Here is a 144,179-nt window from a genome sequence, read left to right as displayed (position 1 = left end):
TTTTGCGGCGTCCGCAGAAACTCCGATTTTTATTGATTTTTATTTAGCATTCTGGTTCATTGTTATATGTTTTGAAAAAATCATAAACTATTGAAGCTAGCATTTGTTTGTTATGCTGCTTGTGTGTTGCTTTGATGAGTAATTGAACTTTAGAATCATTCCTAATAATAATCTTATGGGATCCGGTGTCAGGAATGGTCTCGCCAATAGCCCAAAGGCAATCCTTTACTAGATCACTGCACTGATTGTCAATGGTGGCATCAATCCACAAGGTTTCTAACTTGGTCAAGCGATACAAATCTTTAAAAACAACATGAACACCACCATTTCCTATATCATTGCCCCTGATGCCAAGGCAAGCGAGATTTGACATAAAAGTAAACCTGTTAGCAAGTTCAATGATACCTTGGTCTGGAATATGTGCACTTAGCAAATCCAAACTACTCAACTTGGTGCAATACTGTAGTTGGTGGGCAAGAGGCACAATAGCCATCCCTATATTATTACGTGACAAATCCAGACTCTCCAGATTGGATGCCTTAGGAAGGAATTCACTCAACAATGTGATGTGATCTTCCTTCAGGCTGGCACTCTCAAGGTCAAGTGTTTGCAGGTGAGGTGTCATAATGTGACCAATGTGTCCTATTGCCTCAGCAACATGATTGTCACTCAATATCAGGTGTTCAAGTTTGCTTTGTATTGCATCTAATATAGACATCACATCACCTGGATGCATTTCATTTGAGAGCAGGATAAGTGTTTTGAGCATATTTGTCTTGGACAGTAAATGTGCCATGTGAGTGATGTTAAAAGTTACAATGCTGAATTTGATGTGGATATAGTGTGGACAGTATGGGTATAAGGATAAAGCATGCACAATGGCATGTACACTTAGATGCCTATTATTAACGTCTGAAGGTGATATGGCTATTTTGGTACATTTTGGTAGGGTAGACAGTTTTTCTCCAAGACACTTGCTCTGCTCTACTGGTAAAGCCTGACTATCAGTATTATCAAAATGAATATTCACTTCCTGTACATCCGGCATGCATTTTAATGTATCTGTAATTATATCCAGTGAGGCAACAGGATATTCTCTAAAGCGAACTGATTTGATTATGGCCAGTAATGACAACCCATGTGCAGACTTGACAAAATTGTGAAATATGGACATTGTCTTCGGAGGCTTACCATACACTTCCAATATACCCTGTGAAAAGAGGGATATCACTGCCTGATCAGGGAATAACATTACTTTTGGTGATTGTTGCTGGTCTTCAGCAGAAAGCATTGTATAATCTGCACTTACATGCTCATATTGTAGATTTGTTTGTAGCCTGCTTGATGAGTTGTCATCACTTGGGGTAATTTGACTTTCATACAACAAATTGAGAATTGGGGACAACTCAATTTCCTTCTCTCTATAATAACCAACTTGAGCACAATGAGTATCAGCCATGCTAACAGAGCATTGAAACACATGTATAGCATGGTGAATAACATTCATTTTTCCTGCCTTGTTAACTAGACCACAACAAAACTTGAGTAATTCAAGTTTACTTAACAATACATCCCATGTGCGTATTTGCTTCAATATACTTTGAAACTGATCAGGGTTGGTATCAAACAAGCTTGCCCAGTATTTTGCTGCACAATACTCTTGGAAAGATTTGTGAAGGAATGTTACATGACTAATCATATGAAGTTTTGATCTTAATCGCTCACGTGTAAGCAAACCTGTTTGACATCCCAATTCAAATTGTGACTGACTAAAATCTTTTCAGAGAAAACAAGTCTTTCATATTTAATATTTCCTTCTGGACAGAGTCCTGCAAACGCTGTTTGACCAAGTTCAGAAATGGCTTTGTTGAACTCTGTATCATTATCTTGTTTGTCTTGTTTGATACAATAATTCCTCCACAAATAGAGAGCAAATTCTTGATACAACTCTGATTGTGTATCTGGTAACTTTTGCTCATCTTCCCAAAGAAGACACATCAACATCAGTATCACTGGTATGGTTGATAAGGAAGTGAGAATTTCAGATTCTGTCAACCTGTTGCTCAGCCCTTCCACCATCTCAGTGTTGCCTTTAAAGAACTTTTTTCATGTACAATGTTACATTATCAGGAGAAAATCCAGTGAGGTTCACAGAGACATAGTGCGATTGATATTTACCTAATTGCTTGTGAGGACGAGTTGACAATATAACACGACAATCACGTAGCACATGAAAATGTACAATTTTGTCGATGTCATTTTCTTTGTCTGTGTTAAATGTATCATGACCATACTCATCAAATCCATCGAGGAGGATAATAACATTACTAGGGTGTTTTTCAATAAAGGTTTGTAATTTCTCTTTTGATATAGTTGTAGCTTCGGCCAGGATCTGGTTAAAAATCGCATCAACAAGACTAGGCCTACTGTCTCTATGAACCTCACGTAGAGCTATGGTGAAAACAAGATCAAATCTGAAAAGTGGAGAGTCAGACTTTTGTTGCGCCCAACTATATGCCAGCTTGGCTAACAAAGTTGACTTTCCACTCCCCGCAACACCTTTTACTAATACCCTTGATGCAGGCAAGCCCTGGGTTGTGGTAAGAGTAACAAGATCTTCATTGTGTTGAAGTAGTGTTGTATCTCTACCCTTCTTCTCTTCTAATTCAAGGCTAACATAGATTTCATCCATATCCCGGGATTCGTCGCACCAAGGTAGGAGTTGGACCTTGCCCATCTGATGCTTGTAGAATTTGATAAGTTCGTTTTTGCAGTCTTCCAAATCAAACTGACATGATCCTCCTGTCAAACATATTTAAATGAAAAAAGAAAAGATAGTTTGTATATGACAATGTATGATATAATCGATTCTTTGTATATTGCTCTGATAATAAAATACTAAACCGCCGCGGGCCCGATGCGAACGTTGTCTCATTTGCTCTCGAATCACGAAAATGCCATTGGCTACATAAAGAAATCAGGCCGATTTTCACTACATGAGCTTCTGCTGAATCTTCTTCTTCTTAGCGTGTCCACGGCACAAGATTAAATGTGTTTCAGCCAGTGCTGCACACATTTTTCAGCATTCTCATTGTAAACTGCTAAGTCAGCAGTTGTGCATGTTTGCTCCAGTTGAGGGCAACACAGTAAGTGATCCATTGTTTGTGGTTCTGTTCCACAATCGCAGGTTACATCTGTATTCTTTCGAATGAAATGAAAATATCCAATCAAAACCTCACTAAGATTTTGAAATTATATATATTCTTCTTACAAATTCCGTTCTCAAAATGTGTTTTGAAGCTTCCCTTTCTCCGGACAGGTCGTGTAAAGTTGCGAAATCACATTTCTTTACAGGGACAAGGAGCAAAAATTAGGGTAAATCCTGCAGAATCCGAAACTCAAACTCCTCTCGTGGTCTGTATATGTAGTGTAATTTGTATGTTATTCTTATAGTACAAATTTTTCCCAAAAAGCATTGCGAAAATTTGTAGCTGCTTAAGAAGTATTTGTAAAAACAGTTCTGATTGGTCAAATAATTTTTCCGGACCATTGAATAATGTGAAATAAAATCCAATGGGTATGCGTGTTATAAAGGTCAGTCAAGAACCCATTAACATGACGTCACCGACGATATCCCGGAAGTGTTGCTTGGGCGATCAGCTGATCGAAAAGAGGTACTTCGTATTATTGCGTTTTATTTTGACATTTCCTTGCATTCAGAAAGCGAGTTTTAGTTGTGCATATAATTTATATTACACTGGAAGTCATTTGCAGGCTCAACATATTGGAGAATCAACGAAAACTCATTTTATTTAGTCCGTGTATATGCTCCCAACTGACTGAATCTTTGTTACTCTTCTTTTTCGCAATATATACTACTCGAGCGCTATGCACTCGCGATATAGGGGTGGTTCATGGATCCGGTTCATAGAATGATGACAAGTTTATGCCTATAATACTGTTTTCGGCAGGGAAATTGTTGATATTTTGTAATAAAAGTTTGACACAAACATTAAAGCAAATCAACACATATTTTGTGATATTGATTGAGTTCATTTTTATCTCCTAAGACTCCTATTGAGTTTAGTTTACCCATGCACAACAATGGAGTGGCCGAAATTAAAAGTCCTGTGTGTGATCATGCATTATTAATTAGGCCATCATCTCAAGAGAAGTGACAGTGAAATGTGTACATGTACATAGAACTTTGCACTGTATACCACTATGATGAGGCTTATTAGTTGATGAGACAAAACTGCCTGAACGTTTCCATATCATAGGCAGCTATATAAATTCATATTTTTAAAAAGCTCATAATATTTGACATATTTAGCATTGAAATATATATTTATATACATGTATGTGTTATTAAAGGATTACAGCTATAGGCGTGGTTGCTCTATATGAAGATGATAATGAGAACTCAATTGTCAAAATTGCCTCCTTTGGCATGAAGTGTATCATATATTAAACTTTCTAAGACACTGGGTCAATTAAAACAAATCTAAAATCTTTATCATCTTCTTAAAGGAGTATTTCGTGATCCTAGCATCCTCTTTTTATGACATTTTTCAGTAGATATCCACGTAAAAAGCTTATTCCCAAAATTTCAGAACGAAATTCAAATTTCACGATATCTTTGCTAAACGAATTAATCTGCAATAAATTTTTTGTACATAAACATTATGTACCCAGAGGTTTCCAGTGATATAAAAATCTCAACTTTTTTTGAGAAAAGTGGGGGGATGATGCTGTGGATCACAAAATGCCCTTTTAAATTAGGTATTATACCACGTAAAACAGGTTCTAATGTATTCGACACGTTTACTTTTATGTATTGTAAATCAATTATTTGGAAATCAATTTAATGCTGTGTGTCAGATGCGAGGTTGTGTGTTATATTTACTAGCAATCTATTAAATTTATAGGAGGTGCAACAATTTTCAGGCATTTCTTTGCTTTCAGTTGCACCTCCCCCATCTGTTTTTGCTGTGTTTATTTGTTATTTTGTTGAGTTATTATGATGGAAAAATTCTAGTGAGATCCAATGGCCCCAAGGGGTTGTCACTTCCCAAGAAAACTTGGGGCTCCCCCCGGAAAAATGTTCCTGGTGCTGTGATTTGCTCTAAAGTACATTGATGATTTCATAAATAGCTGCTATATATTTCTTGTTCTTGATCTGTAAAGTGCAACAGTGTAATAGAGTGATGAAGACACTATATACAAAATAAAAAATTCAATTTAGCCTGCATATATGAGTTTTCTTGTATGAAATAGTATGTCTTACTCCCACATGTACAGGTAGAGATTATTGTGAAAGGAACCGCCCTTTTTCATTTTCTTTACCTTTCATCCTCCATTTATCTTCCAGCCTCTCCCTTGCATCCTTATTTCCACACTCCTCCAAAGCACAAAGAACTCTTTCTTGTGTAGCTTGCTGACCATTCCTCTGACGCCATGTTTCAAGGACTCTCCTTGCTTTCAAGTCTACATCTGATGTACCTGCCTTAATCTCTGCTTTGTCTATTACTCTACTTGGAAGATCTAGAGCATAGAACAAGTTGCGTAAATCGTCAGGCCCCAGCAGGTTGATGATATCAGAGATACATCTATCTGATATCTGAATTTCTGCAATGAAAAATAAAGAACGTCTTTACCTACAAGTAGGATGTCAATAATTGCATTACATTTCACTAATTAGTTATGAAGCATGCCACAGGTGAAATATTGGTCATTGCTTAGAAGACAACAATTACAAGGCTTCATTTAGAGTCTGATTGTATCAAACTTGTGACATGACAAAATGTTATTTCTCTACTTGTGACTTTTGATATTATGCATTATCTTGCTATATTCAAAGTATCCATAATTATACATGATACATTGTCATGTGACACGCAGTGACAATATATGTGCAAATGATTTAAAAAATGACAAAATTGCACAAATTAACGTAACAAAGATTGCCTAAGATTATTTTAGGTTTTGTGTAATTATACCCGCATACAGAGCATGCAGGGTATCTTCCCATCCTGTGGTTTCTTCTCCTCCTCATCCTCCATCTTCTCCTATCAAACACATCCTTTGGTCAAGGCTAGCGCTAAAACTACAAGGGCCTCAGGGCTCATATGTGGTACACTTATGGGCCCTCCCCCGTAGATGTGCCTTTTGCCCATCTCGACCCCAGAGGTCACGGGCCCCAGGGGTCCAAATGTAAAAACACAAACCATGCTGTTTCTCATCAGATGAAGCAGCCTCAGGGCCCTGAGTTGGTACACTGATAGCCTTATGGGGTACTCTATAAATACAAGTATACATGAGCCCCATTTGTTATATATTATGGGCCCCCCGGGCTCCAAATGTTAAAATAAGGGGCAACAAATTGACAAGGCTAGCTCTAAAGCTACAAAGACACTAGGGCTCATTTGTGGCACATGTATAAGCCCTAAATTGCAGATGTGCCTTTTGCCCATTTTGGCCCTAGATGTTCAAGGCTAGGGGCCCCAGAGGCTCAAATGTTAAAACAAAGGGCCGACCGTTTCTCAGCAAATAAAGCAGCTACAGCAGGGGTCCGCAAATACCGTGGCTTCCCGAGTGGCACGCGGCGCCGTTTAGATTTTTAAAACAAATAAAAAAATAAAAAATAATTAATAAATTCCCATGTTCTCCTTGTAAAGACAAAAACTCGATAGATTCACAGGGGGAGCACCGCGATGGCTGCTTCGCATCCATTGCGTGGCGCTTTGCAGTTTTCTTTTATTTCATGCGGCGCTTCAACAAATCTAATTGAGGAAGCCTGCTCTCTAAATTCCTAAGATTTAAAAATAAGTCTAAGAGACTTGTTAGAATGACAAAACCTTTCAGAGACTTAAAATTCAAATCTTTATTAGAGTAAAATTTAAATCCATTAGATTTGAATTTTAAGTCTTTTCAAGGTTTTGTCCTTCTAATAAGTCCCTGGAATTTAGAGAGTGAGCTACAGGGTTCAGACTTGGTACACTAAATGGTCTATATTTTTAAAGGTAAGCATAGGCTCATGTGAATCTTTATTATGCAACTTCACAAAAGTTTGTATAACTTGTCCACATTTTATTTTGTATTGTGTACATTGTTACCCACATTAGTATCTTGGAAACCTTGTAGTGAGTAGTTGAAAAATTATCAGTTCTTTTGCAAAATGTTCTGTGAACATTCAAAACACTGTATTTTCAATATCATGAATATCATTATCATATCAAACATAACACCTGCTATCTTATAGCCCCGCTTATACGCCATAGAAGTGATGTCATAATCGGATTTACTACCATAGCAGTAGATGAATAAAATTTTTGAATAGATCGCCCTGCACTACAAGCAGATTACACTAATCACCTGAGTATGTCAGCAAACATAGATTGAATACAATACCGCTCTTTTCAAAGATACTAATCTTACAGGTGCGAGTGATCATCCTTTCTTTGATATCTATGATTTAATGCATTGGTACTGCGTGAATGTTGTAGTGCTGGGCGATATAGTCAAAATTGTATTCATCTATTGCTATGGTAGTTAATCCGATTAACTACATCACTTCTACGGCGTTGTGTCAGTAGATACCACAATCATAACACAATATCACAATAATCACAATATGTAGCTAATGTTATCTTCAGTAGATAGCTATAACAGGTCGCATTAAACACCTCAAATAAAGAAAGTCCGTAGTTATGTAACTCACTCGTCCTACACCAATGATCTTGTTATGACAAGTTGATTGATAAGGGCGTATGCAAAATCTTGTTAGCTCCAATTTGATACCAAACACCATTAATATGAAAGTTGGTGCATTTTCAAAAGTTGCAAATCAAAACGATGCACACGGTTGAAATTGCTAAGTTTGGTCAAACGTGCTTGCCCGCGAAGGGCCCCTGTCAGACCTCTGGGCCCCTGCTGACTATCCCAAGAGCTATCCCACCATCAACTGTTTTAATGCCATCTATGTACATTACTATATGTTTTTATTTGGATAGCTTAAGGGATCTAAAATGAGCGTTTATTGCGTTTCGACAGTATTTTTTGTGGGACATGAGAGCACCTCAGACCTATCCAATTGCATTCTGAATACTGAAGCATGTCTTTCTGATATCAAATAATTTTCATTTTTGAAAATCACAATATAATACAAATTTTATGACAAATTATACAAATTTGATATTTGTCAAATTTTTGATATATTACAGTACTCGAAGTAAATTATATAAATCTAATGACATATTCTTAAAGTGTATGTAGCAGGGAGGAAAAGCCGACGGTCAATTGAAAATTTTGACCTTTCATATTGAAGATATGGATTTTTTTCCCAAAAGACCTAATTTTTTTGGTGTTTTGGGAAAAAAATCCATATCTTCAATACGAAAGTTCAAAATTTTCAATTGATCGTCGGACTTTTCATCCCACCTACATACACTTTAAGTATAAATCATCAGATTTATAAAGTTTACTTCAAGTACTGTTAAATATCAAAATATCAATTTTAATGATTTGCCATAAAATGTGTATTAAATTGCGAATTTCAAAAATCAAAATTATTTGATATCAGAATGACATTCTTTGTATTCAGAATGCAATTCGATATGTCTGATGTGCTTTAATGTCCCACAATAAATACTGTCCAAACGTTCATACCCCAGCCCTTAACATAGTCTTTAGGGAATTTCCGAGTGAGAATTTTAAGCAGCATCCATATATTGATTTAATGCAACTCTACAGAGTTTTGGAACAATTTTGTGATATTTGTAATATTTTAAAGATACATTAATGCATCTGTTGCTGTTAGTTTGATTTTACACAATTTTCATTTTGATAAGCAATCTGGTAGGTGGAATATGCTGAGTATAAAGGAGGGTCCAGATTATTTATTGAAACTAAGAACAAACCTGTCCTGGACTTAGCCAAGATCATCACAGAGGAATTTAGTAATAGATAAATATCATGTGCACATGCATGAGTTTCAAAGCTTCAATGATTAGTGCAATAATTGGTTATCCTGAGGGTAGGTAGCATGTACATGTAGGACCCGGATGTAGGATAACAATATTTCCAACTTACCATCCCACCTCCTCTTTTTACTGTCTGGTTCTTGTGAAGACTGTGCCATGGTTTCTTCTCATGTTAAAAAGTCTCTGCAAGAGTATTGATAAACAATTGATTATGTTGATTTTAGCCCGGGATTTTAGTGCACTGAATAACTTTTGAATTTGAGTTTATTTGAAAGTGGCTTGCAAATAGATTTGTATTCAACAATAGAAAACTTAAACAATAGAAACAAAATGTATTGGCTGAGGACAAGGTATTCCCAGCAAATACAAAACGTTTTCGACATCATTCACAAAACTAGGTTAGAAAAGGTTGCCAGAAAACGTTTAAATGTTGGGTTATATATAAAGGGTATATAAAGGGTATAAAACGTTTTCATAATATTCAAAAACATTTTATGATAACTTACTGCAAATATTCTAACATAATGTTATTTAAGGGGGTACTACACCCCTCGATAAATTTGTGTCTATTTTTGCATTTTTCTCAAAAACTAAAAACACATTGGTAACAAAAGTTATGTATATTATAGGGGCAAGGAATCCAATTACTACACTGGAATTTCAGTGACCCAAGACAAGCGGTTCGTTATTTATGATAAGAAAAGAGGTACCGCTAGAACTAGAATGTACCTCATATCCTATCATATATACTGAACTGCTTGGCTTGAGTCACTGAAATGTCAGTTGGATTCCTTGCCCCAATAATATACATAACTTTTGTTACCAGTGTGTTATTATGTTTTGAGAAAAATGCAAAAATAGTCACAAATTTACCACAGGGGTGTAGTACCCCCTTAAGTGTTGACAAATTATTTGGAAATATAATTATGCAAAATATATTTTACAATAACATTTCAAAAACATTTTACAAATATTTTGTGTGTTTTCATACAAAACATTTTAACAACGTTTTCATGACCTTTATATAACCCAACATTTAATGTTATTAAAATGTTTTTACCAAAAGCCCAAAATATAACCTGTATGACGTTTTAAAAACGTTTTGTGTTTGCTGGGATTAGACTATGTTCATTCGAGACAATCAAACCAGTCAATTCACAGTTTTACAGTTAAGATGAAACTGTGTATCTTAAATTTGAAGATGTTTTGTATTGAGAGATGTATATATATGTAATACTGAGGAAGTGTCTCAAAACTTAATGCTTCACAGGACGTGTCTTGGATTGTGATTTCAGGCAAGACACATGATTCTATATCTTGTGTTCTCTATGTCTTATTGCCAGACACTGTTGCTGAGACACAATGTTTACATGGTAGGCACGTTTCTATTCAACATCCATTATGCAACAACAGCCATTACACAGGCCAAGAAAACATATATTTAATTCCAAGAGTATCTGTTCATATAACAGTCCTTGATTTGGCACTTATTTGCTATAAAATTTTTATGTTGGGAATACACTAGTGAGCATATCACTTACATGTGGTCTATATTTAGTTATATACACATATCAACTTGGTTATTTAAAACAAATATTGATGTATTTTTTAGCCGAATAGGAAACTTATGTTATATGAAGACATGACAATTATTAATTTTCACAATAACCTTGACACAAGATATGCAATTGTCAGAAAATCAACCATGACAATGGAATAACTAAATAAATAGTGAATGGTTTATGCTACATGTACGTGCAGAAGTTATACTTGGCCAAGTTTATGCGAGCTGTGGTCCTTGTAATCATGATAATACCAAGCCATGCTCTTTGAACATTGGAAGAATGAGAATATCAATATAATCTAATCAAATGACATACATAGATTCAATAATTACCAGCAATAATAATGAAATAAAATTGATCAAATATCAGTTTTAATAATGAGTAAAAAGGTATTTATTTTGTAGTTCTCTTTATGACTCACAATTACTGTGGGACCAAATGTCTAAAGGAGATTATACAACACCAGGCATCATTTAAAAGTAACAAGTAAACGTCATTTGAAATCTGAAAGTCAACACTTACCTAGATTTAGGTTTCCAAGCGATAGCAAAAATCCTCCTTTTTATGGCCACTGCAATTCAGAGTAGCAAGTATGAAATCAACAAATAGAATAGTATCATCCCATCAGTTGGGACATGCACAGTTCACAGGTCATGTATTTGAGGTGGGTACTCTAGGTACACGGAAATATATATACGCTGAAAGGACCCAGTGAACTTGAAAAAATTTCAAAGGCAAGTAATTATTTTCAACCTATTGTCACAAGAGGTCTCACTGTCAGCTCACTGAATCTCTCAGAGTAGAATCTCTTTGAATATTTCAACACACGACAATGGTTGATCATTATATAGGTAAATAATGATATCACTATTTATTTTAAAAGTGGGTTTTGTTATAATTAGGGACCGTTCACCAACACTTGTAAGGGGGGGCCTGATGCAAAAAGGGGGGCCCTGAAAATTTTTGACCCTCCAAGGGGGGGGGGGCTGAAAAAATTACCACAAATTTTCCTGGAAAAATTAAGTTTAATGCTTCATTTTCATGTAAAAAAGGGGGCCCTGAAATTTTTGAGGTCTGAAAAGGGGGGCCCCAAAAATGTTCGTGATGAAATTTTTTTTGGCATCAGGCCCCCCTTACAAGTGTTTGTGAACGGTCAATTATGGCATATTGAAGGTGTCATGTTTTTAAGGAAAGGAAATAGCATTCAATTTAAAAACATGTCTGCTATTTTGTTGATATTGCTAAAAAGTGACATTTCCCTGAAACGAAATTGCACGAAAATAATTATACAGTTTTTGACCTAATTAGTGTCTTTCCTTAATAATTAGCGTCTTGAAATGTTGCTTACATTGATTTTGTTTAAGCACCTCCTTTTGTTTTCTGTCTTGACATAAAATTGGTCAAAACTCAAAATTAAATCACAGAAAAATAATTTGGGAATCAAGTGTCATTGGATGAAACATTTTTATCTTTCTATCTTTTTAAAATTTAAAATTAAAGTATTATGTTGCACTAAAAACGTCCACTTTGAAATGTATAACACAGTAAATGATAAGCGCCCTCAACACATAATTTACTTACAAGCACCCGGCCCCGGGGCACTAATTAGTTTGAATATAGAAATCCACAAATGGATATCGTCAGCCTACACTCTTAATTTTTTTTACAGAACTTTTGCAATTTTTTGAGCGGTAAAGTGGAAACCGTAAGAAGTTTTGTCAATTTAAACGATAAATTGTGTAAAATAAAAAAAAATCTTTAAAAAGAAAATACAAATCAGCACGGTTCACAGGGAACAACAAAATTTTGTGGGTAAACTTTACACAATTTTGAAAAGGTAAAACTTTACCCCATTATTGAGTACAATTTTACACAATTAGTTGTGGTAACCATTTTACTCAAGAATTGTGTAAAATTTTGACACAGAAATGGGGTCAAATATTTTACAATCATGGGATTGGACATATTTTACCACTAAGTTGTATAATTCACTTTACACATGACATTGTGTGTAAAATGTGTGTCATGCTGAAATGCAGAACATCAACCTGCACACAATTCAGTGATACAGGGTGAAAAAATAACATTTCGACGCACATTGCGAGAGTTGCGGTTAAATGGGGCGTGAACGCACCTTGGATCGTCCCCTACCCCCAGTTCGATCTCGGGAGTTCGATATTATCTAGAAATACGATATGCATGTTTTCACTCCAATGAACATGATGAATGTGACGGCCCCGACCCTGACATCCGTCACATGATCATAATGATATGAGATTTGGTTAAGCTTAACCATGTTAACGCTATGGCTATAATTCATGGCTAGTAGGCTGGTGATATGTTGAATGTAAAGTTTCATATAGATTCTTACTTCATGGTTGTAATTGTGTATTAATATTTACTGGAGTAGGATGAGTCAGGCTTTTATAATGTGGACAATTTGAGTTATTGTCCACATTATTTGTCACAAAGGTGCTCCTGAAAGAAACAAGTGTCACAAACCCTAACCTTAAAGGAGCACTAACCTTAACTATAACCCTTGCGTCCTGGAGCACTAACCTTTGCGATGTTCTTGTGCTCCGTGTGTTCTAAAGTTTCATATACATGTAGATTCAGATGGAATTCTACTGTATATTGTATGTACCTTAAAATGCACCCATACATTATAGGCCTTACATCTAAAGATATGACCCTCCCTTGTATTGAGATGTCACCCAACAAACAAACAAAACTATCAGTAGTTTAGTTGTTTCGATTATATGACTAAATCAATCTTTTGGTTTGTTATTCTTGTGCTCCAGGAGCTCTGTGTGTTCTTGTGCTTCAGGAGCACTGTGTTTAATATAAAGTTTCATATAGAGTCAGATGGAATTCTACTGTATATTGTATGTACCTTAAAATGCACCCATACATTATAGGCCTTACATCTAAAGATATGACCCCTCGTATTGAGGTGTCACCCAACAAACAAACAAAACTACTACCAGTAGTTTAGATGTTTCGATTATATGACTTCGTCAATCTTTTTGTTTGATCCCTAAAATAAACCAATAAAACACATAATAGAGAAAACTCTAAATCATACAAAGTATGGACAAAGTATTCAAGTGAAACAAACATCTTTCTCAAAATTGTAAATGTTTTCTTGCAAACATTTAATTTTAATTTTTCTTACAACAATTTTACAAAGTCGTAAATAGCTGAAGTTTTGATTTTTACATAGCTTCAAGTAATCCACTCATTTTGAGCAAGTCAAAGATTCTTCTCTATACAAGTTAATAAAAATAATACATAGATATTGCAAATAAATAGAACACATTGTAATACTGGTGAAGAGGAGGAGCAGGACAATGATGACAACGGTGAAGTGATGATGATTCAAGATGAAAATTTGTCTTTTGTATGTTCAATATTATTATACTCCAAATTGGGCCATGAAGACATCATACATATAATATAAGGATAAAAAAATAATGCTATGTCTCAAAGCCCATGGCAGTTTCAAAAACGAATGCGAAATGAGGTTTTTTTGGAAGAATTTTTTTTAAAGATTTTTTTAAAACAAAATTTTGAATTAAGATGTCATTTCCAGGTGTTCAAAAGTACACAGCATGAAATTGTGGTTGATTGACACAATTGAAGTACAAATATCAATTTTTTTAAATACCTAAACAATGCGAGTGACCAATCAAGTAACTTTTATTCCAAATTTGTCACACAATGTCATGATTTTACGGCAAAAAGCTAAAAAAATTTGAATTTGAATTTGTTGTGTCAGCTGACATGGACGCGCTAAGAAAAACGAACATGCGCGTGGGCTTTGAGGCATAACAATTTTTTTAAATCCTAAGCACTAAATTTATAACCGAGGTTTACAACATCAAACAAGTTCCATGAACATTTCCATGTGTGATATTACAACCCAGCAAACACAAAACGTTTTCGACATCATTCGCAAAAGGTTAGTAAAGGTTGCCAGAAAACGATTATATGTCGGGTTATATAAAGGCTATAAAAAGGGTATAAAATGTTTTCATAACATTCAAAAACATTTTTTGAACACTTACAGCAAAACATTCTAACGTAACGTTATTTAAGTGTTGACGAAATATTTGGCAAAAATTATGTTTACAAGAAATATTTTACAATAACATTTGGACAACATTTTTAAAATGTTGTTGTAGTGTATATATTTTCATACAAAACGTTTTAAAAACGTTTTCATAACCTTTATGTAACCCGACATTTAATGTTATTAAAACGTTTTAACCACAACCAACCCAAATTAAAACCCGTTTAAAACGTTTTAAAAATGTTTTTGTGTTTGCTGGGAATATCAAACACATGATTGACACCAAATAATCGGGCAAAAAATACCTGTGCATTCCATACAGTTAAATTTGTTGCTGATCATAAATTCAAAATACATACAAAAAGAAAAGGAAAACAAAGGCCACACCAGCCTAAGGTATCCTCATTTGTAATACAGAAAATACATTTAGACATACAGCATGTACAGTGTATACAAAACTATTATAATATTATTACATTAAAACTGTGAATATATATATATGTATGTACAAAAATATTGCATAAAAAGGTGTCAAAATACACAATTGCACAATAAAGATTAGGCCAAATTCAAAACTTGAATATATTTTTTCGAAGAAATGGTCCAAACAAATAACAAATATATCAATCAACAATTACGAATATACAAAGACCGCCACCTTTACTACTAGAGATATATGATGACTCTGTTGATATGAATAACTGTTTTGCTTTATTGGTTGTTACTTTCTGAAACTATTTAAGGGCCTCTGTGATGATTAAAAACCCTGGGGATGGTACAATTTCCTACTGGCGTGCATCTTTTCCGAGTGCCCTATATTGCTTGTACCCCTCTTCCTCTTGATGTGCCAACAATACTCCCCCAGCCCTCCAGTACATGCCATATTTGGGGAGGGCAATTTTTAACGAATAAAAGTGTTTTTTTTTTCAAACTTAAATGCTTGGCATAATTGTAATGGTTACACATGTACCAAGTTTGTTGTGTTTGTCAGGTCAACAGAGCTATTTTGACAGTATGTCAATATTCACACATTAGTCCCCCTAGATATGTTTAAACAGCCAGTAGGGTTTCTTTCACTTTACCTTGTTATTTCGGACAGAAATCTTTGCTAATAGTTATTATTACTAATGTTATTTTAGTATGTTGAGTAAAGAATAACAAAATTATTGAATTTGATGGAAATCGTATATTATGGCTTTAATATAATGCGAGTATATTGTTTTCATACTTATTTAGATGCCATTTTAAAGCAAAATATCGAAAAGATGCCCCATAAAATAATGTGTGTTAATTATTGCCAAATTGCCTTGACAAAAAAATTGCCCACTTAAATTTTTTTTCCTTTCCGGGGGCTCATAAGTATCATTGTACAGCAATGAAAATGAAAAATTGAGCTCAGTGTACTACATCTGTTTGAGGTTGTGATGAGACTGCTTCCAAATCTATAAACTGCTTCACTATATGGGTTAGAGAAGAACTAATATGAAAGGGCAAACTTCTAGATTGTATGTCACGAAAAGTGACCAAAAGCGAGTATAAAATAATGATTAACATAGCTTAACATATACATAATACCCAATTGTCTCGAGACAGCAGGAAAGCACAACAACGCAAAGAATAGACTCCGCATTGCCCCCACGATCATGAGGACCATTTAATACACATAAGCTTATTTATAATAATTTCACAATCTCATAGAAATTAAGACTATATTGAGATAATAACAGATTAATGAGATTTCATATCAATTAAACAAATTATATACATTGAGATGATTAATTGCAGCAAGCATTTGGAATTATGTATCATCTTCATATAAATCAATAAATACACGAATTATTGGAAAAATGTGTACAAGCCAACCATACAGGCTGGACAAACAAAAGTTGACTTCTGAATCACATTTAACCAAATTTCATCTTAAGCAAATCTTAAGCATATCTTAAACAGATACATCTTTGGATCAAACAGAGGATTGGATTGGAAAACAGCATTTTTAACCGCAATTAAATAATTAGAAATCTCCAAAAGAATAAACAATGCCAACACTAGCAAGCGAACATTTTGTATTCAGCAAGATACGGCATCAATGCTTAAACCATTTACTGATATATAATCCACTGGTATTTACAACCAAGTAAATAAAGATACTCCAAATAAGCAACAAAGCATTTATAACCCTGGTATAAAAACGCAGTAGAAAGGGAGGAAAGCATGAAGGCAACCAATAGCCCACTATAAAACGCAGTAGAAGGGCTATTTCATTATAAATGACACGTTCACAAAAATGGCTTTTATCATATCTGGTTGATATAATTAGGGTGATAATGCAGTGTTATTAACTTAATTCTAAGTATGCCACAAACTACAAGCTACATGAGCATTTTTACAGAATTCTGTCTATTTTTTGTATAAAAAATTGCCAAAAGGTACATTTTAACCCAATTTTGGAGTCCCATTTCATTTTGCCCATGTATTCTGAATTAATTCTTTGAAAAATTAGGTACATTCTATGGCAATGTGCTTGTTGCAATGAAAATATGATATGTGTGGAACATCATGCAAGTTGAATGGTGAAAATTGGTGCAAAAATGTTAAAATTCGTAGATTCTTGCAAAATTGGCATTTTCGTTAAATAAAAAATGAGTGTCCTCTCCAATTCATGCCTCCATTTTTGTTAACATTAAAGAGGAAATATAAACCCTTACCCTACCTGTATAATCTGTGTTATATTACCAATTGATGGGACAGGGCACTGATTGAGGAATTCATTTATTTTACATACAGTAGACCACTTGTTCTTGATACCACAGTTCAGCGTTAAAATTTGTCCTCTCCAGAACTGAAGTTAATTACTAATTGTTGAAATAAGAAGGATTATATCATAGAATGTGAAATTTGTAGAGGAAGAGTGGTCTTCCTTCTACCAAGGTGGCACATGATTTGGTATTTGTTGCATTTTTGCAAGCCTGTATCCACGATTCTGTTTGCAATTTAACAAATGTCCTCTCCAGCACAATTATGTCATTTCCATGAATTGGTAAACAAACTAAAAAATAAAAATTTCAAAGTGCCAAACCCACAAGAAATTTTTGCATTTTATTGCAAATTATGCTTACAAACCACTTTAGTGTTCAAATTATTGTCCAGTTGTTGAGAACACATATGATATTATTCTGCATTGAACTTGGTTAGCTAAAAATTGCAATATTCCTAATTTAACCAGAATATTAACCCTGTTTGTAGTGGATTTTAAATGCTGGGGATCTTTTATGCAATAATATTGATGCAATAATATTGATGCAGCTATTTCTAAAGTTAAAGTATGCTTTATTATGTGTTAAAAATGTGTCCTATCCAGAACAAATGACACAGGAGGGGTCTTTTATTTTAGGTTTTCCATGACTAGTACAACAGATTGACGCGAGAATACTCACTTATGCATCAGTGTAGCTATTGGGCAGGACAAAATGACTATTTCATGAATTTTTCATGTGAAGATAAAGTTTATCCTTAAAATATGTAGTAATTTTGCACCATTTATCTGGATTAGTATCAATTTACTAATTGTTTTATATTGAAACTGGCATATTTAAGACACTGAAGTGTAAAGGAACATACAACAATTATTACAGACTAAATATGAATAAGTATGAACCCAATGTTGGTTACATATACTCTTTCAAAGTTGTGTATTAAATTGTTTAAAAAATGTCCCTCAGACGGCAGCTATGTTTTACACAGCAAAAATTCAATTTAATTTTTTAATGGTTCCTGAGGGTTTGACGCTCTAATATTTTGAGAATTATTGACACACCATCTGAACTTTGAAATGATAATGAATTTGCATGAAATAAATGAGTTTGAATTTTGACCCCTTTTGGGACTCAATGTTGTCATTTATAATGAAATAGCCCAGAAAGTGGAGACAATCTACTGACGAGATTCTTCAGGTTTTGAAGAAACTCCACCACCCTCAATAAAAGCGCAGCAGAAAGTGGAGACAATCTACTGACGAGATTCTTCAGGTTTTGAAGAAACTCCACCACCCTCTATAAAAACGCAGTAGAAAGTGGAGACAATCTACTTACGAGATTCTTCAGGTTTTGAAGAAACTTCATACAAAGCTTTCAATAGCCCAATAAACACATACAATACCATAAAACGCAGTAGAAAGTGGAGACAATCTACTGACGAGATTCTTCAGGTTTTGAAGAAACTCCATACAAAGCAACCAATAGCCCAATAAAACCAACCAATACCATAAAACGCAGTAGAAAGTGGAGACAATCTACTGACGAGATTCATCAGGTTTTGAAGAAACTCCATACAAAACAATCAATAGCCCAATAAAACCAACCAATACCATAAAACGCAGTAGAAAGTGGAGACAATCTACTGACGAGATTCTTCAGGTTTTGAAGAAACTCCATACAAAGCTTTCAATAGCCCAATAACGACATTCCATACCATAAAACGCAGTCGAAAGTGGAGACAATCTACTGACGAGGTTCTTCAGGGTTTGAAGAAACTCCATTCAAAGCAATCAATAGCCCAATAAAACCAACCAATACCATAAAAGCGCGGTAGAAAGTGGAGACAATCTACTGCGAGATTCTTCAGGTTTTGAAGAAACTCCACCACCCTCTATAAAAACGCAGTAGAAAGTGGAGACAATCTACTGACGAGATTCTTCAGGTTTTGAAGAAACTCCACCACCCTCTATAAAAACGCAGTAGAAAGTGGAGACAATCTACTGACGAGATTCTTCAGGTTTTGAAGAAACTCCATAAAAGGCATTCATTCCCCTTCTATAAAACGCAGTAGAAAGTGGAGACAATCTACTAATGATATTCTTCAAGATTTCAAGAAATTCCATACAAAGCCTCTATTTTTAAGCATAAAGCAGCATAATTGGACATACCATTTCATTGGAGTATCTTTAACCATATTTAGTTACTGAATCACCCTTCCAGCTTTTGGGAGGGTGGGTGGGCTTTTTGGTCCATCAAGACCGAAGGAACAATTGCAAGTGCATCACTAGGAGAACTATGGACATAACAAAGGAATTAAAAAATAAGACGGGAGACCTGAATGGCTGCACACCACTAAAGTGACAGCTGACTGGACAGAAAAACTGAGCTTGTTGCTATAACAACATAACAATAACCCCTAAATTAAAACTGAATTGACCAGGAGACCAAAACACTTTAAGTGTACTTCAGTCTGCCGCCTGGACAACCAATTCTTTAGAAATGCTTAGTCGCGCTAAAAGTCGATCGATACATGTAAAAATCAGCACAATTCAGAGATACACCTTTTTGCTATGAAATTAATTTTCTCGGTCAAATATAAAGCAATATTTTTTTTTTCTTCAGTAATGTCAGTTAAAAACTTGGTGCTTGGATATACATTTTTTAAAATCCTGGTGTTAAAATTAAGCATCAAATTGTGTCTTTTAGTGTGATATTTTTGATTTTTATAGGACTTGAATCCGACTGCGAGCTTTTTACGGAATTCATGTTTTAGCGTCTCAAACTAACATAGTTTGCTAAAGAAAGATATTTCCCACCTCTGTAAAGCACATCGTGTGGGTCTATATGTTATAGTTTTGTCAGAATTTCCGTTTTTGTTTTACCCTTTTTCCATTCATGATCCGAAAATGTCAAACTAAGTAAAAGTAGGCAATGGTGAGTACTTTTATCTCGAGAGCAACCTGCAGAAATAGTCGATATTTCCTTTGTTGTTATCCAGGTCAATTTTTCATTGAAAGCAAATTGCCCGACTAGCGATTAAATCCCCAATTGGGTGTTCTGGTTAAACATGATCAGTAGGAGCGCTATAGGTCTGGGAATTTCTTTGCTATATTGAAGTTCTGGCAACACTATAGCCATGCCGGTATTCCTATTAAACCCAGGGATATCGATCCACAATGCTAGTACTAGCCTTTAGATTTCACGTGTTGATTTAGACATTTTTTCAGCCGACAGTGAAAGATGGTGAAATCAAAGCGGAAATTCTGACAAAACTATGATATATAGCTCACGGTGATGTGCTTTAGAAAGTTGGGGAAAATCCTTCATTAGCGAACTATATTACTTTGAAAAGCTAAAAGGTTGATCCAAGAAAAAGCTCGCGGGCCGACCTGAAGCCTATAAAAATCGAATATCTTACACTAAATGTCTGAATTTCAGACCTAAGTTTAACACCAGGATTTAAAAAAAAAATCAGTATCAAGCATTATAGTTTTTCCAGCCATTTACTGAAAAAATGAAAATTATTGCTTTTCATTTGGCTGAAAAAAAAAATTTTACACTGAAAAGGTGTAACTCAAAATTTTGCTCATTTCAACACCAATTTCGATCGTTTGTATTGCCTCATTAAATGACTGAGTGAGCCTTGCAGAACAAAAGAATCGGTTGTGCAGGTAGCTGACTGTACTTGAGAATGCTCAAGTGGGAATAAGAGGATAAGCCTCTACACGTACACCTAGATGCACATGACAGCCTAATGTCCCCTGCTGCTGAGACAATCTAGTTTTTAAAAGATTTGCAACTTTAAAAAACGGAATTGAACAGTTTCAATACCCTTTCTCTCTTACCACTGACTCCTGTGTCAAGTTCTAGTATTGAATGGATGAACTTGATATTGGCTGGAAAAAAGCACTGAATATGGCTATAACTATAGAAACCTAGAAATGTATATCATTTCTCATGGTCTGGATATGGGATAATCACACAGTAACATCATGAGCAAATTGACCTTTATTGGTAAATCCCATAAGCCTTTGCGAGTACACCTGAGAACTCGTCATTTGACGTTACGCCGCTCTGCGCCGATGCGCACATCGTTTATCGAACATCATTACTGCGCATTGCAAGTCGGCTTGACGTAAAATGACAAGTTCTCAGGTGTACTCGCAAAGGCTTATGGGATTTACCGAAAAGGTCAATTATTTGTTGTTAATATCTGTAATAATGTTGGTTTACAATGAAAAATTTCATTAACAAATGTCGTATGATCAAGAGGAATGAGTTGACAATATTCCATTTTGATTTTGTTCATGATTCATTCACACGATTATAAATGCTAAAGTATAATCAAAACCCAACTAAGGCAAAACTTACATCCCTTTTTGACAACTTCTGACAAGGAAGTCATTGTTTGATCATATCACTTATGTCAAATCGACACTTAGTATCAAGATTATACAAATGAAAGGCAAAAATAGAGGTCTCAAAGCTCCTGTATGTGCATTTGTCTCAGAGAAATACGGTTTTTTCTCACAATTATTTTTTTAATTTTTACAAAAAATATCGGTAAAAAATATGTTTTGAAAGCATTACAAGAACAGTGCCCAGCAATCTTGGAATTAATGCTGGAATAGGAATAACATCAACTTGCTGATGTGATGCTATCCTTTCCTTTGCCATGATCGCATTAAGTTTGTTTTATGCCCGGGGGGGGGGGGTACTCAGTACAAATGGCCATACGGGGACGTGCCGCAAACATGGGTCGCATTTTCGGCCGCTTGGTATATCAATGACCCCTTATTTTTTCCGTTTTGTGGTATACGTATGGGTAGTAAGTTGAAATTGGTATTGAAATGGGGTCTAAATCAGATTTTGGTATATCAATGGGTCGAAAATCTTTAAACTCACTTGCATGAATTTCACGAAAATAAATTGTCTGAGCGCGTCCAAATAAGGTACATCGCAATCTAGTCTCCTCCGCAGCCAGTTTGGTTACTCCACACAAACAGTCTGCCAATGGTCACGAACTGGTCCTTTTTGATTCGCTAACGGTTTTCTGCCGACGTCATCCAGCTTGACGTCAAACAAAGCTTTCAATTGGTCGATCGGCTACACGGCTACTTTATTATTCATGAGCAAGTTTGACCCGCCATCTCGCCAGCTAGACTGAGGTCAATCAAGTTCCCGTATGCACAGCTCTACGGCTATTATGGGCTATATACGTGTAGCAAATCAGAAACGGCGTTATAAGTGGCCATTGGCAGACTGTTTGTGTGGAGGGAGCGGAACCAAACTGGCTGCTGTGGAGACTAATCGCAATCCAAATAAGGCAAATCAGAATCATAAATTCAGAGCTGGGCAAATCAATTGATAGTCCGATTAGCAAACGTTGAGTTGTCATTGCAAACAGATGGCGACACTCTTCCGGTGTAGTACTGTAAAAGTCAATATTTTCGCGAGAAGATATTTTCGCGATTTTGAAGATTTTGTCAATTGCACGAGAATTAAATTTCGCGGTTTTGATATTGATACTATAGAAACCTAATGCAAAAGTTTATTTTCGCGAGTTTTTATTTTCGCGATTTTAGGGACCAATCGTTATTTACGGCAGGGGGGGAATGGGTGTTTTGGCAAAAATATCGACAACAAATTTCGCATGCCCCCCTCGCGTCCGCTCAAAATTTTCGCGTTCCCCTTGTTTTCCCAATTTTCTCCATTTAAAATTTAGCAATCCCCCTCCTGGTTCAACTAAAATTTCAGGTTCCCCCTCAAGACCACAAAAAATTTCGTGTTCCCCTAAATTTACCCATTCCCCCCTGCCATAAATAACAATCGCTCCCTTATGTCCACTCGCAAAATTCGCGAAAATAAAAACCTCGCAAAAATTTCTACTTTTACAGTATATGCGAGCCCAGCACTACTTGTTTACTCCGGCCAATTTTGATAAATCACTGAAATACTATCGGTATCGAAGTTGCAACAGCAATTTTTTCATCGCTGTTTTTTAAGTCAGTTTTGCCTCTCGGAACTCGGGATCGCAAAATTTGAGTAAATTAACTGCCGATTTTTAAATGCATCGAATCATATAAATAGGTTTTATCAACAATCGGGTAAGTTTTTAGTGTAAAGTTGAGTTTTATTTTTGGTGCCGAATTCAGCTGACATGACACGCGACAGCACTGCCAAAATTGCCAAGATCACACGCGATCGATATGCCCGGGCGATATGCATGGGTCAAATTGATGTTGTTGTTTTGGTTCGATAATTCAGTGATAATTGCAATTGCATTGAACAGAAATGCGTGAATATTAAATTTGTTGAAAATTTCAATAAGTCATGAGTGGGACGAAAAAAGGTACCGTACAAAAAAAATATACATGTAAATAAAAAATTCATGTTTATATGTTGATGTTCAAAATTTCTTTTTTTCGTTCTTCTTTCACCATGCAGGGTATGATGGGGGGGCACTGGCTGCACCACTGTTTTCGTGGTTTTTGTATGTTGTTAAATAAAATTAAAAATAAATAAGTGCAAGAATCATCTTTCCCTACACAATATTTGTTACAAACTAGGCTAGATATTGGCCCCTACAAGACAAACGAACATAGATGAAAGAAACTGAGAAAACAAAACAATAAATATATTTTGGATTTGTATTCATAACAAAATAAGGGGTGGTGCAACAATTATGTGTGCCCCGGGGTTGTGAATTCTCAAAATGTTCTGCCAAAATTGCCCCCCCCCCTTTGGTCTGCCAAAAATCTTTGCCCCCCTATAATTCACCACCCGGGGTACACATAATTATTGCACCACCCCAAACAAACAAAATAATAATAATTAATAAATGATAGACCCTTGATAAATAGAATAAAAAGTACAAAATACAGTAAACAAGAAATAAAACAAATGATGTGAAAATTTGTTACGGTATTCTAAACTTATAGTGGTATATGGATGGGTCAGTATATGGGTTGGTATATCAATGGGTGGTATTTTTGTCTTTTCAACTGGTATAGTCATGGGTGTCGTTTCTATGTTGGTATATGCATCGGTAGTAAAAATCAGGTTTGAAGTGGTATAGCCATGGGTCCTACTTCAAAATCTTCGGAGGCACCCCCCTACCCCAAAAAAATTTGAGTTCCCCCCCCCCCCCCCGGGGTTTTATGTACCTTGTGATTTGTGTATTGTTGGTCACTTACCATTAAATCCGTGCAAATACCAGGGGATTTATTTAGTTGCATTGGTTGACATAATTCACAATAGGATTGTTTAGCCATGTAGAACTGCCAGGGGTATTGAAAGTTGTGTCACTTGTGTCTATGAGCCAAATGGTCAATAGAGATGTCTACACTATTCCAGTATATAAGGAGAATTTACTTCATAACTCGATATTTTTATTAGTAGCCCTAAATATTTAAAAACAATAAGCCTATGTGTGTGCACAATATCATTCTATGTATATCCTAATAACTAGTGTAAACAGTGGCTCCGGAACCGGGGGGCCTGGGGGCCCGGCCCCTCAATAATTTTGGTGAGGGGCCCAAGTACCCTAGGGCCCCCAATAATCTGAGGTAAAATTCATAATTTTAGGGTAAAATTCAAACATTAAGGATAAAATTCACAATTTTTAGGGAGTATTCATAATTTTAGGTATAATTCAAAATGTAAGGTAGAATTCATGTAAAAATGTATGCATTTCAAGAGCTTCCTCGCTTCGCACGGGAGCGGGACACCCCCTCCCGCCCCCCCCCCTTCAGCGTTTCGCGTTCCGGAGCAGACCAAAAAGTTTGCCCCCCCCTCAATATTAAAAATCTCCGTAAATTTGCAATGCAGTTAATTTTACATTTCATTTATTAAATTTAGCATCTTAAATATCAAGAAAATACCACCTTGTCTTTTATATTACATCGTTTCCCAAAACTGTAGTTTTCTCTTTCTCTCTTTGCTGTTTTTCTATCTTTCCTTCAATTTCTTTCTTTTAATATTGTTGTGCTGTGAATTTAATCAATGCTTGGTACTTTCAAAATACATACAGCATAGCATAAGTTCAGGAGGCCTCTTTATATCGGAATGCAAACTTTTGGAATTCCATTTGCTTAAGGCCATGCGTTTTGAGTTGGGGGATTTTTGCCGGACATTGCATATTTTTGGGAAATCGCACCATTTTTTGTTTAGAATTAATTAATTCAGTACCTGTACATGCTACTATAGGCAAAGTATACATATTCTGAAAGGAAATTTCACGAGGAATCCAAAAATGCAGTTATTTATGATGTAGGGGCAGTGCTAAGAAATATAAATGAAGTTATAAAGGGAAAAGTTTTTAAAAAATTACCAAAAATCAAGTGGTCCTATTTTTAAAATGCCTTACCCTACATCAAAATAGACTCCATTTTCAAATTCCCCACATCAAAAGCTTTCAGAAAATATATAGTTTCACTTTGCTACCTGTTACAGTGCTCAAATTGCGCAAGGATTAAAACGTGCCATTCAAAAACGGCTCTGAATTTGATGAAATTAACAAATCATGTTCTGTCCAGAAAAATTAAGTAATTAAAAGTACAAGAATGATTCAAGTTAACATTTATAACAAATTATTCACAGTATTTTGAAATTTGTTGTCCAAAATATGAAGTTTGTAGTTACGTGTAGTAAGTTGAACTTGTATACGATATCACAGTCATCAACAGGATTTAAAATAATAAGTTTTGCTGATTTGCAGAATGTCAGACCTATGTTTTGCAAGTCAATCCCAATGCAAAACAGTTTCTTTTGGAATGACTGTCTCCTGGGAAAGTCTTGTACAAAATTACTTTGTTAGAAAGATACAGGCACTGGTACAGGTAAAGAATCGCAAAAACGGAGATCAAGTCAGTGCTAATTTAAATACACATGCTCAACACTGATGTACATTGAAGTGACTTGTATTGTAAATGTAATACATGTAGTCTTTTGAAGTTGTGAAGACCAAGGGGGTTAGGGGGCTGAGCCATGAGTTGGTTAGCTAACTCAACCCCCCCAAAAGAAAATTTCAAACACCCCTAAAACCAAACTCTTCCCAAAGAAAATTTCACCCCCCCCCCCCATAGTGTGAAACTGAAAATTGGCCCGGTAAACACAAATTTTCACCTTAATTTTGGTCTTAAATGCCATTGTTTTGCACAATAATCACACCAGGTAATCACAGTAACACAGGGTCAAAATGATGACTACCAGGAATTTGTTTGTCTTTGCCCCTTCAGAAAACCATGATGCGCCACTGAACATGTAAAATACCTGGACCCCCCCCCCAAAAAAAAGGATTTTTACCAAGACCATGTATGTAAATTAAGAAGGATGTTTGTAAGTTAAATATTTAAATCTGACAGAGTATATCAAATCAGAAATACAATCCTGATAAGTTTTCGCAAACTTAACCGGAAAAGAGCATATCCTGAGCCGGCATTTCCCGAGCAGCCATATCGTTAGCCGACTCCAGCCTGGCTAATTAATTTAATAAAAATCCTAAAACTTGGAAGATTACACATTCAGAATACTTCATAGTATTCAGGCTTGTCATATTTAGGCAATTTTACTAATTTTGGGCAAAAAAGCAAATCAGAAACAACATGTAAATAAGCTGGAGCAAACATTAATGCAAAAGTGCATATCATGGGCCAGCATATCATGGGCCGACTCCACCCTGACATTTTTTTCGTTCAGCTGCTATAACTTTTGAAGTTTACATGCTATGTTAAAGGGTAAGGTACCAATGTGAAGCACTCACTAAGAGCTTTAATTTGGTATATAATTTACCTATGTAGGTATCTACAGTAATTGAACAATTCAACATTTATGCAACAAATTCTGCGCAAATGTCCAGGCTCCAGCCTATGAGACCCCCAACTCATAACACACGGCCCCAATGCTTTCTTGAGTAAATCACAACAACAAAAGCTAAAGTATACATGGATGACTTTACCCAGTTATATGCAAATTACTGAGATAAAAAGCCCCAGGGTAGATAAGCTTCTAAGTAGGGATAACCATCAAAATTTCATGTTGACCCTATTGCTACAAAAGATTGTTTTCTGAGTAGAACTAATCAACAGAAGTATTTTGGTGGTTAAATGGTCAAAATCGGTCAAAAACTTTGCGAATTATGAATTATCAAAGTTTCCCATTCTGACCGGTCATTGGAACGAAATAAAATGACAAGGTCCAAAAATAGCAGTTGGGAGCAAAATTGGCATAAGCATATATTTACCTTTATATATTTCTTTATTTTAACATATTTGCAAACATGAAACAAGCATATTGTGAAAGTATCAAAGGGTTTCTTATGAAATGGCACTTAACTAGTCACTGGCATAACTTGTTTTTTCAAACCAAGGCATTGAAATCATGCATTTAGAGGACATTTGCCAAAAATCATCCAAGATAGCCGATATGGCACAAAATCAAAATTGCACTAAGTAGGTGAACTTTTTTTTTTCACAACCAAGAATTTCAATGTTATTGGGTTTAATATGACCAATTAGTAGGTGTATGTAAACAAAATCTTAAGTTTTGAAGGTCATTGACTCATTCACAACAATAGAGATTATCCTCATCATGCTCATGTGTATTCCTGTAGTATTCCTCATTCAAACCAAAGTAGCACTCAATACATTATGAGTATCTTTGTTCAAACCAATTCAATGCTTGACCTCGGAGTTACCTGCATGACTATCGCGGGCTATTTTGAAACAGTTATGGTTGCACATTCAGGTACTTCTTTTGAAAGTCCTAAACAAGGTATAGCCAGCAGCAAGTTGTAGATGTTATAGGCCTAAATATAAGAAAACGTTTAGGGTTAAGATCAGGTGAACAATACATCGAATGAGCACGAAACTTCACATTTATGTTCAGAAAGGTGTCTTCTTAACATGATTTGAAAGGAATATAAAAATTCCAAAGGGAAGCTGGTGATTTAATTTGTAACTCGAGATCTACTAGTACTTGTTCAATTTTTTAACCTTTTTACAGAGGGTATGATAGAGGTATTACTGGCAACTCTGCCAAATTACAGCTCAGTAGGCCACGTTTTTCACCTGATCTTACTGATTTGAATATTTTGTGCCATTCTTGAGCAGTGCTAAACTCAGCCACTGGCAGGGGCGGACTGGTTGTTTTAGGCAGCCGTGGCAAATTGATTAAGACCGGCCCTTTGAAAAAAAATAGAGCGTAGCGAACGAAGCAAGCGGAGCGACAAACGCTAGGGGTCCAGGGGCCCGCTTTAGGGCCCCTGGTGTGGTCCAGGGGCAAAGCCCCTTGTGGGGGTCCAGGGGGCGAAGCCCCCGGAAAACTAGGGGTTTTAGCTATTTTAGGGGGTCAGGAAGCCCGTATTTGACAACGATTTCTCAAGCCAAATTCCATTTGTAGGCCCTACATACTTGAGATATTCTTTATTGCATTGTCAATCACTTGCAATAATCAAGATAAAACCAACAGTTTGTCAACTTTTATATTTTTACCCAAATTTTGTCACAGTATCACTGAAAGACCCCCTTATATGAGGCCTCCTCGCTGAATGACCCCCTTGTTATGGCGGCGAAGCTCTCACCAAAAGCCCATAGTTTTGAACTCAACTGGTGGCCCTCACTTCCAAAGTCGAGTGACTTAAATGTATAGGCCTAGCTATCAGCCCCTATTTCTACAGACCTATAGGCCCTATCACCAACAGTAGACAAGCAGTGGGTACACTGTGTAGGTCCTATAGGCCTACTCATCCCTTATCCCCTGACCCTTCAATGATCTCTCCTCTTTGGTCTCTTCTCTTTTCTCTTTTCCTTTCTTTCTCCTATGTCTGTCTCCTTCAAATGCCCAAATCGGCCCTAGCCTCATTCCGCAGCCACATTGAAATACCAATATTCCATCGCCAGCCAGCCCAATAGTTTGCTGTAGGCTTAGGCGAATAGGCCTATTTGTATAATTGTATTTTGTAGTTGGATGGAAGGCCACGTCACGTGGCATGGCCTCTCTTCATTTAAATTTTACTGTATCGCATCCAGAGTAGACCAGTTGCTGCTCTTGAATCAGCATGATTAGCCTATCTAAATTTATGTTTTATTGGCCTTATGCTGGATACAGTCTAGAGAATTGATTCAAAAGGCCACTTTATAGGTGATGCCGCGATGGTGAACTAGGGGCCGACCCGGCATATTGCTTAGTGTTAGGGCCTATGCCTTAAGTCCAAAGACCTAGGCCTATACCTTAGGCCTCAGTATGCATAGCCCCTCTGGCCTATGCCTCAGGCCCTAGGGCTTCAGGCCCTAGGGTCGGTCTATGTCTTAAGCTACTACTACTCATTCTCTCCCTTTTCCCTTTCTTTCTCCTCTTTTCCTTTCCTCTCTTTTTTTTTTTCTCCCTCTTCCTTTCTTTTCTTTTTTTTTCTTTTTCTCTTCTTTTCTCTACTTTTTGAGCAACCGGCCCTGAGCGGCCCAGAACCAAGCGGCCCATGTGGCGATCGCCACAACGCCACAGTGGCCAGTCCGCCCCTGGCCACTGGCAATTAAGCGCACTGTGGCGATGGACCAATTTTGACTCGCACTTACAGAAAAACAAAATAAGTTATGTTGCTGTAATTTGCAAGATAGTTACAAAATATAATTGGCAGTAACTTCCCCAAATTTTACAGAAAAATATTGAAAAATAAAAGAATGAGATCAATTTAGAAATGTATGTGCAAGCAGTGCACAGTTGAGCTCCCTGCATGTCTATGGGAGTGTTCTAATCAAGTTGATGGTTCATTGGTCATCCCTATTCTAAGTTACTTCATTACATCATTGAATAGACAAAGTGTATTTCTGGGTATATTTTATAGAATTGAAGGTTCTAGTATTTTTTTTAACCAAACATGAACAAGTACCCAGTGGCGGCACCACGGGGTGGGGTGGGGAGGGCCATGGGGAAATTCCCCAGTCAGAATTCTTGCCCCCCTTGTTTCCCCAAGAAAAAACGAAAAAAAAAGAAAATTTCCACTTTTACGGTAATTTTGCACAAATTTTGTTGATTTTGCCCCCCCTGAAATTCACTTTGCCCCCTAATCCCACCACCCCGAAAAAATTCCTGGTGCCGCCAGTACCATCAAATATAAGAACGTTACTGTGCACAGCTGGATTTGTCTGAGCTGCAGCACTTGGTATTAGAATACTTATTGCACTTGGATATTATTTTTGTTTTGTTTCATTAAGTCTTACTTATTTGAATATTTTTTCTTGAAAACAAACACATTTTTCAATGATTACTCTTTGGTAAATGTTCACACATTATAATTTTTTTTAGAATTATAAATTTTTTAGAATTATAGATTTTGAAATTAAATTGTACTTTAAAGCCATAATGTACGATCTTATAATATGAAATTTTTAAATTTTTTTTCAAACCTGATTTTTTTTGCATATTTGTAATGTTTACACATGTCACAACTTGCACCTAAATGGAATCAGCCAAATGTGTTGTCTTTGTACTACAGAGCAAAGTTCGACATATTATCATAATTTTAAAATTATGATAAATATGTCCTCCCTTTGAACTGCAGGTTAAATTGCCAAAATAACCAGTGTGGTTTCTTTCACTTTACCTTGTTATTACAACCTAAAATGGACAGCAACCCTTCTCGTCAGTTATTACTAATATTATAAATAAATAAATATTATGAATGAATAACAAAATCAAAATTTGACGGAAATCGTACATTAAGGTTATTAATTATTTTAAACTGTTGTGATTTGGTAGTTCACAGCATCTTACTTAATGGTAGTGAGCTTTGGCAAAAACTGCATTGCTCAATTCATAGCGTGGGTGTAGAGGAATTAAAATATCACAGAGATACTTTTATAGGTGCTGTGGTTCTTGAGTTACGTTGTAAAGAGCGCTGAAACAACAACACTTTTGTAAAACGTACATAACTCATTAACAACAATAAATTAAGCAAGTTTGCAAAGTATACGATTTGTAGAATGAACTTTTGCAAAACATCAAGGTGTTAATTTTCAATAATATATTGATCTAGATAATGAAAATCGATTTTTAGGTTGCTTTGACCAACAATACCTCGTCTACCCTTAAGGCTTTAAGTTTACCAAGCTGATATATTACAAAAGTAAAAGTTAAAGCTAAAACAAACTCATATAAATTATAAAGTTTTCAAACATGTTTCTCAGTGTGAAGAAAAGAAGCTGAAAATGCCTGACATAAAATCTTTTGGTGGAAAATTTGGATTATTAATTGGAGTACACATGCTTCAACTACTGCAGAGCCAAAATTATAGGTTGTTGCATTTGAGCAGTATACAGTATTTTTAATTTTTTTTTGTTACGATAGAACTTTTTGTTCACTAAATAATTTGTTCATCGAGCTTTGTATAATATAGCATCGGAAATAGTGGAAAAATGTATAAAAGTTCCATTTGTGCACAGCAAGAAACAGATCGTCTCTTTTGGCAGCTGGGAGAATTTACTAGAAATTACTACATACTCAACAGCCAGTTATATATAAACATGTATATCTTCCATTTGTTCTACTTGTAGCACAGACACCAATACTTTTTATTTGTAGGGGCTATATTACTACTAGGCCTACTACTAGGCCCCATATATTTTTTCAAAGTCATGTTACATGCAAGATATTAACTAACTTAACTTATCATTCATGTCAATGAAAAAGTGATGTGTTGGTAATGGAAGGCATCCAAATAATAAGTGAATATAATTTATGCCTCATATCATATGGTTACAAAGTACATTTATTTATCGGAGTTGCCAACATATATTTACTGAAATTATGCATAGGCCTATTAAACATCTGCTTAAATAAGATAATAATGAAGGTGAAGCTGAAGCACGCCTGTACGCAGGGGGAGGGGTATGCTTTTTTATTCAAAAAAGGTCCAAATGTTAGGAAGTAGGCCCACTTTTTCCGCAAATCCGCCCCCCCTGAAAAAAAAGGTCCACCATGATTTGTACATCAACATAACCACTATGAGTTCTATTTTGAACGGTTTTAGCATAATGTAGCCAACATGTCATGATGTTACTATTGTAGTACTCAAATTGTAATTCCAAAAGGCTTTCAGATTAACATGTTTGCTAAGAGCTTCTATTTGACCAGTGCAATGGTGCTTGGCAAATACCAATTCAATACTTCAATCCCTGTTTAATGTTTAGTGTTATTCGACTGTAATATCTATCTGTGAAATATTCAAAAACTATCTATTTTTGGAACAAAAAATGAAAATTTGCTCTTATGTTTCGAACTTTCAAAGAATGTATATGCTTCTCATTAATATTAAAATACTTTCATATCTTGGGCTCCGGGCTTATATAGGTAGGTTAATAGTACCCAAATTTCAATGCAAATATTTGGAGCAACATTTTGAAATTCCAATTGGACACAAATATAGGTTTTAAAAATACAGTTTAAATTTAAATATGGCACTTAGACGCCTCTCATGCCAATTTGATTTGAGTCTCGTTGCTATTCATATAAAAATTATGAGATGTAAACTATACCAGCCCTGCAAACCAAATTTTCACTTTCTCATCGTTCAATCTTGACTACAAAACTAAATGTCTTCAATTGATGAATAATTTTGAAGAATAGAAATTAAACTTATGCCAATTCTTAACAAATAAAATACGGCCCTATCAGTCAGTGATGTCCTTTGGGCATATGTGTCTGATGCAGTGACTCATCAGGTATTTTGATTGTGTAGCAAATTTGGTTTAGGCCTACTCAAGCAAATAATCCAATAACTCTATCCAAATAGTTTGGATAAAGTATAACAATAGGATTGAAAAGATTGACATAGGTGATTTCTACCTACCACTGAGAATTTACCCAAACATTAATTCCAGCATTACTGGGCACTGGTCTTCTAATGAGCATTTGTTGGTAGAAGTGTATAATTAACATTTTAAATTAGCAAAAATATTTTGTTATGTGTATAAGAATGTAAGTTTTGAAAGTTCTGATCATCTCAAGCTTATTTTGACTGAGTTTAAGTCAGTGGAAAAAAAAAAGGAAAAAAAATGCATTCCGTATTGGATTTTAACTTTTGACCTTCTTTAAAAATTTCAAAACTTTTTTTTTCTATTTTTTTTTGATCATCTATATTATGAATTTTTTTATAACCTGTTGACTGTGCCAAAAGCACTAAAGTATATAATTTATATGTAACTGAATACAATTAATCAAACTAAAGTTTTAGTAATTTACTTTATTTATTGTCATTTATTTTGATAACACATTAAATTTAATATGTGTTCAGTTTGCAGTGGCATTCCATGGCCACTCCTAGCTCGGGGTTGGAGAAAAGGTGCAACGGGGGGGCACTTCAATTTGAAATGGATATAGGTGTAGGGCTGGCACTTTCGCACTAAGGGGCATTCGGTGATAGCAAAATGCAAAAAATATGGGGTCATTGGGTGAGAGCATGATTTTTGGCATTCGGTGAGAAAAATGTAAAAAATATGGGGTCATTGGGTGAGAACATGACCCAGAGCCGAAACAGCGCAACAGAAACCTCGAAAATCGAATTTCTAGTCCTAAATGGCTTCAAATTTCTTTGTTTTTTCAATTTGAGTTACAAAATGAGTGATAAATGAACTTGCTGTTCAAATTGAACTTGTAAGGGTCTTTGGGTGACAGATCAAATGGAAAAATAGGGGGTCTTCGGGTGACAGAGCATGTGTTCGTAAAATATATGGGGTCTTTGGGTGACAGCGATGTTGAAAAAGGGGAGCTTAACAGCCGTACATACGCGTCACCTCCAAAGTTGGAGTGCCCCCCTGGTGCAACTTTGCCATCCCACTTCATTCAACATCCCGAAAAGGTTGACCCTTTTTTTGGTGGTGGTTTGAAAAAGTAAAGAGAAAAAAAAAAGGATTATAAGCGCTACTAAACTAAATAAACTAAATATTTTTGACAATTTTCTGCCCTTGTTTCTTTAATAACTGTTTTTGCCACCACTTCTTCTTCTGCCACACCTTCCTTTTTGCCACCCCCTCCCCCACTTTTACCTTAGGGGGCTGGCGCCTCAGTATGCTTGGTTGCTGTTTTGATGAGTAATTGAACTTGAGAATCCCTGTAGATAGAAATCTTATGGGATCCTGCATCAGGAATTGTCTCACCGATAGCACAAAGACAATCCTTTACTAGATCACTGCACTGATTATCAATGGTGGCATCAATACACAATGTTTCTAGCTTGATCAAATGATGTAAATGCTTGAACACAGCATGAATACCACTATTTACTATTTCATTGCTACCGATGTTAAGACTAGAGAGATTTGACATGAAAGCAAACCTCTTGGCAAGTTCAATGATACCTTTGTCTGTAATATGTGCATAATACAATTCCAATCTACTCAACCTGGTGCAATACCGTAGTTGCTGGGCAAGAGGTACAATAGCCATCCCTACACTATTCAATGACAGATCCAGACTCTCCAGATTGGGTGCCTTAGGAAGGAATTCACTCAACACTGTGATGTGATCTTCCTTCAGGATGGCCCTGATAAGGTCAAGTGTTTGCAGGTGAGGTGTCATAATGTGACCAATGTGTCCTATTGCCTCAGCAACATGATTGAAACCCAATGTCAGGTGTTCAATATTGCTTTGTATTGCATCTAATATAGACATCACATCACCTGGAAGCATTGCATTATTGTGCAAGTCAAGTGTCTTAAGCAGATTTGTCTTGGACAGTAATTGTGCCATGTAAGTGCTGTTAAAACGTACACAGATAAATTTGATGTGTGTATAGTGTGAGGATAGGGATAAACCATGCACAATGTCATCTATTCTGGTTTCAATCATTCCACTGGTATGCCATATAGTTATTGTTGTACATTTTGGTAATGTAGACAGTTTTTCTCCAAGACGCTTCATGCTCTGCTCTATACCTGGTAGAACCTTATCAGACCATCTATGATCAGACCTTAGCACTTTATTATGCATACCGATTTCCTGTACATCAGGCATGCATTGTAATGCATCTGTAATTACATCCAGTGATGAGGCAGTAGTAGGGTGATCAAACCTAACTGATTTGATTTTGGCCAGTGATGACAACCCATATGCAGACTTGACAAATTTGTGAAATATGGATAATGTCTGGGGATCGTAACCATACACTACCAATTTAAGCTTTGAAAAGAGGGATTTCAATGCCCGATCAAGGGATAACATCACTTTTGAAGATTGTTGCTGGTCTTCAGTAGAAAGCATTGTACATGTATTATCTGCACTGGCATGCTCATATTGTATAGGCCTATTTGTCTGTAGCCTGCTAGATGAGTCATCACTTGGGGTGATTTGACTTTCATACAACAAATTTAGAATGGGGGACAACTCAATTTCCTTTCCAAAAGAACCAACTTGAACACAATCAGTGTCATCCATGTAAGCCGAGCACTCAAATACATGTATAGCATGGTGAATAATATCAATTCTCCCTGCCTTATCAACTAAACCACAACATAACTTGAGTAATTCTATTTTACTTAACAATACATCCCATGTACATATTTGCTTCAATATACTTTGAAACTGATCAGAGTCTGTATCAAACAAACTTGCCCAGTATTTTGCTGCACAATACTCTTGGAAAGATTTGTGGAGGAATGTTACGTGACTAATCATATTCAGTTTAGATCTTAACCTCTCGCGTGTAAGCAAGCCTGTTTCACATCCCAAGTCAAAAAGTGACTGAGTTTGAGAGATCTCAGAGAAATCTTTCTCAGAGAAAACTAGCTTTTCCTCTTTAATATTTCCTTTTGGGCAGAGTCCTTCAAAAGCTATTTGACCAAGTTCAGAAATAGCTTTCTTGAACTCTGCATCAGAGTCATCTTCAGCTTGTTTTCCTTGTTTGATACAATACTTCCTCCACAAATAGAGAGCAAAGTCTTGATACAACTCTGATTGTGTATCAGGTAACTTTTGCTCATCTTCCCAGAGAAGACACATCAACATCAGTATCACTGGTATGTTTGATAAGGAAGTGAGAATTTCAGATTCTTTTAACCTGTTGCTCAGCCCGTCAACCATCTCAGTATTACCTTTGAAGAATTTTTTCATGTACAGTTTTACATTTTCAGGAGAAAATCCAGTCAGGTTCACAGAGACATGGCATGATTGATGTTGTCTGAAGTGTTTATGAGGACGTGTTGACACAATAACATGACAATCACGCAATACTTCATAATGTAAAATTCCATCAATGCCACTTAGCCTAGCTACATCATAAATATATTCATCAAATCCATCGAGAAGGATAAGGACTTTACTAGGGTGGTCTTCAATGAATTTTTGTAACTCATCAACAGAAACTTTTGTGTCTTTTGCTAAAATCTGTTGAAATATAGCATCAATCAAACCTTGCCGTCTCTGAACCTCACGAAGACTTAATATAAAAACAAGATCAAAGCTTGAAAGTGGAGAGTCACACTTTTGTTGTGCCCAGTTGTATGCCAGCTTGGCTAACAAAGTGGACTTTCCACTTCCCGCAACACCTTTTACTAATACCCTTGTTGCTGGCTTGTTGTTTAACTTAAGAGTAACAAGATCTTCATTGCTTTTCAGCATTGAACTACCACAGCCTCTCTTTTCCAACTCCAGACTGACATATATGTCATCCATCTCCCTGGTATCATCACACCATGGCAACAGCTGGACAGTTCCCATCTTCTGAGAGTAGTAAGTGATCAGTTCCTCTTTACAGGTGGTCAAATCAAATTGATGATGTGATCTTCCTGTCAAAAATGAATGTAATAATTAAAATAATAATAATTATTATTATTATTAAGTTGTTTCCAATGTCAAGTGTCTCCCAAAGGTACAGGCTATATCATAATGATTGGTCCCCATCAGTTTTAATGTTTTTTAAAACCCTGCTTCTGCCAAATGCAACTTTGGATCCTCTTGAAATGATTAGAAATTACAGTTTGGTGAACTTTTATGACATGAATCCACATAACAAATTTGGTGGATCTTTATGTTGCATTTTGATATGGCAGTCTTGTCCATAATCACTGGAAGCTTATGGGTACCAATACAATCAGTTTGATTCCACCTGTATGTGAAAATATCCTTATAAGGGGCTGTGCAATAATTAATGAGCCCTGGGGAGGGTAAAATTGGGGGGGCAAGAAATTTTGGCGAGCGAAATGGGGGAAGCAATTTTGGCAAGCTGAGAGGGGGCAAGCAATTTTTGGCACGCATTCATGGGGCGCCTTTTTAATAAAAAGCTCTAAAAAGGCTTAGGAAAACAGTACGAAAACGATTAAATATGCTAATTTTCATGCTCGCTGTGCTCGCAACATACATCTAGACCATTTAAGGTTTGCAATTTGGGATCCCAAAAATTTGGCATGTTCAGGGGGGCATAGAATTTTTGGCGAGCCAAGGGGAGGGGCAAACAATTTTTGGCGGGCCGAGAGGGGGGGGGCAAGCAATTTTTGGCGAGCCGATCAGCCCCCCCCCGGAGGGGCTCATAATTATTGCACAGTCCCTAATTTGGAGTTTCACTCTTTTACAATTACAATTACCTCTGACATGCTGAAGACTAATTTCATGGTCTTGTATATTTGACTTAAAACTGGCACCACATTTTATATTAAATTCTTTTTCATGATATTTTTACCAATGACCAAACATGTCAAATACTCTTAAGAAAGATGGTCTTTTAGAATATGCAACAACAATTTGAAACAAACTTTTTAACTTTCAGAAATTAACCTTTGAAATTGGATAAAGTTGTTTTGGATCACCCTGTATAATCAAATGAGTGAAAATAAATTCATACCATATACACATTGTTTTGAATGCGTAGACTTGTGCCAAGTCTGTAAATTTAGAAACAGTTATTTGTTTGAAAACATGCAAAGTAAATTTTTTTTCTAAATTAATTGAATATAGAAGTAACTTTTATTGCCAGTTAGCAGCTATGTTGCACTCAAGGATTATGATTGAGCTATGTTTCACCAGGCAAAACAGAATATCTTTTTAATTCAAACAAGAAATGTCTTTAAAAAGACAATGCCACGGCTGAAGATCAAGTTTCATAATTTAGCATTGATAAGTGCCTGATATGCTGGTAATTTGTTTTGTGTGTAAAATAATTAACCGAATGGGACATATGGGTAAATACCACCAAGGATATACTAAGAAATACAAATACAAATTTTACTCTTAAAATGTCTGCTATTTTTTTTATATTTAAATCAGAATCTTACTATAAATAGGGAAATGTTGTATTGAATTTTGGTTGAAAATGGTCATGGATTGGCCTCAAAATCAATGAAAATGTAGTCGGTTGCATACAACAATCAATTCAGTTGACCTCAGATAACCTTGAAAATTTTCCCCGCTGAAAGATGATGACACCCACCAAATTTCACTACCGTCCAACAATCCAACAGCAAAACTCAGATGACCTTGACATGACCTTGACTATGTTTGGTGCCTAATTGTGATCATATCCACCACGTTTCATGGAAATGCTCAATTGAACACATTATGACCTTGATATGCCTTTAAATTATAGGAGCTTAATTGTGATCACATGAAGCAAAGTTTCACAACAATCTATGACTTTTTTGCGCTTACAATTACATCTACCATGTTTCATGACAATCCAAATAATGGGAAATGCACCCTTAAACAACAAACCAAACATTAACTCCTATCCTAAAATACTCTAATTTATAACTCCAAAATTGTCTGTCCTCGCAAAATGGCTCACGTTAGATCAATTTAGGGGTCTTTTACAGCTGAAGGGTCTTTCAGTGCGCTGTTTTGGTCAAATTCAGGGGTCTGAAATAAATTATTAAATTAATAAAATAATACAATAGTTTATTTATTTACCTACATATTTAAAGTACATATCAAATGGGGTACATTTGTTCAATATTATAGGCTACGTGTATAGATTATGTCACAACTATGCCCTAACACCTTGGGATGTTTCCTGTTGAAAAAATGAAACTTATGTTTGTTAGATATCAATTATTTTATCAATAACATTTTAGAATCCACAAATATAAAATAAACAGCATTATATCAAATGCATCAGCACACCTCACATGGAATCGTCATTGTCCCGGTCCATCCCCTTTTTTATTATCCATAAAACGATTTACAAGGATAGGATATTTACTTTGACTTCCACACAGTCCATATGATGAAGAATTTAATTATACATGGCATAGGTCTATAATTACGGTACATTAGATCTGTTATCAACCCGGGTTATCAACATGATCAAACATATCATGCTGTGCTATAACTGTTCAGTGGTCCTGTATGTCTCCAAACAAGGTGATATGAGGAGAAAATAGCAAACATTACTTCAAAGAAAAGATATCATATTTTCCTCAAAATGTTAGCAACTTGAACGTGTTTGGTGTCAATCTGGACTGAAATTGAGTCATGCACCAGATTTCTTTGATTATAGCAAAATTCACCCACAAACAAAAAACATGTCCAGCACATTCCATATCTGCCTAAATTCTTCTAGTTAAATAAACAAAGTCATCGCCACTAGCATAGGGCCTACTCTTATCTTGAATTGTTTATTTCTCAAGGTCATCAGCTGCATGCATTCTAGTAGACTAGTCAGTGAATTCCATGGCTTGGAGTGCATGAATGTAGTTGAATAGAACTCAGGACGAAGCATAGTACACTGACATATGATCCAAGTTTTGGTCTAACCCAACTTCATGCATGCCAATCTGGCAACAGTGAGCAGTATGAGCCCAAATTAAAGATGTTATTAGACATAAATTCCGCCAACATTGGGTGTAATAAATAAAGTTATTAAAAGATAAGAGACCCACATAGCACCCGAATGGGCTATTTTTGAGTAAATGTATTTTTATCATTGACTTTGTAGTTATAGTTGTAATTGTAGTTGTCATCACATTTTATAATCAATTATAATTGTAGTTGGATTATAGTTGCTTTGATGAATAAATTGCAAAGTATACTATTATAAATATTCTCCAGACAAAAATTGCAAGACTATAATTACCCTAGAATATATCACTGCACTGCACATAAAGAGAATGAACATTATTGTAAATATAGTTTCAAGTTCTAACCAAGTAAAATACCTGAATGTCTGTACCAGGGGCAGATCCAGACCAGAGGGTGGGGCAACCAGAGAAGGATCGTCCATGTGCCATAACCCTGTACCCATAACCATGAACCCTATACCAAGTACCCTAATCTTTAATCTGTAGTGGGGGCAACAAGATTTTTACAGCGAAGGTGAAATGCAAGTGAGATGTAAACATCTAAAAATCTGCCAAAATAATAGTAAGCTCTTTGGTGATATTTTGTTCCAACTGTAGATTAGTCATACTAGAAAAATTGTAACATCAAGTTTTGTTGTTGTGCGTATCTCTAAAAGAGCTTCCCAACAGTATATCAAAAAAGTAGAAAAAAAGGGGAAATGGTAATTTGCTTGAACAAAAATGGCCACTTTGGGCCTAATTTCAAAATTGGCCAAATCTGGATAAAAACTGTTATAAGGGACTAGACTATTAATGCTACTAAACAAAGGTCTGAAAGTGCTTTTGGTATGCATGAGAAGTACTTAACACATTTGTCTTGGGCTGTTCTCTTCAAAGTGTTAGGCTTTTTTGGTAGAGGTCAATTAAGGTCAAACAGGGCTCAAATTTATAAAATACCCCAATCCTTTTGAAAAGCACTAGTATACCTAATTACTTGTCTGTTCACAAAGAATCCAAAAAGATATACTTTGCCCTATCTGCGAACTTCAGTTATGGCGCTATGGGCAGAAGTGTGACAGGTTGATACACTTTTGGCATGCAATTTTACTTCTACGGTTAAGATTGTCCAATTTCATATGTTTTCTGACATAACAAATTCAACTGAATAACTTTTTAAAACAAGAGCACCAATGGTGCTGTAGCTCAATTGTTTCTGGATATATAAGCATGTCATTGGAACTAATATATAATTATGTTACTGGCATCATGGTATTGTAGGTGCATAATATCACAACTTTTTGTCGGTTACCATATTCAGCATTATTATTATGGACTGCGCATTTACCTAAATAGAAACAATGAATAACAAGAATTTATACTATAAACTTACTTTGTCACCAAAAGGTGCTGGATTCACTGGACTACAAGAAATTTTCTCCAACCCCAATGTCAAAAAGAAATCTATGCCACTGTCAATGATGTATATTTTTGGTTTCTATATTAGGACATGAAGGGGGGGATCAAAATAATTTTAGACCATAAAAAGGGGGGATCAAAACAAGAAATGTCTTTAAAAAAGACAATGCCTCCAAGATACAAATGGGCAACTTTTGTTATTAGTTAAGGAGACACTTATAATGCTAGCTTTAAGGTAACGCTATTGGATATAGATTTTTGTCTGATTGAAATATGTGAGCCCATTCTCTCCTGATTACAAGACTGAAAATTTTATTTTAATCGGATATTCGGTTACCAAAATATGGCCTGTCAAAATGGCTTTTTTTATTTTTGTTATGCAATGTTGTCAGGTAGGCCTTATTTTCTAATTATATATGCAAGAGTTATACAAAGTAAAATGTTCAGATCGGCTACAAAATAAGATATAAAACCCATGGATGCCTTTGGCAAATTTCCATTTGCATAATTAATTTGGGCCCTAATCAACTTTTCTAATAAGTGGCCCTGATTAATTATGCAAATTGAAATTTGCCAAAACGCTAACCGTAATTTTGTAGTATAGTGTGTGTTCTACCCATGTAGGCCTACCATGCCTCAGTGCCATAGCTCTTTTAATTGTATCTGATTATCTGAAATCTTTACTTTGCATAATTCATGCATGTAATTAGAAAATCATCTGGCAACTGGAAACTGCAAAAATATAGAAAATAAAAAGAAAGTTGTTGCCAATTTTTTGTTTTGGTTTCACGCGCCATTTTGACAGGCCATATCTCAAGAACCGAATGTAATCTACAGGGCATAAGCTTTAACATACTATAGTATTATTTAAATAGAAAGAAAATCTAAATTTGTGCATTAGCCAATAGGGCCACGGTCACCTAAAGCCATCTTGCAGATAATTCTGATGTATGAAATAAGACCTTCAAACTTTCAGATATGAAGAGTTCCAGATGCAGGCAGCCGTTTCTGTTTTTTAAAATATAGGCCTAAGTTGTATCAAGAGTCATTTCTTGTGGATTTTTTGACTGAAAATTACAATTGTAACGTTTCAGAGTAACAGATTTTCGTATCAGATTCTTTTATGCTTGTTTATTACATTTTGTATTCAGGACTAAAATAATATTAATATTATTATATTTAGGGGGTCTTTTCATAGGCCATTACTTTTTTGTATGTGTAATTGAATAAAAAATCAAAAACATTATTGTTTTGTTTTCTTTCCTTCATTTGTGCTTTGTTTTGCATCGAAAGGGCCAATATCAACACCTTGTTTGTAAGAAGTATTGTGTGGGGAAAGATGATTCTTGCATTTTATTTTTATTTTTATCTTAACAAACAAAAAGCAAATTTCTCAGTCATAGTCTTGAAACGGTCATGGGTATGCATACAAAAACATTGCAACAGTACTCAGTAGAATGTAAAAACTGACATACATACCACCAACATGACCAACCACGCATGGGAAGCAAATACTTTAAAACGAATTATTCGAATTATATCAACGCAATAAAATTGCAATACTTTAGTACATGATTTGAACAGCAATGAAGCCGCCATAGGCGCTGCTATAAGCGCTGACTAGGCGCATCATAGTTGAACACGGCACAGCACATACATCTCGTATGCAGAGAAATCAAATAGCTAGCCGGTCTTTTCAATCCCATCATTTCAACCTATTATTATGATGTAGACGCGCATGCACGATGATTGCGGCCTAGTCGAGCCTAGCATGCATGCCAGTCGGCCTGCTGACTCACCGCGTATTAAATGACACAAAAATACCTCAAATTTTGCACAAAACAATCCATGATGTCAAATTATCACATCCAAAGTGTCGCCATGAACGTCAGCTTCAACTTCTCCAGCCAAAGTTTTTGCATTGATAATCAGGTTTCATGTAATCATGAAATTAAACCTTGTTTAATGTGTTTTCCCATTGCCACACACAGCATAACGGTTGTCCGACTTTATTTCTACGATATTGCTGATGTGCTCTATCTTTATTCCATGATGAGGCTACAACCCATAATTAAATACCGAATTAAAAATACTAGTTTGCGTCTGACGTCATGACAAAGGCGCGCCGTGATTGGTTGCTGACCTGCGCAGTATGGCATTTTTGGTCTGGTTGACGGGACGGCATACGCAAGCTAGTCTTTTTAATTCGGTCTTCAATTATACAACATATGAGTTTGAAAAAATTCTAATGCATAATTCATGAGCTTGATAGACTCGCACCATTGGCGCCATGTGCTAGGTGTTTCTAGAATCCCTATAGAATAAGATTAATTTTAATGCTAATTTATTGCACATGCTGAGGAAGCGTGATTACCTTTTTGAACATTCGGAAATGGCGATAGGCGAATTTATGTATGGCGCAAAGTGGTAGGGGATATATATTGGGCTTTCGATATTGGGCGGAAATTAGAGTACTTGTCAGAATATAAATTTGTACAATCGGCCTATATGCCGCGCAATGTGCGGCATTTTAGGTGTAAATTTCAAATCATACTACCTCCTGGCGGAGGCAGAAAAATATCCACCCTTTTTTAGGGGGGATCAAAAACATATTTAACGTCCGACGAGGTTCCAACTTTTCCAACCCCTCCCACCAAAGTATTTATGAACACTCCCTAAGCATGTGTGAATGTGTGCGTGTGAAGTTGGGTAAATTCTGGTGTAAATTTACGCCAACTAGTACCCACATTTAAGCATCTGAACATGCCTTTTTACATGTTTAATACCTTTATAGAATATAATTATGTTCATCAACTGTGACCATTTCCAATTAAGGCGGTACAGGTGTTTAACCCAGAAACCCAGAAATCATCATTATATCAAAATGTGTTTTTTTATTATGTTTTATTATGTTTATGCAACTTGGATTTTAAAAAAGCTCTGAAAACAATGTGTTTTTATTATTTTCTTTGTTTTTCTTTATTTTCAAACACATTTTTTAGACTATTTCCTAGAGCTTGGACCTACAATCAAATTGAACTGGGACATTGATCATGTTTATAGAAATATTTAGTCAAATTAATTTACACAATTTGGTACAAACATTATTACAAAAACACAAAACCCTAATGTTGCGAAAAATAATGAAAAGCGCCCTCGCGCTCAATTTTGACCCAAAATGGCCATTTTTAAGAAAACCGAATGTCCGATTTTCATGAAACTTTCAAAATTAGGTAGCTTTAGCTCATTCACATATATTTAGACACCAAAATCATAGCAATATGCCAGAAAAGGAGTACTGTGAAGGATTTTGTACTCAAATCCACTCCTCCACAAAGATAAGGTATGGTGACACAAGAGGGTGCTGCACACTTTTTTCTCGGACACCAGACCAAAAATTTTGTCATTTCATGTTGAGATAGATTATACAGAACAAAAAAAAACTGTTTAGAAATTAAAATAACCAAAAAAGCCATTTTGGCTTCGATATAGCCCACTGGTACTATGAGTAAACACAATTACCACTTCACAAGGTCACATTCAGGCCTATGGTCAAACATGCCCTGATATATTAAGGGTGCAGCCTGAATGTGAATATGGGTTTTATAAGGGTATACGAGGTATTGTTGGTCGAAGCAGATTTTCATTTATCTGAATCAATATATTATTGAAAAATAACACTTTGGTGTTTTGCAGAAGTTCATTATACAAATCATATACTTTGGAAAACTTGCTTCATTTATTGTTTATGAGTTATGTACGTTTTATAAAAGTGTTGTTGTTTCAGCCCTAGATCTATACAACATAACTCAAGAACCACAGGACCTACAAAAGTATATCTGTGATATTTGAATTATTCTACACGCTCGCTATGAATAAGCCCAATCGCCATAACTTTCAGGTTTTTGGGACACTTTCGGGGACACTTTGACCTCTGACATATCTGGAAAATTGCTGTAATCATTAATTTATTATTGTAATAATGTTATCATTATAAATAATAAAATAATTAATTTATACAATAATCAAATTTTTGGGTTTGTTTTTATTCTAGTAACACGTTTTAAGTTATATTTTGTACGCTCAAACCCCCAATTTTTCTGAATTTTCCCGATAGGTCAAAGGACAAAGTGTCCCAAAACTGCAAAATGTGTCCCACAATGCATTGCAAACTTCCAATGCCGATTGGGCTTATTGAGCAATGCAATTTTGCTAAAGCTCACTACCATTTGCAAGGTGCTGTGAACTACTTTGTTTTCTGCTGCTTCGACCAACAATACATCGTATACCCTTATTGTCCATCAGACAGACAAAGTCTGAACAGGGAAGTGCTGAGGGTAACACTAGGGAGCACTCGTTCGAATGAAGGCAGGAAAATTGGATGTGTGTGCAAAATTTTATTTTATTTGTTTTAAATAATTTCATTTACCATGAAAGTGTTGTAGTTTTTAAGTTTCAAGTTTTTATTTGGAAACTGCTTTTACATCCGACAGTGGCACTCGATCCGATTGTGCATCCAAGACATTAAATATACAAACAAAACTGTATTAAACAAAACAAAAAGGTACAAATAAATAATCTATTAGTGAGAAAGAAATAACTAGACCACCAGCCATGCCGCGACATGGCACACAAGACGGCCCGAAAATGGATTTTCAACTTTTTGACCTTAAACTTTGACCATTTGGGCCGAGGCTATTATAGACTTCCCCCACCATTAATGGTGCATCACTGTAGCATAGGGGCTTAATCCGTCTTCCATAGGCTGAGATATAGCCACTTTTCCGTAATTTTAAAAAACAATTTGGCAAATTTGACGTTTGACCCCCTTAATGACCTTTGACCCCAATATAAAAAAACCCTCATCTACACCGAGAAAATGCATTGTTACAGTTTAAATTAAAAAATCTACTATGCTTAGTGATGGCGATAAAAATTCTTGAAGTTATTTAGCTTAAAACCGGAAATGACGTCTAAATGACCTTTGACCAAAAAAATAAAAATACCGTGCATACATCGGGTAACACTAATGCATATATGAAGTTTATGTCACTCTCACGTTTTGAGATTAAAAAATAAAAATATTTGATGATTTTTGGTTTTTGACCGAAGCGACCCTTAATGACCTTTGACCCCAAAACTGTAGACACCCCAAAGACCCTGGTTGGTAGCAATGCATGTGTGCTAATGGCAACACTCTGCTATGTAATTTGTAAAAACAGTGACTTTTTGAATATTTTTAGCTTTCAGACCGGAAATGACCCCCTTAATGACCTTTGACCCCTTATCTGTGAACACCCTATAGACACCGACCAAAGTCAAGTCACATGACCTAAGCATGTCACCATCACATGTTATTTGTGGAAGAAGATACATTTTATAGTAAAAATCGCATTTTAGCCATTGTGAGCAGGTCAAAGGTCAAATTGAGTTCAATGTCATGTAACATGTGGGGACATGGTCAGTGGTGTTTGTGACCAAGTATAGTCAAAATCGGTCAAAGCATAGCAGAGCTAGGGCGTAACGTGGCAAATCACGCAAAATGTCACGGTTGACAGAAGATCCCAAGCAAGACAGGACAAGACGGCGCAGCCTGCGCCGTCTTGTAACAACCATGTAAAAATGTTGTTTATCTATTAACAAGTCCCAGAGAAAAGCTTGCTAATTATCACCCAGCATGACTGGCTATGATTATGGTGTAAAACACTAGGATCCAAAACATTCTCATCTATTAGTGCACCGCCAATAAAATGATTAGGGATTAATCTAATGTGATAATCACAACCAGGCACATGTAGCTTCCACGAGTGCAGAGACAGAGAGAGAGAGAGAGCCCATCCAGGCTCAGTGCACCTTAAGGGCACACAACTATGAATCAACTGGCGTAACTACCTCTTTCTCTCTTTTTGTAAAAAAAAAAAAAAAAAAGATCACTTTCCTCACAAGGAAGTGAGGATAACACTACTAAACAACTACTAACAACTGACTTGCAGAAACCAATCTAACAGCTTATGTGAATGAAGACACTGCTGGTTAGAACACTCAAAATAGGCAATGTGCCAACAGTCAATAACATCAACAGTTCAAGAGTCTTTTTGTCTGCAATGACAAACTGACATTCAACATGAATGTAAAATGGTTCAAAGTTCAAAGAAGTAAGCGTCAGTTCCAGAGTTTTCTTTTAGAATTCCAAATGACATACGTAAATCAGTTCAAAGTTCAATGAAGTGACCATATAGGAGGACACCGATGATGGATTAATGTCATAGTACACAGTGACCTTACCTGTCCATTTAGTTTAACACATAGTCTTTCAGGTGCTCAGGAAGTTTGTGAGGGCGCGCAGAACGCCTTTGTGTGAGCAATGGTGGCATGATCTCAGGGCCAACCATACTAGCTTGGGGGATACTTTCACTAACCTCACTGCTGTTACCGGTACATGGATTAGACTGTGCAACCAAACCGGAGGTATTGCTGGAGCTATGACCGCTATCGCGCAAGGGATCGCGAGGATCTGATTCAGAACTGGGGTGCGAGTGATTAGCATTCCTGGGCAGGGGGTCACAAGTAGCAGGTGTGGACAACTCGCCAGGTATGAAAGGAGGCTCTGGAGGAGTACATTCAGGGAGCACTTCAACAAACTCGGAATCCTCGGTGGGTGGAGACGAGTTGGGAAAGGGACGAGAATCCAGGTCAGGATAATACTGGACCTTAAAGCACTCAGATTTCTTGATACGATAAGAAGTATTCCGAAGCTGAGAACCCACAAATTTGCGGATGTTGCACCATGGGCCTTCGATAGTAGTGACTAAGTAGCGATCTCTAGCATGAGATTTCTTGCGATCTGAGTAGAGGTAGACAAGATCACCAACCTCCAACTCTGCTGCTGTGATGGGGAGGCAGAGGCTAATGGGGCCTTTGAATGAGCACTGTGTGGGTGGTTGGCTTTTCGCAAGGCATGCTGGGCCTGAATCATTTGACAATCAGTGAAAGGAACCTGCTCATTGGTAAACTGGTCTCGCTGAAACCACATCTCACGGGCTGAAAGACCTCGGGATCTGATGCAGTATTAAGGGCTGCAGTAGCAATGGCAAGTGATAATGCTGTAGCCGGACCACCTGTAGAATCTTGTCTGAGCAACTCATCTTCAAGCTCACGAATGGCTTTCTCAGCAACAGGATTCTTGTTATTATTTTTAATACGACCGATCTCAACCGATAGATGGTAACGTGTGAGAAGTTTGTCATTGGCGAGTCGAACAAACCCTGGTGCTGGGTCAGTACGAATGACTGCAGGGGGCCATCAAGTGGACGAAGTTCAATGCACAATTGAATCAGGGCATCACGCATAGCGTGCCATGTTGTTCATTCTCGACAATGCAAGAAGCTGTGTAGGGCGTTGAGGTTTCGCGCAGCACAAGGACTAGCTGGCGGCTACGCTTCAGGATATCAGCTGCAAAAGAAATGCCAACTGCATCGGGAGGGTCACTTGAGGACTGCTCGATCAATGTCTTAGGGACATTGGACAGAGAAGCACACTGGTGACAAGTTGATGTCACTTGATCAAAAGCCTTGTCCATATCAAGAGCATAAAAGTAACGCTGGGTCACCAAACTGAGCTGATGTTTGGAGGGATGGTCAAGTTGGATGTGCAGGGCAGTGAGAAGACCATTTAAGACCTGTCTGGGAACAACAATACAATCGCGAGTTGGGGACAATGGTTGATCACTGACGAACAACAAGTAGGCCATCTCTAGCGATAGATGCAACCTGCAAATAGCGCTTCACATCTTTGACAGAAGTAGCTTTCTTTGAAGGCGAGTGCCCTGAACTAGATGAGCATGTGTTCGTCGTGAGATCCGGGCATTCCTGCTGAATAGCATGCCAGGCTGCTTTGCTGGCAAAGGGAGCTTAGCTTTCCGGACAGAATGTCATGTGCGGGAAACACGAAGGACAGTTGCTTCCTCTTCACGTTTGATAAAGGAGGATATTTGACAAGTGGGCTCAGTGCAGTCAGGGGCATTACGAGTAGCAAAGTCTGAGGGGGTGTTAGCTGATCCTGCAAGATGACGAACAGATGCTTGGAAACGACTGACAGTGGAGAGGAATGTGGACACGCGAGGACTGGCTGAAAACTCACCCGGCAGAGCTTTTCATATGCCTGAACACAAGGTTTGCTGTCAGTGAGGATACATGTCTTGTGTTTGGACTGAATAACATAGGGACTGAAGTGCTTGGTGGAGGCAGAAATAGACAGCGCCTCAATTTCGCAGGGCAACCATGTTGGCTGTCGATCACGCAATTTAGCACTGAAGAACCCGGCGAGGAAGAGTTTGTCATTGCGGGAAATATACAATGTCGACCCAATGCTATGTTTCTTCACGGATCCATCAGTAATGATCCAAAGCTGATCATTGGGATGGGGAAGTGTGACTGCCCTAGCGGAAGACAGTGCTGCTTGAGCCTTGTGAAAAGCAGTATGCAGACTATCAGACCATGTAAGCTCTTCAATTGATTGGTGCCCTGCAATAGCATCATCTAATGGGGCTACCAGACTGGCACAATTCTGAATGACACGGGCCAGAACCTTGTATGCACCGATGAAGGACCGCATGCCACCAACTTTGCTTGGAGGCGAGCAGCTGGAAAGTGTGGCGATGCTATGGGGGCTGGCACAAAGGGTTCCATTTGACCAAATCAACCCAGAATTACTGTCTTTTGGGGGCAAATGACTGTTTTGGAAGCAGAAAGGCGTAACCCAGACTTAGACAAAGCTTGCAAAACTTGACGCCAATTCTCAACAAGTTCATCCACAGTATTACCACCACAGTACAAGTCATCAGCGAGTTTTGCTACGACACCTTTCTCTAAGAGGTCACCAAGGACACGACACATCAGTTCCTCAAGGGCTGTTTCAGTACCTAGCATACCCATGGCACACCGTGTATACACACGCACCCCACGAAAGGGAGTTGCAACACCACAGTATTTCATGGACTCATGGGATAAAGGGATTTGGTAGAAAGCACTACATGTAGTCAAGTCAGTGGCAATCAAATACTTCCATTTGGCAATTGAACGCAATATTGTTGAGTCCACATTGGGCATTAGAGAGGGTTGTGGCTTGCTATATCTACCGACATCAGCAAATGCAGTAACCAGACGAAAGCCTCCATTAGGCTTCTTGACAAGAAAGGACGGGTTAAGGTATTCGACACACACACCGACATCTTCAGGTCTAGCAAAGACGCCTGCTTTTTCAAGCTGATCAAACTTTGATTGCAACTCTTGGAGTTTATCCTGTGCATACAATGGGAGAGCGACCTTTGCGTTGGGGGGTTGGACCGGTCCCATATTAACCACAGATTTGAAAGGGCCGACAGCACCATTGTAACCTGGGAAACTAGGGTCAAAAACCTCATCGTACTCATCGAGAAGACTGCGGAAGTTGGATTGCTCACAAGTGCCAAGTATACCATCTGGGTCAAGGGCAACAGCAGCTGAGTAGTTAACCGGTGAACTGGGCTTTGGGACACTGACTGATGCTGCTGCAGCAGTGTGTGATGGCTTAGAAGTTAGTGATGGTGAAAAAACAGTGTGTATCTGGCCAAGATGTTCATGCTTTCTGATGACAAGTGGCACACCAGTATTGTTGGGAATGCGAACCCTAGCTGCCTGCAATACTTGTGATTACATCAGGCTTGGGCCAGGCTTGTTTGGGCGGTAGGAACCTACCGGCGGGGTATCAACACGGGCTCAATGGCAAAAGTAGCATCTGATTCAACGATGTCTGCAGGGAGATTTACCTCAACGTATGAGCCTGGCCATATGGTAGTGTTTTGAGAAGGTCCACAAAGTATAATGGGCACGACGAACAGTGTGCTGGGATTTGGGGTTCTTGTTGGCGCCATAAGTGATAATTGTACCATCTGTCAAGATGATTTGGTTCTTAGCAGGGCGAATTGCGACATCATTGCATTTCATGAAGGGAATACCTGCAAGGATTTCTTCGTCAAGGTCTCTAACAACTAGACCTTTAAAGACAAAGGAGTGTCTGTCACGAGTAAAGGTGAGGTTGTTTCCCCAACTACCTTAAGAGGGGATGACCCATCAGCTTGCGGGCAGACTGCGAACTCTGATGAATGGGGCATCCTAATCGTTGGACAGTGTTTTCGCGAATGAGATTACCAGTGGATCCACTGTCAATGGTGATGCGGACCGCATGGTGCTTGCATGTGGAATGCATCTACATAAGGAGACTGATCAACATGAATTCGCAGCGCTGTCTGAACATTGGGCTGCGCACTATAAGGTCAGGTTGGTCAACAAAGGCGCATGCTAAATCTGAGTCGCTGTCACAATCATCAAGGATGTTAAGCTGGCGAGCGCGGGCCAGGTATTTTCTGTCCTTTTCAGGGAGGTACGAGCACTCGCTTAAGAAATGCGCATGGTCATGCCGACCAGCTTGCTCACACAGAGGGCAGGATTTACCAAATGATTTCTTAGCTTTCAATTTAGGCATCGGTCTCGCTGACTACTAGTGCGCATGCTGCGAGCAGCATCGTTTGAGCTCAGCTCATCCAGGAGCGAATCCAGAGCTTGAGAAATTTCGGCTTTGATAGAAGCCAAGGTGCGGATCTTAGCTCTGTACCGTGCCGCTGCTTTACTAATCGGGGCAGATCAGGGTTTATAAGACGCAACCACGTTAACACTACAAAGTTTTCGAGTGTAGGCGTAATCTCCTCATCTTCATCGATGACTTGGTCATGGTGACTGATGCCGCCTCCTTCACGCATGAGGTTGTCCTCGGTGAATGCTACTAGACGCTGGTACAAGTCCTCTGGCCGTTCATCAGGGCCAAGGGTAATATTGTTGAACTCTAGGAAGTGGCCACCTGTTGTTTGGAAGCCAAAATGGAGACGGATGGCTTGCCATATCTTTTTCAGGCTGGTGCAGTTTTTGAGTATTGTATTTCGTGAGATAATTGGACAATAGTTGGCTATTTGTCCAAGCATAAGGCTAATGAAAGTTGACTCCCAGTTTCCCGTTACCCGACTCCAAAAAAAGAAAAAAATGCCGATCAAATATTTCATTATTTTCCATTATTTCATTATTTCACATTTTTCAAGTTTTAAGAAAAAAAGGATAGTTTTAATGTCATCTTTCACGTCCGACACGTATTTTAAGCACTTTTACGCCGACCCTGACCGGCCCGAATAGTCTTTGCAAGCGCTGGGTTAACTTCACGTGGTAAAATGGCGATATCGTAGAGGCGCATTTACTGGAGACTAGGAATTCCCTGCATCTAAGTTTCTCCTACCACTAAATGGATAGACCGAACACAAAGAGAGGCAGCCAAGTTCGCGGGAACCAGCGTATGAACAAATATGAAAGCATTTCTACCGTGCACTATGTAGCGCTATATATAGACAACATCAAAATAAATAAAATAAACAAAATTTGAAGTCAAATTTATTCTGCTTTTCTTACAAATATTTATGTATTTAATAAAATAAACTTATAAATAAAATGATTTATTTGTCAATTTCTTGCATGGTTGTTTTATTATTAACACGTGCACCCTGTGATGATTTTTACCAGCAACCTCCAGTTTGTGCAAGTAGACAAACTAATTTCCGTATAAATATTGCTTCCAAAGATGTGCTAGTGGAGAGTAAGTTTGGTTTGTAAAAAGTAGTGTGCAATAGAACACACAGACACAGTGTATTTATATGGAAAAGTGGTTCTCCAAAGACTATCATGGACTTCTGGTGCTTTCATATGTTGCACAACCTATAGGTTAATTTGAAGATTCCAAAGAAGATGTGCTTTATTGTTTTGAAGTGAAGCATGGTCATTACTAACTATACTTTATTATTTTATTTGGGCCTCAAAACATAGCATTCCGTAATTAACTTTGCACCGATAATGAAAGTTTGAAAATAATGAATAATGAATAATGAAACAGTCACCTACCCAGTCATGAAAAACTATGTAACGGGAAACTGGGGATCAACTTTCATTAGCCTAAGCTCCAATGCAGCATTTTTCTGGACTGCTGTTTTCCTTTGGGCTTAATCCTGTATGTCCTCACCGTCGTTAGTGAGACCTCGAAGAGGGAAGTTTTTGACTTTTGCCCCATACCGCTCCTTCAACCAAGTAGGGAGAAAAGCTTGGGTCTAATGACCTACTGGAGGTTATGTTTCCAGCTTTCAAATGAGTTTATTGTTTCGTTCTTTGTTAGAGGCCATTGCTTCGGCGCACGATGTGTTGTGGCCATTGCTGATTGTTTTTACACTCGTGTATGTGAACCAGAATAAAAGCTAATATGCAGCCTTAAGCTTACTGTTTTAAGCTTACTGGTCGCTCACAGTCTTGTGAAAGATCACACATTTAGGGTTCAAGATGACCACCAATTTCGTCAGGAAGGTCAGCTGAGAGACTTCAGAGATGACTGGTTTCGAATTCAAGCTGTCACCACGCCAATAAAAGGATTAGGGATTAATCTAATGTGATAATCACAACCAGGCACATGTAGCTTTCACGAGTGCAGAGACAGAGAGAGAGAGAGCCCATCCAGGCTCAGTGCACCTTAAGGGCACACAACTACGAATAAACTGGCGCACAGTTCTTTAACTCCAATACATTTGTACATTCATTGAATGCCCATATCAAAAAAATAAGGTAGCTGCCTACCCGGTGCTGATCCGCAAGGTATCCGATACCTTGTGGATGTCATTTTTAAAGACATCCGATATGGCACCCGCTAGCGGATTAGTTTTCGGATGCCTCAAAGTCAGAGTTGGGAGCTACCGGGTAGGTATCCGGTGCCTTAACAAGTTATCCAAAAAGGCACCCGCTAAAATAACTTAGTCAATAAAAGGGAGGCATCCGAAAGGGCACCCGCTAACCGTCAAGAAAAAGGAGGCATCCGAAGGTATCCACTAACTTAGTCAATAAAAGGAGGCATCCAAAAGGTATCCACTAACTTAGTCAATAAAAGGAGGCATCCAAAAGGTATCCACTAAGGTCACATGATCACCAACTGCCATTTCAAATTTGCTGTTGCATTCATGCAACAAGCTGTTCTCTTGATGGTGGTGTTTTGGTCTCTTCACACAAATCATTCATTCTTTATGGAGAATTTTATACTACAGATGACTACAATGACTATATATATGCACATGTAGATGCACAGGTAAATTAAAGATTTGCAGAGTTGCATTTCAAGCAGTAAATGTTATAAGCTTATCAACTGCATGTACATATAAATGTGTGCACAGGCTGCTGAATTTTGCAGTATGCACTTAACTTGCAAGTATCCAAAATTAGTTTTCTGTGATAACCTTGCTTCTAGCCACTGCAAATTGGATTCATATCATTGTAAATTACTGATACATGTCTAAAAGGTTGGAGATCAGAGGTATAATGGTACAATGCCGCAAAGTATAGCATGTGGTGTACCGGGGGGCACATCAAATTTTTGGTGGGTATCATGTTGGCTTTCCTCAACGCAAACTTTTAGACTAGGGTTTATTGATTTTATTTTCATAGGTGACTGCACACCCAGCGCTCTTTGTATACTCATCTCCTTCAATCCACTCATAAACTGTTGTCCAATGTCATCATCCACTTCAGATACTTGACTGAAGTACCAAGTATAGCAATTACTTGTGTTGGAGTCACTCAACCGTGTCCCTCATTTGGAGACATTTGAGTAGATTCTATCAGTCTAAATGTTTGCGTTGCTCAGAGCCAGCATGGCTCCCCCGGAATTTTGAGGTGGTGGGTCTTTGGGAGCTGACGGTGTACCGGTAAAAGGGGGTCTTTCGGAGCTGCGAACTGGGCTGTGAACAAGTAAAATGGGGTCTTTTGGAGCTGCGAAAAGTCAAAATCAAGGGTATTTCTTGGCTTTTTGGTTGAAAATCGATTGAAAAAACAAGAAATATGAGGAATAAGCAATTTTTGGGTCTGAAATTATCAAAATCAAGGGTCTTTCGGAGCTTTATTTTGGTCAAATATAGGGGCCTTTCAGAGCTGCGAAACCCAAAAGGGGGTCTTTCCGGGAGCATACCCGTATGGTCATTTGTGTTGAGTGCCCCCCGCCCGGGTGGTGTACCTCTGGGCCCGGGTTGGCACTTATAGGAATCTGAAACCTTGTTTAACAAAATTGTCCAGGCCTAATTGGATTTAAGTTTTGCATTTTACTTAGTGTTATCATGTCATTATGTACAATTTATGATTGGGACTCAAAATCATTTAGTGTTCAGGAATTCATTGTGTTTTACAGATTTTGTGTTAAAGTAAATTCCAATGTACCGTATTACAGTAAAAACTGCACCGCGATAATAAAGCTCACATGTTCGCCGGTTTGTTGTATCCATGTTATACTCAATCAATGTATTGCCTCATTTACATGAACTTCCACAAGAATGTTGCCTAAGGGGTGTGCAATAATTATGAGCCCTGGGAGAGGGTAAAATTGTGGGGGGCCAAGAAATTTTTGGCGAGCCGAAAGGGGGGACAAGCAATTTTTGCCATCCGGAGGGGGGGAAAACATTCATGGGGCACCTTTTAAAAAAACGCTCTAAAAAGGCTAAGGAAAACTGTACAGAAACGCTTAAATATGCAAATTTTCCTGCTCGCAACATGTATCTAGACCATTTAAGGTTTGTAAATTGGGATCCAAAAATTTTGCCATGCACGGGGGGCAACTGAATTTTTAGTGGACCGAGAGGGGGGGGCAAGCGATTTTTGGCGAGCCGTTCGGAAGTTTTACCCGGGAGGGCTCATAATTATTGCACAGCCCCTAAGGCGAGTTTCCCGACAGGAGTCTTATTAAGCCGTAGTCTTAAGGTGGCCTTGAGGCTACTAAGCCTAGCCCGCTCTCGAAGCCCGAGTCTTAACTCTTGCCGGATTTCTTCAACGCAAATTCAACCAAGTCTTAGTGGCCTTGCAGGCTTAACGCTTGACAACCTCGTCCCTTTCAACCAGCGACTTAATTGTATAGGCTGTTGGAGGTAGATGTACATAAGCTGTGGTCCTCACGGTTTACCGTACTAACAAGGTTGCCGTCTCATTATCGCAATGTTCCCGACGCAAAGACTAGCCTGGACCCGCGGTTTTGTGCTTGGGCTTATACCGTACACAACTTGATGCAAGAATATTGTGTCTGTTTTTGTGTCTTTTATGTATTATATTGACTTTTTATGAGTCGAACTTGTATGAATGATACGTCTATGCTTTATACTCGTGATTTTTTCTTTGCATCACAAAAAGGGTAAAACTGTAAGCCTAATGGAAAGGAATCTGTGATTCCCCTAAAAAGGAAAGCAACCAACGTGCTATCTACTGCTGATATTGCAGTAGTCTTCTCAGATCTCACATGAAGTTATCTGTTGGTACAATATTTATAATTATTTAAGTAGAAGATATAGCAATATTATGTGCATCTTATCCATAAATACAGTTTTAATACTGCATGCATTATTGTTTCGTTTCAAATATTTACTATATCTTTACCAATTTTGTCCTTCTTCTATTGTATTAAATTGATGTCCAACCTGGTATAATATAGGCACTCCCAAAATAATATTGTAATAGGCCTACTTATGAAAAGTACGAGTATCAAACTATTAAGGCTTGGATATAGGGACAGGTGGTATCATATAGGTCTTCATGATGATGATGATGATGATGATGATGATGATGATGATGATGATGATGATGATGATGATGATGATGATGATGATGATGATGATGATGAAAGATTTAAAAAAAAATTATATTCGTTGTTAAAAAAAATCATCATTCAAAATGAGTAGGTATTATGATAGCAACAGCTACCTACAACTAACTCAAGCTGGTGACATATAGGCCAATGGTACAAACGTGGGATAAATGCAATTTATTTAACCTTAAAAATTGAGTTTTTAAGGTTAAAATGACCAATGTGGTTAATTAATAACTCTCAGAAGTAGGCCTAATTTACCTTTTTCATGGGGGGGGGGGGGGGAAAGCTCCCCGTTCCCCCCTCCTGGTTTGCGACCGCTTACTCATGTTAATTTAAAGACCGTTAAAAATATGAAAGATAAACTTTGCGTTACAATTGAAATAATTTGTATATTGAAATAGACCAAGGCTTACGACCTAAGACCTGCTCTGAGGCAGGGCCAAGAAAAGCCGCTGTAAGCCTGGTCTAACAGGCTTGCATAGACTACGGCTAAAGAAGACTGATTTCGAGAAATGCAAATTTTACTGAAGCCTGGGGCTAATCCTACAAGCCTGGCCCACGGGCTAACGAAGCCTCGAGGCTATGGTAGCCGTGCTTCGGGAAATACGTTTTTAGTTAAGCCTGGTCTTACGACCTCTTAAGCCTCGAGGCTAGACAAGCCAATTGCTAAGCCACCCGTCGAGAAATTCGCCCTAATAGGCCAATAGTATTAGCTATAACCCCAAAATTTCTCATAACAAGCTGATTTTTTCAGGATAGGTCCAGAAACATGTGTAGAATCAAATTCTGAAAGTCCCCGAAAATCCCCCTTGTGCTTCCTTCAAAATCCAAGATGGCGTCCAAAATGGCCGCCGTTTTCAGTTTTTATCATAACTTTGCCCCCAGACATGTTAAAATCACAAACAAAGCATCTAAATATATGTTTTGAGGTACAAGGAATGTTTTAAAAACATTTGCAAGAGGTTTCAATAATCCTAAGTAGCCAAAATCCAAAATGGCATCCAAAATGGCCGCCATTTTCAGTTTTTATCATATCTTTTCCCCCAGACATGTTAAAATCACAAACAAAGCATCTAAATATATATTTTGAGGTACAAGGAATGTTTTAAAAACATTTGCAAAAGGTTTCAATGATCCTAAGTAGCCAAATTCCAATATGGTGGACAAAATGGCCGCCTTTTTGGGGCGCCCTCTACGGAGGCGTCCCACAATATTGGCATGTACTTGTGAGTAGCTTCTAATTTCAGTCTTACTAGATTTACTCCGCAATTGTTGTGCTATTTTGCTAAAATTATGCCCTTGCTCAGAAATAAATCCACAATATGTTTGGATTTTATTTTATTATTGTTTTCTGTTATGCACAGGATAAAATGGTGTGCGTATATTCTTTGTTTAAAAGACAAAATTAATGGATTTGTAAAAACACCAAATAAATCGAGACCTTTGACCTTTGTAACCACTTTGACCTTTGTAACCAGTTTACCGCCTCTTAGAACCCGATAGACGGTGACCAACACTTTGGATTACAATAGCCTAATCTGAATGGCATAGTCCAATAAGCTCAAATAAACAATCATAGTGCAAAATTTGACCTAACTTGCAGAGTATGAGTTTTTGTACCCAAAGTTTCAAAGTCAGGCATCTTATCAAGATCAAGATAGTGATAGTGACATAACAATTAACACGCTTATCTTACCAAGGTCTTATCTATCTGCATGGGGTAATTGGAAATTATGGTAAAGCCTATTTGTTTTAAGGATGAAACAACTGGCTCCTTTTGCATGGAAATTAGAACAAATTACTATACAAGCTGTATCAAAAAGTTTGGTACCCAGCAGTTTTGATAGTAATTGAAAAGCCTGGTTCTTCCAAATGCAATATCGGGTCCCCTTAAAATGATAAAATGATCAGACCATAAATCTTTTGTGACTGTTTATGACATTAATCAACAAATTATGCGGATCCTAGATGTGTCGAGGATGTTATGTTTATGAACAAAACGTTACGTTTGTATTTTCAACATTGTTAATCATTGCTACGTGTATGTTAACAAATGAAAGTTCTGTAATTATTTTAATTCTTCAATGCTAAGTTAGTAAGTATTCTTTTGGATATCATCAAATTGTAAATCTCTAGTCAGATTTTCAGTGTGTTAACAACTATGTATCAAAGATGTTACGTTCATGTACAAAACATTAACGTTCTTATCTTGTAAACATTGTATACCCATATAGCTACTTTTGAAGAATGAATGTTCTGTAACTGTCTTTTATCCTTCATCTCTATTAGATTTTCAGTGTATTAGCAAGTAGATGATGTATATGTATCACAGACGTTATGATGTATATGTATCACATACGTTATACATTCATAAAAACTTTTCTTTTGGTCAACATAGGGTAGATCCTCTTCTATACTATCCATCATATACCCCCTGCATAACGAAATTCAACAATATTCAATATCCAAAGCAATATCATCACTACAATATGCCCCAAAATTGAACTCCCCACCCCACATAATCGCAAATTGACACGACAGCTTCATTCCAATTCAATTTATTTCATCCAAAACGGTCCTGTGATACACCTTCCCCAATCAAACACATTTGTCTTGCATTTGATCATCTTCTACTCTTCCCTAGAAAAAATCATTATGATACCAAATCCCCGGGACCAAATCTAAACACCATGCCATGGAATTCACCATATCACGTCCAAGCTCACATAATTTGGGCGCCCCATTCCTTTTTTAAAGGAATTTTTATTAGTAAGTAAAATTAGTTTTCAACCAGACATGTGTTTAAGATGTGTTAATTGGCATTGGAGAAAGTTCAAAACTCATGATTTGTAAGCAGCCTTGTAATGCACATCATCCAAATTCACTACCATTATTACCATCATTATTTTACAATATTGATTCAGTGCTTTTATCATGTGTACAATACAATAGTTACCATTATTTTCTATTTGCCTCCAAAAGAGCTGAGCTCATACCAAGATGGCTTAAGCCTATGTTCACATCGGTATCCCGTGTTGTAATGTAATCAAATGGTACACCTTAAACTTGATCAACTTGCACTGTGTTTTCGGCATTAATGTTCTTCAATGCTGGTTCAGTCTCCTCATTGTCTCCAACTAGTACAGGTGCTGTGTTGCTGCAAGACTGACCACAGCATTTGCTGCACATCAATGTACAGAAGAGTCTCAAGTTTCTTGCAGCTGCATGTCATGTTGTTGCAGCCATCTTGTTTGCATCCACATGATATCATGTTGAGCAATGTGTCTGGTGCAACAGCGAGTTCTGTTTCTACTGGAACAAGAATTCCATCTTGTGATCTCCATCCCCAGTCAGTTGGACTTAGGTTGTTCCCCATCCATTCTTGAACCGTGAGAAAAGTGCTATATCCATCAAATACAACAATCGGGTGTGCTCCATAATGCTTTAGCATGTGTGATGTGTAATTCTGACATATGCCTGCATAGGTGGAGGGATTGCTCCAATCATAGTAACCTTGTCATTTCGGCGTAAGGCAATGTTTGTAAACTTCGTACCCGTTTTTTCTATTGCTGACTTCGTGCCAACTTCCACCGCTCTATCACAGTTAGCGGATGAATCTGCTACAGTCCCAGTTGACACGTACCAGATGATCCAGTCCATACCCAGCAAAGGGGGATGTGCCTTCAACCAACCAACAAAAACTTTACGATCCCCTATGTTCCCGTATGAACACCCGTGAACTGCTTTAAAGCATCATCTGGGGCACATCGAGAAAGTGCGTGGACTCACTTGGTTAATGTACTGTCTGTGATGCCGCGACCATGTGTCATTCCCCCTGATGTCTTCAAAGTCCACAACAAAAAACTGCTCAATGGTTTGGTCAGAGAAGTTTCCACCCCAGAAAAAATCTAGATATCGGATGGTGAAATATCCCTTGTCTGTGAACAGTTGGTACTCATCTGGGGGCATGTTTTTCCCCAAAGACTCCATCTGTTGTAAATACAACCTTGCAGATTTGGCATAGTGGAGCTGCCCTGCAGCGTAGAAGTGAGGCATCATCTCTCTTATGCAGTAGAGGTGGAGCTTCCAATTCCCTGTTCTTTCATCTCTAATGAAATGCCGAATATATTAAAGGGCCACCTGTCTGATGTATTTCACCCACAGCTTCCCAATTCTGCTTTTACCTGCTTTGATGTCTCTTCACGCTATTACAGGCTAGTGACACAGTCTCAGCCATTTATCGTCGAGGAAAGCGCAAACCCCAAACAAGAAACATGAATATGACTTGTGAGATACCTTTACAAATGCCAGCAGCATGCATGATGAGGTACAGAGAGCAGGGGAGAGCTTCACCCTGAAGATGTATGGGGCTAGCAATGGTTCATTGAATGAATACCACCACACTGTATGGTCATTTTCACGGTAAAGGGTGTAACTTTGGATTTTTAACATTTTGATCCGTAGTGTTCTAATAAAGCCACAGAATTCCATGATTTTTGGCCAATAAGTCATCTAGTTAGCAGCTACCTTGGGTAGCATAATCATCTTTGGGAGTTACTGCGTTCAGTTTTAGCAGGCTTAAATGTACCTAATATTGCCATTTTGAAAAACTATAAAAACAGTAACATTTTTGTAAAACCCTGTGTTTTCTTCAGTTAGTTCATGGATAATTTTTCTTATCCTGAAAGTACGGTCATATGTTCAGTAAACACTGCCACATTAGATTTAATTGTGAACAGCCCTGTATTTTTGAGAACCGGACTTGAGATTTGTCGTTTCGAGGCTTCATTTTCCGTTAACAATTGTTAACAAACTTTGTGGGTATAGCTTTGGTTCATAATTCTTGGTTATTTCTTCACTTCTTCTTGATTCATAACAGTTGATATCTTAACTTGAAATGGGTAACAAAAATTAGTCGATTTGCAAGCTTTTAAAATTTTTATAAAATCTTGACTTCAAGGAGCCATTTTTCCGTTAACTTTTTTGAAGCCTCCGAAACAAACTGTTCAGCAAGCTTGGGCAAATATAAATAAAAGAGCTCATCCAATCTATTTATCAAAATGTAGCAAAGTAGATCCTCAAGTCACTTGTTTTTTAAATCGTGGAGATATATATCACCGTTTGAAAATGGGACCCAATACAAACTTTCCGTTAACAATTGAAGCCTCCGAAACAAATGAAGCCTCCGAAACAACAATAAGATTAATTATCATCTATGCATATCTAAATTGGTGTTTCATACTGATATCTGCATTGTAATTGTTACTTGATATGTGCAGAATGTCATAAATTAAAAAAATTGTTGATGTTATGGTTAATGTTTGAAAAATATACTGATACCCAAAAAGCCTGTTTCGGAGGCTTCACATGCAAAAAACACCATACTTAACAAATGGGTGAAAAAGTTAACATGCTATAAATCTACAATATCTGCCGCATAGAATCATTGATTCAATACACACAAGAAAATAACAGCTTAGATGATCCCAACAGTGTTGTTTTCAAAAAAAAATACTTCTGCAGTGTTTAGCCATTGTTAACATGAAGCCTCCGAAACAAAAAACATGACTTGCTGTGATAATTTAATTTTTGTCACAACTGAAATTCAATACTTAGAAGCAAAGCATGAAAATTGGTAATTGTGATATTTTTTACCTATTTTTTCATGTCAACTTGCAGTAGTTAGCCAAATATTTTACTTTTATGATCACCTGTGTTGTTAACTGAAGCCTCCGAACACACAAATCGCTTGAATTGCCAATTCTAAAAAATAGCTCCAATTTCTGTGAAACTTGGCTGGGAGGTTCCTTTTATCAAGTAGTATTTGTACATGAAGTTAGACACTCAAATTATTTTAGGAACCCAATTAAAACTTAAAAAATATGTTTAAGGTTGGGAAATTTCCATTGTAAATGACACTTTATGTTAAAAAATTTCAAAACTGCAATTACAAACATAGCAAAACATGGTATAAAATGTAACTTATATCTGTTGACTTACTTTGGAATGGGATTTCACATGTATTCCAGCTTTCATGTCATAATTTTCTGAGCTTATGTAAAATACATTTTTTCTTGGATTTTAACCAAAATGTTATGGAAATGTCAAATTTTTTATTAGAAATCAAAAGGTTTAAGCCTTGAAACATTATTTTACTGGAATTTAAGTTGCTCCTATGCATGATTTCAGTAAACAGAAACATATTTAAGTGGTTTGAAATTTTGACCCTAAAAATCAACACCCTTTACTGTGAAAATGACCGTATACAAACGGGCAATTGGTCGCAGTAACCTTAGCTCTTCATTTGAGCTCGCGAGTTTACCCCCAACTTGTGCTGCTGCAAAACAGCACTCATTCCGCACTTTCCTCACGGTTTAAGAATGGATGGGGAACAACCTAAGTCCAACTGACTGGGAATGGAGATCACAAGATGGAATTCTTGTTCAAGTAGAAACAGAACTCGCTGTTGCACCAGACACATTGCTCAACATGGTATCATGTGGATGCAAACAAGATGCAACAACATGACATGCAGCTGCAAGAAACTTGAGACTCTTCTGTACATTGATGTGCAGCAAATGCTGTGGTCAGTCTTGCAGCAACACAGCACCTGTACTAGTTGGGGACAATGAGGAGGAGACCGAACCAACATTGCAGAACATTAATGCAGGAGACACAGTGCAAGTTGATTAAGTTTAAGGTATACCATTTGATTGCATTACATCACATGGATACCGATGTGAACATAGGCTTAAGTCATCTTGGCATGAGCTCAGCTAGTTTGGAGGCAAATAGAAAATAATGGTAACTATTGTATTGTACATATGGTAAAAGCACTGAATCAATATTGTAAAATAATGATGGTAATAATGGTAGTGAATTTGGATGATGCGCATTATAAGTCTGCTTACAAATCATGAGTTTTGAACTTTCTGCAATGCCAATTAACACATCTTAAACACTTCTTAGGCGGTCATTTTGGACGCCATCTTGTATTTTGGCTTTATATCTAGGTATTGAAATCCTTCGGGTACATTTTGAATATATCCATTGTACCCACAGAGTGTACCTCAAACCTATGTGAGATATTTTGTATATGTATTTAACAAGTCTGGTTGAAAACTAATTTTACTTACTAAAATGGCAGCCATTTTGGCCGCCATATTGGAATTTGGCTACTTAAGATCATTGAAACCTCTTGTAAATGTTTTTAAAACATTCCTTGTACCTCAAAATATATATAAGATGCTTTGTTTGTGATTTTAACATGTCTGGGTGCAAAGTTATGATAAAAACTGAAAATGGCGGCCATTTTGGACGCCATCTTGGATTTTGGCTACTTAGGATCATTGAAACCTCTTGCAAATGTTTTAAAACATTTCTTGTACCTCAAAACATATATTTAGATGCTTTGTTTGTGATTTTAACATGTCTGGGGGCAAACTTATGATAAAAACTGAAAATGGCGGCCATCTTGGATGCCATCTTGGATTTTGAAGGAAGCACAAGGGGGATTCTCGGGGACTTTCGGAATTTGATTCTATACATATTCCTGGACCTATCCTGAAAAAATCAGCTTGTTATGAGAAATTTCAACCTTTTAATGATATATGAGCTAATACTATTGGCCTATAAATATATGCCGACCAAGTGCGGTTTGTTGAAAACCATTGATGCCAATTGAAATGTGCCAAATGACATCGGGTACTTATCCGATGGTCAAAAAAAAAGCCATCGGATAGTTATCCGTAAGCGCATACACTAACGGTTCTCAAAAGTTTTCCACAAAAGGCACCGAAAGGCACCGGTACATATTGCTATTCACAATACCATGGAGGCACCCGATAGGCACCGGTACTTATCCGGTACTTACCAGATGGCTATTCACAATACCATGTAGGCACCGATAGGCACCGATACTTATCTGGTACTTATACCCGATGGCTATTCACAAGTGACCAGATACCATGGAGGCATCCACTAAAAGGTATCGGGTGCTTACCCGGTATCTACCTAATTTGCATGTCATTTCAGCCGGTGCTTACCCGGTGAGTAGCGGATAGGTATCCGCAAAGTTGTGTTTTTTCGATATGGGTGACCTTTGAAAATTGGGGTACAAAAACCTCATACTCTGCAACTTGAGGTCAAATTTTGCACTATGATTGTTTAGTTAATGTTATTGGACTATGGCATTGGGATAAGGCCAATCAAATATCACAGGGCTCACTGTAAAAGCTGGTCAGAAAAGGTAGTCAGAAAAGGTAGTCAGAAAAGGTGGTCAGGTTATGGAAACACCCGATATCTTCGCAAGTTCTTTAATTTGACACCTCATGTATCTTGATAGGACATTATCAGTGGAGCTACATTTTTTTAGTTTGCAGAATTTTCCCTAATTAAATATGCAAATTAGCTAATTAAAACAGTTGAGTTAAAGTATTTTTGGTTTATATCAGTTACTTTGTACCAAGTTTTGAATTTCTATGATCTTCACACAAAAACAAATTACACCTGTCTCACCTTAATATAAACCAGGGCCAAATTTTTACAGCTGCATAGTCAATAAGATAACAATAATGTTAATTGGACCATTAAGTACTTATCTTGGAAACAAACATCTGGGTGAGAAGGAAAACTAGAAACAATTATATTGGGGGTTTAGGACCATACACTGCAAACCCAAAGTGCCTATATTTCAGCAAAACGTCTAGAATTGGTTTGGCAGTAACAATGAGTGATTAATTACTCGAATCCAGAGAAGATCAGACCTCAAATGTAGTCTGATAAATAGACTCAAAATTAGACACTATAAGCCCAAAACAGCATAGGGTGCATTTTACACATGGGTGGTTTTGGAATAAGAAGCAAACATGGGTAGGCCTATCATTTAATGATGGGCTCTTATAAATCATTGCAAAGGAGCAATTTCCAGTTCAGTGAATTGCTAACAAACAATAAGCATGGATTTAATTGGTGATGTTATTAATAGTATTATTTGAACGGTAATTTTACATATAGTTGTACAACAATCAACATTGAATAATAGTTAGTGATCTTCAGAAAAAGTGTAAAACAAAACATTTGGGCTGACGTGTCTATAGGCCTAATTATTTCCATAGGTAATTTTGTCCAGTATCAGTTTAACAAAGGCTAATACTCTATTCATATCTAATCTCCAATACTAGAAGTTTTGCTGAATTTAGACATTCTGGGTTTACAGTGATAGCTGCTCCATAGACATTTGGGTAATTTCTGCATTCTATATTGTACACATTTTACACCTGGCAGCTATTGCAGATAGGGTTTTCTTGCCCTTGACCCCTAATGTGTACTTTATCTCTTATACACAAAATTGCAAAAATGCATATCTAGGGTTTAAATGCAATAGCTGCCAGGTGCTTTACTTTTAAGATTATGTACAATATAGAATGCAGAAATGCTTAAATGTCTATAGGGTAGCTATTGCTGCCAGATAAGACCTTCTCCATATCATTACAACTTTCCCAACATGTTTGCCTGGGCTAATTATAAGGGTATTTAATTAGCTCTTAGTTATATTTACTCAGTATTTTATGACTGCTGAGCCTTTATAGTTGTTTACTGGTCCCTTCCCAAACCTCCCAATTGGAAACATTACACATATTAGCACATAGTAGAACCATTGAGTTATTAGTTGGCCTTGGTGCGATATCTATGGACTTGCCTATTGTACGGCAAAGCAACCCTGAAAAGCAAACATTGAAGCAATTAAAGGAGTATTTCGTGATCCTAGCATCCTCTTTTTATGACATTTTTCAGTACATATCCACGAAAAAAGCACATTTACAAAATTTCAGTTGATTCCGATTTTGCGTTTGCGAGTTATGCATGATTATGTGTATTACACGGCTCCATAGACAATACGTTGTAATTTCGTTCTGGTGCACCAGAACGAAATTCAAATTTCGCGATATCTTTGCTAAACGACTTAATCTGCAAGAAATATTTTGTACATAAACATTATGTAGCCAGAGTATTCCAGTGATATAAAAATCTCAACTATTTTTGAGAAAAGTGGGGGGATGAGGCTGTGGATCACGAAATGCCCTTTAAATGCAACATCTCTTTTACAAAATGCAACAGCATCGCCAGATCAAGGAGTTTGTACAGTGTTTGTAATATGATCAGCACGACAAACAGTCTGCAAAGGAGACTATTCTCTGAAATTTTATACAAATTTTCATAACAAAATGTTCCAAAAATCACACTTCCGGTCCGAATTTTTCTAGCTAAATAAGTAACAATCATGAACAATCATGCAAAGATCGCTCCCTCAAATTACCAGCTCCATTACTCAAATGATGTAGCAAGAGAAAGTAAAAAACATAAAGAAATCCGGATCATGCCTATAGCTTCAATTTGCTTGCAAATTGAGCTAAAAATGGTCACCTTGATATGTTTGTTTGTTTGTTTGTTTGTTTGTTTACCCAGGTTGGTCCGTGAGGAACACATGCTAATCCATGGAAAACCATGGACCGTTCCAAGCTCATACGAATGCACAAGCCTGGATAGCCAGTGTAGGCTAATATATGCATGCTGGCCTAGATAGCTTTGATAAACAAAGCAAGAAATGGAAGAAAATAGCTAGGAAAAAGAGCAAAGAGAGAAGGCCACTCCCAAACACAATTGTACAATTTTACTCTTAGCCCTTACTTCGTGAGAAAGGAAACTGGAATTCCAATCTCAGGCCCCGATGCAAAACCTTGAAATTTCAAAATAGCTGCCAAAAATGCATAAAATCAGGTAACCTAGCTGGATTGTGGGCAAATATGTGACATGTCATGTCATAAGGAGACACTTTTGGGCAGGCTATCAATTTTGAGGTTTTTACGTATCTTAAAAAAGAGATATTTTGCTCCACAACGCCGTTTTCCCAATGAAATCGGACATTCATAAGCGAAGATATTGAGTTCATAAGTTATGGTATTATAAAATTGGAAATTGAGATATCGGCCTTTAAAAATATTATTGACAATGTTGAGAGTAGGAATTACCTTGAAAAATGTCTCAAACTAGATGGACCGCGGTTCTCGGATGTCATGGTTTTGACGCGACAGCGTCGACCGTGATGCCTCCACCAAAGGGTGTGATGTGGCCTAAAAGAGGAGACTGAATTTGACCTTAGACAACACCTGGATGACCCCAAAACAACCTTCCAATGACTCCTGGGTGACCCCAGATGACCCCAAAATGACCGCCCAAAAATTTGGCTCTAAATGTTGACTGTGCCCACCAAGTTTCATGCCCATATAGTAGTTTTTACTAATTTGACCTCAGATGACCCTCTAAATGTTGACTGTACCCACCAAGTTTCATGCCCATAGGATAGTTTTTAATAATTTGACCTCAGATGACCCCCGGTGACCCCCAAATGACCTTCCAAAAATTTGGCTCTAAATGTTGACTGTACCCACCAAGTTTCATGCCCAGCCAACAGTTTCTACTAATTTGACCCCCGATGACCCCTGGATGACCTCAGATGACCCTGAAATGACCTTTCAAAAATTTGGCTCTGAATATTGACTGTACCCATCAAATTTCATGGCCATATGACAATTTTTACTAATTTGACCTCAGATGACCCCTGGATGACCCCAAAATGACCTTCAAAAAAATTAGGCTCTAAATGTTGACTGTACCCACCAAGTTTAATGCCCATACGACAGTTTTTACTAATTTGACCTCAGATGACCCCTGGGTGACCCCAGATGACCCCAAAATGCCCTTCCAAAAATTTGGCTCTAAATGTTGACTGTACCTACCACGTTTCATGGCCATATGACTATTTTTGCTAATTTGACCTCAAATGACCCTTGTATGACCTCAGGAGACCTTGACCCACTAACCAATACAAACTTGTTCTGTCTGGGGTCAAGATGCACCCACCCACCAAGTTTGAGGAACATGCGACCCCTAGTCTCCGAGAAAAGAGGTAAATAAGGAAAATGGGCCCTTGACCTCAAATGACCTTTTACCTCAGTAGATGATCTTGAACCTCGCCCAAAACAGTATACATGCCTAGCGGTGGAGGCATAAAAATACAAGATGCCAGTAACATTCCGGTCTGAAGCTATCAGACAATATTTTTAACATTAATAACATCACAAATTCGCAACAAACCCAAATTGTAAAGAGCTAGTAAAGAAATAGCTGAAAGTTTATAGGAGGCTGATTATAAGATATTGCATTCATACACACAGTAAACTGAACTGTGCACTCTACAAATCCTAATTTACCTTAACCTACCTTTTAACTTCCATTTGTTTTCCAGTTCCTCCATTGCATTTTTATATCCACACTCCTCCAAACCACAGAGTATTTTTGTCCTTGTAGCCTGCTTTCCATTTTGTTGACGCCATAGTTCAAAGACCTTTCTTGCTACCAAACGTGATGTACTAGACGGCGCTGCACTACTTTTAGCATTCTCAATATCACTAGTTTTGAGATTTAGACTGCTAGCATGGAACAGTGTCTCTAATTGTGATGGTCCAAGAAGTCCTGTGATATCAGTGATATCACTGTCTGAAATTTTGGCTGCATGCATATCTGTAAAATAATAGATGACAATAATGTATGAATGTCTGTATTGTCATTCCAGAATAACACTAAATCTTTGTAAAAAAGACAACCCATGAAAGTCCACTTCTTCCACACTAAGTGATTCAGTACGGTATAGGAAAGAAAAAAGAGCAAGGTACACCAAATTGATGTGAGGAAACAAGTAAAATACAGACTAGACAGTATGCAGGGGGGACAAAACAGCAAATGTAGGCATTAGAAGTAGGTAAAGTTCAATAGCCAAAAATTACCAGTTTCAAGGCCCACAGAAGTGCTAAACCTGGAAACCTAGAAAAACAACAAGGATCAATGGTAATACAAAAGTGCACAAGAACAAGTGATGAAAAGCACTGCACATAAACAGCATGATAAACCAAACAACCAATGTCAGCACAAAAACAGGCAAAGTTCGATGGCCAAAAATTGCCAATTTCAGAACACGCAGAATTGTGAGAAAAACAATACAAAAGTACACGGAAGTGATAAAAATCACTGTGCACAAAGCAGACAAACAAATTCAAACAGACAAAAAAAACCCAACATATAAAAGTAAGCAACGAAAACCACATGCTGTAGTTTAAAAACAAATTTAAGTCCAAAACTGAAGGCAAGTTCAAATAGAACTCAGTAGCAAACAAGACAATAGAGCAAAATAAGCTGCGTCTTAACCAGTGGCGGCACCAGGAATTTTTTTTCGAGGGGGACATGGGGGGCAAAGTGAATTACAGGGGAAAAAATCAACTAATTTTGTGCAAAATTGCCGCAAAAAGTGGAAATTTACGTAATTTGAGATTTTTTCTTCAAGGGGGGGGGGGGAGAAAAATATTTGGCCCCTTGCCCCCCCCCCACGTAACCATAACGCCGCCACTGGTCTTAACAAGCAAGTACTACCGGGCAACCATCACTCAGAAGACACCTTACTCAGAAGGTCCACTATTCAGAAAACCCGTCAAATTATGAATAGCGGGCTTGTTTTCATTTAAAATGACCCGCTAACCAGAAGACCCGCTAATCAGAAAACCCGTTAATCAGAAGGCCCGCTACTCAGAAAATAGCGGGCAGCTGAGTAGCGGGTATTTTTCTGAGTAGCGTGCCTTCTGAATAACGAGCCCTTTTCACACCCTCTATTCAGACAACCCGCCACTCAGAAAACCCAGTTCTCAGAAGTTAGGGTCAGGGGTAAGGGTTAAAACAGCCCACTTAGTCTGAATAGTGGTCATTCTGAGTGGCGGGTCTTCTAACGGATACAGCCCGCTAGCTAGAAAATCCGCTATTCAGAAGGCCCGCTATTCAGAAAATTCTGAGTAGCGGGACTTTTACATAAAATTCAACAAAAAGCCCACTATTCAGAAAGTCCGTTATTCAAACGGCCCGCTACTCAGAAAATTCTGACTAACAGGCCTTCTGAATAATGGGTTTTCTGAATAGCGGGTCTTCTAACTCCGGGTCTTCTGAGTGACGGGCTGCACCCGTGCATTATTCATAATTGCTGCTTTGCTAGCATCATTTCAATTAATTTTACACCAAACACCATGTGTTCACAAACAGGCTTATCTATATTTTGTATGAGACTTGAAGTATAGTTTGACCCATCTCCGATGTATAGTTCTTGAGTATAGGCATAAAGGTCAAATGTCAAATTTTGGTCTCCATCATTATGTACAGGGACAACAAAATCAAAAATGCTCCAATTTTGCTCAAAGTGGTCACAAATTGTTACACTTGGAACAACATTTTAAACAAAGAATAGTTTGCATTATCTCAGGTATTTTGTTACTTGGGTAACATTACAAAATAGATCAAGATTAATGTGATTCAATGGGCTTTGAATTTGTTTCCCTGTTACCATGGTTACCCAGGTAAAAAACACCTGAGATATGGCAAAGTATTCTTTGGTTAATTTTTTTTCCAAGCAGAACAATTTTAGACCACTTTGAGCGAAATCGGAGCATTTTTGAATTTTTTACCCCTGTACATAGCGCTAATAGGCCCTAATCATGGAGACCAATATTTGACATTTGACCTTTCAAGAACTATACATCAGAGATATGTCAAACTATACTTTTTCTGCATCCTAAAAAGTAGAGGAATACAATAAGATGAATTTTATCCATATTCCCCCAATTTTGAAATTAGCGGCCATTTTGGAAATATGCAAATTAACATTTTTCCCCTGTGCCCTTTTTGGATATGTTGTTCAGGAGGGTGTTTAGAGTCACCAGCAAACAAAAACATTGGTGTTCCATTTTTGTCTAGGTGCGCCCATTTTGGTACTTCAATTGACTCGTCTACATTTGTACCATCAATTTTGTACCTGTGATCAATAGTTCTACAGGCAAAAATTGACAGCAAACATGGCAAATTTCTCCCATTTCTGAGACATTTTTCAAAAAATTCCATCAACCCTTAAACATAACAGACATAAAAGGACATAATTATACCCAGTAAACTAAAAAATGTCTGTAAAGAATTATAAGCATGTTATAAACAAACACCTTATGGTTTTGATCAAAACGTTTTAACTATACATTTAAATAAAGTTCATAAAAAAACCACAAAACAACATTTTAAACATTTTGTCAAAATGTTATTGTAAATAATATTTTGGCAAACAGTTTTACAAAATATTTTGTCAAGATTTCAATACATTATGTGAGAATGTTTTGCATCAAGTTTTCAAAAATATATTTTCTGAATGTTATTAAAACATTTATCCTTTACCGGCATTTAATGTTTTCTGAAAAAAGTTTTGTGTTTGCTGGGTAATCAGTGTTATCTTTGTAAAAATCATTTTTGCTGAACCATGAAATGGTATCAGCCTATATTAGTGTATGTCCCTTACTTACTTACTTGCTTACTTACTTACTTACCAACCATTTGGTCTAAAATGGACATATCTTTAAATGCCACGAAGGTATGAACCCCCAAGTGGTGTCAAATGAAAGAGAAGTAAAGAATATGATAAAAATATTTCCTAATGTCAGAGGTCATCCAAGGGGTCACAGGGGTCAAAAAGGGTCATTTTAACCAAAAATGCTCCAATTAAGCTGAAATTTATATGCAATGATCCTTATGACATTCTAAACATGTTTAAAATATTTTAATATTCATTTAAGGTCATAAAGGGGTCATAAAGGGGTCAAAGGTCAAGTTTCCAAAAATGCTCCAATTGAGCTGATATTTAAATGCAATGATCTTTAAGACATTCTAAACATGTTTAAAATATTTTAAAATTCATTTAAGGTCATTAAGGGGTCAATAAAGGGGTCAAAGGTCAAGTTTTCAAAATGGTTCAATTGAGCTGAAATTTAAATGCAATGATCCTTATGACATTCTAAACATGTTTAAAATAATTTAATATTCATTTAAGGTCATTAAGGGGTCATAAAGGGGTCAAAGGTCAAGTTTTCAAAATGCTCCAATTGAGCTGAAATTTAAATGCAATGATCCTTATGACATTCTAAACATGTTTAAAATAATTTGATATGCATTTAAGGTCATTAAGGGGTCATAAAGGGGTGATATATATACATGTACCACAATATACTGCCAAAGCCCCATGGTTCAGCTATGGTGCGGTAACCGCTCTAGTTTTGGAGGTGGGGGATATGTTGCATGTTCAGTGGTGTATCAGGGTCATTTGTCTGACAGGGCAAAGACAAAAACATTCCCAGTTGGCATCATTTTGGTCCTGTGTTACTACTGTGGTAATTGCACTGACACAAAGCACAAAAAAGTTTTCAATTGTGCACTACTTTAGCCTAAATTAAGGTGAAATTTTGTGTTTAGCAAGCCGAGTTTCAATTTTTGCCCAAAATAAAAGCAAAATGTTATCAACTACTCTATTTGGGTGACTGGAGAGGGGTTGAAATTTTCATGGAGCTGGTTTTAGGGGGGTGAAATTGTCTTTTTTCAGGGGGGTGGGGGGTTGAGTTAGCAAACAAACCCATGAAAGACCACACTGCATATAATACAGTGTAACATTTCAATACATGTACATGTCCCAACAACTTTTGACAAGCATTAGTGGATGTAGAATATTCAATGTTACTTGTCTTCATTATTTAATATAATATATTTATTCCCATTATTTTTCCACCAAGTATTCAACATAACATTATCGATTTTACGTCATTCGTGGAAATAGAATGGGAATAGATTAAGTGATGAAGACATGTTACATCAAATAGTACGTCAAATACTCAGAGTCTGTATGGCCCTTTTGTATAAGGTCTTTATCTTACCATCTAAGTTTTTTCTATTTATTCCAGACATTGTAGTCTCTTTGGTAGAACTTGCCATCATCTACGTCTTCATAGATTCTTTATTATCTGTATCAACAAATAATTGATAAAAAAAGGTTACTTATTCATTGCAGGTCTGCATCTTACAGTATATTCAATATTATTAACTTCACAGAGTTTTATTTGTTTATTTCAAATTTTTAATTGCTGGACCTTATTATAGAACCAGATTTAGTCTAGCTAACGAATTCTCATTTTTTTGTGGGATATGAGATCACATCAGACATATCGAATTGCATTCTGAATATGAAGAATGTCCTTCTGATATCAAATAATTTTGAATTTTTGAAATTCGCGATATAATACACATTTTAAGACAAATGATTAAAAATTGATATTTTTGATATTTAAAAATCATCGAAGTAAACTTGATAAATCTAATGATATATACTTAAAGTGTATGTAGCTGGGATGAAAAGCTGACAATCAATTGAAAATTTTGACCTTTCGTATTGAAGTTATGGATTTTTTCCCCAAAACACCAAAAAAAAAGGTCTTTTGGGGAAAAAATGTATATCTTCAATATGAAAGGTCAAAATTTTCAATTGATCGCTGGCTTTCCATCCCAGCTATACACACACTTGAAGTACATATCATTAGATTTATCAAGTTTACTTCAAGGACTGTTATTCTGTTTAATATAAAAGAATTAAAAAAATATCAAATTTTAAGAATTTGTCATAAAACATATCGCGAATTTAAAAAAATTCAAATTATTTGATATCAGAAGGACATTCCTTGTATTCAGAATTCAATTTGATATGTCTGAAGTGCTCTCATGTCCCACAAAACATACTGTCGAAATGTAAATACCAGAGCCCTTAATATAAGATGCCAGAGCAAACTATTGTGCTGGACTCGACTGTGAACAGTATAATATAATATGTCACTTTGGTTCACTTTATGTGACAAATTTTAAAGGGTGAGGGCATGTATTATTTCGTGTGGCTGCCTTCCAAACTTATGTTTGCATTATTATTGTGATGATAAAAAGTTGTAATCATCATGGTATAGGCCTAGCAATAAGTAAATAACCTTTGAATTTAAAACTGATAACAAAATACTAATAAAACTTGGGTAATGAGCATAATCTTACTTTAACATGATTTATACACTGTAAAATGTTGCATTTATTTTGCTCAACATGGATTAATTATACAACAAGTTCCAACTGTTGAGTATGCATTTGCATAGCAATTACATAGAAATTGAAACTAGTAACGTTCACACAATGTTGAAGTTTCTTTGATTCTGGTTACATTATGGTCAAACTTGGTAAAACCTTGCATCAACATTGGTTATATTTTGCACAAGTTGAAGTGTTGCTAAGTATTAACAGTGTAGGCCTACTTGATTTTTGGTCCATTCAAATGTTCACCCAAAGAATCTGAAACTGAGAATACCGTAAACGTTCGCCTAATGGCGCACCTGGGCTCCTTTGCCTCGGGGTAAATTTTATGTACAAATAGAGAGCTCCTTCCTCTATAAATTAAGGGTATGTGCCCTTATTTGCCGGTGGGATTTTTATGAGAGGGCACTTTTAGTTTCCCTTTTTAGTTTGTGTCTAAAATTCCAGTTATGTCAAGGGAGCCTGTAGCGCCATTTTAGCCGAACGTTTACAGCATTACAACCAGCCGCTATTGCTAACATTAGGGGCTGTGCAATAATTATGTCCCCAGGAGTAGGCGAATTTCAAAATGGCCTGCCACAAAATCCTTGCTTGCCCCCCTCAGCCTGCCAAAAAATCCTCAGCACCCCCACCAATTTTTAGGATCCCAATTTGAAACGTTCTAGATCTATCAGCGTAGTGCAGAAAATTAATAACATTAGAACGAGTCCGTAGGCCTATTAGCCTTTTTAGAGCGTTTGACTTAAAAGGTACCCCAGGAATGTCTGCTAAACTCTTTCCCCCTTGACTTGCCAAAAATCTCTTGGCCTCCCATATCGCCCTGCCAAAAATTGCTTGCCCCCTCCCCTTTTGCCCTGCCAAAGAGTGCTTGTTCCCCCGCTTTTTGCCCACAGGGGGGCAGATAATTAGGCAAAATAATAAAATGTTGTTTTGTGTTGTATGCCCTCAAGTAGGAAAAATGGAATGTTGGGTCGGTCGGTCGATTTTCTTTTTCTTCAGTTTTAAAAAATCCCCACAAATATTAAATAATGCTTCTTTCATTAGGGACATTTGTCAATTTTGACTACTGGATACTTGTTAGATAATCAATTTAAGACTAGTCTTTCAATAACACAATTATTAAGGGATGGGGTATGAGCGTTTGGACAGTATTTATTGTGGGACATTAGAGCACATCAGACATATCGAATTGCATTCTGAATACTGAAGAATGTCCTTCTGATATCAAATGATTTTTTGAAATTCGCTATGTAATACACATTTTAAGGCAAATGATTAAAAATCAATATTTTTGATATTTAACAGTACTCGAAGTAAACTTTATAAATCTGATGATTTATACTTAAAGTGTATGTAGGTGGGATGAAAAGCCGACGATCAATTGAAAATTTTGACCTTTCAGTATTGAAGATATGGATTTTTTCCCAAAATATCAAAAAAATTGGGTCTTTTGGGGGAAAAAATCCATATCTTCAACATGAAAGGTCAAAATTTTCAATTGATCGTCGGTTTTTCCTCCCAACTACATACACTTTAAGAATATATCATTAGATTTATAAAATTTACTTTGAGGACTGTTATATTATCAAAATGTGAAAAATATCAAATTTTAATAATTTGTCATAAAATTTGTATTATATCGTGAATTTCAAAAATGAAAATTATTTGATATCAGAAAGACATTCTTCGTATGACAGCGTTCAAGCTTTGACTTACGTTTGGCGGACAAACCGTGAAAAAAGTATTTAGGGGTGAAAACAGTCAAAATTCTTGATTACTTAAATGTTATTAGGGGTAAAATGTCACATATTTTCAGATTTTGGCACTTAAAACCCCTTATTTTTCATTGATTTTGAGAAAAATTCATTTTTGGTCCAATTTTGGCCGAAAATGGCCGTTTTGGGGTGACAAAAATTTTGACTTGCTAATTTCCTGTGAGTGTATGAACATGAAAACTATCAAATAGTGCCTAATTTTCTATGCTAATTGTGTAACAAGGGTACAATTGTGCTATTAAAAGCATTGAATGGGATCCATGTATTTCTTTATTTTCATAGCAGGGGTAGAAACTTGAGGGTTCAGGTGACAATTGATTTGGAAAAAAGTATAATATTTGCCTCATTTTCGATTTGAAAATGCCATATCTCCACAATGGTATGAGCTATAGGGATGTTTTAAGTGTCTTTTTGCTCAGTATTTCAATAGTTAAATGGTGATATAACAAATAAGTAAGCTAGATTTACAGAAAAGAAAATAACTTGCAATATGCTACCCCCACCCCTAAGAATTTTGAGGGCGTGAAAAAAGTAATGGATTTTGTTAAAAAAATAAGTCCTTCAAAACTGGGAGGTGTAAGGCTAAACAAAGAACATGTTGCTCTAACCAATACCTTTCTCTAGAGCAACATGTTTTTTGTTTAGCCTTAAGTATCTCCATTTTGAAGGACTTATTTTTTTAATAAAATTTTTTGCTCAAATATGACGATTTTGGGCAGAAATATGCCTGTACAGTGCTATGGGGAAAATTTTCAAGTTGATAATTATGCATTTTTATGTCAGATTCAGATTCTACACAAAATTTCACCCTAGAAAAAGTTCCTTTAAGTAGGATATCTTTCACTTTAAGTTTCCTCCATTCTGTCCGCCAAACGTAAGTCAAAGCTTGAACGCTGTCGTATTCAGAATGCAATTCGATATGTCTGATGTGCTCTCATGTGCCACAAAAAACACTGTCAAAATGCTCATTCCAGATCCCTTAATTTTAAGTGAAAACATTGATATTTTTTTAACGTATCTGTAAAAAAACAAAAAAAAAACAACAACTAGAAGTGCAGTGGTCCTTTGACCACATGGACAGTGGTTTTGACTTTTAGCCCTATTTTAGTTAAAAAGTGAAGGTAGACTTTATGTAACCCGGCAATAACTCTGCTTAGAGGTCAATGAATTTTGTACAGGGGTCAAACCACAAACTTGCTTTAATCGTGTTAAAAAGTATACCAATACATTCCTCTACTCACAAGGATTCAGAAAATGTATAGATTGACATTATCTAGGATGCATCGTTCTCCAGTTATTGCCAAAAAGGTCAAAGGTTGACCTCTACAGGGGTCAACAACATAAATATACTCCGATTTTGACAAAAGAGATGTCAAACTGTTGGTTTTGATAGAACGAAATATACTTAAAGAATAGTTTGCCCTATCTAGGATATTTTGTTACCTAGGAACACAGCAAAATAGGTCAACATATTTTGTACTGGTAATTTGGTATAAGGAAACATGTTGACCTATTTTGCCATGTTACCTAGGTAATGATTTATCCTAGTGCAAAGTATTCTTTATTATAATTGTTCTATCAAAACGAACATTTTGACACCTCTAACTCTTAAGGTGAGTGGGATGGCAAAAGCCATACTTTTTTACAGTTTTAGCAATAAAAACTGCAGTGTATTTCCTATAGTGATCTTATAAAAATGAAACCAGTTACATTAATTTCCATAGGTCTTGTGGTTCTTGATTTAAGGTTAATATCAAATGCAAGTTTTTGGCATTTTCCCCCTCTCAAGAAAACATGCAAATGGGGCCAGAATGACACCCCTAATGGCAAGCTTTGGGATCTCCTCAAGTTCAACTCATTATTTCTTGAATGCATGTATAGTGTACTTTTTGGAATAAATATTCAAAATTAGTAACGGTAAAAACATACATCACACAATGTGACACATCAGCAATGACAGAGTACATGTAGGACCATAGCATATTTCGAACATAGACCCCCAAAAAATTTCTAGTGATAATTATGAGAATACAAATCATGTGACCAAATTGAAAACAAAAGGACAAAATACAGCTTAATCAATTTGTTTACCCTTTCTAAAAACACACCCAAATATGACTATGGTTATAACATTCTCATATGATAGCTATTTATTTATTTTACAATTTTAAAAAAATCAATGGAAACAATAACACCAAAATAAAAACAGAATATTGAAAAAAACTTACCAAAACTGGTAACAAACTTCCACCAAGTTAGAGACAATAGGGCAGTTATGTGAAGACTATTATGCACACCAAACTTTGTATCGTCAGCACAGATATTGGCTTTATCATGCTAACATTTGTAATATCGCTCCTCAGCAGTAGTAAATGATAAGGTCGCTACCGGTGGGTGTTGCTCTCTATGTGAAGAATGGATAATTGTGTCGCAACACTGCAGTATTTTCAAATCTGGACCTTGATAATATAATATTATCATCATCCTGTCATACATGGTTCATGTATAGTCCCCACTGTATATAAATCAATATGTAGGAGTTAATACAATTGAGCACTCTGGGAAATAGGGAATTTACCAGGTAAAATTTGAGCACTAGCTCCGGCAACCCATTGATATTTAGATAAGATTAGCAGAGAGGGTAAATATAACCAGTAGCAGCACCAGAAATATGGTTTCCTAATAATGGAAGGGGGATAATGGGAGAAAAGTTAATTATTGTCAAGGGGTGGGCAAAAACCTCAAAAGTGTGGCTAAATATTAGGTGTTTTTAGGGCGAATTTAACACATTTATTATTTTGACAGGGGTGGAGGATGAGAAGCCTACAGTTGGGAGGCAAATTCTCCCATGTTCTTGCCTACCCTTAGAACCACCACTGATCACAAAAAATAATTTATGTTAGCTTTCAATCTTAAAGGCCTTTTACACTGTATAGTAATTATAGGGATAAGGACAACATGTTAGGAATGGAATTACCATTACCAATTTGTCACTATTATTAGATCCCAGGTACAGTCCATATATCTATATCTACCTTGAGTCACTGGCACTAGCTTTGAAGTTCAGCGTGTTCTGCATTTATAGCTTAGCATTACTTGGTACGTCTAAATACTTTTACGCGTGCGATCAACTTGCTGCATATATGTACACGCAAGAAACCATGCTAAGCCAATGCAGCACACGCTGAACTTCCGGTGACTCAAGGTAGATATATAGACTATAGATAGTAAGATACAGTACAACATATAAATTCAGATTAATTTGAAGTGCCTGAATATGACATTTTATCCTAAAGAAGTACTAAAATATACCAATATGGCAATGACTTGGTTTGTAGCCAAGGGAGTGATATTACAGATAACAACTTTAGGCTGAAGTTTGCACCGTCATGAGCTAGACTCATGATCTTCACACTTTGATTACAAAATTAAATTTCATATCTGTTGTCATGAACTAAGCTTGTGATCTTTACATTTTGATTAACGCAATTAAATTTCATATATCTGTTATCCGGGGGGAGGGTACTCAGGTTTGGTTTGGGTAGGCCTATAGGGCTGTGTCTCAGAGAATTAGAATCACATAGTGGACTCATGGTCCCATATTTATATCCTAGGCCCAGATTTGTGGCCAAATTTAACACAATTTCACATAAAATGACCCATTTTAATATCAAAATTATTTAGAGAGTAATGGATCCACTGCAAAAAAGCTGCAAAGTTCATGAAGTGTGTGAGACAATAAAACATAATATAAATAGCCTACATGTACACTCACTGTAATAATATATCATTGCCCTGATAGCCTCTGAGAGATAGCCTGGCCATTATATTTCACAGAGGATATCACTTGGCACTGCTTGCTCAGAGGGAAATTCCCTATCTGTGATTTTATTAATCTAAGATCTAAGTTATGATATCATGTTGATTCTATGACCAAAGTGCATTTGTGCTTAAAGGTGTAATTTGTGATTCAATATCTTTTTTTCAGTATATCTGTAAATTGATGTCAAAACCTATTAATTAAAAATTTCAATTGATTCAGATTTTATTTTACGAGATATGCTTAAAGCCATATTATAACATTTGCTGAGGAGAACGCCCTCAAAAAAATTTTAATTCAGGGTTTTACACGATTGTAATGTACTTTAGTAAACAAATTTAGATTCTCTGCAAAATTCAAGACTTCAGATGCTGTAGTTTTGTCAAAATCCGAGATTTTGAATAAACCGCCCGTAACTGTCGTTTTATTATTAAGATAGAAACATTGGTCGAACGCGTAGACCTATGCGATGTCAACACACCCCTATGTACATGGTGTGCGGGACACCCCCCCCCCCCCCCACACGCCAGAGGATCGTACAATATTACAACCGCCGGAGTAACGTGCATTGGCGCTATAGTAAATTCCAATTTTCTTTGCTTTACCTCACTTGTTCGGCTCAAAATTAAAAGGGGACATATCTGACAGTAAATGCTAACATTTTATTGAAAATGAATACTAATCTATTTTTAAAGAAATGTTATAATATGGCTTTAATTACATGTACAGCATAACTGAATCTTCAAGAAATTTTAGTTATGTGTACATGCATCATGTAGTCCAAGGTATAAATAACATTTTTGGGAGGGGCATGATGAGGTTGTGAATCACAAAATGCCCCTTTAAACTGTTTGTATGTAAATAATATCACTAACATGTATTGTAACAGACACTGGCCCTATTGTGAAGAGTGTGGACCTAAAACAGATATTAACAAAAAAGTTGAAAAATAATCTCAAAAATATAAATTTTAGGCTTAAAACAGGCTGAATAAAAGTTAAAAATATGACAAAAAAGCAGAAATCCACTGAAAAAGTTTCAGGTTTGATTACTGAACATGCCGAGAGGAAACAAAGTTCACAAGATATTCTTTTCTGTACGAATTACAATGTTATTTCATTCATTTTGTACAAACGTATATATGCTGCAAGTTTTATACAAAGACATTATACACAAAGAAATCTTAAATATATATCGTGCTTTCAAATTCAGAAAAAAATATAAATATTAATTTTTGCACAAGTTTACAACATAATTATATCTTGCAATTTAATACATCGCATTTCATACTGATAAATATAATCTAATGAGTTAATTTTAAAGTACAAATTAACCCCATGAGCACTACCTGCTGATCTAACATTGCCTCTGATTGGTCAATTACATGATATTTTCAATTTGATCACCAATCAGAATGGAGCTTTGCAAATAATTCACCCCAATTATTTTGCATGGTGAAATTATTCTAACAATGTTGCTGATTGGGCCAATTGATAATGAAAACTTCTTTTTGGCCAATCGGCAGGTAGTTCTCATGGGGTTATAGTTTATTTATATAATGCCAGCATAAGAGTAATCATGCAGCTCAGGAGTTGTCACAGGAATAGGAGGGGAATCCGGACAACTGTAAAAGTGGATATTTTTGCGCTATTAATTTTTCACGTTTTGCCAACTTTGAACTGTTTCGCTTGTTTTTAAATTTGCGGTTCTAAGTTCCCTTACATTAACATTGGCCTATACACAAAAGTAATATATTCAAGCATTGTTATTTTCGTGGTAGCAGCTTGGAATGTGAAAAGCGCAAAAATAAATGTCGCGTGAAAATTTCCACTTTTACAGTATGATAAGCCTGCGAATGTTGTGCACAAGTATAGTGATTATAGTAAAAATTTCATTTGAACGAACATGGCGTGACGAACGACCGTGCATATACACTTGCGGAAGCGAGTCCAACTCACTCTGATTGCCGGTATTTCCGATATATAATATCTTTTGATGGGTTTGATCAGTATTTTTGCCCGCCCACATTTTGTCCTTTGAAACACGATCATGTTCTGTTCTGTTCATTCAAATGAAATTATTATAATAGTTTTGAACAAATTCCTCCAATTAATCCCCCCCCCCATGCCTAAACAAAGATTGTGACAAATCCGGATTCTCCTCTATTTCTGATCGAGTTGTAAAAAACATTTCATATCAGGCAATGAAAAAGAAACCCTGTTCTTACGGGCAGGTGGACCATTCAATTAGGATTGATTTGGTCAGGTCCTTTAAAAAAAAAATTTGCAATTGAACATCACCAAAATCTGAAATATAAAAAAAGTCCTGAAATATTCAACATTGGGTTTGGGATTCATTTATTCATTTTTAATGAAAAAATTTGTCCTAATTTTTTTTAAATCTGGGTTGGTTGGACCCGTTAGAACAGGGTTTTTTCCTCCTTGCCTTATGTAAATATATTATTTTTTTTTTTTTTTTGCTTATGGCCGAATAAAAGTAACTTTTTGGTTCTCATCAGGATGATTTTCATGAATTGAAGAGGACAGGAGATGTGTGTGGTTTCTTTTGTTTGCAGAGCAAAATTGACATTAATAGCCGTTGTAATCCTTTTTCATCTCATTTTTGGAGAAAAATAATGTATTTTTTATTTCGTTTTATTTGCTTGCAGGTACTGAGGGGATAAAGAACAACAAACACTTCTTTAAAGTGATTCATATTCCTTAATTAACTTTTTTATTATCACAATGAGTTGCTGGAGCTTAAAATCAAAAGTTAAAATTGAAAAAAAAAAAAATATGGGTCAACTCCAGAAAATGATGCATGTGGGACAAGAACCAAAACATTCATTTCATACAGCGTAAGCTACACAATGTACTTGGATTTCAATCACTAGAGAAATCAAAAACTTAACAAAAGCTGCCTGTTATAATCAAATGCAGCAAACATTTGACGAGCGCGACTTCCTTGATGTTGCAAATTTGGAGCTGACAACGCGTACGGCGCACAGTTCATTCACAGCAACAGCAGATTGCCTCAGCAGCCAATCAGAGACAAGTGCGTCCAACGCAGTAAATACGAGATGCATACTTAAAATACACGCTCGTCAAAGGTTTTCTGCATTTGATTATAATCAATTTCCCTCTAAAAAATTTTGTTTAGGAGGGATGGATACAGCATCTTGGAGAAGATGCATTCTCTGTTAGTAGATAAAATCAAAAGGAGTGGAGTGGGATGAGAGAAAAGGCAAATCCCTGAAGGTTAAATGCCCACTCCCTAAATCAAGTTACTGATTCTGGTATTGAAGTAGCATCAATTTTAAAACAATGTCCATAGTCAGTTCTGGCTATAATGTGAATATTTAACATTGTTATTGTAACTGTGAATTTCTATTTGGTTAAAATATGTTTTTATAAAGATATGTGGCATCTGAATCACCACTAACATCCAAATCCAAATCCAATTAAACAGTATTAGACAATTAGTTGTAGTCACAATGCTCTCCCTCTATTTTCTTCACAAGGACCTTTTCAAATCAACATTGGAAATGTTCGGTATGCAGCATAGTAAAGTGTACACAACCACCCTTCCGCTCGCATAAATTCATATAAGCACTCACGAGTGACACGCATTACGCGTCCTACAGTTACTTGATGACCTGGAATATTATTATAAACTGGGTTATCATAAACAAACAGCAGTTGTCTCTGGAAAATTTCAATTTCGAAAACGTCTATTATCCAAACCCAAACTTATGGGTGGCTGGGGGAAACAATATCCCATTTGAGATCTCCCAATACTTTGACACCCAAATTTGTAATGTGATCTGACACAATGCAATACCTTCAAACAAATACACATTTTTTGGATGGTATATCAAAATTGCCCATTGTATCTGATATACTTGGTCTATTCATGTTTCATTTTTAGTTTTTTTGTTTTGTTTTATTTTTTGATCAGCCTATATTGTTCAGAAAATTCACTAACATTGTCTTTAAATTCATTGTCACTTACAACATTCTTGCCATCTCTGATATAGATGGTTACACTTCAAATTCCATATATTTGAACAAAAGTTCTAGTGTACTTAATTTGTAATCTAATCGGATTAGGTTACAAATTAAGTACATTTTAACTATAGTCTGCATGCTTTCCTTGAAGCAGTTAAGTCAAATCAAATTTCGAGATTTCCTTAAAAACTCTTCATTTTTGAGGAAAATTTATGCTAGATGGATTCATTGCATCATTTCCTTTATGAAAATGTCCACTTTTTAATTACCATCACTATAAAAACAATATCTAAATTACTGACTTGAGGAAGGCATACAGACTATAATGGATTATTGCATACAGATATATTCAAGTTTTTATAAACCCCGGTGTTATCACTTAACATTGACTGTGTGTACGCATGATCGTTCCCAATTTCGAGAAAAAAGGGGTTATGTTTAAACTATGTTCGCGAACATAACATGTTCGCGATATTTAAAAAATAGGGTTGTTTTTGACGACGGTGTACTCGAAATTAAAAAATAGGGTATGGTATATTTTGTGAATCCTGATGTTGAAATCATTATACCATTTCTTGCTCAATTTACTCCCGGATTTCACTTTTGTGAAACTTTTGTGCATTCCAAGTAATATTCAGGAACTCACTTCCCAGTTTGGCCGCTGTGTTCTTTGGTATGTGTTCTAGAAATGTTAAAAAGGGTGCTTTTGTAAAAGTGTACTTGAAATGCAAAAAATAGGGTAATTTTTAAGGCTAATTTGTACCCGTTTTTGTGTAAAATAGGGGTAACAAATGCTGAAAATGTTCTTGAAACCGCGCAAAATAGGGGGGTATTTTTGACTTTGGGAACGATCATGCGTTACGCCTTTGAATAGGAAGTGACAACACCGGGTTATAAACACATACACCATCGTGCATGTCATGCATTCTGAATTCCTCACAAGCAGTGACAAAGCTAGCTTTCTTTAAAATAATAATACACAATTGTATCTGAAAGGTAATGTGACAGGAAAAAAAACTTTTTCCTTGTGAAAGGCAGTCTATCAGCATTTGCCTGTGATCCATAGATATTGGTTCCACCACTTATCTATGTAAGTTAGCTTAAGTTCCCCTAACGCTTTTTGACATAAATCAAAAAACTGTTTTACGAAGTGTAAAAAGGTATGCATAGCCTTATTGTTGTACACATCTGGACCAATTTATAGCATCAGACATTCATTCACAATGTTTCATTATGTAAAAAACAGGCCGTTTTCAAGTTGCATCGTAGTCCATAGGGGTCAATTCTCTAGGACAGGCCAATTCATGTGTTTGTTACGGAAAATTGACTCCTATGGACTCCGATGTAAAACAAATAACTTTTTACATTTCGTAAAACATATTTTCTCAGTTGTGGATCCTATTGATAAAATATTAGCCCAGAGGTTTAATCCAGATGAAAACCATGCTAGTGTGAAATGCTCACAAACATAAAAAAGTAAACAATTTCATTTGACTGTCACAAAATCCCCAATATTCTGAATGAAAATGTGTCCATGTATTTCTACAGTAGGAATTCCAATTGAATGAACGCAGCTTTCAACAGCTGTATTAGATCCAACTGCGATTGTATTTTGCGATTTCAAACTACAATGTAAACGCACAACCTATTAATCAATCACGAGTGCGTTGGCATTGCTGGATTCACTTCCGTGTTACCCATGCACAGTCGCACACACTGGCATACATCACACAACGTACGCAAAAATCATCATGCTATGTCAGGCTGTGTTAATCATTCAATTGGAATTCCCACTGTAGTCTCTGTTAGCGGTGTTGTTGGTGTTTTTTTTGGGGGGTGGATGGAGGGGTTCATGTTGTTAGCTACTGTCACTGTGGAATCATACATTTGCAGACTCTTCAGATTTGCAAACTTCAGAAACAAAAGCATGGCTTATACAGTAAAATACAATAAAAATACAATTCTAAAACTTGTTGCATGGCGGTACAAGCAGTGCAGAGTTTAGCAAATGCCAGCAGTACATGAAGCTGATTTTCAAGTCCTATTGCATTTCCCAGGGGGGCCACTCATATAAAAAGTTGTAAGCATGCGTGTGAACAAAAAAGCGGAATATGGGTGGTTTTTTCTACTGCAGGCTCAGTCCATGTCAAAACAGACTGAGTGTACACCCACCCTCTTGGATTATGCTCTCCTTTGGCTCAGGGGTACCTTTCATGGACCCCTAGGTGAGGTCACAAGAAAAAATTCAAATTCAATTTCGTTTCAGCATGGCGGGCCATCTAAGTTTGGCGACCTTGACCAAAATTGGGAATTTAAGGTGTCCAAATGACAAAGCGCTCTCTTTGAGAGGCATTTTCTTCTTAATTAAATCAGTTGTGACCCTCTTTTTGAATGTGGTCACTCACTGGCTGTGTCTGAAATGCCTAATGCCAAAAAAGATTGATTTGAATTTCGTTGGGATTTCAGAGGGGTCAAAATCAGCACTTCATACTGTTCAATCAAATTATCTTTGATTTTGAAGGACCCATGATAATGCCACAGTGCACTTATAGGTCCTAATTATGTTCAGAATGGATTAACCATGTGCCAATGTCTATGAGCAATTAAAAAAAAAAGAAATTTCTAGACCCCCTACAGAATTTTAGGCCCCCCTAAAGTGGTTCAGCCACAAATGGCGCTTAAAATCGGCAAATTTTGACACCTAATAACTTTAGGTGTACACCAGATATGAATTTCTAGTCTTTTGCATCTGAAAGAATGTAGTCTAATGTTACTAGGAACATAAGATTTGTTTTGTATTTTTGTGTTTTGATATTTTCAAAAAGGTCGTTGACCTATGAACATTTTTCGTCATAGCACCCTCCTGAAAGGTCTGACACATAACAAACTATACATTTTTGGAATCCTCATGACCATACGAGTAATTTGTATATTACTTGACATAATTGGGAGCATTCTGAAAATTTGACCCCATAACCTGTACTTTGCATGTGCATCGTTGCCAGGAAGTGCATTTTTGACCCCTTTAAAAATCCATACAGAGGATTAGAAAGTAGTTTTTTCTTATTACTTGACTCAAGAGCAACTTGAAATATCAGGATAAATAATACAAATGGCTATAAAGTGATCAAAATATAAAAAAATATCATACTAAAATTGGCATTTTGTACTGTATCCTGTATGCATGGTATGTTAGGCAAAAATGACTATATTAAAAAGCGCCAACTTAATACTAAAACACAAAAATACAAAACAAATCTTATGTTCCTAGTAACATTAAACTACATTCTTTCAGATGCAAAAGACTAGAAATTCATATCTGGTGTACACCTAAAGTTATTAGGGGTCAAAATTTGCCGACTTTAAGTGCCATTTGTGGCTGAACCACTTTAGGGGTGGCCTAAAATTCTGTAGGGTCTAGAAATTTCTCTTTTTTTTTGAATTGCTCATAGACATTGGCATATGGTTAATCCATTCTGAACATAATTAGGACCTATAAGTGCACTGTGACATTATCATGGGTCCTTCAAAATCAAGATAATTTGATTGAACAGTACGAAGTGCTGATTTTGACCCCTCTGAAATCCCAACGAAATTCAAATCTATTTTTTTTGGCATTAGGTATTTCAGACACAGCCAGTGAGTGACCACATTCAAAAAGAGGATCACAACTGATTCAATTAAGAAGAAAGTGCCCTCAAAGAGAGCACTTTGTCATTTGGACCCCTTAAATTCACAATTTTGGTCGAGGTCGCCAAACTTTGATTGCCCGCCATTCGCAAACGAAATGGAATTTGAATTTTTTTCTTGTGACCTCACCTAGGGATCCATGAAAGGTACCCCTGAGCCAAAAGAGAGCCAAATCCAAGAGGGTGGGTGTACACTCAATCTGTTTCGACATGGACTGACCCTGCAACACGGGCCCGCACGGGCCCGTGTTAAGGGTCTCAAAATCATTGATTATAGCAAATAAGGGTGTCATTTTTGACACCATGTGTCCGTGCTAAGGGTAGTTAAATCTAATCACATTCCTTATCCTACCCCTACAATCGTCGTCATAATAAAATATACTGATGCAGGCGATAATTATGTTGAATAATGATAACTGAGTAGGCCTAAGCATACCAAATCCAGTTAGGAAGTATCCAATTAGAGTATAATAATAAAGGAAATAAGAAACCTTGAAAGTTGATGTCTTTTACTTTTTTCTTCAAAATTGATCATGCATCCTTGCTAAGGGTTGGATTTAATCCACTTTGTCCTTGTTAAGGGTATGGTTAACAAACTATTATCCTTGTTAAGGGTCATTTTGAAGACACAATGGTTGTCCTTGTTAAGGGTGCTTTTCTGAAGTGCATTCACACGCATGCTTACAACCTTTATATATGAGTGGCCCCCCTGGGTTGCATTTGTCAACATTAGGTTGATGGCAGCAACATAAAAAGATTCACATACATATATTTATATATAATATTTCAACATTATACACTTCATAACATAATTGTATTTCAAAATGTTCTATAGGCCTATGCCTAAATGCTTCATCCTGTCAGGGACAAGATAGTGCAAGGAACTATGGTGAGTTTGCTGGTTTAAGTATTCACTAGTCCTGACTTCTTTAAAACAAATGGAAACAAATACATAAAAATATCACCAATGGAGAACATTCATAATTAAACTGTACAGGCAAACTTTCAGTCCTGCAGAGCCTTTAGACTCTCTACAAGAAAAAGCGTCATTATACCGTAGCACAGACCCTTTGCTTTTCAAAGTAATTCAGTATACAATAAGTGTGCAAGTTATACAGTCTACATAACACATAACATGGATGCATGTTCCCTTCCTGAAGAAACACTACAAACATGAATAAGTTGTTTCATTAACAACTTATATGCACAAACTTTTTTGTCAAAGTCAGACACTCTCAAGTCAAACATTCCCATTTGAAGGTTTATCCAAAATTGTATACCATAAATTTCCAAATTAAAATCAATCATTAAAATGAAGGAATGTTATCAGTTTTTGTAAATTTTGTCTAAAATTTAACATTTTTATAGCTTATTTCTCTATTTTGACCCCTCATATTTTTTCTAACCCACATTTTCAAATCCTGTACCTGCTGACAGTAGTGGAGGAAATAACAAAGTGTTCAGAAATGTTTTTAAAGAACACAAACTTTTTTCAACTGCTCATACACTCCTGTTAACAATACATACACAAACACTGATTCAACAGTTTGAATTTGAAAATAAGGCCAACATTCTCTTCAAGCAGTTGGGAACTTCTTCCACTGTAATATTCAACTTAACTATGGAAATTTAAATTTCAATTTCCAAAAATATCACAGAAGTATTTTTTTGTTAAATATCACGGAAGTTCAAGCACATGCAGTACATGTAAGTATATTGCATGATATAAATAACTGCCTTTTGACTATTTGCCAAGAAGTGTCTGATTTTGACAAAACAAGTCACATAACTTACATCTTACTTATTTATGGTACAAATCCGATTTAAACAAGTGTTGTGTAGAAATAATCACATGGTGATATAATTAGGCAGCATAGTAGAACAGAAGTGTACGGTTTTGTTGGCTTTGAGCCAGTACCACAACATTTTTTTTATTTTTAGTTACAACTTTATATTGTGTGACATGATCTGAAATTTCCCAAAAATATAGGCATAAACAAGCTAAAAAATAAAGAAAAGGTATGAAAACTGGATTTTCCTTATTACACACAACCAAATATTCTATAGAGATACAAGATTGCCAGTAAAGAGATGCATGATTATGATTATGTTACAACTCAACTTCCAAAATTACTGACATCTGACTTGAGTGGATCAAACTGTGCAAGTACATGTAATGTGAAGCCCAACTTTATAAACTCCCAACTTTTGACCAGTATGAAGCTTTCGATATTGCATCATATTTTTAGATTGTTGCACTGCTTGCAAATTTCTTGATTTTGAGTTGTAAAATTGCACTGCAAAATGCAAAACATACCTAATTGTATTTCAAGGCCTTCTGTTAATTAATTTCAGATACCTTTCAGTTTTTCAGCAAATTTAGATTTTACCAAATTCACATCCAAGACCTGATTCATACTCAGATTTGCAGAGGAAAATTTTTCGCAGCTATTTACCTTGAGTTCGACATGTGTCCTAGTGACTACTAAGTCTCGCTCTGAACATAGTCAGATGAGACAAAAACCTATTCTGCAATAAACAGTGTATTTATGGACATCGAGTCCCAGCCATCTAGTGGAACCAATACCCTTTTCAAGTCTTGACAAAACACCAGAAGTCTATTAGGCCTATACATTGTTCCATATTACAGCTTCATAAGATGACATCCATGTAAAAGGTACATATTTTGCACTAGCTGTTCTACACTTGCATTCTTGATCCTTTCCATGTGCACAACTTGTATACCATTTTTCATTGAGATGTGGCAACACATTTAATTGAGTGCCACTTCAAATTGTTAGAGTTCGCTCAAAGCACTGGCGTACACACACCCTTAATAGATGTGCGAGCAAAACAGCTACCTCAACAAGTTGATGTACACTGCCACATCAGGGTGGAAAATGTTATAATGTCTTGTACATCACACTATCCGAAGAAGAAGATGATTTTGCATCGAAAAAACTTTCATCTGCAAATCCCAATTATAAATCAAGCTTATGTCAGCATATATGGTACTTAACACTACAAGACCTTTGGTATGTGACTTAGCAATGTCATATTATATGATGGGTCATTCATTCCATTAATCACAGCAGGAGCATTATTATGTGTTCAATTAAAACTTAGAAACAAAGTTTGAATTGTTTATTTGAAAATGTGCGCATGTTTTTAAGATATTATGAAAGAAAAGAAGGTTTTTTATTTTGACGGACGTTTTCAAGAACTCTAAATGTGTTTTCCCAAATTATGGCTCCAAAATTGACGCTGAATCCCATTTTTATCAACTATTATCAAATGAAGGTAAAATTCTTGCGTTTCACAATATGAGGCCAAAATACTCAGTGCATCATGGGAAAATGTCGTCATCCAAAGCCCGCGTAATACAAATACAATACAGGACCATACATCATTGTAGGTTTAGATGTCAATATAATGATATTACATGCGAATGCACACTAAAACAACAATTTACAATAATTATAATAGATCCATTTTCTATCTATTGATCACAGGGAATCCTTTGTGGAGCTGTTTTCAACATATTTATCATCACACTCGTGTGAAAATTCAATAGCAACTAGAATGGCGATATCGACTCTGGAGTCAAACATTTGACTGTCAAGAGCAACCGCTGGTGGTGCATCGTATTGTGAAACACAAGAATTCAATGGAAATGACATCTGTTACTGACTGTAGGAATTCCAAAAATCTTTGCATAAACATTTTTCTTTCATGACAGTTGAACAGAACAATAGTTTTCAATAAAACAATACAAATGTTTTGTCTAAATTAATTGAACACAAAATAGTAGTGCTGTATGAATTTTAAAATGCATACAAATTTTAATTAAAATTGTAAATGTACAGGTTTAATTATCATTAAAATATAGCAGCAAAACATCTGCATAGTATAATTATGTATAAAATGCATATAAAATCTTCTTTGCAGTCGGGTATGAATATTCCAGCCTCATATATCTGCATATCTCATCTTGCATAAAAATAGTTATCTCATCGCAATATCCACGATGATATAAAATTGTACCTCATTCAATTCAAAGACAGGTCAACTGTGATTTCCATCTGGAAATCTGATGTGTTCCTCTTACTACAGCTTTGGCACTTTATATTCTCCCACACATATAGTAATTGGAGAAGTGATCAGGCACTTATGTGTCCTTTCATTTGATTGGCTAATAGCATGTTGAACTGAGTCAGTTAGCCAATCATATCCTCACTTTTAGTCATGACAAGGTGACAAAAAATGATGCAGCCAAGTCTATAAACGACGCCTGGATGCAAGAAAGTTACAATTGCTTTGATATTCCTATGCACTTATGGCTCTCTTACACTAAGCTGACATGCTGTCACCTTAACACCAAGTGTTACAAATATGTAGACTCCTCCACAGGCACCAAGTGTTACAAATATGTAGACTCCTCCGCAGGTTCCCTTTTCATTGACCTCCGTGTTGGGAAAACTTTATTCCTCTGCTTTGTGAGTGACAACTTTGGTTCAATAGTGTCTTTCTTCTTCAAGATAAATCTAGCTTCTCCAACAGTTGTGTTCATGCCATAGAAGACATTCGCATCATCAGGAATTAATAGTTCTGCAAAGAAAATGTATTTGAATATGGGTGAGGTTTAATCCCACCTACATACACTTTAAGTACATACCACCAGATTTATAAAATTTACTTCAAAGACTGTTAAATATCAAAAATATCAATTTTTGATTATTTACCAAAATGTGTATTACATTTCAAATTTCAAAAAATCAAAATTATTTCATATCAGAAGTACATTCTTCGTATTCAGAATGCAATTCGATATCTCTGGTATACACTCATCTCCCACAAAAAATACTGTCCAAATGCTCATCTTACCAGGTGCCTGTGGTATAATTTGCATAAATATGTCTTCTGTTGCATCTTTTATATGTAATTAACCCAAAGCTAGGGTTGCCAAATCAGCCCAAATCATCAAATAGTCACCCAATTTTCTCTTAAAAATTGGTTTCTATAGGATGAAATTCAACAGTGCCAAACTGGAAAAGTCACCCAATTTTGTTTTCAACCATTGGTTTCTATGGGACAAAATATTGGCAAAGTTGTAGGGAAAATCTGCAAAAGTCGCCCAGTTGGGCTACCAAATCATGGGTTTGGCAACTCTGTTCAAGGGGCACACAATACCTATGATATATACCCCTACCCTCATCCATCAGTAACTTACCAGGTGCCTGTGGTATAATTTGCCGTAGATTGTATTCAGACGCATCTTCTGATTCTAAATTGTGCTTATCTAATGCTGATCTTATAACACCAGGTGTATGATCATGATCTGTTACCTGTTACAAAAATAAGAAAAATACATAAGAATAATGGAAATAGAATCACTAATTTCCTAATTGTTAAAAGTATACAATTTGATTTGATAGATTCATAATAGTTTTATCCCTTGCAAACCAGATACATTTTCCATAATGATTATTAATCTGCAATGTCCCTGTGAACATTAGAACAGCGACATCTATCTCCTGAGTCAAGAAAAAATCTCAAGACTTTTTATTGGTATTTTTTTAATTACTGGATGTCATTAAAGTTATCTCTCTACTTTTAGTACTTTATTTATAGGTTGATAAATGCTTAGCACTTGTTGAGAGTGAAATTGTACAAAATAATGCACACGTACTGAGATTTTGATGCGTTTGCAGGGGGGAGTGCATTTCATACACAAGAAAAAAATTCTGTGATTTTTGCTATTTTTATAACAAAGTTGTCACCAAAAGAGAGCATGGTGGCTGAGCGGAACGGACCCGGACTCATAATCGGAAGGTTGCGGGTTCGAGCCCCGGTGACGCCATCGTGTTGTGCCCTTGAGTAAGGCACTTTATCTCGATTACTCCTCTCCACCCAGGTGCTTAAATGGGTACCGGCATTCTTAAATGCTGGGAAGGTAACAGACTCGCTGTAGAGGTGTAGCAATCCCCTATAGCAACATTACATGGAGGAGTCTGGCCCAATCGCCAATGAAAAAGAGATGGGCACTCCCATCACTGTTTATGCAGGGTCGTCTACTTTACTTTACTTTACCTTTTTTTGTCACCAAAAATGTTTGAAAATGTATTTAAATAGTAGCTAGTAGGGGAACATATTTTAAGTGTCTAAGTTGTAGGCAACATTCATTATCACTTTGAGCAGCAATCAAGGTCATGTTCTATTCCCAAATTTTCCAGTCTTTCTGCCTTCATGAATGTGTGTCAACCTTTACAAAAGCACAATGTTATCTGCTGTATGTGAATTGTGTATTTTAATAGTAGCTAGTAGGGGAACATAGGCCAACAACTTACCAAAATACTTTTATATACATTGCATATATTGTTATCCTCCAGACTGACTCTAATAATGCGCGATGAATCCGGCGACGGAAACTGGAACCTATTCTCTTGCGTGTATGCGTTGGGTGTAACCAATGTCGTCAAGTCAGACATGGACTTTGAAAGTGTTAACTGAAAGAAGAATACGAATGTCAAACTTTATTTTATGTATTCAAGTTTATTATGTTTATTTCTCTGATATGCTGATTTGTTGAAACAGGGCAATGTATTGGATGAACCAGACTTAGGTACAGGACAGGACAGGACTTATGCAGGACAAGAAGATACAGAGAGGACACCACTCAAATTAAACCACTAAGCAAGCATGAAACTTCAGATATTGCAATCAGGGCTAGAATTTCACAGGATTTTCACAGGAGTCTATAGTTTGACCAGCTCGTAATAGGCGGAAAATGCAAGGCTTTTATGCCGGAAAGTAGACCCACGTTAAGAGTGCTATTAGTTGACCTGTCTGGTCTTTATTTTGCTTGCTAAAGAAAGTAGACAAAGTATAGGACTTGAATTAATAATTTGTGATGCTTCTGGCAAAATATCACAAGAGCATTCTCAAAATAGAATATTTTGATATTAATCCGCGATGTTATAAGGCCCGCCGATTACGAGCTGTTCAAAGTGTAAAGAACTGGGGGGGAGGGGGCAACATGTTATACTGGTCAGATAAGCTTGTTCCGAAAATCTTGTTTATTAGGCCATTAAGTCCGATTCCCTCTGATTGTTATTATAATTAGTGTTCAAATAGAAGTCTAACATTTGTGAGATATTATGGCTGTGTCACAAGTTTAATTAAACTGTCAAGTAATTAATTCATATTAAAAAGCATTTTTGTGTCAAGACTTTTGTGTGTTCAATGGACAACCATCAGGGCAAACAAGGTTGTCGGACACAATTTTTGGTTTATCCTCAGTGTAAGAGAGCACGAAATACTAATAGGATTAGAGTTAGGGTTGGGAATTAGGGTTAGGTTAGGATTAGGGTTAGGGTTAGGATTAGAGTTGGGATTTGTTTGGTATTCTCTTACACAAAGGATACACCCATTTTTTGGTTATATCGGATGCCCAGATTACCACTGTTTTGAATGCTGGTAAGGAATAAACAGATGATGTGAAGGTATTCTGGAAAAAATTAGCACTTTATAGTAGTCGTCTGTATTAAAATCAGCTATTCCAATTGAAATCCATACACCCCTTGTAGAAGAAATAACCTTAATCTCCCAAACAGGGAGTGTTAATTTCAAATTGGATTACCTGAATGGATTACTCCATTTGAAATATATACCCCCTGTATGAGAGATTAAGGTCATGTCTTCCATAGGGATATGGATTTTATCTGGAACAGCCCAATACGGTGCTCTTTCAAACTTACTGATTTTGGTCTGTTAGCTTTCTTCACATCCCTTTTAGACGTCGTCTCTGGTGATTCCTCACTCCTATGACTAACGTTATCATCTATTTGGTTTTCATGTACTTCGTGTAATGATGAGTTGCCACTGTCGTGTGAGTTGGTGCTTTCTTGGGAAGAGTTACTGCTAAGACTACTACTGCTGCTACCGGCGCGTGTGCCATGGCCTCTGGGTGTTGTACTGGGACTACCGTGGGCCATCCGGTTTTAAAGTCATCCGGTGAGTAACTTATCCACCGCCTACAAAAATTACAAACAAGAGTTTTCAAACATTTAAAAAACAAAAACAAATTACACCCCTTGGGATTGTGGACAACATTCATTATCACTTTGAGCAGCAGTCAAGGTCATATTCTATCCTGAATTTTCCAGTCTTTCTGCCTACATGAATCACATTGTATCAAGCATAATAGAAATACAAAATTATTCTTCACACTTTCTCATGTGTCCCCCCCCCCAACATATTTTTTGTTACATTATGCATACAAGGATAACAGACATGTTTGTGTGCAAAGCCAACAAGGATGTGGGAATTTTCAACCCATGGCCTCTAACTTGAACATATCTAGACTTTGTACAAACTTGAAACTGAAGTTTTCTAACCCAACTGAGACCTGTCCCTATACTGGCAAATCAGACATGGTCATAGCTACATTTTTATGTAGTTTGCAAGAAATTGCAATGCAACTTTAGGTCAATTTTATCCCGCTATTTCAAACCAGAGAGGACAACTTGCCCCTTAAACCCCAGTCAGTACGTCTCTGCCCCCTCCCACACACACACACCACCACAAACATAATCTTCCCTAAGTGTCTTTGGTCTAGTTGCTTTATCATCAGTTACAGGTGGGTGGTATTTCGAGCCAGAGGGGACAACTTGCCCCTTCGACCCCCCAGTCAGTACGTCTCTGCCCCCCCTCCCCTAACAAACACACACATATATCTTACCTGAGTGTCTTTGGTCTAGTTGCTTTATCATCAGATACAGGTGGGGTGGTAGGTGTTACTGCAATAGGTGCTTCAATTTGCTCTGACACCTCACAGCTGTCAATCAAACCAAACAACATGACATCAATATAAGTGATATATGATTACACATGCAAAATCAAATTTAAATAAAAATTCCTTTAAAAAAGGAATGGGCGCCCAATGGGAGCTTTGATGTAATGTGCTGTGTAACCGTTTGGATACTTTAAAACAATAATGTAACATTAGCATAGTAAGCAAAGAAAGGAAATAGGATTTGAACCAGGAGCTGTTAGTTCCTGGCTTATCACACAAGTGGGTTCTGAATTGGCCCAAATTTGCCTTGTTCTGAATTGGTAATATTTTTCAAATTTTTATTAAATCAACCACAAATGATCCAAGTAAGTAGCTCTAAGTCCAGGGACTTCACAAATCTGAGAAAAAAAGGAGAAAACCCAATATTTTACCAATGATGCACATATTGGGCATATCTGAAACCCGATCTTCTAATTTGTTCAGCCTTACTTACCATGCTTTATAATCCATGATTCTGATATCTTGGAACCAGTCTTTGAATGCCTGGTCTGACTGAAACTGGTAATTCTTGGCTGAATTCTGCAGCAATTTGATCTGAGCTATTACTTCAAACTCCTGTAACAAACATTGACAAATAAATGAGATGACATAAGATACAACAAAACATACATAGAAGTCCCCTTGATTACTTTGCAGTAAAATTTTAAAATTTGACAAAGTCAGTTAGGCTACTAATTTTGAGTCATCCTTCTTATCAAAAAAGTGAAAGAAAATCTGTGTTGAGAAGTAGACAAAACTGTGCAGTGGTGGTACCAGAAAACAATTTGGGGGGGGGGGGGGGGCATTGGGGAAGAAAGTGAATTTCTGGGAGGATAAAACAACCAATTTTAGCAAAATTGCTGCAAAAAAGACAAATGGTAGTTTTTGTAATTTCGGTTTTACCGGCGAGGGGGCATCTGGGGGAAAGAGTTCTGACTTAGGGAAATGGGGATTTTGCTTGGAAGAGCAGAGTGAATTTTTACTATGGTATTTCATTCATGCTCCTTGAAGGAATTCATCTGATTTACAATAAATAAAAGCGACCTTTCCTTAAGTCAAATGCATTATTGCTAAGTATCTAATTTTAACGAATAATAGCTAAACACAATCCTCAGATATTTCAAAGTCAAAATTCCATCTTACTTTTCTCCTCTTTTCAAAGTTGACTAAGTTATCCGCAGTTGTGTCAGGATGAGCTGCATCAATCTTGATCAAATCAGTGAGGAAAGTCCCTAGGTAGGGTACTGTACCGTGCATACGACCCTGCAAGGATAAGAAACATACAAACATTTAACAAAATATTACATAGTGCTCTGGGCGATAGAGACGTACAAGTTTTTATCTTTCCCCCAAGATTCCAGTACATATACATGTTGAAACCAAATCCCAACATGGGCACTAAGCCAGATTTGAACCGGATATCTCGACCGATTCTTTCGACTGATAAGCTGCAAGTGCTGAGTGGAAATTGGAGCAATCAATTACATCTAAGTCTTAGATTTGATATTTGTTCATCGCATTACAGAAACACCCAAAACCCCTGAGACTTAGCCCCCTGGCACTACTTTTTAGTGGACGTAGAATATTCACTGCAACATGTCTTTGTTACTTAATCTATTGCCATTCTATTTCCAGTAATGTGCAACTTCTAACGAATGTTTGATGACATGAAATTGATCAAATATTTCCACCAGACATTCGACATCACATCACATATATTTGATTTTCTGTCAACACACATTCGTTATAAGATATTCGTTATAAATATGAATTCAAATAGATTGAATAATGAAAACTTGTTGAACAAATATTCTACGTCAAATATTTGGAGTAGGTATGGCCCTTAAAATACCAACAATCTTTGAAAAAGTACTGGAACACTTGGTACACTTGGTACCCAAGTCACACGTGCGAGTCCACTGGTGGATAGCAAAATCTCTATAATGTTAATTTTCACATCCTCGTCTGCCAGTGGTTACACATAGTGTGTACGTGTTTGACAGCAAACGAGGACACACACAAGATTTTCACCTTAAACTGTGGACTTACTTCCAACCGAGGACAGTTTGCTGTCTCAAACTGCTGCAAAACACCTCAAATGCATGCTAAATGCATTATAGCGCTATTTGCCTTTAATCGAGGACCACACATGTAAAAACTACAGTCAGCAGTTGATAAAAATTCCGTTTCATATTATACACACAAAAAAATCCTCCATTTTAGTCCAGGTTAGGCGATGAAAACACGATACACACGTCCTCGGTTAGATAGCAAAACACAATGTCCTCGGTTGGCGACAAACACACACAGGGGGGGTGTGTTTGTAAATGCCGTCTAACGAGGACCTACATATGGATACACACCAGTAAAAGCGAGGACACACCTCCAAAGCGAGGATGTCCTCGGTTTGAAACTATGCCCAGGATGACGTAAATGATGCAAATATGCATATATAATATCGGTCCCCCATAGCAGGTATAGGACGGGTCTCAGTTGGATAGCAAGTTGTCTGGTGTGTTTGCGTGAGGTCCACGGTGTGTCGATTAAAAACGGGTGTGTAAGTCCTCGGTTAGGTCCTCCTAAAGTCGAGGTCCTCGTTTGAACGTATTTACAAACAGGGGTGTGTGGGGGTGTGTGTGTGTGAACATTTCTTAGGCCTATACTTCTTATTAGATTTTACAGACTTACCGAATCCCTTCTTGCTAACCCAATTTTGTCAGTGCTTATTCTCCTCGTTAGAAGGTGTGGCATACTACCAGGCTTCCTTGTGATTTTCTCTATTCTTGGAGATTCTATATATGCAAATTTAGCTGTGCCCTCCTGCAAAACAAAAATAGGCAAAATACAAGATGTTAGGTGAATGAGAACATAATTTGTGGCTAAAAAGAAACAGGCTGCTACAGTATAGTTATATTCCTAGTCATGGGAGGCGGAAACCTGGAAGACCTGCTCTGACCTACATTGACATTCTGGAAGATGACACTGGACTGGAGGCAACAGACTTCAAGACAGCAATGGAGGACAGGAAGTTGTGGAAAGCCATCACAGTTCGAGGACACCACTCGAATTAAGCAAGTAAGCCTAGTCATCTGACATAGGGGGAATTTGATTGGTTCAAACTACCTGGCCAAATTTTTGTAATGCAAGTCTTCTTTAAGGCCTGTTCCAGAACAAAGTAACCAAATTCTGTCCCATTTTGGCATTGGAATGTAATTTTCATGTACTCGGGAAGCATTTGTCCTAAATAAGATCATTCTGGGAGAGTGAAAATTTGCCCAGTATGACACTAGCCTGTTGTCAACTAGCTTGAAATTTGATAAGCCATTACCATATTCATTCCAATAAGTGCCCAGGGCGCTTAACAAAGTCATTTTGGGTGGGCACTTATTTTTTACCTCGTTTACCTAATTTTTTCGTAAGGGCCGTTTATTAGAGACAAATTTACATTTGTTATAAAAGGGCCCTGAGACGTTCTAGTAGCTTTTCTGATGCAGAAAATGTATTGCAAGTTTACGCAGGACTTGTAGTCCTGCAGCTATTTCACTGTATCGACATCATGTCACTTCAAAATTAATGGTACCCCTATAGCAAATTGAAAATACCCTGGGTGGGCGCTTATTGGGGCATGGGCGCTTATTGGAATGAATACGGTACATATGCAGGCCTAATTAATACACTCCATTACATTTAATTTTTTCAAGGGTGAGGTGAAATGTCTCAAATGTATGTAGTAGCGTGTTTCTATTGGGGCCATTCTCGGGGAAAAAACGGCTAAGAGATTGACTGTGCCCAATAGAAACTGACCTTCTCCGCTATTCTCCGGATTATAACGGCGAGAGTTTTCCGGGGAATTTATCCTACTTTTAGTAGGATAATGGCGGAGAAATTATCCGGATAATGCCAATGTAAACTGACATTGTTCTGACAGACTGCGCTTACAGGAGAGAAACCGAAAATTGACACGGTCACGTGATCGCAACGCGTGTTCTGTTTTGTTTACCATTTCATCAGCAGCTATGTGTGTTTGGAGCTGAGCTGATGAATACGACGTACAACTTTCGTTCAGAGTAAAAATATTTTAAATATTGTTAAAAGAGCATAAATTAAGGTATAGATTATTAATAAATCAGAAATCGTGGCTGAAAATCCTCTTTTCGTGTGGACAACTAAGGGCCCGAGGAGGTTTCAGTATGTTCAGTGATTGCAGCGCGGTGTAGAGTGTGTGTAGGCCGATAGTAAGCCCGGCATACTACTTCAATAATTAGAGAATAAAGGTATTGTTTTTAGCCGCTGGAGTGCATCTATCGTCTCATATAACACAAGTTATCTAACAGCACTTTTGACCAGGTAACAATACCCAAGAAACAATAAAGTATACACATACACAAGGTACTATATGCTCCAAAAGTACATGGTACCCTTTAAAGTGCACACTGAGATCCTTGACGTAGTAAAACATTGATTTAGTGTCCTATTTTTGAGTAACCCTATACAGAAACAGCCTCGCTGCATACATGATATTTACCTTATTAAACAGTTGCAACCTTATTGCTTGCAAACATTGACTTTTGATCAGATAAAAAGACGTCAGTCTATTCCAAGGTTACAAGTCATGATTACATTGACGATAAAACATGCACTTTAATATTGTTAATTTCCTGAGCATAATAATATTCAGCTTAGGAGGGAGTATACTGGGACAACACACAGTAATCTCTACAAGGTGTCCCAAATAAAATCATAAAGGGAAACTATGCGTTAAAAAGCAAAGTGTCACCATAGCTTGGACTCTCTTTTTGAAAGGTGAAGAGCTGTAGAATGCTCTTCCGGGCTACTTCGGGAGTTTTAGAAGAGCTGTTTGGACCATGACCAAAACAATATTTGACCAAATACAGCGAGATAGAGGAGCAAAAGTACTAAAGTACATATAAAACCAGGGATATTCCTGATAAAACAATCTCATATATTCATATTCATAACTTTGCACCCAAGTATGACAGGGGTGCAGAGATTTCTAAATCAGCAAGTATATAATATAATTATTTTTATACTGAGCATATTAGAAATGGTAATATTGCAATTTAAAATAAAAAAATGTCCATTATTTGGTGTGAGTCGATGAAATCCTGTCACATACAAGAACAGTGAGCCAACAAAAAAAGCTACAAGGCATTCTCACTAAACAGGATACCATTCAAGACAAAGAATTGCTCAATCTTCAAACAGTGTAACACTCATTAGTTCAGTTAGCAAATAAATAAGGCTGAGTAAAAAAAAATACATGTTTCTCGTTCGCGCTCTCCTCCTTTTTTGAAGATTTTTCAAATTTCTTTTTATTTTGTAACTTTCAGTTATAACTTGTTGAAAAAGATGTTTCAGAAGTTGAAACTTATTTTACAGCTTTGTAAATGCATAATACATCATTTAAGAAGAGTTTTGTGATCACTAGAGGGGCCTACCTCTCAATACAATAAAATAAAAAGGGCCTCCTCCTTTTTCTCAGATATTAATCTGTATGTCGAATACCCAAAATATGCTGCCAAATACAGGTATTTAGTGTCGTTTTCCAATAAAAAATAGAAAATAAAAAGCCCCTCATCCTCCTAATTTTCAAAAACCCAGACGAGAAACATATTTTTATTTTTACTTGGCCTAAAACATCTTCTTTGGGATTTTTGGCCTAACTGCAGAATACCCTACCCACCTTGCATTTTGAAGGTTAAGAGTTGAGGTTTGGGACATGGTTTGTTTAAGGCCAATCTAGAGGACAGATTCATAATCACCTTCCACAGGACTTGTAGGATGTGTGCAGACATGCATGATCACCAATATAAAGGCAAGTGAATGGTAGTAAGTGTCATGCTATCCTGACCAGATTAGAGTGGAACAAACAATGTCATCTGTCTAGAGAGATGAACATCATCATCACAGAGAAATTGGGTTATTCCATTTGAAAAGATTATGGAAATATCTTCAACAGGGGGAGTATGAATTTCAAATGGAATGAACACATCAGGCAGGTCCATTTGAATTTCACACACCCTCTGAGAAAGATTCAACCTGAATCATCCACAGAAGGAGGATGAGTTTCAAATGGAGCTGCTAATGTGTTCATTCCATTTGAAATTTATACTCCCCCTGTGTCTTCCACAGGGGTAGTGTGGATTTTAAATGGAATAGCCCAATGAACCTGGTAGTTAAGCCCTGTACATGGGCACTGAAGCATCATGGTGAGTGACCAAGGTAGGATTTTCCTATTTTTCTGGGACACTCTGTAACTGCAGTCTAAAGAGTTGAAGTATCAATATAGGTCTGCACGAAACTAATTATCTCAGCTTTTCACCTTGCAAATTTTGCCCCAGATCAGCATTTTATTGTTATTACACCTTACTATAGTATAATGATAACAAGGGACCAAATTTCTTTACATAATCAACACAAGGTTGTCACAGTGCAAGAAAGTTGTTATGAAAGGAGCTTGTACTTTTGAATGTTTGAAAAGAAGGGAACACATCGCTTTTTTCTTCATGTATGATGAATAATGTTGTTTACTTAAATAAAAAACTTTCACTCAAACATGTTAGAAAATGATCAAGTCATCTTAATACTAATTATGGCGTGTCCGTCCGTCCCTCTGTCCATGGGCTATCGCATGCGTGTGGCTTTCGCTTAACGCTGTAGCGTGTTTCATGCGGTGCGTATCAGCGTCTTGGCGCTGTGTGCTATCGCGTAGTCGCGGAGTACCAACAGGCGCCATGCGAGCATCGGAAAGCATTACAGTGTGGTTAATCATGCAGGTACATCTCATAGGCCTATTTTCAACACATATTTCAAAACGGCACATGTGCAGAACAGACTATTTCCGGGGCCGGTGCAATATTTTTTTCCGTAGTTAAACCCTAACCTGTAACCCGTTATATCAGCCTAATTGCGTTCACATTTATCCCGATTGATTTGGGGTATTTGGGGGGGCCTCATATGTGGTAGCAGGAGAAGAGGCGAACGATGGGTTTCCAGATTACAGCCAAGTAAGCATCACAGCTACAAAACTAGAGACGTATATCATAGTAGTTTAAAAGGTCAGGCCAATAATGGGTAACGGGTGTTGGGTAATTAGACTAGAGATCATTTAATATCACATTGAATTATTGCACACACTTCAGTGCCAAACAAAACAGTCCAGACAATTTGATGTAACCCCCACATATTGCTAAAGTTCAATATCACATCAAATTACTTGAAACACTTCAGCGTCAAGCAGTCCGATTTATTTGTGGTCAATAATGTAATCCCCACATATAGTCCCCTTAAAGTCTTCAAGTCATTTTGTTCAAGCTTAACATCACATCAAATTATTTGAAACACTCCAACGTCAAGCAGTCTGATATATTTGTAGAACCTTTGATCAAAATCCACATTATAGCACCTCTCAGATCCATTTTTGTAAATCAGATCAAATTATTGAAAACACCTCAGTACAGAAGAGTCACAATTTATTTGTGGACATTTTAATACTACCGCCACATACAACAACCCTCAAATCCATGTGATTAAGATCACATCAAATTATTTGAAGCACTTCAGCGTCAAGCAGTCTCATTTTATACAAATTTAGATGAAACCTCCACATAGAGTACCCATCAAATCCATTTTTGCTGATACAAAGATCAGATCATGTCAAATTATTGAAATACTTTTGCAACAAATAGTAGATTTATTTGTAGAAATTTTGATACAATAAATAGCAACCCTAAGATCCATTTTACTGAAGATACAGATCACTCAGATGATTTGAAACACTGCAGCGCCAAGTAGTCCCATTGATATATTTGTGGAAACTTTCATCACTAGACTGTCAAACACACCTGTTGGATCTAAACCTGTTGCTGACATAGAAGACTCGACTATTTATTCATTGTTGAATGTTCTACCACAGAAAACTCGCCACACAAATATCAACTTCCTAGCCAACATAAAAGTCCATCCTCCATACTGTAGGTAACCCATGATACTGAAGCCAGGTTAGTTTTATACTCAAAGACCACAGATTGAAATTGTCTTATGCTTTCACCAGCGGGATCATCAGTTGATTGCCACCTGTCTTGGAGCGTTCTGGCCCTCTATAATTAAGACTCCCTTGAGGTGGGGGCCGGCAGTGAAAAAACACCACCTCCTGCTAGTAAGCTACTAATAAAACTAAAACTATGCTTCTAGCATCTGCTGCTAAATAAATAATCTGCTTCTTAAATGATGACCTTGGGAAACTGCAATAGCAAAAATGAGTCCATGCCTTTTCGAGCATTGGTATCCCTGTCCCTACACTTACAACAACTATAATATAGATAACCCTTATCAAGTTGTCTGTGTGTTTGTTTAGGTATACATCTGCCCCTTTCCCTCCAAACATTCATAAAAGTGACTTCATACATATCCAAAAACCTTTTCTTTAATGCACTCACTTGGGGAAAGAGAATAACACCCATCCGTGTAAACTAAAGCTCTTACACCAAACCTATTTCTGGAAACAACCTTCCTGTGCCAATACACTTGCGTACTATTAACACTTTGTAAAATGATGCTACAATCTTTACAAAAGGCCCAGATCAAATGTCATCAAATAATGAGTTGATCCTATTCCAGATCTATATGATCCAGGATACTACTTGATTTTGATCCATATCAGATCAAAATGAAAGTTCATAGTTTGGTCTGATCTTAGACTGTTGACTAAATACACAAAATTTGATCTAGTCAAGTTCAGAATCAAATTGTGACACAATCTGATCCATGGAAGCCAAAGGCAGCAACTTTGAAATTAAGATAAAAGCAAAAATATGGAGTAACAATAGTAAGATACATAAGGAACTACACATCACAAAACTTCGTAACTTGAGAACCAAGCATGCTAGACATTTGGTATGTTTAATATATTAATGATTATACAAATCAACTTTCAAAAATGCCTCCTTTGGCCTCCATGGACCAGATCGTGTCCCAATTATAAGCTTATCTCATTCAGGATCAATTTGATCAGTATTCAAATTCCACCAATTTGATTTTGAGATCAAGTTGAGTCTGGTTAAAATTAAATATTGAGGAGGATTCCGGCTATTATGATCTACAGTTAGATAAGCTAATATTTGATATTGGGGCTGGACTCAGAGGATGATTTAAGGAAGCCCCATCATGCACTGCGAAAGTGTTATCACTAGAGTTTCAACTGCCACTTTACTTTTCAAATCCCATTGAACTCTGTGCAAAAGATGTTGTTTTAGAATTGTGCACATGTCATTGTTACTTGGTCGATTTCAGAACAAAAGTGATGTGTGTTTAAAGGATAATTCACACCTGTAGATAACATAAAATGTGAAATCGACCAGCATCTTCACAGTGTTTTTTATGTAAATATAACTGTACAAATTCAAATTTAACCATGCACTTCTATGCAGCATAGCAAAACAGTGGTGTCATGTTACTCACACTGCTCGCCTGCTGCACAGTAAACCCAGTGGGGTGGTGGGTAGTACTTAAATCATCCTCTGGGCTGGATTCAGATCAGTTTGATTTGAGTGACTAATGAAGAAATTTAATCTAATTCAGAATCAAAAAAATTGATCCAGAACGCTGCTTAAATTTAGTAAAGATTTCATCAAATTTCAGAACAAGTTGATCTGGTTAAAATCAAATTTTGAGTACGGTTATAGTTATAAATGATCTGCAATCAGGTACGTTCATATGTGATCCAGATCTAATCACTTTGGTCTGAGCTGTTTTAGAGTCCGACAGATTTTTGAAATTCAATCAAGTCAATCCAGGTTAGATTTAAGATAGATCCATCTTTAGGTTTGAATTATTTGTGATGTGCCTCACAGACACCGCACATCAGAACCAGGCATGGATAGAACTGTATTAATTTAGGAATCATATATAACAGATACATAATTTCAATGTGCTGTACATTGGACAACACTGACTATGTTACACATCACATACTACTATTTACTACCTTGTCAAATGATCCAAATTTCACTAAATTGAACCGGATTAAAACTCAACATGTGAACAGATTCACCTTTATAGTTGTGTGCTTAGTAATCATTTGGGTTGCTTGTAGATTTACTGTTGCCCATAGGGGGGATACAAAATGAATGCAGGATATTACAAGGCCTTGTGTCATACATCAATAGTAATATCATCTCTCATGTCAAATTAGTCAAACTTTCTATTTTTTCCCTTCAAATGTTTACATTTAGACAACTTTGGTTTAGGCCTAGACCATAATTTAGTAGGAAATAGAGAAACTTCAAATTTCCTTGTTGACGAGTTCAAAATTACTTCTAATTTGAAACACTTGAAGTCTAATTTGAATGCAATAGTTCACATCAGATTGGGGAATAACATATAACAATTGTTTTACGCTCAAATGCTTATTTTCTGACAAAATTTTCAAAAACTATGGACTACTTTATTAGCTCGTGACAAATTACTAAATATTTTATTTTTCACAAACTTTACACACAGTTTGGTAAAAAAGTGGTGTTAAGACAAGTATTCAAAAACATAGATGATAGAAATTTACCAACTGATATCCCTGTTACTGTGCATCAAATTGTTCTGTCTGACACCAGTGTTGCCAAAACTTTTCAGCGTCAAGGCACGGCGCATTGACTCGCCAGGCCGCGGTAAAGGATTCTCAAGTAGCCCAATTTTTAAGCTTCCATAAAAGAACGCAAAACACCCAATTGGGCGGAAAAGCACTTGACTTTGAAACTTCCGGTACTCACTGGGAAGTTACTGACCGATCAATAAATGGTCACAAAACCCATTGTAATTTCAATTTGGACCTTCAAAGACTCAAAACCTTTAAAAATCGGCTAATTTGAAAGGCCTGAGACTGACAAAAGTAGCCCAATTTTAGACAAGTAGCGGCATGCTTTTTTGAGTAGCGGCAAGTGATCGCCAAGTAGCCCAATTGTGCGCCTAATGCGCGGTGTTGGCATCACTGTCTGACACATCTCAAATCTCTCAGGACAGAAGAGGTCATCGATTGTTACACAATGATAAGTCACAGAACAACAGAACTGGTAAGTTTTAAACAAAGCCATGAAAGATATTTGAAGGGTACTTCCTTCAGATTTAAGAAATATTTTTCAAAAATGCACATCACTTAAACTGAAATTATATTTGACCTCATAAAAAAATACATGACAAAATGGTCCACTTTTGAGTGACAAATACTGATTGTACACAAAGCAATATAATAGCAATGTGGTCATTGGATTTGATCTCAGTTTTGCATTCAAGCTTACCAGGGAAGACCATGCTGTAGGGGTTGGGTAGGGAGGGAGTACATCTATGTTGAAGAATACAGAGATATGCTGCCCAAATGGACCTGTTTTCAGCAAATTCCCTAGCTATGGTGGGAGGATTTTTACACAAAATCCTTAGACACGGATTCATGTTTTGAAAAATCTTCCAAAACCTTACCGTACAAGAGCAAACTTTTAACAGTTTTCACAGTAAAAATTACCCCTAGAAATGGGGTAGTTTTTGAAACTCGGACAGCACACCCTGTCCCCCGTCAAAAAATAATTCAAGCACACCCGCAGGAGAGGAAACAGTATGCAACACCACTTTAAGTGGCCTATACCTACTTGGCAGATTTTATAATTTTCAACCTGCTAATTCATATTAACCACTTTGTTTGGCAGTCATTTCTGCTATAATTAATTGCTGTCTGACAACTTCCTCATACACATACTACAGGAATGTGATACTGCTGGTAAAACAAAAGCTAAAAATGACATTCACTGATTTGGACCAGAACCTTTGTTATTCTTGTCTGATGTACTTCAAGTTAGCTTTGATCATGGTGATTAAGAAGCAGATGCTATGACGTGTTTAAGTTTTTAAATCAATTAGCTGTCGCTAACATAACACCTTGCAACATACATTATTGCCCGGGGGGGTACTCAAGTTTGGTTTTGGTAGGGACATGCCGCTGAGATTTTGGAAGTAGACCCATAAATATACCAATTTTTCAAGAAATTTGGACCCATTGATATACCAAAAGTCAAAATTTTTAGGCCGAATTTACCCAAAATTGTCTTAGTTTTTACAAATTTTCCCAAAATTTTGGGAAAATTTTGAACATTTTGGCTAGATTAAGGAAAAATTGGGCAGTTTTCCGAAAAAATTGAGAAAATCTTGAAAAAAGACCCATTCATATACCAAAATAGGCTTTGAAAAAGGGTCATTGATATACCAGAAGGCTGAAAATGCTATCCATGTTTATGCACATCCCGTATGGTCATTTGTACTGAGTACCCCCGGATTATTGCATGCCATGGGTTTTTGCAGTCAGTGATAACAATAAACTTCAAACTGGTTAACTCACGGTTAAGACACAAAACACACCATCGCGTGGAAGGAGGTGAAAGTGCTGGACCAGGTCTCCAACTATATAGTTTAGCCGAGGTGTGAGGGAGGCTATTAATATCAGACGCCATCCCAGCACACTCAACAAGGACAAAGGCCGCCACCAGCTACGCCCAGTCTACAAACCTGTTCTGTCACATGACATCGCCAGCTTGTCATCTGACAATCAAGATCATGCAATTATCAATTTCTATCAGTTTGAAAAAGACACAGAGTCGTTGTGTCCAAACATCACCATAACAAATCATTTTATACTATACATTTCCAAGTTGTTAACTTTGTCATTTACCTTATTTAGGATGTCTCTGCTCACTTCAAAATTGTTATCATCCATAAATATCTGTGCTAAATCTTCAAATATTAACATGGTTGGTCTGTTGAATCAAAGAGAGAAAATCAGATCACATGATTGAGATAAGGCTTTAAATTTCACTTCCATGTAGGAAATTTCACTCTGTGCTAAACCTTGGACCCACTTCTACGTTTTAAAATCCAACCTAGACCTGACCCTATACTGGCAAAGTAGATGTAGACATGGTTGCATGCATTTTTACACTGTTTGGAATATGCTGGTGGTGGAAAGGGACCGAGTATATCGGCGGTTGCTGATGTCCACTGTTATGTTAAGTGCATTCAGATCAACATTGCTGGTTGCTGGTCTACAAACACACAGACAGTATCCCACACAAACTTACTTTTACCACAGCCAATGATTTCTTGAGTCTGCAGATTGTAATCCTGATATAATAGCTTTGGATGATGAGAAAGCAGCCTCAAATCACTAGTGTTCGCTCAAAGCGCTAGTGTAGAAACGCATGCCCATAGATTCGCGGGCGAACCAGCTGCTACAACGTGTTGGTGACGTCACTGCCACATTGGGTGAAAAATGGTATAGATATACTGTACTTGTAATCCTGATATAATATAGGTTTACACCCCCCCCACCCCCCCCACACACTTACTTTGGTACTGCAGCCCATGATTTCTTGAGTCTGTAGACAGGTTGTGCTTGTAATCCTGATATAATAGCTTTGGATGATGAGAAATTCTTCATTTCCCTGCAAGACTACAGAGTTGGAAAAGAAAGAAACAAACAGAAATATTCAGTTTAGTTAATTACCTAAATTGTTCCATAGGTACAAATGAGATACCCTAAACAGAAATATATTCCCAAGAACATGGATGGGCCCCATGTGTTCTATATATGTGACACAATCTTGTCCATGGGGACCAAAGGTGGCAAATTTGAAATTGAGATAACAACAAAAATATGGAGCCATTAAAAAAAACAATAGAATACATAAGAAATTACACATCAACTACTTTAGAACCAAGTATGCTAGACCTTTTTTGTTTTCAGTATATGATAGCCTAATGTTTGTACAAGGTAATAATTTATTAGTAACTCAATTTTCAAAAATGCTTTCTTTGACTCTCATGGAGCAGATCGTGTGACCAAATATTTAGAAAATTCAGGGGTTACTCAGGGCAACTTTATTTTTGTGAACAGGTATTACTATAGCTCTATATAATAATGACCACTTCAAAGGACAGAACATTCTCCTGATCTACCAAATACATTCTTGTTGCAATTAATTGGTGCCTGTCAATTCCATGTACTTCACCTTACACACCCAGTGCCAAGCATTAAAGAAAGTTTACCCTTCACCTCATACAATGATGACAGTATATCTTAAAGTATATGGAATTTCCTTCTTGGCTTACAATCAGGCCAAATTATATTGCTCAAAATCACAGCCAGTTGGAAGAAATATGTTGCTTCACTCCTTCCCTGTAGCCAATGGATTATAGTGGTGAATTACTATAATAGCTAGGCCTAATTTGTACTTCCTGATAAGACTTAAAAAAGAAATTAAATCTGTTCATCAGGACATATACCTACTGCATCACGTCTCCTCCGAGACCATCATCAGACTGACTGATCAGGCACTGAACTATTGACCCATGAGCTATTAAGACCTAATTTCACCCTAATCGCCCTTCTAGACAAGACTGGCCTCAAGTCACTTTGAAATAGAGATGGACACTCCTGCATGTAGAATACATCAGTCATGAGTCTACCAATAAACTTGACTCGAAAAATGTGTTATAATGAGCCTAACGAGTTGAACCAAATGAGGTAGGTAAGTCGGTCAGGATTGTTCACACATTTCTTGAATAAAAATAACACCCAAATTCTGAATGTTTGGGTGCCCAACCAGCAGCTGAAATTCAGTGGTGTAGCTAGGGGTTGTTGTGCCCAAGGCAAGGATATAAAATGATGGTGCCCCAAACGGAAATTATTATTTGTTAACCTCAATTTATTTGGCAAGGAATGCAATTTAACTATAGATAGCGATATGTTGACACCATGAGACAGCACCCACGCCACGTGAACAGTGCACCCAATTGATTTGATACACTGCAATATAACAGCTTTTTTTTTTCATGTTGAGTTCTATTTTTCATCAACCCCTTTTTAACCATCATCATTTCAGCACCCCTTAATGTGGCACCCAGGGCATGTGTCTCCCTAACCCCCCTCCCTATGCCACTTCTGAAATGTCCCAAAAATACAGATTTTTCAGGTTTTAGGTGATATTTAGGGAGGCCTCAAATCCCAAAAAAAGGTGCTCCCTGGGGCAAATAAGACAAGTCTAACAAACACAGCATTCTTCCTTTAATCTAGTTTATGATGTCTACCTATCCATAGACATACCACCTAGACCTATGACTGCCCATCCCTTACCACAGCGGGAGGTGAAGCCCCGTATCCAAGGTGATATTGACGGATTGACAGGGTTACTAGGCGCGGAGAAATATCACATACATGTCTGACGCGCTCGTTTTCGCGATTGCTGTGCCGTTATCGCCCGCGTCAAATGCAACATGGTCCATAGACGGGAACATGTCTGCTTGTTTGCATCCGGGTTGCGTCTTTGTCAAAATTGTTGCTATGCAGTGTTCACTTCACTACGCAAACCAAAGTCACTGGTCTAGGTTCTCGTTTGTCTGGGTATACCTATCTATCAAAGAATCCTACACTTCACTTATCAAAACTCTGTGCAAAATACAAATTTTCATAAACAAAGGTTCTGCTTGATAATGATAGAGAATGATTCCATACAGCTGGTTGACCTATACAACTTTATTTGACTCACTAAAGTAAAAGGTACATATGTGATGCGATCAAGCAAAATGAGTCTGATGTCGATCAGAATCAAAATTCAGTTTTCAATTTCATAACATGAGCCATTCTCAGAACTTCATTTTGCTGAAAACCCCATCATAATTAGACTTATGGTTCCAAGGATATGACCATTCTAGTGTTGTTCCTAACAATAAAATACAAAGGAATTGAATACAATTATTGGCTATATCTCAAAATCAATATTCCCGACATCCGACTCATGATCATATCACATATATAAAATATAAACAATGAGATCACATAAGTCACAGCACTATCACATAGGCCTACAGGGCCGAGTACCCTGGATTGTTGCTACACTCCTACACGCACAACCTACCCCAGGGCATGGAAATCGTCGCATGGCTTAAACTTTTAAAAGCCGTAAATTTCTGAGTATCAGTCTCAAGTTGTTGAATGACTAATCCACGGGCATGCATTAAGGTGATTTTTGGATGGGAGTCCACCGCAGAAAATTATGCCATCCCATGATGCATTGTGCAATTTCCTTAAATCATATACTGGATCCTAGCTTATTATTTTTACTTAAAATTCAGTCGGTCGGCATGACGTCACTTCTGATAGATCGCTTCATCCCATTGCCTGTTTTTGCCGGGATTGGGCTGTTCCATCTTGCGCCCCTGGACACGAAGGGGACACTTACTGTTGCACTCAATGGGGAAATCACAAAACATGTCATAAAATAAATACCTCTTGGTGAAACAATTTTTATAAAAAAATTGATTCATTATCGGAGTAATAAACTCACAATAATTACAAAAGGGAAAGCAAATTGATGTTTTCTGAGAAGAAAACGGCTGGAACTAAAAGGCTCTGTACAAACCAATAGCGATTTCACAAGGGTGTCCCCTTTGACAGACATGAGAAATGGGTAAGTGTAATAGATGGAACAACCCATCTGAGAGAATAGGATGGCAATTACCGTATTCATGTAACATCGGCACAGTCAGTTATGCCATAGATTTTGCACCTGTTGCAAATGTTACACTAACCACATTTAAAGTGATCGTCATGATTCATCTAAATCATGTAATTTGCGCTAGTTTATAGAAACCCAGGAATACTGCATCATGGGAAGGCAAGGTTATCAGCTATGGATGGAGTCCTAGTTCATTACTCAGCAACTTTCTCACTTTCCCTTTTTTCAGCAGTTTGCATGACATTGCAATGGCTTCACTAAAATATTTTGAAATTATGATTAATGACATAATTTAAGAGTTCCTTTTGTGTAGTGTGTTTGAAGGATATTCTTTCTTTGTTTGTTTGTTTGACCAGTTGGTCAGGGTGGATACATGCTTGGATCCTGATGGGACCAGGCTCTAGCATATTGCTCAAGCCCAGATTTAAAGCTTACACATGGGCAATTATGCTTTTAGCCCTTAAATTTCAAATCTCTTTCATTTCTAATTGGAAGCAAATTCTAATTAACCACACTTTTGCACCCTTCTAATATACCCTGTTAATAAACTATGCAAAATGGAATAATAAATATAGTCCGACCTCCCTTATTCAGACTGCAGACCTCATTTGATCTCTCTGTTATTCAGATGTGTGAATTTCACAGGAAACATGTTTTTCACGCTTTGACACCTTTATTTTACGCTCTGAACATTGACTATCTGTGCTCTGAAGCATTCAGAATGCCTATGTTATATGTGACCATCCACCACAGAGTGGTAGTAAAGTCGGCTCCAGATCATTTTCTGTTTATTGCAGATTTTAAAAGAATGCACTTTCAGCTTTAAAATGACACCTCATCAACCAGCTTCATCGGACATCTAGAAGTGAAGTTATGGTTCATCAAAGGTCAACTTTCTTATATATTTTACATAGAAATTCATATACTGTTTTTGATTGTATCTCAAAATGGAAAATGCCGACTTTGTGGTGGATGGGCACATATGATCTATCCGTATTATTACCCCATGTTGAAGGTTGTGACTGTAATATAAAAATCTGATAACTGCAACATGACAGGAGTGAGGATGTTGAATTCGGAAACCATGGTTAACACATACGAATGTGAGCGGTTGAGGCCACTAACACTCCAAGATGACCTATATTTGCAATGTTTTAAATAATAACTTTTATGATTGATGAATTATGATGAATTTGATTTATTGATGCTTGTTGATCATTTGCTGCTTGTAGCAGATAGGCAAAATAATGTGTACAGAAAATCTCAGACTTTTAACAATTTTTTCATCTTTGAGTCAACTTAAATTTAATGTCCTTTCTGCTGCTTACATGAACATATATAGTAGCATCAGGGGCATGGGGGAATTTTCCAATGAAAGGCTCCCTAGTCAAAATCAACAAATCATGAACATTTCCACCCTTGGAGAAAAAAAAAGCTCTAAATTTTAGGATTTTTGCCTCCCCAAAAAAAAAAATTCCTTTCCTCTGAAATTCCTTCCCCATGCCCCCTCCCAAGAAAAAAAATTGCTACAAAGTCTGCACAAATATCTGCACCTACCTTAGCTGTTTCAATCCATTTGCATATTATTTTGGCTCTATCGACTGCATTCATGTCTGTGTCCGCTAGTACCGTGGTCATGACACAATTGCACACACTGTTAAACTGATTGATTGTCGCTTTGACACTACTGACATCCGGACGGTTCGAATTCTTGTCACGTCGTGACCATATTGAACCCAGGCAGTGCTGTGGGTTCACTCGCCTAAATAATTCCTGCAAAGAAGAGAACGATGATAAAAGTTTATCAATCTTAAATATTTACATCAGTCATTTATTTAAAACCAAAATTGCTCTGTAGGTGACAAGAAGTCATTAATGATGTTCAGACGGGTCTTCCTGGTAAGGCCTAAAAATTGTTGTTTTGGGGTTTTTTTTGACACAGGTCAAGAACTTATATAGGCACATAGGCACTATAAAAGACAACCACATGGGCCAATGCACACCTAAGAGCTCCTAAGCGGTGCGGTGGGGGTGTGCACTATACATGACCTAAACTGAAAGCAGCATGAGATTCAGAACAGTTCGGGCATCCAGATGGGTAAATTTCATGTGCAAACAGGTAAGCTCAGAGAGCTCCCTCCCCTGGAATCCCAGCAAGAATTAAGGTTCCATGCCCTTTTAGGTTGTGCTTAAAATTCCACTAATGTCAAAGGAGCCCATAGTGCCATTAAGCAAATCTTTACTACAAGTATCACTAAATACTTCTCACAAGGTACAAATGTACTAACAAATCAATAGATTATTTGTCTCAAAACTTCTTTGTTCTAAATTGTTTCTTGATACCCATCAGTTTTCAATGTTGATAATAGGCCCGTAACCAGGATTTATTTGGGGGGGGGGCTGAAGTGGACCTTTTTTAATTTGTAGACTAATTGTATAACATTTCATAAACTATACATTCTGGACATTTTGAGAGTATCCTACGTTGCATTTGGAAGAAGCAGGCTTTTCAATAAACACCAAAATTGATGGGTACCAATCATTTTGATACAGCCTGTATGTCCAATGGATCACATCTGCTGACTTTCAAACTAAAAGGCGATGGTCACAATGAAAAACACTGATGTGTGTGTTCAAAGGACTCGTGTCCCTGTTGAGCGCAGTCCTGTCAGGACATGAGTGTGCTTCCACACCACATGACATATTAATCAATCATCCACCCAGACTTACAGCATCTCGTATTGTGAGTTGTTCCGCTAGTAATTGGTTGTCTACACGACTTAGATCTGCATAGCTGTTTTCTGTTGATACTGTGTCTACTTCATCGTCATGCTGATAAAGTTTATGAGGTCCTTTTGATCCTGAAAAAAGTAAAATGGTAAATGAAATGTTACCATGGTTATACAGAACATTTTACTTTCATGTTTTTCCAAGTTATCTAAAGAACTTGATGATTGCTGCATAAGACTAAGTTAGAACAGTTTTCAACATCCGTCTGATCTGTGTCTTCAAAAATAAGGAAATTAGATTCTACTGTCTAAGAAAATACCAAGCCTAATTTTGGAAAGTATAGATTTTTTATTTTTTATTTCAGAATTTTGATATCACACATTCACAAATCTGTTTTTAAACGTGGATGAAGTGATGAAGTAGTAAATATCCCAATTCACACCTATTTGGCTGGTTGTGCCAGTTTTGGCTACGATCTTTCAAAAAAAAGATCTGACTGACCAACTTGAAGATATAGAACAGGTTTGTCACGCAAGCAAAATCTCATTATTCATAGCTATAAAAGAGTTGTGTAAGACACTATGTATCATTTTCAGTTCACTTGTAACTCTATAGCACATAAAACATAAGAACCTAGACTAGCACAAAGCTAGTTAAAATGGGCTATTCCTGTTGAAATCCAGAAAAAGACATGACTTTAATCTTCCACACAGGGGTGTAGATTTCAAATGGAGTCACCCATTCAGGTTAACTCAATTCGAAATTCATACTCCATGCATACACAATTAAGGTTATGTTTTCCATTGGGGGTATATCAGAGATGCCAGTCACTGATGTCAAAAAATCCTGAAATGCAAAACATTTCCTGAAAAATGTACATTGCCTATACATGTATTTGTACAGGATCATCCGAGTAAAATTTCCTGAAATCAGGAAATTTCCTGAAGTCAGGCTCATAACCTGGGGGAGGGGGGGGGGGTCAAAATGTCCATCTTCTTGAGACTTTGCCAAAAAGGTACCCATTTGAAAGATTACTTTGTAATGTCTTGAATTAAAATTTTCAATAAGACCCAGAATGTCTACTGGGGTATCCTCCACTTCTTACGTGAAAGTTCATCCCCATCAAAAGTTCACATGCTGAAGTCTTGAAAGGAAGCAAAAAAAAAAAAAAAAATCCCAGCTTTAGGCCCATGTCCAACATAACATTAAGCAAGGATCATAGAGATACCCTTTAAATCAATGATAAAAATAGACAGTTGTTTTGACTGAATTCTCATAACAAAGGTGGCTGCAAGGATAAGATCTCAATACTAGGATCTCAAACATACCAAACCATTAGGACCATCAGGGGCAAATAGTGTACATCTGGATACTTATGCTATATGCCCATGCAAACTTGATTCAAAGTGCACTGTTGTTTGCATTCTGCCTTGTGCCAAAAATGTATGCTACATGCGCTGAGTTTGCAAACCTTTGTAATGCTCAAGCTTAAAGATATGTATTTGCCCTCCATGAGCAATACACCAAAATAGCGGCCTTACCACAGTAGGGCCGTAGCAAGCGGGGCGGCCGAGGATGCCATGGCCGCCCTACTTTTTGAGAAATTTATTATGTTTTTCTTTATATCTTTATTTCAATTTGGGCCTATATTTTTATTTTGGCCGCCCCACATTTGTTATGGCCGCCCCACATTTTACAACCTTGCTACGGCCTTGTACCACATGCAGTGTTACGCATGGGGCAATTTCGAGTCTGTACTCTTTGGGTATAATCTCTATGGTTACGACACAGCCCAGGGACACAGTTCTTTACACACAATATGCTTGTATTTTCATAAAAAGAACTTTGTATGCATTGGGTACATAAACTCAATTGGGTTACTGAACTGTGCCTCTGTGAATGAGGTCATTTTGCCTCACAGGATGTACTGCACGTACAAGGAACTCATGCAATAGGATCTACAGCCAACTCCCAAAACCAAAACATTATTGTGATGTGCAAAATTATCAGACAATTTTGATGCGTATCTTGTGTATTTTCAGACAAAATGACTTGTAGAAATAGGCCACCTCTATAGAATCCGGAACAAATTCATATACCTCAAGCTCGAACATCAGCTTAGTAGTTTTGACACTTGGAGCTCACACCCAATCATGCAACATATAACCATTGCATAAGATTGCAAAGCCCAAAAGACCTTTTGACATTTTCCCTATCATTGTGATGTTTGCTATAGTCTGTTGCATCTCAATTTGAGAGTAACGCCATGTTGGATTTTGCCATGGCAGATTCAAATCGTGTGCTAAGGTCAAAAAAAAAATTGTTTGTTTGTCCACGTCCGACCGACCGTGTATCCTGGTCCCGACCGTGTCTTTTTTTCTCTTTTTTTTTTAAATTTGTGTTGAATGTGGTAGTAAAACAGTGGTTAGTATAAATTTAAAGAAAGAAAATGTAAAGAAAATGAACAGTATAACATGCAGAACCATCTCAAGAGTTAAACCAGTAAAGTGCTGTGTGTTTTGACTACAGTCTCAAATGATCAGTTTTAAGTGCAATATCTGTAAAAAAAAAAAAAAAATCCGACCTACCGACCCAAATGTTTCATAAGCCTTTATGGACAAACAAACCTTTTTTTTTTGCCCTAACCTAAATCCCACTGGTGTATTGAAGCAGATGCGTCATGCATATATCTATGCAGCATCTTTAAATGCCTGCACGCGTCCTCCAGCGCTTTGAGCGAACACGCACAATTTGAATCCGAAACCCAGTGAAATGTGCATTAAGGTCACTGACTGGTCATATTGTAAACTATTTTATTTTCTTTGTGTACCTGTATGAAAACTCAGGGAATTGATCCTTGTTTCGATAATTATTTTCTAGAAGTAGGAATTTTCAGGAGTCAATGGGAATTAACTAAATCTGTATTTTTCCTTTATATATATGCGAATGTGATGGTTCGTTATTCACCCCTTCTGATTTTTAGCTATCTCAATTTTTGCACTTCCATTTCTGAATAAAACATTATTTTTTAAAACTATATATAAAAAGCAATGAAATCGGAGCTGTCAAGCAACTATAAGGAACTTCCTGTCAAAAATGGTCCTATTTAAAAACCACATCCTTTTGTTTCTAACATAATGACCTGTTTCCTGTATCAAATGGTTGATTCCAGCTTATACCATATATTTTCAATGACCTTTCTGTCATAGCGCTTGTTCAGTGCTGCCTCCTGTCAAAAATGGGCCATTTAGGGATTCAATCATGTTTCACCGTTGTTCATCACCGATGCGTCCGCGTCGTCTAAGTGGTTTACTTCGCGAGAGCAGCTTTAGCTGCCCGAGCGAAGTAAACCACGCAGACGCGCTGGACACGAGTTGTTAATCGGAGATGAACAACCGTGAAACATGATTGAATCCCTTTCAACAACGAAACAAGCTAAAGAAATCTAATTCACATGATTCTTTCATTCGGAATGTCCGTTTGTCATTGCCACTCAACCTTACAAGAAGATCGTGGTATTCCTCAGTTGATATCAGCAATAAAACTAAAGAATAAAGTGGTAATATTTCATGTATTTAGCTGCTACCGCCAAAGAAATTTCATTCATGTTTACGCATACATTCCAGACATGACGAATTTTACGCGCTCATGCATAACGCATAACCTTGCGTTCACATATACGCTATACTGGACTGTGGATTCATCACGGATTAACAACACTTGGCTCCTGTACAACGGTTTAGGAAGAGTTGTTGAATTTAAAATCACATCCTTTCGTTTCTAAAATAAAACATTTCCTCATATATATCAGATGATTGGTTCCAGCTTCAATGACCAATACCTGTACACTTCCTCTACATCCAACAATCACCATACTCTGGTACTAGTATATTCCTCCCAATGGACGTGATCATTCTAACGCTATTATGTTCAGTGCTGTCTCATTGGCAAAACTTGCCCAATTTAAAACCCACATCCTTTTGTTTCTAAAATAATACACTTCCCATATCAGATGGTTGGCTCCAGTTCATACCGCAGTTTTAGTGACCTTGCACTGTACCATAGCAGGGTCCATTTTAACCGGTATCGCATCACAATTTGTGACACAATCATGCATAATTGCGACACAACTTACGCAAAACGGAATGTATATCACCTATGATTATGCAACTACCCAGATAATCATGCAGTCAGGACTATTTGTGGATTTGGGAATTCCCCAAATGTCAAAGTGTAAATGGAGATGACATCATTTTGGGGAATCTTGAAGTCAAGTTTGAATTCTTAAAAAGCTTGACCAGGTCATAGTGACCATGTTTACATGTAAAGGAAGTCAAGATCAAATTCAACCTGTATAAATGGGGTCATTGTTAAATTATGACTTTCGGGGTAGTTTCAGCTTCATTTTAATTGTCATCCCTTGTCCCTTTCTCTCATCTGAGTCCATTACTAGATAGTACTACCAACACATCACCAAAATGCTGTTGCCACCACCAGCCCACCCCTCATCAAAAAATAATAATAATTTGAATTAGTTAAACTAGAACGAACATCAATGGAATTTGAAAGGCTGCCAATTGTCACTCCTCCACACTATAATACGCCATACCAGTTTTGAAAATTGTGTTCATAAAGCTTGGACAGACAGACATACAAACCCAAGTATACTTGTGTGTCAGTGAAACTTTGTGTCTTTTTGACATGACGGACATGTGACGGACGCTTGACGGACATCTTATGTTTGTTATTTATCTTGTGTGTCTTTTTTATTGTTGCTTATTTGCCTTTTTCAATACCTTTAAAAAAGACTTCTATATCCCCTCTATTACCCCTGAAAGACATTGCTTCTGTGTCTAGACACACAAGAAAAAAACGACACACTGACACAAGCATTTTTTGTACGCAAAAAAGACACAAGTATAGCCTCGTCAACACATACTGTACGACCCCTGATTTATCAGCACATACTGATGGACAGATGGACTGATTGACAGAATGCCTGTCAGATTAGCACATTACCCATATCAGCTTCCAATTTCAATTATAAAACAGACACATAATCTTACTTTTCCTCAATTCTTCTTCCTGAAATTGTGATATTTTCAGTTTGACCCTCTGAGCCAATTCTTTGTCAGCTATTTTCTCCTCAGCAAACTCTAGTAGACATTGTAGACACGGGTACTTGGGTGGCTCCTTAAAATCATCTAGATTCTCATCAAGCCACATCATCAATACTGAACGTATACTTCTGTGAACAGAAGAGAGAATTATACATGGTATTGTTAATTAGTTTTACCAAGAGAACCCTCACACTTGTATGCCGATGTTCACAAAAGGTTCCTAACAATTCAAGGCTCCTTTAGAAACCATTACAGGTTCTGCAGCCTCTTTCACTAAGGACCACAATGGCCTCATCCCAATGCCATTGTTCAATAACCTCGATTCGCCAGCTAAGTGTTACGTGTAATCCGATTATCACTATGTCAACTGGATCACGCTTTTGAGCTCTGCACCATGATCAAAATGATCGCAACACAAAGTCTATGGCGTGTACTCCCAGTACCAAAAGGTGTGTGATCCAGTTACAGGGAGTTACGTAACCACTTTGCTGGCGAATGAAATAATCAGAGAGCAAAATTTGACCTCATTTTGCAGAGTATGAGTTTGTGTACCCAAATTTTCAAATGTCATTCAATGAATGTGCAACTGTATTGGGGTTAAAGAACTGTGCCCTAGTATTTAGACAACCAAAAGTTCTGTATAGTGATCGAAGATCCTTTTATGGTTCCTTTTAAAAACCATCAAAGTTTCTAGGGGCATAGCGAGGATTTATTTGGAAGGCGGGCAGATTTTGAAAAAGTGTACTTTCCCGCAAAAAAGTGGACCATTTTCCAAAATCTTGAACTTTGTTGATCAAGAAAGCATAAAGAACCTTATTTTTTCCGCTCGCTACACTAGCAAATGGGCAAATTTAGACCGTTTTGGACCGAAAAAGCATAAAAATCTGGGGTTTTTTTCACCCGCAATGCTCGCAAAGTGGACCTTTTTGGCCTTAGAGGACAAATCTAAAACCATTTGGAACCTTTGTTTCTAAGAGTGAAGTTTAAAGGTTATTCAAGGGAAATGTCCTTACCTTAGTACCCTGTTTCTTTCTTCCTTGCTATGCATTGTTTCATCTTGTGTTAATGACAAATATCTGAAAATAAACAATAACACTGATTGATATCTGTGATTGATACAAACCAGAGACTGTACTGTACACAATGAGTCAAAATAGTCTCATTCCCTATGACACAGTTCATTGCTCTCCACCGAACAAGCATAGCTCAAAACAAAGGCATAGATACTGGGGAATCATCCCCCAATATTTTGCCAGGGGGATGGTCCATACAATCATCCCCCCATGCTGATGCCTGGATGTGGGTTTCTGACCAAATTAACCTCATAATTGGACATTTTAGACCCAAAATTGCGCAATTTTTTGTTGCTTTTTTGCATGCTTCACAGGAATATATTCCATGCACTTTTGCACCATATTTCATCATTTTAGCTTCAATATGGCAAAATTTTTAGCACATCGCGCATTTGTGCCATAAACTTATTTGGTCACCAAAAGGTGCTGGATTCATTATACTTCAAGAAATTTTTTCACACTCCATCTCCATATCAAAAAGAAATCTACACCACTGGCTTAAAATTGGACTTCTAGTTGTGGAGTATGAGTTTAAGTACCCACCATATTCAAAGGTCAATATATGAATGTATAAACATATTGGGGTTAAGGAACTGTGTCCTGACAGATGAGCATGTTGTAGATCTTAGTGGTATAATCCTGTTGACAAGTGTCCTTTATAGTTGGCAGGGACCAACTATGAATGTTGAGTCTGATGTCAGGGCACAAGCACGGCGTGATTGGTTGCTGACCTGCGCAGTACGGCATATTTGGTCTGATTCCGAAGATCCCTACGTGTAGATCGAGAGTATTGCCCAATTTTTATGAGATAGGGATGGTCTTTCCAACATCCTCCCAATGTTATGCAAATTAATGTGTTTTTACCAAATTAATTTCACACATGGTAAACTTCAAATTGGTAAACTTTGCGCACAAAACATTTCTTCCAGGAAAGTAATTATGGGAGCGAAAGTTGCCCCATTCACTCTGCTTCACATATTTTACACCAGCCTCCATCCTGTGCCAATATGCCCCCTGCACCCACTGTATAAAATAAACCAGTCCCTAAGGTCCAATTTCTGGAAGCTTGGCTAGAGGTGAGGCTTCCAAAGCCAGTAGGCTAGCCCTATTATAATCAATGTGGATCCATTTTAATTTTTATTGGTGATGTATGGTCTGAAATTGGGAACACTAGTATAGGACTAATAGGGCGTAAGCCTGACGGCTTAGGAAGCCTGACCACTAGCCATGCTTTGAGAAACCGATCCTAAATATTTCCTATTCTTACCTGGCCAATAACATGTCCAAAACCTGTCTGGTGTTAGCAAATGATGTATAAGTTGAGAAGAATACATTAATATAACTTGAGTCTAGGGTTTCTACAGCTGCAGGTAAATTCTCTACTAGTTTTTCCACAGTAGCAGCTTTGATCACCTTCACTTTTTGCATTTGCCATTCCAGGTACGAGACGTTGTCTCCTTCCGGTTCCTGCATGTATAAAAAGAATGACAAGACAAATCTTGAGTGAAGAATCAAAAGTAGAAGATACACAAGGCAGTCCTCAACCACAAGTCAATATGGACCACAATGGCCTCATCCTAATGGCATAGTTCAATAACTCAATTAAACAATCATAGTATAAAATTTGACCTCAAATTGCAGAGTACGAGTTTTTGTACCCGAATTTTCAAAGGTCATTCAATGAATGTACAAATGTATTGGGCTTAAAGAACTGTGCCCCTCATAGATGAGAATGTAGTGGATCCCAGTGAGTCTCACTTGAACTTGAGACTGGTAGTTGAGGACTGCCTTTTTTGACATTTCTGTTACCAAAGTGCATTGCATAAGCAGGCAATGAACTTTGGCAACAGAAATGTCAAACAAAATTGTTTTTTGGTTGCAATAGGATTTGAACTGTTGTTCTCCCGAGAGCTTTCAATGAAAACTTTAAATACAAGTACTTTTAAATGTCACATACATCCACCCTACAGACAGAAAAGTGATTACACTGTCTCCACTTACAGCCACACAAAAAGTTTATAGAATGAAGAATAACAAAGACTATAAAGAATGAGGATGCAAACTATAGAGTCAAATAATTGGCTAGCCTTTAAATTTTAAAGAACATCAATACCTCATACATGTATGCCCAGCCTCAACATAAAAGTGGAAGTGGGTAACCATAATCATTCTTCAATTTGTCGACCCGTTGCACAGATTTATTCATTAAACTAATATTCCCCCGTTTTCATCCAAATAAATAACCTTTTCTGCAATATCTAGATCAAGGATTCGACGATATACATGGACCCCCCCAAAAAAAATAGCGATCAAATAAATAAAGTAAAAATAAACGTACCAACTGAGACAATCCTGAAAAATTGGGTTCATTGATATTTTATATGATTAACTCAAAATCTGCTCAAGTTAGGGACCGTTCACAAACACTTGTGCGGGAGGTCTATGCAAAAAAATCACCGTGAACATTTTTCAGATCCCCTTTTAGATCTAAACTAGATGGACCGCGGTTCTCGGATGTCAGGGTTTTCGACAAAGATAGCGTCGACCGTGATGCCTCCACCAAAGGAAGTGATGTGGCACTCACAAGTTGATACAAAGCTTCAAGCCTAAAAGAAGAAACTGAATTTGACCTTAGATGACCCCAAAATGACCACCAAAAATTTGGCTCTAAATGTTGACTCTACCTACCAAGTTTCATGCCCATATAGTAGTTTTTACTAATTTGACCTCAAATGACCCCTGGATGACCTCGGATGACCCCAAAATGACCTTCCAAAAATTTGGCTCTGAATATTGACTGTATCCACCAAATTTCATGCCCATACAACAGTTTTTACTAATTTGACCTCAGGTGACCCCTGGGTGACCCTGGATGACCCCAAAATGACCTTCCAAAAATTAGGCTCTGAATGTTGAATGTACCCTCCAAGTTTCATGCCCATACAAGTTTTTACTAATTTGACCTCATATGACCCCTGGGTGACCCCAGATGACCCCAAAATGACCTTCCAAAAATTTGGCTCTAAATGTTGACTGTACCTACCAAGTTTCATGGCCATATGACTATTTTTGCTAATTTGACCTCAGATGACCCCTGCATGACCTCAGGAGACCTTGACCCACTAACCAATACAAACTTGTTCTGTCTGGGGTCAAGATGCACCCACCCACCAAGTTTGAGGAACGTGCGACCCTAGTCTCCAAGAAAAGAGGTAAATAAGGAAAATGGGCCCTCTGACCTCAAATGACCTTTTACCTCAGTATATGACCTTGAACCTCACCCAAAAAAAAAAAGTAGCCAGAGTTTTTGACCATGACCCACCTATCCTGAAAATCTGAAGTCAATCCGCCCATCCATGCCCGAGATATCGCATCCGGACGGAAGGACGGAAGCACGGAAGGACGGACATTGCAAAAACAGTATGCCTCGCGGTGGAGGCATAAGGCATAAAAATGTCAGGGCTCCTACCCTTTTTGACACGAAAATTAGGGGTCAACCCCATAGAAAATCATAATACATTCAATTTTCCCAGGTCATTTTTTCCCAAGGCCCATCCCCATAACCCCCCCGTAGGAGGACCAAAACTTTAGGCCCCTCCCCCCCCCCCTTTTTGCATCAGGCCCCTAACCAAGTGATTGTGAATGGTCCCTTATTTCTATGGAGTATGAGATTTTATACCCAATACCATCAAAGTAACAGAATGTACAAATACATTGGGGGAAACAAACTTTGTCTTAACAAATGAATTGAAGATCTTTCAGATCCTATGGTCAAACAGGGGTCATGCCATGTTTATTGGCACTAGTACTAGTAGTATAAATAAACAAGGACATAAAGCTGAAACTATTTTTGTTGACATTAATTGGCCTAAATCATCATTCAAATAGATTAGCCTTCTTAACCAATAGACAATCAAGGACTTTTAAGTTAAAACAATGATTCAGAACATGCTAAATATAGAAACACAAAAGACCAAAGTGATTAAAAGATTCATTAGAAATAATTGTTGATGGAATGTCACAAGATTAGGGAAGTGTTATATGGAGTGTTGGCACACTTGTACAATTTAATGTTTATTTATATTATCATGTCAAAATAAATTATGCCACTATCAAGATGACTGTCAACATCAGTGGCGGGTGCTGCCACAGGGGGAGGGGGGTCATGGGGAGGCAAATGTCCCCAGTCAGAACTCTCCCCTGTTGCCCCTAGTAAAAACCCAAAATTACAAAAATTTCCACTTTTTGCAGCAATTTTGCACAAAATATGTTGATTTTGTCCCACCCCCTGAAACTCACTTTGCCCCCCCCATCCCCAATGCCCCCCCCCCAAAATATTTCTGTGCTGCCACTTGTCAACATTATAAAGCATGATCAATAACTATCAATCACCAACAACAACTCCAAAAGTTGCCACTGAAGTCAGGTATACTAGTGACAATAATCTTTGTGACTGTTTGACTTATAAACATTGACCTCAACCAGCGGCATACCATTACCAGTCAAATTTTCATCCTGCTAACCTGCAACTGAAATGGCTTTACTGTGACAAATGTGCGCACAGAAATTCTGCAATTTTAATTTTTTGAAGCGTCATGAGCATTTTATCAAGCATTTTTTTCAATCATCATGAGCATCATTTTTTCATAAGTGGACACCGGCGCTTGAAAACATTATTATTGTTATTTAATATTAAAATGGGTCAAATTGTGGCGTAACCCAACTTCTGCAATTCTGACACCATTTTTATTTTATTTTTATTTTTTCTCTAAAGAAGGCTTCCTTTTATACACTGACCAATTTGTGCATGTTATTTTTACCCTAGCTGATTGGAATATGAAGAGCAGAAAAATAAATGTAGCCAGATATACCGTATTCATTCCAATAAGCACCCAGGGTGCTTTACAAGGTCATTTTGGGTAGGCGTTTATTTTTTACCTGGTTTACCTAATTTTTTTCGTAAGGGCCGCTTATTAGAGACAAATTTACCTACCCATTATAATAGGGTCCCAAGACGTTCTAGCGGGCGTTCTAGTAGCTTTACTGATGCAGTAAATGTATTGCAAGTTTACACAGGACTTCCAAATCCTCAAGCTATTTCACTGTATCAACATCTATCAGCCACTTCAACATTAACGGTACACTTTAGCATGTTGAAAATACCCTGGGTGGGTGCTTATTGGGGTATGGGCACTTATTGGAAGGAATACGGTACATAAGGAATGTCAACAAACATAAAGTGACATTCAACTTGTGGACAGCCCTAATTACTGAGAGTTAGAACTCTTAATCTATCTCGCTCAGCTATTTTTCTCACTCAGCTATTTTTATACCATATTGCCCTAGTTTTCCCAAACTAAACATCCTATATTATATTTTTAGTCCCAATACATGGCTGCATGCACAAGTTTCCAATCTGATAATGTACACAATACATACAACCCTGGTTTGTCCATTTTGAGGTTTAGACATTTCTTCTTTGGTGCCGAATATTTCTTCAGTAATGCGCTGATCTAGCCGCTGCATCACCACTGGCGATTCTCCCATTCTCATCCCAGAGTGAGAAATATGATGAGAATTGCAAGAGGTGGCGTGGTTAGACTGGGCATACTGACGAAATCTTCCGCAAATTCCGCACATGAAATGCACTCCCGACAAACATTTCAGGAATTCTTATTCAAAAAGGAGGTTTAACAGCTATCTAGGCCAACCTGTTGGCTTTAACGTAATGAAAGCAGCAGGCCATGACCAGAGGGGCTGGGGTGGACCCCCCCCCCAAATTGCCAGAGGCAAAAAAAGTAAATTTGTGATGTAACCTCTATTCGTGGAAAAAAAACCTTGCGAAAATTACCACTTATACAATAATACAGCAGACTTGTAGTATTTGGGACCTGCCATGAGTACGGGTTCTGGTCCCGAGCCATGAGTACGGGTATGGTCACAGGCCATGGGTACAGGTACGGGTCCCAGGCCATGGGTACGAGTACGGGTCCCTAGCTATGAGTACGGGTGCGAACCCAAAATAGGGTGCGAGTACGGATACAGAGCCATGAGTACGGGAACAGAAATTGGGACTCAAGTATGGGTACTACAAGTCTGATATACAGTAATCTTTATGTCAGTGAACTCACCTGCTGCATGACACAAGGACTGGATCTTTTATAGCGTACTTTCTTAAGGTATATATTATAGACAACATCTCCATCTCGCTCCTCCTTGAACAGTTTCATGGTACCCTCCTGAAAAATACAAAATCACAATTTTGAAATTTAATATTATCATTTCTACATTGTAAGTTGAAATTATGACCAATGATGAGTGTGCATATACTGAATACATGTATGCGAAGTTAATATACCTGGTATGTTACATAGCACAAACAACAAACAATGTGCTAATTAGTTATCAAAATTTAGCACCATCGCTAATTGGCAGGAATTGCACTTTGCACTAAATGTAATTGTTCTAATTGTTCACAACTTTTTCCTTGTACAACCACACACACTCTTGATACACCCCACACATCCCTATTGTATTCAACACCATGGGTCCGTAAATTTATTTTACACAGGTAACTGAGGACTGATATTACACATTGAAATTGTGGACTTTTAAACACAATTAATCACCCGGGTAATCGCCACACTGTGGACCTGATAACACATGTACATCGCCAATGGGGCACTTTATAATAAGCTTATAATTCTCTACAACAGATGTGAAGCACCCTCCAAAGTAGGGGACCGTTCACAAACACTTGTAAGGGGGGGGCTGATGCAAAAAAAATTCATCGCGAAAATTTTTCAGGGCCCCCCTTTACAGACCTCAAAAATTTCAGGGCCCCCCTTTTTGACATGAAAATTATGGGTCAACCCCATAGAAAAGCATATAAACTCAATTTTTCCAGGAAAATTTGTGGTCATTTTTTCAGGCCCCCCCCCTTAGGGGGTCAAAAAATTCAGGTCCCCCCCTTTTTGCATCAGGCCCCCTTACAAGTGTTTGTGAACGGTCCCTAGGTCTTATACTAAAGTACTATGTCCACTTTTGATGAGTTTAAATTCACACAAAAGTCCACAATTGTGGGTGAAAACAGACATGCATCGCACCCTATACACACAGCCGACAGTCAGGATATTAACCCTACCCACATGGGATTGTTGCAGAGTTCCTCTAGGAGATTCAGTTAAACATGGACCGTGATTCAAAGCTTGTGAAATATCCTGATAGTAGTAGAAAAATCTTGATAAACAGCGTGAAATTGGGCTAAAATACCCCAAAATGGACTGACAATCAATACAATTGCAAACATTTTTGCTGCAAAAGATCCTGAAATCAAGACAAATCATAAAGAATCACACCCCTGGTTAAAACAAACAAACAAACAAACACAACACACATAAACCCAAACTGGAATCTTCTACTCTTCCATGATCTTGCCAGCACCCCACAATATTAAATCTTGAGAAATAAACAAATGAACAAAAAAATGAAATACCATATATTACTCTCTCATTTCATGACAGTTATGACTGACTATATTTTCATAAATAAGTAAACATGTTATTTTTATATTGAAACCAATACATGTAGTATGTAATATGTACTCATAATAACACTACAAACTGATCAAATCTGGGCTATTTGAACTACGCATCATTTCCGAATTGCCATCAGCTACAGCTATATATGATGGCATAACAGTGACAATTCAATCTTATCTATACCAGCCAACTGAAACCGGAATACCACACGTCCGTCCGTAGCTAATTGATCATGTGGATGTCATGATTGGTAGATTACACAGCACACACTTTAAAGGTACATGTATCTACATGTACATATCAGGCAAGTCAGGGCACTACAGTTTCTAATTTAGGTGGCATCCAACAATCATGGTTTGTAAATATCAAAGGTTTGTAAACATAAAGAATATGCAAAGAAGGTCATTAATATTCATAAATGTGATAGTATTCCCCTTACACAAAACTATACAGCACAAGAGGTGCTCATACTCTATCACCCACCTAACCAGTACCAATTCAGAAGTTAGTCAGTTATTTGTGTAAGTTGCAGAGTAGGATTGATGGACTCCCTGACAAACTATGCAAATAAGTGCTTTAATATTCAAAAATGTGCAAATAACCTTACACAAAACTATACAAGAGGTGATCATACTCTACCATCCTACCGAGTTTGAAGGTGGTCGGTTAAGAATAAAGATATTGCATGCAGGCTGCGAGGCACACACACAGTGGCGGCGCCAGGAATTTTTTGGGGGGGCATTGAGGGAGCAAAGTGAATTTCAGGGGGGGGGCAAAATCAACAAATTTTTGGGTAAAATTGCAGTAAAAAGTAGAAATTTTTGCAATTTTGAGTTTTTACTGGGGGGCAACAGGGGGGCAAGAGTTCTGACTGGGGGCATATTCCCCCGGGTGGCGCTGACACTGCACACACAACACATTATTGTGGGAGCCAAAAATTAAGTTTTCCGATCTGAACCGTTCTTGTATCTAGCTATTTTTTGGAAGTCATTGTGGTCTTTGATTCCCTGGGCTTGAAACACAGCCAATTGCTGTCAATCCATATGTGATCTTTTACTAAGAACCAGGTTTGTGAAATAGGGAGTGCAATTTTGGGACCCTGGGCAAAAAGTTATGTTACTTTTAAAATGCTTGGTTCTGTTACTGTTTGGTGGATGAAACTTTAACAAAAAGGTACATGTACCAAGTCATCCCCACATCACAGACCCTAGAAATCACTTTAAAACCATATTGTAACATTTCCATACAAAATAGATTGGGATTTCTTTCCCATAAAATGTTAGCCTTTACTGTCAGATATGCCCCCTTTTAATTTTGAGCCGAACAAATGCAAAGAAAATTAAAATTTACTACCAGCCACTATGTCGCCAAAATGTGTGTCACTCCGGCGGTCGTACTACAGTATGATCCTTTGTGAGTGTGTTGACTGTCCCGCACGCCATGTACGTACTGTGTTATGAACATCACGTACATGTTTGACTAATATTTCCATCGTAATAATTAAACAACAGTTCCTGCGTAATTCTTGGGTGCCCTTCTCCCCTTGGGCATTTACTTTAAACAAATTTGGACTTTCTTAGAAAGCCAGGGCAAGTATTTATCATTTTGCTATATTTGACCATATGGTGGAATACTGTTTTTTTTATGTTGATAGATAGGTGCTATTTATAGCTGAAATTTCAGGAATTGTCCTGACATGAGGCCAATCATATTGCTTTCATGCCTACTAATAAAGCCACAACATAAGCAAATTGGGGATTTCCCCTTTTCATAACTGACACTTTGCATTAAAGGGTTATTTTGTGATCCATAGCCTCATCCCCCACTTTTCTCACAAAGAAGTTGAGATTTTGATACCACCAGAAATATCTAGCTTCATGTTTTTATGCAAAGAATTTCCTGCAGATTCATTCGCTTCAACATTTTGAACAAATTTGAAATTTTTTGAAAAAAATTGTATTTATATTCTGTTTTAAAATTACAGCACAGTGGCCTATGCAGTAGCGTAGCCAGCGGGGAGCGGGGGAAGAGAAAATCAGGAGGGCAAAGGAAAAGAAAAGGGCAAGGAGCCCTTTTCTAGCAAAATTCAGGGCTAAAATAGTGTAAAATACAAAATTTGTCCGCGCTACGCGCGCACATTGTAACAATGTAACAGCCCTTTTTTAGCCAGATAATGGGCGAAAATACCATTTTTTTCGCACTACGCGCTCACATCATTCAAATAAGGCCCTTTTCGGGAAGCTCAAGACATACAGTCTCTATGTATTGTATGATGCAACTGCAATTTTTTCGTCTGTGCCCCCCCAAATTGTTTTTGCCCCCCCTGACCAAGAAAGCTGGCCACGCCCCTGGGCCTATGGAATAATGTAATACAGTAATCAATCATGCACAACACACAAAATCGAAATCAACTGAAATTTTGGGAATCATTTTTCCTTAGATGTATCTATCAATCATACCATAAAAAGACAATCACAAAATACTCCTTTAATTTAAATCTATGCCAGAATTAACTCCATTTCGAATGATTTTTCATTTCCATGGGACTGCTAGGACAGCTAGCCTGTTGCGAGTCCGGAAATGAGATTACAGAGCTGTGTAGAGTCAGCAGACCTATATTGATGTCCATATGATATCATTGGCTGTGGAATATCAATGACCTCAAATTAACCTCATCTTTCATGTTGTATCCTAATTTGCTATTCACTGTTGGGTCCAATGTACTGAGTTTGATCGCAACAATGTAAAAGTCCTATGCTCTACATGGTATTTTTTAGGGAGAGTCGTGGAGTGCGAAATCAATGTGACAACCCTCTCCAATATGGAATAAACCATCCTCATCCAAGCAGCAAAATTCTCTCTCATTAAAAAGAGTTATCACATGATTCCGCACTCCCGGTGTGATAAAGTTTATTATTCCTTGCAGTGCTGTATACAAAGTGCATGATCACAATGTGAATATGGTTGCCGAACTTGCTGATCCATGACCGTCCTCACAGGTTTTTACCCAGGTTCTCCGGTTTACCTCCTGCATTCTTAAATTGGACTTCTTCCTAAATATTCCTGTGCCGTATTATCCAGTCACTGGACTTCTTCCTATATATTCCTGTCCCGTATTATCCAGTTACTGCCTTGTTGTGATTTAAATTGCGGTCACAACAGCTCCTGAAGATACACTTGGTGGATAATAAGTCACAAGCTATTTACGTGTATATTTTTGTTTAGGCCCTACAACATATATAAACATGATAAATGTATTTGGAAGGGAATATCACCAATATCCCCAACAGCCAATCAAAGTACACAGCAGATGAACAAAATCACTCAGAGATGGCCAGAGACCCATCACACACAATTAAAAATGTTGCTCTAATTTCATAACTGTCCATCCATCAGCCTTAGCAATTTCAAGTGTGAAAGCTAAATGGCAATCTGAGTAGTTGACTAATTTGATTCCTTTGAGTCATCAATTTTAGGTTTTCAGAACAGTTTCCCCATTAAAAACACCAGTTCCTTGCATCCATTTAGTCAATTATTTCAATATTTCCAATCATTAGGCCTATATCTTATTGGACTCACCCATACACTTCTCTCAAACTCCTCACACTTTTTCTTGACAAAATTCGTCTTATCCACAATCCTAATCTTTCTATATGCTTCAGTCAAGCTGAATCTCCTCTTGTGTCGTCGTCTGCTTCGGTTTTCCTCCTTTCGTCTGCAAGTTATGAAATCCATGTTGGTACTTTTTATCACTTTGTCCCTTTCTCCTATATATTTCCTTGTTACATATTCTATTATATGCTCTCCTAAAACTTCAGTAGGCTATATGTTCTTCCTCTCTTTGAAGTAGCCACTGGAAACAGCCATCTACTCTATAAATGGGAGCATTACTCGTTCCAACAACATATCTCATCGTGTCTACCAGCCAGCTAGAATGCGAGGAAAGGTGTCACGCGGCATCACCGTCACTCACTGCAATTATTCTCTTCTAGTACCTTTTAACTTGAAACCTGTTTTGAATAGGGTAAGTATGCCAACGCTATGAACCAAATAACCACCCCATGGGGCTCAAGTGCATCATAATAATAAGCTGCCTACCTATCATGTCATGCGGTTGTCCCATATCCCTAGTTCGAAGAAACCAAAAATATGTACATGAAAAGCAATTTCGTATAAGTATGACCTTAAAGCATATAAAGTCATTATAATGACGTACAATCATGCACATATATTTTGTAGTTCCCTGAACCATGTATGAACCAAGACATCCTCAACAGAAATATTTTCACTTAGGAGTTGTAATATGACACCAATATGGAGCCAATGACGAAATCATGTAGGGTTACATGGGTCTACACAATAACAATTTCAGTTCCATGAAATAAGACATTGTCTTTAAGGGTTCAAAGTTGTCTTCATGTGTGGTTGTAAATAAGTGGCATAAATATTGTTTGTTTGTGTGTTTGTTTCACCAGTCAGTCAGTGGGTCCGGGTGGACACACACTTGGGTCCTGATGGGACAAGGCTCAAGCAAAATGCTTAAGCCATGCTTAAAAGCGTATTATGTGAAGTGTCATGTCAAAAGCAGACACTTTTGGGCAGGATCGTAAATGGAGAAATAGCCAAAAAATCTGCCCGGGGGTAATTTTTTCACAATTTGTGTTTGTTATGAATTTGTGATGTTATCAATGTTAAAAATATTGTCTGATAGTTTCAGACCGGAATATAACTACCATCTTGTATTTTTTGAGCCATTTTTCAAGGAAATTCCTATTCTCAACATTAGCAATAATATTTTTAAAGGCTGGTACCTCAATTTCCAATCTTATAATACCATAACTTACAAACTCAATATCTTCGCTTAGGAATGTCCAATTTCATAGGGGAAAACGGTGTTGTGGAGCAAAATATCTCTATATTTAAGATATGTAAAAACCTCAAAATTGATAACCTGCCCAAAAGTGCCTGCTTTTGACATGACACGTCACAAGCATGCTGGCCTATATGAACTTATGAAGGGGAAAAAAAGAAACAGGATCGAGGAAAAAGAGCAAGGAAAAGAAATGCCACTCCCAACAAATCAATTGTACAATTTTGCTCTTAGCCCATGATTGGAGAAATAAGAAATTGGGAATTCTCATTCCATTCCATGATACAAAGGCTTAATATGGTAAATTCTAATGTTTAGGCTGAATAAAATTAATATATTGGTTCTTGTCCAGAGGATTTTCATGAATTGATGAGGGAGGGAGGTTTTTTATATCTTTTTCAGCTTTTATATAAAGTTACTTTACACTTAGGGCCTAAATAAATTCTACAAAACAACAACTTGCACAATTTCCCAAAATCCCAAAATTGCAAAAAATATTTTGTGCACAAAAATAACAGTGTATAGGCTATGGTTCCTTTTATATGCGTTACCCATTGTGTAGGCCTATATGTGCATGACGCCAAGCATGTGCATAGGACCTTGCTGGACAGTAACAGTATAATGCTGAATTTGTAAAAGGAAATCTGCAAAATATTAGGCCTATGGTACCAAGACCCTATGAAATGCTCATTTGGCAATAGGTATACCTACATGCCTACATGTACTTTCAAATCCAATGCGTTTTCCACCCCAATCATGGCGATCAACCTAGTGCCATGATCAACATGTCACAAATTTCATCATAATCCTATTTTTAGGAACAGTTAGGCAGACATACATATGTCATGCATGGCCCAGTGCCAGACTCAAATCTAAATGTCACTCTATTCCCCCTGGGACTCATACAGGTTACTCTCTAGGGATATGACATAGGATCGTGTCACCTATGATATCAAAAATTAAAAACTTTGAACAAAATTCAAAGCATATTATGGCCCCAGGAGCAATATGAATGCATATAGGCCCTACAATTACAAAAAGCTTACCCTAGCTCAGTTCCAGTGGGGGCTTGGGCACTCAACTTTAAAAGAAGACAGGTGTGTACCTGTCAATAGCACCCTTACTATATGTGACATGATCAAGGAAAATGAGTTATATGTATATTTCAAAAGAGGACATTTAGAGCTTTCAGAAACTGAAAACCCCATGTTGATACAACTTTTCTTTGCAAAGTTATGTCTATTTATCAATCGCTAAAAACAATATTAAATTACAAAAGAATGTTGACACTTTCTTTGCCAATATCTCAAAATCAATATTAGCGACGTCCGACTCATTTCCCTTGATCATGTCACATATAACACTATACGACTATATACCCGATGACCCCTTTTTTCTATTAACATGGCTGGTCTGAAGGCCTATTGACCAAATTTGGACCAAAAATGATAAAATGTCATATTTTTGGCTTATTTGGACAATAATTTAATGAATGTAATGCATTTCTCTGAGAGTGCAAATTCCCCACAAGTCGCTTGGCTACCCATTACCCCTTTTACTCTAGTATTTAATCATCAAAATGCCATGAAATAATGCAAAAAGTACAGCAAATTTGTATTAAATGTAATTTGGCAATTGAGAAAAAATAAAAATTTTCCACCCAATGACTCCTTTTTTCACAATTTTTAGCCAATGACTCCTTTTTTCACCATTTTCTACCCAATGGACCACCTTTTTGTACAGAACATTGATTATCCAAAAGCCCCCTACTTCCCTACTAAAACTCAAAATATGTATTCTGTAGCCAAAAGTCATCAGTGACTTTGGCAAAAACAATGGATGAATTTCCTGTAAGTTGATAGTCTTCATAAAACGATATCTTATGTATGTCCAGGCCCGTACACAAGATTTATTTTTGGGGGGTGCTGGACTTGACTTCCAAAAGTAACTTCTTCTAATGAAAAGTACACTTGCAGAGACTTTTGTAATAAAACGTGGACCATTTGGTACTGTCAATTGTTCTCCTATACATCATCAAAGTAGAAAAATGAAAATTGAATATGCCAGACTTCAGACTGATTTTGCTTGATCACACCACATATGGACAGGTTACTTTTAGGCCGGAAAAGTTACTTTTACTAGTATTAGGAGCAGCCTGCCCTGCAGAATTGTTGCGTTTTGGCTGCATTTTACACAATGTCTACAATATTATATATGTCAGACTATCAATTGCAAATCACATTGAAGAATTCCTTTCCACACCAAAGTTAGGCCTAAAAAACCGTATTGCAGAAAATTTCTATTTTTTAAAGAAATCTGATATACATTCACAGCCAAATATCTCTTTTTCTTCTGAAAATTTAAACATGCAAACAAACCTTAGGAGCAGCCTGCCCTGCAGAATTGTTGCTTTTTGGCTGCATTTTACACAATGTCTTCAATATTATATATCAGACTATCAATTGCAAATCACATTGAAGAATTCCTTTCCACACCAAAGTTAGGCCTAAAAAACCGTATTGCAGAAAATTTCTATTTTTTAAAGAAATCTGATATACATTCACAGCCAAATATCTCTTTTTCTTCTGAAAATTTAAACATGCAAACAAACCTCCAATTGACAGCCTCATATCCCCACTTTACCCCATCAAAATGCTAATTTTGGTATCAAAAATATTTTTCTCATTAACATATTGAAATTAGGCATTCCAAATGGGTATCATCAAAAACTGTCAAATTACTCTTGACTGTGGTATACCATATTTGAGACTAATTCAACAGTTTTTTTATGATATCTTCGGAAATACACCGATTTGGAAATCCTGATTTCAATATGTTAATGAGAAAAATAGACTCTCATTTGAAATCAATTTATTACATGATCATGATATCATTTAATAAAAACATAGTAGACTACCAGTATCACGCTGTATAAGTGTCAGTAATTCCATAACTTAGGAATTAGTCGCATTTACAAGAAACATTTACGTGTTCTTTTTGCATGAATATTTGAAAGGGACAACATTTTATGTTTTATGTAAGTTTTAAAGAATTTGATTTTTCAAATATATCAGGTCACCTTCCTTTAAAATAAAATAATGCAACAAAATACAATTTTATGTACATGTGACACGAAGACTGTATGTAAGATTGATTTATCAAAACTGATCCTAAACTTATTTGTTCCTCAGGGATTAAGATCAATAAAAAAAAACTTTTCATATCACATCTGTAACTTTGAAATCAAATCCTTAACTTTGAAATCAAATCCTTATTTTCTGTGATAATTGAAATAAAACTCCATGGTATTTATTATAATCCAAAAGTTAATATTAGGCACTTACTCAATGTAGAAGATTTCAGCTTCCCATTTACGATCAATGATTGAATCCGGAAAGCTTTTGGACTGTTTACAGGTAACATCCCCTCAAAAATGAATTGTAAATGTGTAAATCTGAAATCATTGTTGGTGATATCATGATATATGGAAAAAATTATGTAGAAACAAAACACAATACCAACACATTTTGCTTGATTGGACAAGCGAGAATGGGATTATCATTGAAGTGAATCAAGTAAGCTTATTTGTCTGATTCAGTGTTGCCAAACACGTGATTTGGAAGCCCAATTGGGTGAACTTTTTTAAAGATTTTCTTTTAACAATGTTTCCCTTCCAAAGAAATTATTGTAAGCAAAAAATTGGGATGACTTTTCAGCATAGGGATTTTCCAGTTCCATTTATTTAAAATTGCATACTAATGTTTATTTGTTATGTTTTTGTCTATGTATAATTTGTGTTAAGCGCTTAGGGACTTTGGTGTAAAGCGCTATATAAGCATGGTTTATTATTATTATTATTATTTGAAACAAATGGTTGACAGGAAAAGTGGGTGACTTTTTTGTGATTGACCAGAATTTGACCTGCAAAAAGAGCTGAAAGTTTCCAAAGAAACCAGCCTTGATTTAATTACCATTAGCCAGAAGTTCACATCTATTTATATTTTCAGAACTAGAAAAGTTCATCAAGCTTTCCTGATACTGACAACAGTTTCTGGGAACTCAACTCACATTTCATCTGAGTGCAGACTGTACAATTTGAAGTGAACTTTTCACGCTATATCTATTTTCACATTTTTCGTGTTACAAATCACAAGCGCAAAAATAATAACATCTTAATATTTTCATTTTTCCTAGGTCTAGGATATCAAGAAAGAATTAGAAGGAGCCTACAATACACTGAGAACTTTACAGTGTTGTGAGTAAGACATAAAAACTGGTTGGAATCAGCCATTTTCTCTGGTTATTTTCTCAGAACCATACGACAACGAAGAAAGGTAGTAATCTGATATTATCATGCACAGATCAGAGGTGGGTGGACAGGATATGAAGACACATGAATAAAAAAATAAATCGAGAAGCAAAAAAAAAAAAAAAAAAAAGAAGGAAAGGAAAAGAAACAAAAGGGGGAAAAAACACCAAACAATGTTTGACGCACATTTTTTTAAATAATATTATCTGGTTCCAACATTGCATCATCAAATCCTGTAAATTATGTTTATCATACCACTACGACAACGTAGAGGAAAAGACCACAGGATATATACATTGTACCAGTCCACTGCTGGGGAATATCTCATATATCAAGCATATCTAGTCATTGAGCAAGTTTAGATTAGGGATTGTTCTACCATGACCCACTGGGTGACGGGTGGGTATAATTTTAATACAAAACTAGGAAACAAATAAATATGATCATTGTAACCCATCTTGGTACAATTACCGAATAGGGTGCAACTTGCTAGATTTTAGTCCAGTCCTTGTTTACGGAGTTTAGGGTTAGGGTTACGGTTGGGGTAGGGCAGTCTTGTAATAAGACTAGTAGAGTTGCACCCTATTCGGCAATCGCTCCCCCATCTTTAAATATCATAATTAATTTGAGAGGTACGATAATGATAACAAATTCACTATTCACTTCATCATGGACAAGGTATAAATTTATGTGTTTTCAGCCACCTCATAGTACCGGTCTCGGTCTTTGGCTTTGTCTGCCTGGTGTAGGTATGACTAGCACATGATGATGTCTCATACCATACCTATGCTTCACCCAATTACCCATTATTATCAAGCTGGTTGTGGTATACCATAGGATGTCCTGATTCAAATACTTCATCTTTACTTCTGAGTTAAGTGCATTAAGTATACCTGTAGGCCTATGTCAGAATTATTAGAAAGAAGGAAACTTATTTCCCTGTGTTTGTTGATGTTCCAATATCTATGTGTAAGCCTATCATCAGTTCCCAGTACTGTGTGGGGACAAGAAAGTGTGTCTTACATAATCCCCACATAGTAAACCAAATTTGGTGCAAAACAAGACCCAGAAATATCAAAAAGATTATGGTAAATTTGATCTATTCTGGGTATTTCCAAAACAACAATAGGAATATGCATTTTATTCAGTTTTTTGTGAAACTTGCGACCCAAACTTATACCAAAAGCCTGAAAATGCACCCCGAATATGAGATTATATCCTGGGCTTTAAAACTATATAACAGCACATCTCACACCGACATCGCCCGCTTAATAATTACATTATACAGCAGAGACACTGAAATGAATACCCGGGATTGATACACGTAAATGTGCTATGCACGATTTGATATTCAGACGATAAATCTTTGGATACCAGGGTAGAAAATGATGAATATCTCCCGTAATTGATTTTGTCTAAAGAAGCCAGATTTGGTTCCTTGCGCTTGAATATATGTGTTCAACGGCATATCCGTTAGCTAGCGTCTTGAACTCAAAAACTGACAAAAATATCCAGATTTTATATGTGCCGAACTATAGCACAGCATAGGCTAGCTGCACTCGCTCCCGTGGCGGGAGTATAAAAGTCAATGACCATTGACCTCAATGGCGTATACATGCTCACTCACACACAGATCTAGGTCAATTACCAGGCTATTGTTTGTAGCCTTAGTTGGATGTCCCTCTGCTCACTATGTGTCTCAAAGGTCGGAACAAAAAGAGCATGGCTGTGGATTCAACCTACCATGGCGATTTCTGCCATGAAGATATCGGGGCGATGACACTGTTCATCTCTGTGCGCAGCTTTCCGCTGAGAAGCCCCACCCCCTCCTATAATTTGAAAAATAAATGTATAATTCAATAGCTGCAACTTCAAGCACAAATTTGGAGGCATTCTCACTTCAGGCATGTTTTCAGCATCATGTGAAAGCAAAACATTCAACAAATGAGCACTAAAGAAAAGTGCTCTCAAGGTGTGCAAATGTTCAGCCCTAAGAAATAGTTTAATCTTTACAATGGCCTGCCATGTTATGGGTACAATACCACTTGACACCCTAGAACAAACACCATGTTCTCTACAAGCACACACATTAACACATTCACACCATTGTAATACTTGTACTATTATGTGTAAAGAAAGAGATTAACATACCATTGGGAGTCTGTGAAGTGTAAGCTTCTACATTTATATGAAAACTTTACCAGTAGTACTAGTATTCACTTAAGGGATCTAAAATGAGCGTTTATTGCGTTTCGACAGTGTTTTTTGTGGGACATGAGAGCACCTCATTCTGAATACGAAGCATGTCTTTCTGATATCAAATAATTTTCATTTTTTGAAAATCACAATATATACAAATTTTATGACAAATTATAAAAATTTGATTTTTTTCAACTTTTTGATAGATAAAAGTTTTCGAAATCAATTATATAAATCTAATGACATATTCTTAAAGTGTATGTAGCAGGGAGGAAAAGCCGACGGTCAATTGAAAATTTTGACCTTTCATATTGAAGATAAGGATTTTTTCCCCCAAAAGACCTAATTTTTTTTGGTATTTTGGGAAAAAAAATCCATATCTTCAATACGAAAGGTCAAAATTTTCAATTGATCATCGGCTTTTCATCCCACCTACATACACTTTAAGTATAAATCATCAGATTCATAAAGTTTACTTCAAGTACTGTTAAATATCAAAAATATCAATTTTTAATGATTTGCCATAAAATGTGTATTAAATGCGAATTTCAAAAAATCAAAATTATTTGATTTCAGAATGACATTCTTCGTATTCAGAATGCAATTCGATATGTCTGATGTGCTCTAATGTCCCACAATAAATACTGTCCAAACGTTCATACCCCAGCCCTTAATGTTCATCACAACTTTGTGTGAATATACATGTAAATGCAGTGCCACATCAAATTAGGTTCTTCAAACAGTTAAAATGTTGTTCCACCATTTAGAGGTATAGCCAGGGGAAACTGCCTCCCCCCGCCTGAAAATTGTCAGTGATAAAATGGAAACGGCAAAGAGTAAAGTGTCCTGAAAATGACTAAAAATGGGACCCAAAATTGACAAATGGGGATGGAAATTTGGCTTTGGCCCCTCTCACACACTATAAGTGCACCATTGTAAATCCCAGCATTTATAATGTTACTTTAAAAAAAATAGATTGTTCACAAGTTTTCAACCTAAAATAAGACCACCTGTTTTAAAATGGAATCACCCTATTGTTCAATTCTTTTTCAAACAATAGTACATTGTTAGCTATTGTTCAGGGCACCTGAGCCTCCACTTCATGCACTGGAAACAGAGCAAAAGTCTGCTTTTGCAACTGAACCTGATTAGTATTCAGTCTGTCATTTTTTACAGCAAGGGGAGTGACCTGGAGTACACAAGTCATGCATAGGGGGTGGTGCCTATCAGCTGTAATCATTCCCAAAATATGCCCAAAAAGGTAAAACACCACATTTATAAGTTGACCTTTTCATTTTAGGTCAATAATTCAAAAATTTTCTGTAACAGGGCCAATAGAGCTAAAAACGCACCTCGACTCGGGGAAAATAATTGCGTCCAACGTCCAGGCCGCATTAAATGATGTCGGCCACCATTGTCTGGTTTGGTAGTCAAAATACCCAGCCCCAACCTCCACCCCCTTTTTCAAAAATGTAAACAAGAAATCTATGCCATTGGTACATTGTACGAATGGTACCTTAATTTAGTATCTGAATATTTTCTGCAAAATTTGCCTACTTTGGACTTTTTCGTGATATCAACTGTGAACTGTGAGCGTTATTCACAAAACATTGAGTTATGTTGTGAAGAGCTGCAATACTGGTCATTGACTCACTGGTTTGAACCTGGGTGTGCAACGAGGCCTTGAAACATTTACTCATAACATTTTCTATCAGCACCAATGAGGTGGGACATTTATGACACATCACATCAAAACACAGCATTCTAAACGGTATAGAGGAACTTTGTTCAAAAAAGAGGAAAAAAGAGGAAAAGCACTGAAATATGCTCAAAATGGGCTGCAAATGAAAGAAAAAGCTAAAATTTTGCCTCAAAGAAATTTCCAAAAAAAGAGGAATTCAGCTTAAGATTTCACACCCCTTTCTAAAATAATTTAAATGACATCTCACACATAAATGTCCAAAGTAGGAAATTGAAATTATTTGACTTTTTAAAAAATAATATTACAATTAAATTCCTTAAATACTTTTCTTTCTTTTTGCACACATATTTCATTTCTTATCTTTAAATGTGGATATCTACCAACTGCTGCGTTTCGATGTGATGGGTTTCATTTTGAATTTTTGTTAAAAAAATGCCACAAAAATAACTTGGGTTTACAGTAGTTATATAAAACTTACGTCAATATTCTAAATTTAGCAATCACCTGATTTGGAATACTCCAGTCATAGAAAGTATAGATCCACACATGTACACATGTCATGCATGAATAATACCCGAGTGTGCATATACCCGTAATATAATTGTCAAGAAGTAAATAGTACCAACACTCCAATGCA

The 144,179-nt window shown here is 37.0% G+C and overlaps 3 protein-coding genes across 3 annotated transcripts in view; all 3 read right to left on the bottom strand.

Moving 5' to 3' along the window:
• Nucleotides 1-11,141, bottom strand: part of LOC140137156 (uncharacterized) — an 11,263-nt gene extending 122 nt beyond the window's left edge. Inside the window, 6 exon segments of the mRNA XM_072158810.1 lie at nt 1-1,776; nt 1,812-2,096; nt 2,098-2,802; nt 5,347-5,628; nt 9,091-9,164; nt 11,069-11,141. The exon segment at nt 1-1,776 is cut by the window's left edge and continues 122 nt beyond it. Of these exon segments, the coding sequence (XP_072014911.1) occupies nt 44-1,776; nt 1,812-2,096; nt 2,098-2,802; nt 5,347-5,628; nt 9,091-9,139 (3,054 nt within the window). The 5' untranslated portion in view covers nt 9,140-9,164; nt 11,069-11,141 and the 3' untranslated portion in view covers nt 1-43.
• A 23,273-nt stretch (nt 11,142-34,414) lies between these two features.
• Nucleotides 34,415-37,121, bottom strand: LOC140137155 (uncharacterized). The gene has a single exon (XM_072158809.1). It carries the CDS (start codon nt 37,079-37,081, stop codon nt 34,415-34,417), a length of 2,667 nt encoding a protein of 888 aa, XP_072014910.1. The 5' UTR covers nt 37,082-37,121.
• Nucleotides 37,122-89,317: 52,196 nt separating this feature from the next.
• On the bottom strand, nt 89,318-134,472 carry LOC140137652 (ral guanine nucleotide dissociation stimulator-like 1). The gene is given in 18 exon segments (XM_072159385.1): nt 89,318-93,205; nt 93,828-93,942; nt 94,945-95,103; nt 96,355-96,585; nt 96,588-96,630; nt 97,338-97,433; nt 97,885-98,006; nt 98,574-98,693; nt 100,119-100,250; nt 110,158-110,242; nt 110,831-110,934; nt 115,556-115,771; nt 116,729-116,859; nt 121,795-121,976; nt 122,862-122,924; nt 124,189-124,388; nt 129,053-129,160; nt 134,042-134,472. Coding segments are annotated over 18 exon segments (2,451 nt in total). The 5' UTR covers nt 134,198-134,472; the 3' UTR covers nt 89,318-93,017.
• Nucleotides 134,473-144,179: the final 9,707 nt, after the last annotated feature.

The sequence above is a fragment of the Amphiura filiformis genome, chromosome 17, assembly GCF_039555335.1.
Source record: "Amphiura filiformis chromosome 17, Afil_fr2py, whole genome shotgun sequence".
In the NCBI taxonomy this organism is placed as follows: Eukaryota; Metazoa; Echinodermata; class Ophiuroidea; order Amphilepidida; family Amphiuridae; genus Amphiura; species Amphiura filiformis.
This window is presented reverse-complemented; position numbering and strand designations above follow the sequence as displayed.

Bases quoted from the DNA above. Each gene is read 5' to 3' on its own strand.
- LOC140137155 (XM_072158809.1), bottom strand. From the start codon at position 37,081: ATGGGAACTGTCCAGCTGTTGCCATGGTGTGATGATACCAGGGAGATG.